The sequence below is a fragment of the Saccostrea cucullata genome, unplaced genomic scaffold, assembly GCF_032062105.1.
Source record: "Saccostrea cucullata isolate Sc308-1 unplaced genomic scaffold, CSIRO_AGI_Scuc_v1 ctg348, whole genome shotgun sequence".
In the NCBI taxonomy this organism is placed as follows: domain Eukaryota; kingdom Metazoa; phylum Mollusca; class Bivalvia; order Ostreida; family Ostreidae; genus Saccostrea; species Saccostrea cuccullata.
The window spans coordinates 448310-570762 of NW_026933269.1; the positions used below are offsets into that span (position 1 = coordinate 448310).

Below are 122453 nucleotides of genomic sequence, written 5' to 3' on the forward strand. Positions count from 1 at the left end.
GTGATTGAGAACTTCTGGAGTATTGTACTTTTATCGAGAAGTGATGTAAATCAGACGAGGATACTTACGCCCCGCCCCACAGGGGGTGCCCACTCCTCCAAAGGAGGATGTCACCTCTGACCCTTTGGAGGTCCGTGTTTGCTCTGCTCCAATTTTGTATTGTTTAATGGAAGTTGATATTGAATATTATTGGTTATTTCATTTGACATTATGGACAAACGATACAAACAAATATGGATGCTTGAATTAAAATATATTCCACACTTATTTTATTTGTAAATGATGCAAATAATGAATTTCAAAGACATAATGAATTTTTTAACTTACAATGATTATAATTATTTTTTTTCTGCAACCATTTTTATTCTTACTCTAAACAACCATTTATTGTCATCCTTATACCGTTGAGTGTGATAATTATATGAACTTCCATGAATTGTAGTTGGGAATGATTATAATGAAAAGGGTTGTGTGGTTTTTTCCTTTAACCCTTACAAGTGGATAAAACACACAACTTACTGAATTATGGAGTAATATACACTTAACGTTATAGGAATATTATGTAACTTCTTCCTTGGAAGCAGTTTATAGCATGGTACACGTGTCTCTGAAGCGTAAATAATTATAACGTGATATTATATTTGAAAATATATATGATTTTTTTATTTTCATGAGATTTTAGCAAGTTGTAGAAAAATGACATTGACATTACATTAAAGATACAATTTACTTTTCAGTTGTGTTAAAAATGCTTGATTGCAGGTAAACGGTTTGTGCAAGATTTTGCATTACAGATAGCAAATGACATATGCATTTAAGGAGCTATTCTCTGTTACCAATTATACTTCGTTGCCACGCATTGTCACTGATTTTATTAAACTTAATCCATCTGTATCCACTAATAATAAGATTAACATGATCAAGCTCAATCAATAACTTAAGAAACACAATGAAAATGTTTGACCTTACATTTATAAGAATAAACAATATTATTTAATAAATATTTTTAAGGTTGTCATGGCAACATAATGTAACCAAGGAGAATCAGTAACTAAGATTCGGTTAATGCTACTTTCTTTTAGAAAGAAAGATGCAAATTTAATAAGACTGGCAAATATGCATCCTTTGGACCTTGCAGCACAAACACCACAAGAAAATTGGGATGAATGGTTATTTGCAGTGTAACATAGAAAATACCAGTATCTGTTGTTAAAATAATTTTTGCTGCATTAAGAATTTACTTGTCGTTCAATCAAGAAACATATTATATGACTCACCTTGAATGGTACTTATAGGGTAGAACTAAATGTGAATGTCATATACTGTAAAACGAGAAAATTTGGCGCATACGAATTTTAGCGCAAACGCAAGTAGGAATGCATTGGCGCTAATAAATTTTAGCGCTTGCACTTGTCATTAAAATATATAAATGTGATTTTTTTTTTATCTACACTCGTATTTGCCTGTTTGGTTTGTCAAGCACGGAAACACAATTCAGTAAACACTCCTCAACACCGTATTGCAATTGCATTGACGTGGCACACATTAATGTTTATTTTAATTTTATTTTGAATAAAAGAAATAGAGTATTTACGCATTTTATTTACATTAAAACAATGCATGTATCGAAAGAAAGTTACTTGGATAATTATCACGGTCATCATAATTAGGCATTGTCTGCAAGAGCAGTCGCCATGCTTGATTGTATCGTTTACCGCGAGTCGATAGATGATTGACACACTGAGACGCCAAACTATGAAGGTGCTAATGATAAGTAACTGGTAATAACTACAGTGGTTACAATAGTTTAATTAAATTATAATTTGGCAGAACTTCCCCGATAGATCCTACCATGTACAGTGCTAGTGTGTATATAAAATTCAACGACCTCGGTATTACGTAATCGTGCGTTCCGATTTACATAAAATTTACTTATGTGAAAGCTTTGGACACACACAAAATATAATATTTAGAAACCCGTTAGCGCACAATAAATTTTAGCGTTCAAGGGCTCTTGCGCCAAAGGCGCTAAAATTAGTAGTGTGCCAAATATTCTCGTTTTACAGTATTGATAAAATTTGATGAGGAAAACAACATTGTTGCTACGGTTACAAAGAAGGGAACATGTTCGATTTTTAAGGAATTGAAAGAATTTAAAATTCTGTGAACCAGCTTTGTGCTTCCAGTTAGAGATTTAATGATAGTTAGAATTAAAAGTCAGGTTAGCCATTAAATACTTATCATAAAAGTTTTGGAAATCTTCAATTAAGTGTACGTATCTAAGAAAGCAATATATTTAAAAAAAAATGAGCATATATTTTCTGCTTATTCCATAGCGATGCTCTATTTAAAGATTTAACTTTTTTTAATTGAAAAGTTAGGTCCACACGAACATCTTTAAAAATTGATCATCAGTTAAAACCAAGAAAATGTGATTTTTTTCCCAAATAATAGGATCATATTGAAATACAAAGAGTGTAAATTTGAAGACTTTGCTATAAAAACCTTTGCAACCAATGCCAACTAAAATTAAATATCATAAGCTGTTCATGGTATATGTTTCAAGGATCTTTTTTCCGCAATTTTTTGGTCACATTTCATCCTATAGTTGCTTTTAACACTTAACAAAATTCAATTGATATCTTCTTTTTTTTCTAAAATCAAAAGTAAGATCCTTCAAGGATTCATAAACTGATTAACCGTGTTAGAGACCGGTTCTTTAATTATTTTTTATTGTAATATAGTTGTTATTGGTTATTACGGCGACTATTTAAATTTTATATCTCATTTATGGAACATTTATAAAGGATATTTTCCGAACATTTAAATATAAAAATTATTTAATGACCTACGTTTGTAGCTCAAAGATACCCTTTTAATTTAAACAAATAAAAATGATGTAATTATTTGCACCTGTGATATCATACGTACATATTTCATTAAAAGGACACGATGTATGTTACAGGTATATAAAAGTTTCATGTGAGAAATCTTCAATACTGAAGAGGAGAGTCACAACTATTATGGAAAATTAATTTGTTTCATGCATGAAACTTGTCAAATATACATGTTCCTACAAGTATTATCTTTTTATGCTATAAAACTATAGACTGAAATTAAAAAAAGTAGTAAAATTTAAAGAATAATGATTAATATATAATGAACAAGCACTATGAGAGTATTGCGTAAGCGATACATGTCCCCTACCGGGTTCTCCTTTTTCTTTAGGATGTCCTTTTATGATTTGCAAAACCAAGTTATGACCAAGGTAAAACTGCTTGATTTTGAGTATGTGAATACCTTTAACTAGTCGGCTTTTACCTAATAAAATAATCCACATAAAGAAGAAAATTCATCTCATTTTTTCAATGTCTTTTTCTCGCTTCATATTTACCATGTTGACCAACGGGATTAAGCGCTGCACGAACCCGATCATAAACCATGATAAAAAATTCAAAATGCCGTAACTCTGTCAAATATCAATAAATCAAAACAACATTTAAACTTGATCTGTAACTTATTAAGATACACTCACATTCCAAAGTTCAGCTCAATATCTGCAACCATTTAGAAAAAAAGGGTGGACCACCAAGAAGGACAGTCTGACAGACAGACAGTGACAGCTAGACTGACGGACGGACAGACATACGGACGAAGAGACGCAGAGGAAACCTTTAGTCCCCTCCTCTTTCACCGGTAGGGGACCAAGAACAACATGATATACAGACACGTGCCATAAGTCACCGGCAAAAATGGCCTCACTGCGTTTGTTTACGTTGTGTTACGGGGTTGATTAAATGGAAAATAAACATAGTAAAATGACATACCTGTGTAGTATTTTGTCATTTCTCCTTTCACTCTTATTACTTTTCTCATACGCCCTGGGAAAGATCTGTAGAGGCCCTGTATATACACATCCATTCCACCGGCAAGGCTCGCCACTCCTGTGTTATTGCATGTGAAAGTTCGGCAGCAGTCCAATTGTTTATAGCAAGACATTGCAATAGTTTTTTTAAGTTTCAATCATACATTTTCGATTATATTCAAATCGGGAATGTTCTGGCCAGCTGATAGAGTTAATATTATTCCTAGCCTTACAATTTTCATCATCCCTGGCTTTATGTATAGGGGCATTGTCATCTTCAAATAAGAAATTTTTATTAGGAAGTGTCGTGCTATAACGGGCCATAAATTATTTTCCAAGATTTCAATATACTTGTGCTTGTTAATAGTGCCGTTTACAGTTGTTTCAGTTACCACAACCTGCCAGGTTATGCACCCCCAAATCATAAAACTGACCTTTCGTTGAGCTGGGGGGCACATTCACACGGGCGACTCGGCTTCATCCCAACGACGCCATATGAAAATCCTTTGATTTGCTACCAAAACAACTTGGCTTTCGTCAGAAAAAATTACTTTATCCCATTGGCCATTAACATTCCACCTGACTTTACCTCTACACTAGTTCAGTCTCTTTTTCCGGTTCACTTCCCTCACTCTCACTTTCTTCTTTACAACACGTCTGTGATACCCCTGTCGATACAAATACTGCTGAGCTGTTTGTTGGGACACTTGTCTGGGTCTGTGTTGATTGAATCTGTTAGTTAAATCACCCAAAGAAATTTTACGGTTTGTCCGAACTAGCCTCACCAAACTTCTTTCACCCCTGGGTTAACTTCGACGTTTGTTTTCCGTGCTGCCCTTCTGTTTAAATCGCACACAGGCAACTTAGCCTCATATGATTCTCACATGATTGGTTTCAGATGAGAATCATAGAAAAGGGGCATCATATGTAAATCATATGAAGCAAATCATTTGATTTACATATGATCCACATATGTGAATCATATGAAAATAACTACATATGATTTACATATGAATGATTTAAGTGTGTTTCAAGCCATTTACATATGAGAATCATATGAAAAGGGCATCATATGTAAATCATATGAAACACTTATGTATGTTTCAAGCCATTTGCATAACTTATTTTTCACAGTGTACATTCTAAACAAGAAAGTATACAAACAAGTCAGTAGCATTTGTCGATACATGTATTTAACATATTCTAAAATGAGTACAAATTATAAAATTTCAGCAAAATAATTAAGTAGTTGAACATGTATACATGTATAAATGAATAACATTATTAGATCATGTACTTGTAAAAAAAATACCATGTTACATTAAAGTGTCCAAAGCAAAATTGAAATATTAGCAATAACATTTGTCATGTATTCTCTATTGTAAATTTATGAAAAATCAAGTTATTGATTATGGGAAATCTTTAAAGGTCAAATTCAGACAAGATTGTGTACACCCTCCCTATTTCATAATTATTCCATATATTTCCTTGTTCTTTTTCCTTGTATCTTAATTAAATTTTTTTAGTTGTCCTCCCTCTGATCTTCCATGACCATTTTGAAAACCTCTTTGAACGGTACTGTACCCAAAATGTATATCCACCAGTTCTCCTCTTCCTGAACAATTTCTTTGTGGCACAAAATGGTCTCTACAAAAATTTCAAAAGTAAAAATAAAATAATTCTTTAATTCTACAAGTTATAAAAGTTACTTAGGTATAATCAGCAAACAAATGTATGCCCAGTTCACCGACACTGATATGATACAAAATAAACTAACGTTATATATGTTATACTAGGTGTTTTGAGGAATCCTATGATGTAATTTGCAAGACAATTACATGTAACTATTGAAAGATATGCTTCATAAGGCCGAGCTTAAAAAATTCTTTGTTTGCAGTTGCCGACTTACATTTTATAGACTGGATAGGTAGGTAGGCATTCTTTTTTTTTAAGTATTCAGAGTTTTATTAGATATCAAATAATAGAGCTTTTCATATGCCTACTAAACATGATTAGTATTCGGCTCCACTGATTGATAAAAAACAAGTCAAAAATTGAAATGAAACATTTCTAATATCCTGAAAAATGGGGGGGGGGATTAAATTACACAATGGCTAAAAAAAAAGTTAGGGTCGGGTGCATTTTCAGTGGGTCAGTAGGCAACTGCAAGCGAACAAATTTTTATTTTAGGCCTGACAAAATCATAAAAAGCATTTTTTTTTAATTTTGACAATTAAATTTGGAGTGTTCAAACAGTATATTTTAATTCAGATTGTCAATAATTAAGAAGATTCTGATACAAAATATTTTTTGGACAAAAAATACTACAGACAAGTAGACTGACAGAAAAAACAGACATTGTGATTCCAGGATATCCCAAACTTGGTTGGAAGAATATAACAGAGTTTATTTAACAGTGTGTACATGTAGTTACCTTTACTTTGAAGTAAGCCTTGGATCTTGGGATTTGTTCTTTAACTTATGAGAGGCTGACTGTATATTAAACCTGTAAGACATTGATATTCACACAGTAGATATTTTTCTAAGCATACATAATTAAAACTTGAACAACTAAAAAGAGAGAGTATAAATTTGTAGGTTCTCTATATAGTTTTAGATATATCTAACATTCAACCCAAAACTATAGGCCGCGCACCGTTCACTATAGTGTTGAGGCAAAAAAATAATTGTCAGTCAATGAATACATAGATGTAAATATTCAATGGATTAGCCAGCTGATGTACTTTCAACACACATGCACATGTATTTATACCTTGAAAGTTTGATGTCTCTGTTAATAATTTTTAGTTGAAATTTAAAACTCCTATTTACCCCCCCCCCCCCCCCGCAGTTATTGTATATTAATGTATAGTTTCATTAGCTTTAAAAGCCAGCAAACTCTATTCATACGTTCCATATTTTAAAAGTGCACTGGATTAAAATTATAATGCAGAATAAAATTTCTAGAGTATTCAGTTGAGTTGAATTTATTTTTGATGAAGCCATGCAAACAATGTAGAATTATAAAGGAACAAAAAGAAATTATCAAGAAATATTTTGTCATAAAAGAGTCATTCCAGATGTTATTAGATGTATTCTTTGATTTTTATTGCAAGTATTTATTTTTACCATTAATTTTTTGATGATGCAATCGTCTGTCAAATCAGCTTTAGGATCAATTGCCAGTCTTTTTCAATATTATTAATTTTTACGTTTTTCATTAATATTTTTTTTGGATATAATTTATAATGCGAAATTATTGAGATTTTCGAAATAGACCAACCGCTTTCTTTTAAAATCAACACAGCATTTCTCCCAAAATAAATACAGCAAATCTTTTAAACTGAAATCAATTGCCTTTTTATTCATTTTACGAAACTTAAGGATATTCAATCCTCAGCCAGAAAAGGATAACTGCAAAAATGATATTTATTTCGAAATGCATAAAAATGAAGCTTGAAAAAGATTTTTTTCATGCAATAATTTTGATTTTATTCATCCTTATAAGATTCAAGGTTTTTGGAAATCCTTTAAGCGGTCTTATAAAAGTTGACACTTGTAGCCTATAAAAAGAAAAAAAAAGAATACAGTTTAAGATAAATAAGATGTTCCTGAATCCAGCCTTAGATACCAATGCTTTTAAACAGGATATGAAATAAGAAGTGTTTTGTGGTGTCTAGTAATGATAGAAAGAGCTTTGTACACTATGTATTGTAGAATAATTGACGGAAACAGAAGACAAAAAATTCCAAATAAGTATAAAAATCATGGCAATTTCTCTGAATGCTGGCTACCTATCGTTTTTAAACCTAAAATATATTTCTTGATCAATTTGCAATTAGAAAATGCATTACTGATATTCCAATTTGCTTTTTCTGCAAAAAAATTGGAGATTTGACAATTTTCCCCATATAATATGGTTAACTTTTATCTTGAACTTTAAAGAAAAAACTGTGCATAAATTTACCTAACTTTGTGGATTCAGAGATACTTTTATGAGTATTTTTGATTCCTACACTGCCAATTTTATAAACGTGAGGATTGGAGTATCTTAATTTGCCTAACTCTGATGTTCTACAGGATTCCAGTAAATGGTTTTTCATGGATCTTTTTATGATTTGGCTAATGATTTTTCCTGTTTGTCGTCGTTTTTACTCTGTAAAGAATGGAATGATAACTAGAGAATAAGATAGAAATTAGAATGTGTTTGTAATTATATACACTCTGCATCGATTCATCAATTAAATCTTCATATTATTCTGTTCTTTTAATTGATAAAATGTATAACAAACAATCAGTACATGTAATTTTGATAAAATAAAAATAAAATAAAAAAATAAAGGGTGAAAAAGAAATGCAAAGATCTCTTCCTTTTTTCTTAATCATTATGAATTTTTTCTTTGACTCTCAACTGAAATGTTACACTTAAATGAATTCCCACGTTTCACTTTAGCCAATAGAAAATTACTTTTCGGCCGTGTCGATTTAATACAAATCGATAGGTTGTCCTTGTTTAATTATAGAGTAAACATCAAAGATAACATATCACTTTGTCATTTCATTTTTCAAAAACGTTTATCGATTTCTTTATCCAATCAGTATAATAGAAAAAATCAAACAATTTCGTATAATTCTGACTCAAGGTACGGACTTATCTTATTTCAAGGTTAAGTATTCAAAAGCTTTTGAAGAAAGTTTGTATTTTATTTTAGTCGTCTGAAAATAAATCGAACGAAAAAAAATCCTCGTTCGATAACGATGCAGGGATTTAACAAGTGTTGTGTATGCGGTTACTCTGATAGTGTGCTTTTACCTGGTTGATGAACAGCATGATTCTTAGTATTATTCTCGTTTAATGATGGAACGGTAAGTAACTTTCAGAATTATAAATAATTATTAGGTGTTGGGCAATTATTGCCAATTAAGTATAGTTTTTCCAGGCCATATTAAAAGCACACACTGACTCATTCTGATATATTCCGACGTAAATCTAAGCAAGAAAAATTCCTAGATAATAAAAGCACAGTATCAGTTGGTCGGGAGAAGAATGCAAAACGTTTTGAAAGTTATCACAGTAAAATAATTTGTGGCTCCGAAATTATGTCAAAAACTGTCATAAGGTTCGAGAAAATAGAGGTTTCGTTGTACTTCGAATGCATTGATGCTTATGATTGAATTAAACAGGTGAAAGAGAATCATAACATTTTCCTTCTTATATTTACATATTTGTAGGTCTAAAATAGAATGAAGGACCTGGCCTTGAGGCCTTAAAACTTAGAAAAGCAAACCTTTGATCTTTGTCTCACTTTTCCCATAAGATTCAATAGTCGAAAGTATATTTTATTATAATACTTGGACTCAATTATTTTAGCGTAATCTATAACATTTAGATGCGCATTTTATATTTTTGCACCTTTGGTTTAGGGGACTTTGATTAATTCAAGAAAATACTTTAACTTTCTTATACGCAAATTAACTTAAATATCGATAAATATCGAAATATAGCTAAATACAAAAACATTTACAGTATACATGTATTTGTGTTTGTGTGTTCCCGAAAAAAATAATTCATGTTTTCAAATGGTTTGCGAATTAAAGTTACTGAAGATTACATCATTAGAAAGCTGGATTGGTAGAAAAGCTAACAAGAAAAGAGACAATGTTTTTAGATTTCTGCTTTTAACTTTAATTAAAAAAGAAACTTTTTTTTTTACAGAAAAAATACCTTTTTCCCTAGAAAATTGGTTTTTACAGAAAAAAAAATACTTTTCCCCCTAACTTCCTATGATAAATTTGCTTATGCGCTATTTATAGAAATAAGGGGTTTCAAAGAATCTGAATTCTCAAAATTTCAAAATGACGGTATTTAGAGAATTGTATCGAAGGAAAGATTAAATCAGGTGCTACGGAGGAGTGAACATTCCCTGCTGACCGGTCGCACCCTCCGTGTGCTCCTTTGCATGATCAGGAAATAGCGGAAAAATCCGTCGTCGATTCAGTGTATAAATAATGGACTAGCAATAAGTATGAAAAACGTCAATCAGCATTTGACTCAATTATAAATTGTATTTACTGATAAGGTCATTGTATCTACCATAGAACTTACGAAATGATGACTTTAAACGAGACTAATTTTTGTTTTAATTCTTGTTTTATCAACTTGCTTGTCCATAATTTATCTCCTTTTAGAAATTGTTCATACGTAGACCATGCGCTTGCGTATCGAATCAACTGAGATATATATAATCCGTATGCAGGTGATGAAGAAATACGTGTATTGCTGCATAAGTAAAAGAAGTTGACGAAAGAAAAGTTAAAGTCATCACGTTTATCATATAGCTTAGTTGTTAATTTACCATTACCGTCTTTTTCAAGTAAAATATCCAAGTATGAAACAGATGTGTCAGACTCTGGTAACTTATCTCAAGCTCATCAGGATATATCGTATCGACGTAGGAATGGAAATAACCATCGTTAATTGTCAATACGTCGTTGATGTATATAAATGTCGAGTTGAAGGCCACAGCAAGTGTTTTCTTCTTTTAACACATAAGATTTTGCACAAATTCTGCTTCATATGAATACATAAAAATAGGTCTGCTAATAACGGAGCGCAATTGGTACCCATTGGAATTTAAATACATTGTTGGAATACCTGTCTCCAAAAACCACATATATATTGTCAATCAGGGCCACAAGTGAAGTTGCACTCAAACCGAAGTTACGGTAAAAAATTTTAAAAGTTCAAATTCTTTGTATTCTTGCCGTTCATTTGTAAGATATGAAGGCTCTTGTTAAAACTGCTCAAAGAGGTTATTGCGGGGGGTTTAAGGAAAAAGACTAAATGAACAAAATTCTAAATCTTTAACAATATTTCGTTTGACAATAAACAAACCTATGAAGTATGAAAGTGAACTGTCGTTATGTATTTTTTACCTGGTATGTTAAACATATTACCGTTAGCCATGCATTTAATTTGTAAAAAGAAATGTTTGTTCTGTTCAAATTAAAGAAAGCCATGTTGTCTGTGTTTCATTGTAGATCCCCCCAAAAGCGTAAAAGATTACAAATACCTTGTCCCTTTAATTCTTAATAAGTTGAATCGCTATCTAAATGTAATCAATATAGTGCAGTGATATTAATTTCACATGATTTTATGCAACACAATGACATCTTGTTTCGAAGTGAAATATTTAAAAACATGTAAGCCTTCGAAAATAATGAATGTTTTCTAATTAAGGTTGTCGTTAACATAAGTTGAACAAAAAAATGGCCCTAACCCATTCTTGCTTTAAGTCAGAGCTATGGTCCTTGGATTCACTAGAATTTAATTTTGAGTATATCCTCATTTATTGATGGAAACTAAAGTGAATCAGACATTAAATATACTCAACAAAAAGAAACCTATACTGTAAAACGAGAATATTTGGCGCACTACTACACCTAAATGCTTAAATTTATTGTGCGCTAACGGAATTCTAAATATTATGTTGTTGTGTATGTTCAAAGCTTTCACATAAGAGCATATGCATGTGAGCCGGTGTAAAGACGAATAATGACCCCCATAGAATAATGACCGGGGGTCATTTTTCTACAGCGAAAAATGACCCCCGGTCATTATTCGACGTAGAAAAATGACCCTTTTGCCCGTAGAAAAAGTGTCACCACCCTGAAAATTTGCAGAACCCACGTGAAGAAAAATGACCCCCGTAGAAAAATGACCCCCTGTAGATTAAAGCTAAATTTTTTAGGGGGCAAATTAAAAAAAATAAATAAAGAAGCATATTGGCCAAAATGCTCACATGAGCTGGGAATAAACTGATGATATGTTGATCTCATTACATTATACAATTATAGCTATATTTTAAGGTCAATGCAATGATTCAGAATCTAAAAGAGTAAAAGATTTATCGAGCCTTAAGGGTTAGGTAAACATTGTTTTTGATGGTGGAAATCATCGAACTGACAGAAAAAATCAGCAGTATTATATATTATTATATCCTCCGCTTGAAAAGCGGGAGGGTATATAGTGATCGGGATGTCCGTCCGTCCGTCTGTTACGCTTTGAGGTATCCATCTCTTATACGCAAATCATCATATATAAAAAGATGTGTTTGTGAAACAGCTATGCCCCTGTATGGCAACATAGCGAAGATTAAACTTTTCTGAAATGCAATTTAAATATATTGTTACCCAAAGTAGGGTCTTCTCACAAGAAATACAATTGCAAAATATGAAATAAGTTTTTGAAAGGTAGGTCAAACTCAAAGGTCAAAGTTGATGATTTCTTAAGAAAATGTTTAATGTAACAAGGATTACATATGTGAAGTATGAATACCCTAGCCCTTACCGTTCAAAAGTTATGGCCAAGGTAAAAAAATCATAAGTACGGAAATCTCCAAGGTTAAGGATCAAAAGGCCAATTTTTTTAGCATCCAATAAAAGGTAATGCCAAAAAACTACATATTTAAAGTATGAGAGTACTAGTATCTACCGTTTAAAAGTTATGGCTAAAGTAAAAATTTGGCATTTTTGTGTAAAATGGGACAAACTCCGAGGTAAAGGTCAAAAGGTCAAATTTGGTGGTACTCAAAGTAAGGTCTTGTCACAAGGAATACACATATTAAATATGAAAGTCATACCTCCAATAAATGAAAAGTTATGGTCAAGGTTAAGGTTTTTGCGGATAAACAAACCGCCAGATAGACAGACGGACATACAGACGAACACGATAAAACTATATACCCCGAATTTTCGATTACGGGGACATAAAAAGAAATGGTCTTCAATTAACTTTTCATATTATGATACATTATAAAGAAGACGTTACAACAATGAAAATGTTTGTTCTGATTTTCATATTAAATTCTCTGAAAAATATACTCAGATCTGAGTAAAAGGGTGGAGTAAAACAAGAATTAAGGTAGAACGTATGTCGGAAAAGTCTTTGTCACAAGATTTTCAAACTTTTCAAAATGATAAACTAGTACTTGCTTATCAATCAGTTAAAATATCATGATATGTTTCCTTGTTTTTTAATCTAGAACAGGCTGTGAAACTTGGTATGGTATTTACATACTGCGACTTCACATTTTCAAATGTTTTTAGGGGTACTTGTCATAAAGGGAATATGAAAAATCAGAAAAATACTTCTTCAAACATCGTCGTTTATAAACTTTATTAACTGAATAATATTAAACAATATTTTTTCAAGAATAATTTCTTTTTTATTCAATTAACATAAAAGATAAGTCCACCATTAAAAAAATAGTCAAATGAACTCTATTATTTTTAGTCAATTATGCACCCTACATTTGTAAATGTTTTTTAGAAGTCTTTGTCACAATGTTTCAATCTTCAATATGATGAAGAATATAGCCAAATGATTACAAAAAGTTATTAAAATATATACATTTCACCTATAAGTAATGAAAGATAGGCTATTTACCGATACTCATATTCTTGACCTTTTTGCACTTACCGTATATACTCGCCTATAAGTCGGATTTTTGGGAGTTATACTTCTACCAAAACTCTATGTCCGACTTCTATGCGAGATATAAAAAGACTGGTATTATAGAAGGTCAATCTTTCTAAAATGAACTTCTAAAATACAACCGACTTATAGGCGGACCGACTTATAGGCGAGAATATACGGTACATGGGATTTAATAATTAAATGACTGTTTGGGGTTACTTTCAGATTAAATATTTATCAGAAATTGTACTTTTACTTTAAAAAGATCATATTTAATAGAACAATTGTAATCAAACACCAAGAATATGAATAGGTGACAAATAATTGTTAAAAGGAATGCACATCATGTCATTATAGATATCACAAAAATGTACATACGATCAAACGATCTACAACACGTACATCTTTGACTTAGACACATTTCATCAAGATATTACACTATATAGCTGGCAACTAAAGATTTCTTACGATTTATGCATTCCTTCAAAATGGTAACATACCATTCAAATTATTACGAAAGTTGTATGTACATTGTAATTTTCATCACACTAGATAGTCGTGGGTTTGTCAACTGCAGGTCTAGATCTAGTAAATAAAAGGTGCCTACATATTTTCTCTTATTCCAGAAATATATTGCCATTAAGCATTATAAACCAAAAAATATATGAATTTAATTAAGAATATGTTGGCATGATTAAATTCTGTGAATTTCAAAATGCAGTATTTTCTCCATTTCTATTGAAGCTGTCAAGTACGGGAAAAAGTGGCATTGAATTTATTATGACGTCTTAATGGGTTAGCACAGGTTAAACACATTTACCAGTTATGATGTCATACAAAGTAGGTTCTACGTTGAAAGAAATGTAATGAATACTGTGTGCTAAATCAAAAACTTATGTCTACATGTATAGTTTTTGCATTAGAATGACTGTGTATTTTACACTAGCCCATAGCTTTACAGAGCATATTTTTAGGTCTTATACTTAACCCCCCCCCCTTTCTTATGTAGGTGGAAGTCGGTATTGAACAAAAGCAAAAAAAACACCCTACCTTTATTTTTCTATAAGAAGGAATTAAAAATAAGCTTAAAATAATCTACCATTCTACTAATTTTTAACTGTTACTTTGCCACAATACTTTCAAGTATACCTCCACCAACATTTAAAGTATGCTTTAATCATGGCGAAGTAAATTATGATATGATAGTACTTGTGTGAAGGCTTAACTTCATTTCAATATTTTATCTAGAGCCTCTTTCAGAATTATTGAAAGGTATAGAGTTTTCTTTATATTTTTGCTTTTCATTTATTATTATTTTTTTTGTTTTCATTTAACGTAATGTTCTTTTTTTTTTGGGGGGGGGATAAAAATTTCCCCCTCTTTCATTGTCAAATAGGATTTGCCAAACTTAAACAAACTAAAAGTTGAAATGACGGAAAATTTAATTTTTCCTATTAAAGAGTATTTAAACCTTATTTTTGCATGGTTTGATTTCTAAAAACAAGTGGAATATCATTTTTTAAGCAAACATTACAAGGAGGAATATTAAAAAGAAATTTTGTTTACTTGACAATTTTTCAAACACAATTTTAGCATTGAAAGACTACGTGAATCTCTTAATTATTTCATACGAATTTTTGTATTTTTCTGGTTACAGAAAATGGAAAAATTAGTTTCGCTGTAAAAAAGATATCAAAGAGTGTATATTTTGTATCACTTTAAAGGGTGTCATTTTTCAATGGGGGTCATTATTTTATAGGACTAACATATAAAATAATGAGCCCCTAGGACTCTTTTTCTACAAAAAATGATTTTTTTCTATTGGTGGGGGTCATTTTTTGTCGTTGAAAAATGACCCCCCGGTCATTATTCGATGGGGGTCATTATTCGTTTTTACACCGGAACGCGCAATTACGTAATGTCGAAGGGTCGTTGGATTTTATATACACACAAGCAGTGTACATGGTGGAATCAATCGAGGCAGTTCTGCCAAATCATAATTTATTTAATTAAACTGTTGTTAGTTGTTACCTGATATTTATCATTAGCACCAAAGTTTGGCTTCTCGGCGTGTCGATCATCTATCGCCTCGAGGTAAACAATGCAATCAATCATGGCAATTGAGCTTGGAGACAAAATAAGATTAAATTATACATTGTGCAACGTGTATGTGATTGCAACACCACGGTAAAGTTGACGACTGTTTACTTATATACATGAATGCTAAAATTGCGTTCCGTGCTTGACTAACGGGTGAAACACAATATAGGGGACAGTAAGGTTGCACTATGGGGTAAAAAATTAATGTCTTCGTTTTGCCCCAAAAACATTTTTTCTAAAAAGTAGAGTATCTTAAGGATTTCAAGCGTAAACGGTTTTGTGAAATTCACATTAGAACTTTGTTTTTTACAAGCTGATAATAACCTCATTTTCACAGGTTACGGACACTACAAGTGTTGTTTTCTTTGAAATAAATATCAAAAACTGTTTATAAGCTCTAATTTTTTCAACTGCTTACAAACAAAGAACATATATAAATACAAAATAAGGACAAAATTTTGACTAAAAAGGTGACATTGTACTTAAAAATTTAAACAGTTCTTACTTCGTACATTTTTGTTCAAAATGGTAGTACATGTATTTCATTTCATGTGAACTCTTTAAAACCAATATAAATAAAGAAAAAACTATTTGTAAATAACACTTTTTATGCGTTTGGTGGGATATAAATACTTCCATTAAAATAGGACATTTCATTTTTATAAATTTTCTAAAATTATTTGATAGCTTCATTAAGTTACGGACACTACAAAACCCAAATATTTATGATTGGCATTTGGTTTGTGGTAAAAAAACATTTTATGAACTTCTGAACTATTATAAATCAGATTTAAATGATTATTAAATACAAAGTATATACAAATTAGCTATTGTTTCAAGTAAAAACAATTTACTTGCAGAACTAATGCCAATAGAAAAAAATCCACTTTAGGAAATCCTGAAACTTCCTTCTTTCACATAACTACATGTATTTATCACTGAAGTGCAAAAGAAAAGTTTTATTATTCATTAAAGTTTTATGAAAACTATTTAGAATGTAGGTACAATGATCAATGATGTCAATTAACCAAATTTAAGGGTTACGGACACTACACAATACTTTAATTTTTCACATATTTGTGGGTGAAGTTTTTGTTTTTAAGCCCTTTTCCTATCTTTTTTCAGCATTTTATTTCTTGTTTCATTTTCTCCTGATTTTTTTTATTCTTCAGATCTCAACTTCATCTGTTACAAGCATACCATAACCAATATACTTTGAATAAATATATACACAATGTCATGTAACTTTAGACAGGTGTTATGCGTAAGTAGAAAAGTCAAACCTTGAAGAATAAAGCTCACTAATATTTCTTCAATTATTTTTTCTTTTCTTCAAACAGTTAAATATACAATACTTTATATGAAATTGGTGTAATTTTAGCTGTTTTCTTTTTTGAAATTGTTTGTAGTGTCCGTAACCAAATTACTTCCCAACTGTTTAACATTTTGAATGCAAATTTACCTGCATTTAACACATTTTAAGATTTTACCTAATAAGCAACTAAACAATTGAAGCAATATTCACAAAAAATATGGTTTATGTAGCTAGTGATAATAATTTCAAACTATTTTTATATGTCATTGTGGGTGTCCAATCATTATTTTAGTACTTGCAGTAAAGAAAAAAACCACATGATCTAAAAGAATTCCAACTAATAAACACCTTTTTATCTCTACATTCAATAATACACTGTTTCAAAAATTTATCTGTAAATTCTATGGAGAAAAAATAAAGATATTTTATTTTGCAACTTTTGGTTACGGACACTACACACTCTACAAGTCATTTACAATAGGATAAAACTATACCTTAAATAAAGGAAGTTCAACAAGATTTTCTTAAATGTAACACCAGTTGACTTAAACAATGAAAAAATAATGACATGCTATTTGACTTAAATCCTAGGATGTCAATAGCATCTGCCAATATTAAGGTGATGTAACACCAAGGATCTTGTATATGAAAATGGTGCAATCTGGGTTTCCCAAATTAGTTGCAATATCAAAATGAGGGAGAAAAATAAAGTACATTGACTAACTTGTTAAACAAACTTCTGACCCTTGTGAACAAATTTGCATTAGTGTTTTTACACTGCCTGTTTCAAACTGCCTCAAATTCAGGTTACGGACACTACAGGGTTTTGTAGTGTCCGTAACCACATTTGTAATGAAAACAGACAAACAGTGCTGATGATCAGGAAAATTACAAAACATCTCAGCATCTATATGAGATGCCTATCTAGGAAATTAGTAAAGATATTTATAGAGCTTTCCAATTTCACAGAATGAAAGTGGTTACGGACACTACAGTTTTTTGTAAAACCTTAATTTTCCACATTAAAACATGATGAAATTTCATTTCAATTGTTACATTAACCCAACTTTTTTCTGTAAGTAACAGAGCATTAATACTGTGATTTTAGACAGAAATCTGAGAAAATAAATGATATGGACATTATTTTTATTTGGCATAATGAGAGGGGTGAAATTATGTCAAAAATGTATAACATTGCACCCCTATTACATTTTCCATGATATCTTCAAAAGTTGTCATTCAATCCTGAAAATTCAAGCACCAAAATAATTTGTAAAATAAATTCTAAAGTCTGATAATGATCATTGGCATGAAAATTTATGATATATAACAATAATTTCAATTGAAAAATGGTTTAATTTCAAAGCGCAACCGCATAACGCTAAAAAAGGGTCATTTTGGGGGTACATTTATTGCATTTACTTAAATATTCTGTTAAAGTTAGATCAACAAAATTTTGCACACAAGTCCTTTATAAGTATGCCTATAAATGAATTATGATAAATTACATGTAAAAAAGTTAACATTTCTAAAAATCGTGTATAACAATGTGGTATTCTTAATGCGCCCTATATTGTGTTTCACCCGTAACCAAAAAGTCAAATACGGGCGTGGATTAAAAAAGAATAATACATGTATCACATTTAATATATCTTAATGACAAGTAAAAGCGCTAAAATTTATTTGCGCCAATGTATTCCCAATCGCGTTTGCGCTAAAATACGTATGCACTAAAAATTCTAGTTTTACAGCTAGTATTTAGATCAAACATGATAATCTAAGTTTTCAGTTTAAACCTTATATTCTACTATGTATAAATAATCTGTTATAAATGAGCTTCTATGTGACAAGTCGGTAAAAGAGCTCTATATCTCATTTTTTTTTGTAAATGTATTAGACCGACTATAGATAGAATTTACTACTTCTACTACATTGTCATGTTCAGTCAAACAGAAAAATTTGTAATGTGAATAAAAGTCTATGTATATGTATGTTGTCTCAACCAAACACATTGATGGCCAAGTATAATTTTTCACCTGTTCATAAAAGAGCTTTAAAAAAGTAACGATTATTGATTGTTTGAAAATAGCAATTGGTTTTTTATTAAGACAAGATGAATCACAACAATATGCAATTTCTTACTGCAATATGCATAATATAATATTTTCAATTTTTTGTTTAGAATAAAAGAGTTACTGACAGCAGAGGACAGGACACAGTTATCTACATTCATTGGTAAGAGCAGCAGTTTTGAATTGCTGTATAAAATAAGTCGTGATGGTTGTTCGGCGTCAAAGTTTCACCAGTCCTGTGATAACAAAGGTCCTACGGTAACTGTCCTTTACAATACTGAGAATAGCGTGTACGGAGGATTTCTAGCTGCAGACTGGAAAGAAGGACATTCTTCGACAATTATTTCGGATAAGAAAGCTTTCCTTTTTACATTACACTTCAACGGTGTTTCAAAACCACGAAAGTATTCCGTGATTAAACCTTCTCATGCTGCATTTGTGTCAAAGGAATTTGGGCCAACCTTCGGTGCAGGGAATGTCCTGGATTTTGTGGAATCTAAAAGTTTTGCAAAGGATCGAAGGAAACTGTCCGCGTACGGGAAATGGGAATTGCAGAATTACCACTTTGAGGATACAACCGTTGATCTACTAACATTTTATGGAAGTGTGGAACCAATTGTAGAAACCTATGCAGGAACCCCCTTTTATAAGCTTAATGGAAAGGCTGATTTCAGATATGCCTATGAGAGAGGGAAAGAAAGCATGAATACAATAAACAACGGGCACATGTGCGTGTTTGATTTGGAAGTGTACAAAGTTAAAGGTTTGAACAAATTCAATTCTTTTTTTAAAACGGCTATTTATTGTTTAAGTTTTGAAGCTCAAGTTTTTTCACCATTCATTAATTTGTTCTGATGTTTGAAGCATTTTAAAGTTTGATATTATTATTGGTCTTGCTATGAAATCTCTAAACTTGATACATTTTAATTTATGAAGCTATCTCTTACATGATTTCTTGTATTTTCCTTCTCGTATTTCATTCAGATTTCAATCTGAATAGTTCTCCCAGGAACAAAAAAAAAAAAAAAAACACAAGGACAGGAGAAGTAAAAATTCAAATTCGAGAGAGATCATAAAAACTAGTACTTTGAACTTGTCTGAAGTAAATCAAAATCCTTTCTGTTTTCTTTTTCAGATGTTACAGTCGGTAAAAGTTTACATTGTCCAAATCTATCCAGTAAAGCATGGAGAGATCCTCCATTCTGGGATGAACAGGTAAAATTATCAAATCACCATTTTTAGATCAACATAGCCAAAGGCTTAAGTGAGCTTTTCTGATCACATTTAGTCCGGCGTCCGTCCGTCCGTTTAGCTTTCTGTCTGTCCGTCTGCCTGTAAATTTTTTAACCACACTTGCCGCGAAGTATTCACTGGTAAATTTAATGCCATTTTCGCAAAAACCAGTGGGCCAAGAAAGATGAAACTTCTATGACAACATACTCAGACAGTGTAGATTCAAGTTTCGTCAAATCATGATCTCCGGGTTACGGCGGGGCTGCAATAGACGATCAAAGATTTACATAGGAATATATAGAAAAGTCTTTAGAAAACTTCTTCTCAAGAACCACTGGGCAAGGAAATATGAAGTTTTTATGAAAACATCCATAGGTAGTATAAATTTTATTTCAAATCATGACCCCTTGGGTAGGGTGGGGCCACAGTTGAAGATCAACGTTTTAATTAGGTATACCGTAAGAGGGTTGGTGGTAATAATGAACTCAAAACGACTGCTAGGGCTCGTACTTTTTATTAAATAGTAGAAGCAGAAATATTGCCAATTCTGAGGGAATACTGACAAGCTCCACTCATCATGAAAATAATGACTGGGAGTCCAGATAAGATGATAACAGAAGATGAAGAGAGTCTCAGTAAGAATTAGATCAAATTCTCTCACAACCAGAATCAATAACCTCTCTGATAAATATCTGGACAAAGAATAACCAGAAAGACCAAGAACATTTGGAGGGAATTTGACAAACCAATAAAACGCAAGAACACAAAACTAAAACCCAACAGAAACAAATGACTTATAGGATTTATGGCCTGAACCTTAATTATAACCATAAAGGCAAATACATGTAACAGGGTAGCACTGTATGTGACACCTGAATGACCATACATTTATCTAATAAGCTGAAATAAAAAAATACATTATACAAAGAGAATACAAAATAATTTGATTTTTATTAATTAATAAGAAATTAATAAATAAATCATCACTCTTTCAGTACTAGTACAGTAAAACTCAATTATAACGAAATCGCTGGGAGCTATGAAACTACATCGCTATAAACGTAATTCGTTGTATCCGTATAAGTAATTCGTTAAATTTCAATAGCTAGGGATCTCAGATAAATAGAAACAGACTCATTAGAAGTTGGGATGAACTTCTGTATTGTAGAAACCTGCTTTAAAAGAACATATATTAGTTTATTTGACATATGCAAACAAAAACATAGCATACCATGAATATGGCCGGGGCATATAGTGTTTGACATGTCCGTTTTCCGTCCTTCTGTCCTTCTTCCTTCTGTCCTTGCGTCTGCTCTTCCGTCATACTTTGCGGTTAGCTTTGTTCAAAACTAAGTTTCAAAGAAACTATCCAAGATATTTTAATCAAACTTTATATGCTGATAGATATTGATGAGAGCTGGAAGACTCTGGGTTATCTGAAGTGAATATCTTATTAGTAGGTCAAATTGGAGCAGGAAAATCCAGTTTTTTCAATACAGTGAACTCAATATTCCGAGGGGAAGTGACAGCTCGGGCATGCGCAGGAAACTCACAACATAGTCTTACTACAGTTGTAAGTAATGTTTCACTCTTTATGCTCTTGAGAGTGTTTTTATAAATTATTTAAAGTGTGAAACGGATTTTTTGTGAAACTAATTTAATAAAGAAACATTTTTTTTTAATAACTGATGAAATTCTTTTCTAAGTTTATTCTTACACGACCGAAGAAGTCGATTTTTTATAACGTTCATCTTTGTTTGTCTGATGAAATGTTTAGAAAAGGTTGCCAGTATTAGAAAAAAGATTTATAATTAAGATAAGTATAGAAAGAAATATATACTTCAAACTAAAATACTTTATAAAGTGAATTGTACAATGCTTTTCATTTTGCAATTAGTATCGAAAATATCGAATTCGAAACCCGGAAAGTTGTGGGTATTTAAACTTCCGCCTCTGTGATACACGTGGAATTGAGGACGATATGTGCATCAAACATCAGGATATGGTATCCTTATTAGACGGACAACTCCCTGATCAGCACAAGGTATTAAATGTAGCTAATACATGTATTATCTGTATTAGTATTTCATACAATGTAAAACTGATCAACTAAGACGACACTTTAGAAAAACACACAATTAACAAAAATCGATATACTAGTATCTTAAAGTACAAAAATTAGTTTTGACTTCCACATTTATACGAAATAATCCTTAAGCGAAATCAAATCCACAACGCAGGTTTCATTCATGTAATACTGAACACATGTTGAGCATACTTTCTGATACTGGGAACGAATCTGAAGCTATCGATTAATTTTTTTTTCGTTTCAAGTCGCTAATCAGTATATTAATTATTAAGTTAATTTGCTTGATTATAAAGTACAATGTATTTTTATACTCTTTAATTCTTAGTTCAATCCTGCGGCACATGCTACAGAAAAGGATCCTGGTTTTAAGGCCAAACCTACATTTAAAGATAAAATACATTGTGTAGCTTTTGTATTGGATTCAAGTTCAATTGATGTAATTCAAGAATCAGTCTCGCAGAAACTGGCAGAATTTCATTCTCTTATGATTGAAAGAGGTATTACATTAATTTTATCAAATTAATTTAAATGATGCTAAACAAGTTTAGAACTCAGCTTTGAAAATTAGGAGTGTAGATTTCTTGGTAACATGACATTCTTCATTTCATTTGAAGAGAAGTAACTTTCTTTTATCCAAGAGTATAAAATATTGATATATTATATATGAATTCTTTTTAAGTGCGGTTTTTAGATGTTCCATAGATATATGCACGTGCAGTTATGACACAGAGTGTCATATAAGTTATGAAAACTAATAAACCAACGAACCTCTTTTTTTATTCTAATCTTTAAAAAACACTATTTAGTATTTACCACAGGAATAAATTCTCTTCATTATTTTGCTTTTTATTTATAGTAAATGTCAAGGTGTAAACGATTTTTGAATTGAATTGTAGAAATAAGCTATTTGAGTTCTTGTAATTATGTTAGATACCTTGCTCGAACAAAAAATTGATAATCAGTAACATATTGGATTCACTGTTAATTGAGGGTGTCTTATTTTAGGAATTCCACAAATAGTCTACTTGACAAAGTTGGATAAAATCTGTCCATTTGTGGATGAAGACATTCGCAGAATATTCAGCAGTGAGGCGTGCAAACAAGCTGTTGACAAAGCAGCTGAGGTCATAGGACTTCCACGCTCTCATGTATTCCCCGTCAAGAATTATGAAAAAGAAACCCAGCGGCAAATTTCAGTTGATATTTTGGCGCTATCAGCTGTCAGACAGACGCTTGTTTATGCAGACGACTATCTCGAGGATCAGTTCGAACTCTCACAAACTGAAGAGCAACTTCAGCTTCTCAAGCTGTAGGATTCCTGTATCACATTTTAAAAATATTCTTCATATTTTGATAAACAAAGGCCTTAGAACAAAGAGGCGGCTTACCCCTCCCCTTATTTTAAAAGGTGCACATATTGCCTACATTGAAAATTGAGGGAATAAATTTTGACTAATTAGTTACCGTCGTAACTCTTCTCGTACATTTAAATATTTCTAATTCTTCTACAGAATTTATAACAGAAATAAAATTCAGTCGACATTTAAATGATCGGGGATCTCTGCAATTAGGTCCAGTAAAGCTGATCATTTAAGCACCTCATTTGCCACTGAACTAAATCACAAGCAATAACGAGTCAGTGGGTCTATTGTTGAAAAAGGAAAAAAAAGAGCAACTTCGGACAAGATTGTAATACCGTTTATCAGGTTTTTTCGCAGAGATCATTTTTTTTGCATTTTTTGCGACCATTGTTAATTCGCAAAATGTAAATCACACAGAAATTATACCAACTATACTGTGACATAATTATAACATTACCATTTAAAACAAAAAAAAAATCTTCAATCGTAAAAAAATAACTTAAGCAAAATATAAACTGTACTAAATTACCCCTTTTTCGCAAAATTTCCAACACGCGGAAAGAAAACGGATATACGGTAAGATTCCAAAAAGCCATGCATTGTAAAATTCGCTTATGATAGAAAAAGAAGTTTATAGCAAAATAGTGAACAAAAATACAAGTTGTATTTATTTCAGCTCGCAGTAAGGTGATACTTCAGATTGTTATGATTTACGATTTAACTACCGGAAATGTTCTCAACATCTATAACCCTACTTCCAAATTTAAGATTAAGGAACCAACGGATTGAGTCAGAATTACCGTTTTGTATCTTACAACAAACATGTACGTAGTGGCTAAAAGAATAATTCATCTAAGGATCTACACTGCTTTGGATCCTGAATCAATAGTGACCAATTTATTGTTAATAGAGCAGGTCTTATTCTGAAGTAACAATATAGGTAATACCTGACGTGCTTAGAATGCTGAATGTGACTACATTATCCTGATTAATGACCGAGTACCAGTAAAAGGAATTAGACATAGGTGAAAATTTCCATCGCCTGTAAAATGTTTATCAATAATTGCATTAAACTCTTTTAAAACAACAGTTTCGGAAATCAATGTTGAAAAATAGTTTGCAATAGAGATGCTAGACTCCTCCCCAACATTAAAATAAAAAAAATATTTGGACATCATCTAAGAATGTTTTATGATTCGGATGTAAAGTTAAGATTCATATATAGAGTTTGATTTTGCAATAAAGACACATTTATTAATCTGATGCATATGAAGAGAGTTGCTTTAAAATGCCGTGTTTTTACTATATCCTCAATTCAAGTTGCCAGAATAGACTTGTTGGCTAATTTCCAAAGTACTTTTAAAACAAAACAAAGTACTTTTAAACCTACCTTTTACCAACCTTGCATGAACATTGTATTTAAAGATAAATACTTCACATCTTTTTTTCAGTTTATTATGGGCGTTGCCTGTTGCTAAAATATTTGTTGAGATTACCGATGTCTGTTTTTGAAGGCTATTCTTCCAAAGTGCTGCAATTTAAACTTTATAGTGATTGGTTTTCAGAAATTGTTATAAAATACGAGTCGATCGTTTTAAAATACGACGTACTTAAGAAGTACCAATAAATGAAATGTTTGCATGGTTTTTTAGCATTTCACTTTTCCTAACGTGGATGCTCTTGATTCGGTCAAAATGCTATAGGATACTTATGAAAATTCTATTAATAATAAAGTATTGTGTTATTAACGTCGTCATCATTAGTACGATTTTAATATTAATTTAGAAATATTTAAAAAATTGTCTAACTTTGATTTGTAAAAAATAACAAACTACAATGTAGTTTTATTGTTTCTTCATTGAATTGTCAATATATTTTCATTAAAGCTGCAAAAAATGCTTCTTTATTTATTTTTACTGATTTGTTTTTGGAGTTCTCCTCTCCAAAGCATTCGAATCTTGCAGCTCCGTCAAGTCGTACTTTGAATAAATATAAGGACATTTTGATTAGAAATTTTCATAATTTATATAAAGATATAGAATAAAAAATGTTAATGTTTCCTTTATGAAAAATATTAAGGTGCAAGGCCGTTAGGTAATTATAGAAGCAAAGGTACATGTAAGTCACCGTGTGATCTGAATGTCAATGTGAATATTAGTTTATTCACCATATCTTAAAAGTTCAATGGTTTGAGCACCTGCAAGTTACGCTCGAAAATCTATGCTTAGGTCTTAGTTGATCGTAAGGCCATTAGAGTGAAATCAGAGACTTTCATAATGCTCATAATTTTCTTTGATTTCGAGGTGTGGAGCGACTGCCGAATTCATAACAACCAATAAATGTAAACTTTTCATATATTATTTCTAGATATTATACTACAGCGAAATCAAATATGCACAGGTCAATATTTTCCCTCAAACTTAGAAAATCTGAACCAACGAGAATATGTGATTTTACAGAATTTACAGTCTAAATTGTCGAAGGATTTCCTCTTATTTCCGATTATGACAAGGATCACACAACTGATGCCACTGTCGGCTGGTGATGCTCACTCCGCAATGGCACCCGATCTCACTCTGAAGCTTAAGAGGTCTGTGTTTGCTCTGCTCCAAGCTTCGTATTGTTATTTGGACTTTTGAGCTTGAATACTGTTTGTTATTTAAGACGTAATTTATGGCAGAATGTCACAATGTTAATAGGCGTGGCGATATCAGTCAATGTCATAGCTCAGAGGAAAAAATGTTGCTATGATCAACTAGAAGCCAGCAGTTTAAGCAAAGAATCAAACATGACTTTTGAAGTTAAACATGGGCTAATTTGAGAAATAAGTCACGATTTTTCACCACATGTGCAACAAATATGATGCATATTTGTATTTAAAAAAACATAGATATAAGAAAATGAAGGAATAAAGCAAGTAGTATAATTGAACTTCATGCTTATACATCTTACGTGCTACAGATAACAAACTAACGTATCAAAGGTAAGTGGGAAATCCAATATTCTGTTTTTGATTTCATTCTTTAGATTATATCATAAAATTTTCAATTAATTTCTTTATTGATTTTTGGCAACATTCAAAATACATTAGAAGTATTCAGCTAAAAAAATTTAAAAATTTTTAAAGTGTACATTCTTTGTCAAAATGTACACTACATTTCTTTTTTTTATTCTTTTTATTGTCAAGATATTAAAATATCCCAGTCAGCCCAAGCATTAAAACATTTACTGAACACAAAGATTAATAAATCAAACAATTTTTTAATAATCGCCAATAAAAAAATGAAAGATAGAAAAATAAATAAAATAAAACTGTAAATTTTTTGTCCTATGTACAGAAGATATTATTTTGAAGATTTTAATTATTATTTTATTTTATTACATTATTTTTGTTTTTTTAATATTTTGAACCGGATTTAACGTTAAAATCTAAACAATCAATAAAAACTCTAAAAAATGTATCGTGTTATTTTGGTCTTTTTGTTCTTATTTTGACCTTTCACTTTTGAAAACAATTTTGCCGAGTTTTCATTTTGCTAAGACACTTTTCTGTGTAAGAAATGATATTGTTTTATTTGAATTCGCTTTGTCCTAACTTGCCTTAAAATACAATAAAGTCAAGATCACATGTAGAAGAAATTCTTAAATTTGACAAATTATTTGTCTATCATAAAGTTATATTTACATTCGCGTTAATCTGACATCACAATGAGGTTGCAGCGATGTTAGTAAAAATGCAACGATATAAGACAGCGAGAAATTCTTATATTGAGTATAATTTAGTTGCTTCCAAATATGTAAGATGTAAATATAAGGAACGTGTTTAAGCATAGTGTTAACTAGTGTGACAACAGCAAATATACCTCAACCAACGGACCCATGTGTGACTGTGAAGAATTCCCTTTTACTTGCCTCACAATTCGTTAAACAACTACAGGGTACTTGCAATGAAAATTTAACAATTGGAGGGAAACCGGAAATGCCAAATTACATAGAATGGGCTTTAAAAGAAGATATGAGAGAATGGGAACAAGAATTGGTGTCATTGCGTGGTTTAGTACAGAGCTGTAGAAAAGGTTAAATGAATTTTGTTTTCGTGTGACTTTTGATTGCATATCGTGCATGTCCAATCACGTATATGTATCATTTATGAGTCCTTTAAGTAAAAAAAAAAAACACTAATTAAAGTGAAATTACTATTTTATTATTAGTACAAAGCAATTCAACAAGGTGTTTGCAAAATTAATTCACATATATAATAAAACATATTAATAATATATTTTTAAATACAAGTATTCTTAATATTTTTATGCAAGTCCTAGATCCTCAGACTTTCCATAAATTGTCAGTTAAGTGAAATGTTTTCTTTATTCGGAGTTTGAATTTTAAAAAGTTATATAGATGATGTAAAACGTATGATCAAATCTACAAAACATCAATGAACCAAATATATCATTGTGTTTGAAATATTAATTGACCATGGTCACAAAGCAAAATTTTTTTAAATGAAAAATAGAATTTTTTGTAAACACCTCCTTCTAATTTCATATTGCCATTTATCATTAAAAGTTATTTCTTACGTGAACGACATTGAATTTAAGTGTGAACAATTCTATTTTATGTTAACTAAATCATGAACGTATTTTTCAGCAATAGTTATATATGTTAAACACTATCTTGACCGATTATCCTTAAAAAGGTTACATTGTACCTATAAAATTGACATTGTTGTACAAGTAGCATATTTATTGTCAAATTTTTATCATGTCTTATTTTTTGTTCCAACAGTCCTTCAATGAGTTTAATTTTAAGAACATAATTATATATGATTTATTTTATATGTCCTACGTATTCGTTTAACTAATTTTCAACCACATCGGAGTAATTTATTTCATAGTTGGTTTTATTTTATTTAAATTGCATCCATTAAATAGGAAATATCGCAAACTTCACTAATGAAATATTTTGTAATGTTTTTTTTAATTTAATTCAATCCTTCATATTGAAACAAACATTTAAATTTCAAAATGTATCACAGTGTATTCATGCTATATTTTTTATAGACACGTGTGGTGTATTTTATCCAAGAGACTGTCAGGACCTCTTGTTACAAGGTCACAGGGAGAGTAGGTGTACACAATTTTTCCAACGAACGAGTCTAGCTTCCAGGTTTTCTGTGATCAAGAAAAAGACGGTGGGGGATGGACGGTAATAAACATCAAATTGAAATTATCAACGTGCACATGTCTTTTTCCCTACTACTTATAATCATATAGAATCGCTATTGTACTAAATAAAAAAATGAATTTCATGTCAGCCCTCTGCATCATGTAAAAGTGATCTCATTTTCCATAACATAGAAAAGTTATAGTATACCAGGTTAAAACCCGCTTGCATACTTTTCTTCTCGACAGTGAGACGTAATTTACGCCAATATGATCGCGGCCACAATTATTCATTTATGAAAGTATGTTCGTATTTTATCTCGTTAAAGCCCTTGAGAAAAAAAAGTACCAATAAAGTTAAAAATGACAACTGTTATACAACACTCATAAACGACTTCATTTCTCCTTCCGGTATATGATAAAGTTGATAAGCTAATTTCAACAGTAAACAGTATCAGTGTCTATTATCAAATCAATGAATCAGAGAATCCAGACGTGTTTTATTTTTAGCTCACCTGAGCCGAAGGCTCAAGTGAGCTTTTCTGATCAAAATTTGTCCGTTGTCTGTCGTCGTTGTTGTTTTCGGTGTATACTTCTAACATTTTCATGTGCTTTTCATGTACCACTGGGTCAATTTTAACTTGCCACAAAGTATCTTTGGGTGAAGGAAAATCAAGTTTGATCAGATGAAGGACCAAGCCCTCTTTCGGAGGGAGATAATTATGAATAATGATTGATGATTGATTGTATGCTGTTTAACGTCCCTCTCCAGAATATTTCACTGATATGGAGACGTCACCATTGCCGGTGAAGGGCTGCAAATTTAGGCCTTTGCTTGGCACGTACGGCCTTTGAGCAGGGAGGGATCTTTATCGTGCCACACCTGCTGTGACACGGGGCCTCGGTTTATACGGTCTCATCCGAAGGACCGTCCCATTTAGTCGCCTTTCATGAAAAGCAAGGGGGTACTGAGGACCTGTTCTAACCCGGATCCCCACGGGGCGATAATTATGAATAAATTAAATAATAATGGCATATTTAAAAAATCTTCTTTCGAGAAATTTTGGGCCAGGAAATATGAAACTCATGAGGATGTATCCTCGGGTAGTGTAGATTTATGTTTGTTCGAATCATGAACCCCGGGGAGAGTGGCGGGGCCACAATGGCTAAACAAAATTTTACATAAGAATATGTAGAAAAATCTTTTAAAAATCTTCTCCAGAACCATTGGCTGGGAAAATTGAAACTTATGTGGGAGCATCCTCAGGTTGCAAAGATTCAAGTTTGTTCAAATCATGACCCCTGGGGGTAGGTCGGGGCCACATTGGCTGATCAAAGTTTTATATAGGACAAATTATTAAGATTCTTTTCCAGAACCATAGGGTCAGGAGAGATGACACTCATGTTGATGCATCCTCAGGTAGTGTAGATTCAAGTTCTTTTTTTTCAAATCATGTCCCCTGAGGGTAGGGCGAGGCCACAATGGCTGATCAAAGTTGTATGTAAGAATACAAAGGAGGTACTTTAAAAATTTTCTCAAGATCAGCAAAGCCATGGTTGGTATTATTAATATGGAATCATTCTCAGTCAGAGTTAATTCAAGGTTGATTACATCATGACCACTTGGGTAGGGTGGGGCCATAATTGGCAATTAAAGCTAGAGCTTAACATATAAATATATATGAACAATCTAAAAAAATCTTTCAAGAACAGAAAAGCCATGACATGGTTGGTGATATTTATATGGAAGCATCCTCAGATAGTGTAGTTTTAAGATTGTTCAATTGAAGATTCTTGGGAGAAGGGAGGGGACACAATGTGGGATCAATTTTTACATAAGAAAATATTCTTAAATATCTAATTTTCTGTAAAACACCAAATTCATGATTAGTATTTTTAATGGAAGCATCCTCTGGTGTTTTAGATGCCGGTTTGTTCAAATTATGACTCCTCGGAATTAGAGGTTAGTGCGGGGTCACAATACAATGGGAGATCAAATAATTGTTGGAAAAATCTTTAAAAATCTTCTTTTCAAGTATGGCCCCCTTCCCAAGAAGTAAATTTTCAATACTGAGCTGATTTGTGATTTTTTAACTAGTCCTGTGCCCATTGGCCTCTTGTTTTAAATTAAATATTCTACTTGAAGGTTTTACAAAGGCGGCAGGATGGATCTGAAGATTTTTTCAGAACCTGGTATGAGTACAAGACCGGATTTGGTAATCTGTCAAATGAGTTTTGACTAGGCATGCTGGATATTTTTTCATAAATGTTGTCGAGGCAAAGTTAATTTTCTATTATCAGTTATATTAGAATATTTATATTTCTGATTACCACAATACCAAAAAAGTTTCTGAACAGTTGTAAAAGAAAGGGTTTATATGAAAAACATAAAATATTTTAACGATATGCAAACTGTGAAAGTACATATATATCAAACATATGAGAACTTTTAGAAACAAAACATACATGAATATGTGTATATAAGGATATCAAAATTAATCTATTGTCATTGTAGATATGTATCTTGTTTATATTTTTTAATTAGCTTTTAAATTTATGAAACAAGAACAAGAATCCCTAGGATTTCTTTCTAATTTTATAATATATATAAAAATACGAAAGATTCTTCACTTAGGACACATAAACACATGCTAAGGCCAAGTACTCGAATCCCCTGGAGTTTCTTTGTATCATCACCATTCAAAAGACATTTGAATGAAAACTGAATGATTCTATTTGTCATATTTTTTCTTCACAGGGAATGACAAAATAGATACACTTACAAAATCTGAGAATTACACCTTAAGAATCGACGTGAAGGATTTTTCTGGAAATTCCCGTCATGCTAGCTACAACACCTTCAATGTCGGAAATGAAGAATCAGGGTACATCTTAAAAGTCTTAGGTTACAGTGGGGATGCTGGTAACTCGTTTTTGTTAGGCAATATCTGATTACGTCATCATTTTTTGTTAACCACAAACTGATTATACATGTATGTAATGTTCTAATGTCAAAAATGTATATTTCTTTAGTCAACTCAATGTCTATTCACAACAATGGCACATTCGTCACCAAGGATCGTGATAATGAGAGATCTTGTGCAAATCAATTGTAAGGGGGGTGGAGGTACCGAGCTTGTCACGAAGCTAACCTGAATGGTCTGTACCTGAAATGAGAGCATAAATCCTATGCTGACGGTATAAACTGGTATAAATGGAAAGGATATCATTATTCCTTGAAGTATGCCGACATGAAAATCAGGAGAACAAGTAACTAAAATCCAGTCAACAATGTTGTTAAGATTAATTATGAGAGACCATCATTTAAAGAAATGAATAAATAATATTAAGAAAATATTAAACTGTTTTCATTTTTGATTTTCTTTACTAGCTAAAATTACATGTCTATTCTAAAAGAAATGTTTAATCTCGTTACATGTTTCTATATCATCAAGAACTTTAAAAAATCAAGACATTAATTATTTGAATCATGTTTATTTTAAGGTTCATGTTAAGTTTCATAATTGAAATGTGTTTCAAAAAATCCTATCTTGTTTGATAATTCCAGTCTATGACTTCATTAACATTTTTAACCGAAGGTATACACACAAAAAAAATGCGAGAAACATTTTTTTCACATACATTTATTAACATGTATTTTTATGATGAAACCGTTTTAGGGTACAACACTACACACCTTATCAGAATTGCATTCTGCATAATAAACTCTTCAGTAAACTCCTCAAAGGTGTTATTACTGCGGATTATTCATTTGTACGATGTTGCTATGCACTACAGAGGATAATTGGGAGTGTGCAATTTGATGGAAAAATTCTTCGAATAATGTGCAGATTTCAATCCGAACTCCCTCACTTCGTAAACGCTGCTTAATTGAGCTCGGTAAACTTCGTCCCGCCTCGTGGCGCTAGTGATAACAAAAATACCAGATGTAACAATGATGAGATCAAGCAACATGAAACAGCATCAATCTTTTAACTCGTGTAGTGAATTCTAATGAAATCTGTATTATGTTACTTCAAAATTTATGGCATAAGTTAATTGAGTCTTGTGGTACATGTACTGTATTCTTTACCACAATAAAAATGCATTGTTTTTAAATTTTTGATATATGATTATACAACTTAAAGCTTTCCACCCGAGCCTATGCGTAAATACTCGATGGTCTGTGTGGATTAAAAAAAAACCTTCATTCCATAGAAGCGTTTATGTAGAAGAAAATATATCACTTACATATATCCTGTTTAATATTTATGAGTAAATTCGGTATCTACAATGTACATGTAATACATATGGTACGGCGAACTTTATTTAATTTTTTTTCAACACAGTGACCTATCTAATTTCACGGCGAAAGATTCACATAACCATTTGAACAATAGACGTATTCTTATTTCAGCTTTTTGGCACAATAACTCCACGGAAACCCAAAAATTATTGATCCATAACCATTTAGGAATTTAGTAAGGATAAATATGCTCTACGTAGTGTGCAATCTTGACACCTGTAACTTAAGCAATTTAAATGGTGATGGTACTTTCATTTAATGATGGAAAGGTAAGTGATTTTTTTAGATTTTGAACATAAATTTGTCTTCTCCAGGACGTCGTAAAAAATACATTTCTTTATCCTCTTCTTTCCGAAATAAATATTAGAGGCAACACTAAAAAACGCTTAGTGTCGGGCCATTTCGTCGGTCGGATGAAAGCGAGCAGATAATGACCTTAAATCATGGAGTCTCAAATAATGTCCAAAATCAAATTTATTTCGTCTAAAATTTCATAATATTAATGTTTTCGTTACAATTTCAATTATGTGCTGTCTCTTGATTACATTGAAACTAAAAGACAAAATATAACTTTTCCTAGTGATATGTAAATATTTTAAAGTCTATCGCAAATACAAACTCTTGAAACTAAAAAAAAAATATAAATAAACTCTGCAACGCATGATATTGTTTTATTAATCAAAGAAATTTTGAAAAGTATTTGGAACAACTCCTGTATCGGATACTTGTGACCTATTTAAAGGACAACGTGGGGTTTCAAAAACTAAGTGTTGAATTATTTCCCTTGCTTTATCATTTTTATGAAAATAGTGTCTGCATGATTCCCTGTAAATCGCAGGTCTATTTTCATTGATAATTTAGATTAAGAGAAACAATAAACCCTCCTTTTAAACCTATATTACAGCAAATTACGAAATACCGGTAAAATTTTCAATAGCTTGCTAGATAGCTCAATAGGGTATTTAATTTGGTCTAACGAGTATCACATTATGTTTGAATATAGGTCATGAGGTTTCTCAGGTGTATCATTAGATTTTTTACAGGTAAATGTGCGTTGATTTCAATGTTGTATGAAGTCAAATGTTTGTGCCAAAGTGTTATGCTATAAAAACATGCAATATTTTTCTTTTATTTGCAAATATTTTTCAGTGAATTTGTATTTTAGCACTTTAGTAATGCATAAATCATCTGCATATTATCCTTTCTAATTGCTTCAAAGCATAGTTACTTCCAATATAAACATTGTAATTTACTTTCATGATGTACAACTAATTTCATATTATAGGGTAAATTTCTCTTTTGGACAAAATTGTTAGTAAACACTAAACAATAGTACCAGCACCCATGCTTTAAAGTAAACTAGACTTAACTTCTTAACTTTCATCCCTGAATTAAATTCACAAAAAGTGAGATTTTGCTTTTATAAAATTACCTCAAGGTTACTATTTTTTTTTAATGTAAAAGAATGAAATAAGAAGTAAATCAATGTAAGGAATAAAATAAATAGCAAAGTACTCAGTCTTAGTCTTAAGTTCTTTTGTAAAACAAACTCTTATTCAATTCAAATATTAGATTTTTCAGAGGATAACAGAAATGAATAGCGAAATTTGATGGGTGTAGAAATGTTCATCATAACATGTTTTATGTGTTATTTATATTATTAATTATAAAATTATTCTATTTTGTTATTTATATTATTAACTATAATATTATTCTATTTATTTGACTGTTTATTTATAATCCATAAAATTGGAAAAATTGGAGTGGGAAGCTAACTTCCTGACTTCATTGAAAAATACCTTTTGGAAGAATGGAAAAGGGGGCTGTTATTTACTAATTCTGCATATAATATTTGCATGTAAAGAAAAACTTTGCATTTATTTAAAGCAGAACACTTTGGCACATACATGTAACTTCATACAACATTGAAATCAACTCACATTTACCAGTAAAATCTAATGATACACCTGAGTAACCTCAAGACCTAGATTCAAACCTAATGTGATACTTGTTAGACCAAATTAAATACCCTATTGAGCTATCTAGCAAGTTATTGAAAACTTTACCGCTATTTCGTAATTTGCTGTAAAGATTTGATTACAATGGTAATGCTGCAATGCAACGCCTTAACAAAGATGAACGCAAAGACGAATGCAAATTGTGTTCCCAAGAGACTGAGAAGAGCTGGTTTTCGTCTACGACATCCGTAAACTGGAAATCCACTAGCGCTGAGATGTCGCAAAGAACGAGGCTCATTCGAGATTCCAGGTTCGAAATACGAAATTCGAGATTCGAAATACGAGATTCGAAATTCGAGATTTGAAATTCTAGTTTCGAGAATAAAAATCCAGATTAACCAATCAAAAGCGGATTCAACATTTGATTACTTCCCTTAATTGTGATTTTACTATCAAGAAATCGTTTAATATATCAATATCAAATGAGTCATTTAATTAAATTCAATGCAAGAAAGAGTGTTATATGTAATAGAAGGAAATGAAATAAACATTGAATTTTTGATCAGAAGGTATACTTCAATTTATATTATGGCGTCTTAAATATTAAATAGAATACATATATCAGGAGTACATATATTTTTGTATCGTGTACTTTGTTCCGGGGTTGATGACAAATAAACAAAAATATAAATAAGTGTCAAGTGTCTAAAGACTAACAATAACCCCACCATACTTACCCAAACTGCCTATTTTCCAAACACACTGAAAATATCACTTTGTAAAACTTGAAAGGCGACGTATTATTGAAAAACAAAATCGCGCCCGTTTTATATCAACAATACATATTGGCAATATGAATCAAAATGAATGCGGCACATATTTTATCTCATATCAATCTTACATCAATAGTAGATGAGTCTAAATTAGATGCAGAACTATAGCGTTATGGTGTTAAATTTTGGTTTCTGACAATACCATTATGACCAAAGACTAAAATATACAGACCCTGAGACGTGCTACTACCCCAAAAAAGCGTGTGACTTTCGTGCGCTTTCCGTTTCGTGCAAACCGTGTAGCGTTTCGTGTAAACCGTGCAGCGTTTCGTGCAAACCGTGTAGCGTTTCGTGTAAACCGTGCAGCGTTTCGTGTAAGCTCCAAAGCGTTTCGTGCAAACCGTGTAGCGAGCGTGCGACTTTCGTGTGAGAAACGTGCGACTTTCGTGTGAGAAACGTGCGACTTTCGTGCAAGAATCGTGTAAGATTCATTCGGAAGTCATTTCATTTTAAATATGGTTATAGATGGGTCAGGATGTAAAATTCCATTAGTATTTTATTATTGAATTTGTTATGCTTGTGATATTATAGGAGTTAAAACAAAAAAAAAACAAAAATGGAACAACAAAATGAAATTAAACGGTAATGTATGATTAATATTTGTTTGATTTCTTTTCCTTCTAAAGAAAATGTGTTCAAATTAATCAACTATGTATAACGATTTTAAGGGCATTGAATTCAGTATACTATCAACGCGATCATGGCTTCTTAAATTTCTTTTCTCAAAGAGAGAAAGAAATACCGGTATTATTTTTTTTATTTTAAACCAAAAATTATAAGAACTCCGCTCTTGTCTTCACATTTAAAAAGATGTGTCATTTTATACTTTTTAATACATAAAACTTGTTGCTCATTATTGTATAATAAATGGATTTTATAATTCTAACTCACATGCACTGAAGACAACATCTTTATAAACGGGGGGTGGGGGGGGGTTAAATTAAATTACGAGTGCAGTCTTTCATTTTTTGTTGTAACTTTCAATCTAATGTTAGTTTAAATAAATGCTTAATTTTCAATTCTTTTTTAAATCCTTTGTTAAATGTGTGCGCAGATACACCCCTTAAAAATATATTGGAATCTTCTTTCCGCCTTTCAACTGTGATCAAGGTCATTTACATGTACAACAGCGATCACGGGCTCCGAGTGCATGGCAACTGAAAACCTGTTTTGCTATATGTATATGTTGAGTTCACGGCTTAATGACACCTGAAAATTACGACTGGATTTTATTTTTTTATATATATAAAATGGTTCTATAAATATTTAATGGGTTCAACTTATAAATCAGCGGATTTCATCTTTTATTTGTAAATCCGAATTTCTAGCCGTAAACAGTACAATCAACAGAACTGATTCGGTGGCATTTTCATGAATATCATGTAAAAAAAAAAGCTTAGGAGTAAATCATGAATAATTGTATATTATTTGTTTTATAAATCACGTACTTTTTATTTCATCTAAGATATTTCAGTTTTCTTGTAATATAGTGTACCTGACTGCCGGTGTAAAGATCGATTTATATTGTATGTACAATGTACATGTATAGTCAAATGCCGCAACTATTAATAAATGTACACATATATACATACGTTTAGTCCTGATTTGAAATGAAGGATTTTACAGTATGATGGGTATACTTATGTTATTTGATAAAGAGAAAGAGAATAGAATAGATTAATAGGTCACATTAACCGCCCCCCCTTCCTTACCGGTTTTCCTCCTATTGATAATGTTTGCGTAAAATAAAACAAAATCTTTAAGAATGTATCAACAATCGTTAGTAGAGTATATAGGCAAATTTTGTTACTATAATTTCAAATCAAAATCACGACAAATAATCCGCCTACGGAAATCAAACACAATATAATCAAAATTATTAAAAATCAATGAGTTTATATTCCTGCAGTGAGAAATCGAATTGAGTTTAATTTATCAAATTAAACTCGTAAAAATATAACATTGAAATGAATGACTAATACCTGTATATAGAAATTGTATTTTATTAAACAGTCATTCATGATATCGGCATTTCGTTTTTAAACAGTTGGATAAATAAATAAATAAATTCGAACTGACAATTATTTATTAATTAATTACAACTGTCAGAGTATTAAATATTTCTATCGGTTTATCTAATACAAGTGTACTGATATTCAATTTAAACAGCTGCTTAATGTGGCTTTGTGAAAGATTTCCATTGAATTAATGAAAAAACGGTAATAATACCCGAGATATTCCCAGTAGAAAAATCCAAACCGAGGCCAAAACGTGCGAGAATCGTGCACAAAGCGTGTGAGAAACGTGTACAAAGCGTTTCGTGCAGCCTTTCGTGTAAACCGTGCAGCCTTTCGTGCAAAGCGTTTCGTGTAAACCGTGTAGCGTTTCGTGCAAACCGTGTAGCGTTTCGTGTAAACCGTGCAGCGTTTCGTGCACACCGTGTAGCGTTCGTGTACCGTTCGTGCAGCGAGCGTGTGGGGTAGTAGCACGTCTCAGGGTCTGTACTCGTGAAACCTTGTAACGCTACAGTTCGATTCAGCAGTTAAGTCTCACTGCACAAAAGTACCCTTTATAGATGTAATGAAAAATATACCCTTGAATTACTGTGCAGTGTAGAGACGATTCTTAATACCAGTATTTCATATCTATTTATGATCAAATACAATATTCTCCTTCAGCAATGATCTGATTAAAAAAAATAGTCGACCTACTTGTACCGCTTGTAAAGGATAAGACTATATAATACATGTATTCCATATACACGTATTTGCTATTTTGTTTAATGAGAAAAATAAGATTATATATGCATTTTTTAAAATGTAATCCAACTTTTATTTCTATTTCGTTTTAATACATAAAACATTTTTCATTGCATTATCATTTTAGCAAATGACCTATATGTTATAAATATATTCAACGATTTCTTGATACATGTAGTAAATACATACATGTAACAAACGGGAGTAATCAAATGTTGAACCCGCTTTTGATTGGTTAGTTCGGATCGTGAATTTCGAAACTCAATTTTCGAATCTCGAATTTCGAATCTCGTATTTCGAAACTTGAATCTCGAATGAACCTTCTGGGCTTTCGTACATATGAATTAGTTAAGAAAATATGCCCCTAGAAATTGGGGCGATCGACGAAAATGACATCAACTTTTCAATTCACAACATAGGACCTGTTTGATTTTTATCACAACACACTCTTAATCACTTAAAAAATACAATTTTAACTGAAACTTAGATTATCAAGTTTAATCTGAATATGCGTTTCTTTTTTTTTATTTGTTGAGTATATTTAAAAATGTTACATTTGATTTCGAAATAAAGCATCCTTCTTTTTGTATAAAATTCACCTGAATCAATATTTGAAATTTTATGGGTTAGAGTTTTTATTCTCTTGACAAATTTGCATTGTTTATATGATTTTAGGATTAATCACCGTTCAGTGGTTTCACCTTTTAAATTTTAAGAATTTGTGAAATAAAAAGATTGCGAATAGTATTAAAACTCAAAATTACATGGAAACAATACCAATCAGGAGCAATGTAAATGTGGATCTCTAAAACAACGGAGTTGAGATCAGGTACCATGAAGGAGTAGGCTTCCTCTGTCGACTGGTTATATTAGTCGTGAGCTCATTGTCATGATCAGGCAAACGGAAAATTCTATAACCAATTCAATAAAATAATTATCTAACAATTGGTATAGACGTCGTCAGTCATAAAATACGTTTCCTAAACTGAAAACGAATACTGAAAGGAAGTCGGAAATGGAATTAAAATCGTAAAATTGATAAATGGATGTTTGAAAAAATTGATGAAGAATAACTGTTTGACAGATTTAGTTTTGTATGATCAAATGATAATTCACTGCGATTTTTACTGAAAATAAGTGCACGTTTTTAAAATGTTTGTTTAGGTCCGAGGAGTTATTGACATTAGAGGACAGGACACAGTTATCAACATTTATTGGCAAAAACAGCAGTTTTGAATTGTTATATAAAATAAGTCGTGATGGTTGTTCGGCGACAAGGTTTCACCAGTCCTGTGACTACAAAGGTCCTACAGTTACGGTCCTTTACAATACTGATAATAGCGTGTACGGAGGATTCCTTTCAGAAGACTGGAAAGTAGGAAGGCCATCAACAAGCATAGAGGATAAAAAAGCCTTCATTTTCACTTTACGCGACAGGGGTGTTTCAGAGCCAATGAAGTATCCCGTCATAAAACCTGAACATGCTGCATTTGCATCGAAGGAATTTGGGCCAACCTTTGGTGCAGGGAGTCTTCTGGATGTTGATGAACCTAGACAATTAGTTCATAAGCATAAGAAAATGGCTTTTAGAAAAACTGGGGCCCCTCAGAACCACCAAATTGATAATGCAACTGTAGATCTGTTAACATTTTATGGAACTGTAGAACCAACTGTGGATAGATGTACAGGAACCACAGATTATGTACTAAATGGAAAAGCTGATTTCAGATTTGCCTATGGGGGAGATAATGAGCCTATGTGGTGCGCATATCACATGTGTGTCTTTGACCTAGAGGTGTATAAAGTTAAAGGTTTGAAATATCAATTCAATAAGCGTAAATTTTCGTTGTTTGCTATTTATTTGGAATCACGTTTTTTTTAGACAATATTTTTAATAAATAGTTCACCAACAAACTTACTCGCCAGATAAAAGAAATCATTTAATTAATCTCACGAGGGTTGTCCCAATAAGTCGCACACAATACTTATGACTTTTTTAACATTCAACCAAAACTAGCCAAATTTTGCATAAACATAATATATTCAATGTTCTCTAAATTTATGAATTCTTGTTAATATATCTTTCATATTAACATTGGAACGATTTATATGAAGGCCGAAATGGTCTGTCGGTGCACGAACGAAATTCGGAATAATTTAGGCATATATAACTTTTACATTAAATTTTGCTTTCTTTCCTTGGTACTATGTAAAACATTGAACTCAAATTTAAAACAGTATAATCAGAATAAAAATCTATATAACATGTCAATTTTTATTTAAATAGCATCAGACAGACGATTGGTCTATTGATTTTCAAAGTGTTGTTGGAATTGAATTTGCTGAAATTGACGTCCTCAACCCGTAACCGGCGGACAGAAATGTTATAAATTGTTTTGGATATGGTTTATATACATCAGATACGAGAAAAAAAGACTATAGAAATGACATTACTCATTAATTCTAATAGCGAAGTTGTTTTTAAAGGGTATGCGATTAAACCGAACATAGTCACCGTATGTAAGAAGAAGAGTACTGTTTGTTAAATGTCTTCTAATCTTCTTTAAAAAAAAAGGACAGTAGTAAATCTAGATAAGTCCCTCAGACAAGAGTTGGTTTTCACTTAAAAAACATTTAATTTATTGGATGTTAAATTAACAGACGCGTGTATAGCAGAAAAATAGATCATGACGTTATAAAAGCTTAATCAAGCTTAATTGGCGTAATTAAGCTTGATTTTGTGCTCCGATGTGCACTTATGGGTCAGTATAAAAAAAACACTTAAACGTGTCACTTCTGTGTAAAATCTTATTTCTCCCAACTTTGGATTGTTGCTTTACAATCTATGACATCTATACTTTCTATTTACTTATGGAAAATATCACATAATTGATTTCATTAAAGTCAATGGATGATTTTATCACACCAATCAGCCAAATTCATGCTGTCAATGGAATTTTTCTCTTCAAATAAAGATAAATACGACAAAATTTATAAGAAATGTTGTCTAAAAAATCATATATGCATAAAACAAATGTTAAATAGAATATATTTTAAAATAAAAAAAAATAAAACCCCACCTTCTATTTAACTGATACAGCAGGAAACATGAACGTACAAGAAAGTTGTGTCAATGGTGTTACTATTTTTGTTTTCGCTACAAAAAAGTTATCATTCCTGATAAGATAATATAAACAGTCCTAAGTCATATTACATCACTTCTCACCAAAAACAACAGAAACTGTTCCTTGATATTCAGGATAGGAACATATTGATGAACTTCAGAAGTAAAGAATGTAGACAAGTTCAAACTTCTTTTGTCAGTGGTGTTTCCATCGTTATTTCAAAGCGATTTTAGAAAATTAATTGAACTCTTTTACGAAAGGTGTTCTTTGGGTGAACTAATAGCAATGTGTACAAAACTTTAACTTTATCCAGGGTAAATAAGAGAGCCCAGATCATTTTATGATTGATTATTTTCTCATGTCAATGTCCAAATATGATTGAAAACTTAATTTTCATCACTGGACAACGATGCTTTCGGACTTATCAGTAAACCTGAATAATCCTAGTAAATGTTTATCATAGCTTGCATTCATAAGTTTTTCACTTGGTTCTATACAATAAACTTTTATAAGGTAACACCAATGGCAGAAAAATACAGTTTTGATAATTTTTACGAGAATATTCTGTAAAAAATAGCTTCACTACTGTTTGCGAAATGTTGTTTACCCAAAATATTGTGCAGCCTTATCAATTTAGATACAAAAAAGAAACGAAAATATGTTATTGTATCTTCAATTATCATTTGAACCATCCAGCTGCTTTCTTTTATATAGGCCTATATATGCTTTCTTTTTTTCATAATTTTCTTATTAGAAGTAGCATCGTCATGAAATTTGATATGGATGGTCATAAAATATTATTTGTTGCTATGACAAGAAAAGAAATTAAATTTAGCAAAGAGAAACCAAACTCTTTTCACTGTCTAGGATTTTTTGGGACAACCCTCGTTTCTGTTATTTTAAGTATTTACTGACTGTAAAAAAGTTTCACTTACTGTTTTTTTTTTTTTTTTTTTTTTTTTTTTGTTTTTGTTTTTGTTTTTTTTATTTGTTTTGCAAATATCAAAATGACATTAAGATATAGAAAGCAAATGGGAATTTAAAACAACAGTTATTTACTGTGAACATGCTTGAAATAAGAAAAAAAATCATTTCTCTTTAAAATGTTACAGTTGGTGAAAATTTACTTTATCCAAAGCCCTCCCATGAGACATGGAGAGAGTCTCCTTGCTGGGATGAACAGGTAATTCTTTGCCTTCTGAAAACTAATACATGTGCATAAATTAAATGGTTATAATTTTGCAATATTATTATCAGTATATTTCAGGGGTGTCAAATCTGTCAATATTTGATAATCGGTTACTCGGACGGTTTTCCGATTGAATACCCGAGTTCTAGGTTAAATTGTACATAGATAAACAAGTACAACTTTGTTAGTTTTTCTTAAACTCAGATTAGTTGTCTTAAACACCAATATTGTTTTTAACTTTTTATTATGCTTTTAGTGCATGTTTAAAAACAGAGTCCAAAGGAAATGAATTATTGTACTTAATTGATTTATTTTAAAAAAAGCATACACGAAAGACATCAATTTGATACACTAATAGTTATAAATAATATACATGTTTTGTTTCGGAAGACCTTTAATCAATCTGCTACCCATCTTTGTAATGATCACACTAACGAAACAGAGGGAACGGACATTCGTGGGATCCCTTGTCGTGTATAATTATTGTACCCCCCCCCCCTCAGCTAAATTTACTCCGGATAGCTGACTTTAAACATTTTTCAAAATATTTAATTTCATGTATTACCATTTCTTTACATTTCTAAGTCGGTAGCGGCGTACCTATGCATGTATGATTTCGGTAACGTTTACTAAAAAAGGTAGCATCAGACCATACTAAATGATCCTCATTGAAAACAATTTATTGAAGTCATCCAACAACTAAGGACCGCAAAAGGTGAGAGAAAAAAGGGTAATTTGGCACTAATTACTCTCTCTCTCTCTCTCTCTCTCTCTCTCTCTCTCTCTATATATATATATATATATATAACCATGGGCCATAACGGATGTTTTACAAGTGTAGGCGGCAGCAATCTGATTATCGTTTGCACATTTAAATTAATTAAAAAAATGATGAATTTATGTTCTTTGGAAAGAGAAAAAAATATATATCCAAGTAATCGATTACCAGTTTTTGTATTCGATACTTGGACGTTCGATCGAGTAACCGGGTACTCGTTGAGATCACAAGTTTATTTCTTCAATAAACTAAAGACATGTTCACTGTGGCTTTTGGCCAAAGTCCTCAATGCTACCACAAAATTCCATATGAGATATCATAAAGTCTACTATATATGAAGTTATCATATTTTGTTTTAATACATTTTGTTTGGCGCAGTGGTAAGAAGCGTCTGCAACTATTTTAAGGGAATGCAAAACCCTAAAAAATCTTCACGCAAAGGTGTGCTGAAGATTGTGTATTATGTGTTGAGTTATATCTTGAAATAATGTGCACTTCTTTTCATAGTTATTTCTTTAATTATGTATGTATTATTTTCAAATCATTAATGGTTGGTAATTGATTTCAAATTTTCTATCAAATATGATTTTTTTTAAATAAAACTTTTAATTTCTGATAAATATTCATTTGCAAATGTAACGCAACTACCATCCCAAGTTTCAAAGGCTGCACTACATGTAATTGCAGGGAAACATGTCATGTGCTCTTAACTGATTGATGAGCAAGTAATTATTTAGCATTTTTTGAAAAGTTTGAATCTTGTGACAAAGACTTTTCCGACATAGTTTCAACTTGAAATGATACTGTAAATGTATTTTATTTGGCGCGTACGATATTTGGCGGAAATTGATTTTTCAACAAGTTAGTGTAGGTTTGATTTAGCGGATTTGTTAATGTTCTTTTTCATGCAATGTTTGCTTTTCCGTAGACATTTCGAAAATTAAAGGACAGAGTTTCCAATTATAAACCCTTAGACGATTCGGGTTTATCTGAAGTGAACATCTTATTAGTAGGCCAGATTGGAGCTGGGAAATCCAGTTTTTTCAACACTGTAAACTCAATATTCCGAGAGGAAGTGACTGCTCGGGCATGCGCAGGAAACTCAAAACATAGTCTTACTACAGTTGTAAGTAGTGTTTTGCCCATCTGTTCCATGGTTGATGCAATAAACTTTTCAGGATTTGGAACTGATTTGGAACTGATTTTTAAACTTACATTAAAAAAAACATTCAAAATATTTATAACTTTTTTCCTAACTTTTATTCGTACAAATGAAACTGTCAACAAAATTTTTGACAATTCATTATTATTATAAATTAAAAAATCTTTTAAATTTCGGAAGATTAGATTACTTGATTATTTTCAAGAGAATAGGGAAAGTATTTGATAATAAATTTTCATATGAAAATTGAGAATTGAAATGTACTATTAAACATATGTTAAATGTTCAGTGATTTTTTTTTTTTTTTATTTTTTGTTTATAATTACACTGTAGTATCGAAAATATCGAATTAGAAACCCGGAAACTGGTGGCTATTTAAACTTCCGCCTCTGTGATACACGTGGAATTGAGGAAGATATGTGCATCAAACATCAGGATATGGTATCCTTATTAGACGGACATCTCCCTGATCAACACAAGGTAAACAAAAATGCAGGTGATAAATAGACTTGCATTTTTTACCATCTACTTTAGAAAAATCTATTGAGCAAATTCGAAATCTCACTTGATAATTTGCAATATAAATTTTCATCATGCAAAAAAAAAGACTTCTTAATGAATATGATGGATTAGTAAAGCATGCACGAAAATCAAAATCAACAACGTAGGTTTCTTGACTTAATTATCGAAAATAAATTTTGAGCATATTTTCTATTACTTGGGAAATTTTTAGGGAATGGATATCTCCATATGTTTTATTCAAAAATTCATTGCCTATAAATTTAAAACGGAAAATATTCTAAAAAAAAAAATAATTCTTATTTACGCTTTAATTTTTAGTTTAATCCTGCGGCTCATGCTACCGAAAAGGACCCTGGCTTTAATACAAAACCTACCTTTCAGGATAAAATACATTGTGTAGCTTTTGTTATGGATGCGAGTACCATTGATGTTCTTCAAGGATCAGTCTCGCAGAAACTGGAAGAATTTCATTCTCTTATGATTGAAAGGGGTACGATGTTGAGAAAACTATGTTCTATAAAGGTGTTAATTTAAAGCTTCTAACATTTATTTTCACTCTATGATTCTTGTGAAAAAATTGTTCAATTGATTTATCATGGCCTTTCAAAATGTCAATTATACTTGAATTGATTACAAATTGTGTACAGTGTTCTATACTGTGAAATTCTATTATTTAGAAATAATATCTATGGGCAGACCACTTTAACAGCAAAAAATACCATAAAATCAGAACTCTTTAGTGTGTAGTGTAGACAGGATTCCTAATAAGCTTTGAACATATAGAATTTAAGAAAAAGGTAACTTTATCAATATTAAATCTTTATTTCCTTTGATGAAAAGTAAAATAATTTTGAAGACGAGTAAAGAATATTGAAGATATTTACAATTATTTGAAAATATCATATAACTTTGTTAAATCCGGCTATCTGATAGCTTAATACAAAGTAATTACTTAAAAAAAACGACCGCTGAAAGCGAATAATAATTTGCACGAACTGCCTCGTTTTCAGTTTAGCTTTAGACAAACATGGAAGCAACTTTGCAAGTTGTAGGTGAGGAAAATTTAAAACATACAGTAAAGAACTCTGAGGCTGGGAATACAAGACAATTACACGAATATCTGTGAACATTTTTCGGGAATTCTTAGCACATACCATTTCATAGTTGAATTCGACTTTTCCACTCGGCGAACAGAGTTTTGACGCTGTTTACGCGATAACGGATCAATAAAGACAATTGTCAAGAATGCCATGTATGGTTTAATCTTATCGTAGAAGAGATGGGATAGGCATTTTTATTTTGTCATTGTATTTCCTCTGCAAGTGTATATAGAGCGATTCTCAATCTGGGGTAGGGGGTACTCTGTTTTACTCGGAGATAGATATCTTGCGTTATTATTATGCTGTGGCCGTATGGGTTAAAATTCAATACCGAAAGAAGTTCCTCTAAGTGACATTCAATAAATTCTGAAACATTTACATTCAACTTCGTTATGGTTAATACTATCTCTGTAAACATAAGGAAGATATACATTGTACTTATAAGTTTTGGAAATTATCATTTATATAATATAATAAATACTCAATGCAAGGTCAATATGCATTTATAATGACCTATTACGACAGATATTGACCTCAGATACATGGAGTATATCGACCTTGGGCTACCGCCCTAGGTCGATATACTATAAGTATCTTTGGTCATATCTGTCGTCCTGGGATATTATAAATGCATATTGACCTACATTGAGTCCATATTTGTATAATATTTAGCGTGCCGTACGTATACGCTTGTGCTGTTGAATAAAAACGCTTGTCATTTGATATATGAAACAATGATTTTTTTTCTTTAGTTTTAAAAGACTTTTAGCATGTATCACATTAACATGTTTTCTTCATGAGAACAAGTTGTGGTTTCAGTATATATCTTACACTGTATTTTTTTTAATATGGAAGTGATTTTAGGAATTAAAATTTATCCGCTCTAAATTATTTAAAAACGTACAAATTTTATTATATGACATCCTAAGTGATGATTTTGACGTCATGAATTTATACAATTTTTTTGGCAGAGGATATAAATTTTCAGTAGATTATCCTTCAGAAACATACAACACAAAGATCGCACACAAAGATCTTTTTTATAAATGTGATTTTTTTCAAAGTATTTCACATAAAATATAAAAAAAAAAACTGAAGTTGGTGACGGTTTAATACGGACACTATTTTCTAAAGGAAAATAACCTCTAAATGAATAATTTTAAGACGGTTCTGCATAAAGCTTAGAAATATACCATATGAATGACGCCATATTTCAAGAATAGTCATCCATTATGCCATATTCTTTTACAATTCATCATATTCATCTAGTAAACTCGTTTTATAACCAATTTTATTACTTTAAAAGAATATTGAGTTTTATGGCCTAATTAAGCCCTTGTTCTTTGAAATTCATGTATGGTAAATGCCATAATATAACAGAATTTCATAATTTGATAGTAGAAATTCGCTACTCGGGGTTCTTGTAAAACATGCATGCAAGACACATTGCTCGAATAAAAGTAATATTCAGTAACATAAATAGCATTTACTATTGAATGTCTCATTTTTAGGAATTCCACAAATAGTTTATTTGACGAAGTTGGATAAAATCTGTCCATTTGTGGATGACGACGTTCGCAGAATATTCAACAGTGAAGCTTGTAAACAAGCGGTGGACAAAGCGGCTGAGGTCATTGGGCTTCCACGCTCTCATGTTTTCCCAGTGAAGAACTATGAAAAAGAAACACAGCAGCAAATATCAGTTGATATTTTGGCGCTCTCCGCTGTCAGACATACGCTTGTGTATGCAGATGATTATCTCGAAGATCAGTTCGAACTCTCACAAACTGAAGAGCAACTTCAGCTTCTTAAACTATAGTATTCCAGTGTTACAGCTTGATGAAGTCTTAATTTACCACTTAAATCTTACTTAAATGACATTTATCAATGTTTCATATTTATACCCTGTATTATTTCAACATATTCACCAAAACTGAAAACAGATTCTTTAATTACGAAACATATTTTTAAAAAAATTACTTATCTTTATAAAGAATTTTTAAATAAAAAAAAAAATAGGTGAAGATAAGTAAAATTTAATGATATTTATATGGAGACAAGCGATTAAAACAATTTTACATGTACAAGGATCACAGATGTAAGTGGAGTTTTGCTGACTATCAATAAAGAGGAGTCAAAAGGGGCTTAATATATCGACAGGGGGTGTTTTCTCCTTCTGGATTCCTGATTCAAAACCTGGGTTTCCAAAGGATCCCCTCTTAACTCACATTGTTTAATGAAATGAGACCATAACAACAAGCAATCTTGCTCGAAGGAGAATCGGGGTACTACAAAGCAGAGCATGACCAATACAAACCTCAAGTTCTAGTAGAGGTAGGGTCATATGGCATGGAGGAATAATCACCGAGCCTGTGTTCTAAACAATGATCTGTAAAACGCTAAAATCCGTATACAATTTATAACATGATGTGAGTTATGTTCTTTTTAAAATCTTTCCTGTATGTTTGTTAAAGGTATACATGTGCTACAACAATATATGTAAAACACATCAATTGTTTTTTTAATATATTTTTCCTGAAATTCATTAAATATTTTTTTTATTGTACATGCACACTGAAATAAACACCAAGACAATTTCATTTGTTTTATGTATGAATCATACAATCTTATATACAATAAATATTCTTCAGAATGGTCGGTGGAGATATACATGTAGTCTTTACAATTTGGTAGTAGTAAGGGCAGACATCTTTCTAAAAGTCAACTGGTCAATACTGCAGCATTTGGGTTCATTATGCTGAGACCTATCTCCTCCATGTTGCATCCCATATACTTATTCCATTTCCTCCACAGATGTTCTTAATGATTGGACAGTCATATGAACCGTCGCAATTACACTGGCATTTGAATTGACGACATCCGCTTTCATACTGGAATGGTTTATTCCCTTCATAAGAGACTCCAAACTTTCTGCAACTCCTACAGGAGTGGACAGTATTTACCACACTGACAATGAATAGGAGGACCAGGAGTCTTGTCATCTACAAATAAATATTCCGCATAAAATAAAGCTGAATGTCATTAAATTCCTTTATTCAGATAAAGATATGTTGTACATATGTACACCATGTTTAAATACCCTACAGCAATGGTATATTCGACGTTTTTTAGAATCAAGATTTATTCATATAATCTATTTATTCGCAACTATACATGAAATTTTTCATTAGAATAAAAACGATTTACAGAAATAAACGCTAACATTATAAGGCATCTTTGATTTTTTTCATGTAGGGTCTGTTGATTTCGAGCAATTTCCCATTACATTAACTCATTCGAAAGCTTGAGATTTTTCATTTTTTTTTTTGCGTTATGAATACAGATAAAATTGAGATATAAAAAGAAAAAAAAAAAGATTGTTGTTCCATTTTATTTCCGGATTTGAGATTATTATTACAGATCTTTCAAAATTATTTTTTTTTCTTTCTGACGTTCATCTCTTTAATTTTCGGTGTACTGTTCTTGCGTTTTACTTTAAACTCAGTACAAAAGTTGGAACCATTTTCCAATAAAAAAAACTAAACTTTATTCCAAACCACATAATTTACCGATTAAAAAATACCGATTCATTGTATTTATACTTACACTAGGTCACTTCAAAGCGTAAATTTTTTTATTACATGAATAACATGTCAATGACAGTACTTAAAAGCAAAAGAATGGGTGGACTTAACGCCCTATTTTGGATCGTTTTGCAACTACTCTAACAAGCTGAAAATAAAGTGAATCCAAAATATATTACAAGCAATAGAAAGAGCAGCTTATACCTGGTTATTTTAGCTAGAACATACATGTATGTATAAAAGCAATGCCTTGTTGCCATGAATCAAAATTGAAGCAACGATACATTAGTGTCGTCTTCCGGGATTTGACATGTTCCCGGGTGGTTTTTAGGTCACATTATCAATATTAATAGGAGGCGGGACTATCGATCGGTGTCATTGTTGACATTTCTCTCTCTTTCCATCTCTCTCTCTCTTTCCATCTCTCTCCCTCTAGAAATTCGAATACGTATTTGGCATATTACAGCGATGTCATTATGATTTTTTTAAATGTGAGGACACGCAAAATTAAAACAACATTTAATGTGCTAAATTCTGAAAACGGCAACCAAACATAGTGATTTACATCGTGGTCAGGTTAAAGAATACACTGTAACTTTTTCCACGAGTACACTCGCAGGTGGACATCACGTGAAGGATTGTAATATTTAACAGGTCAATCGAAGTCGTAACAATGGAAGCGGGAAGTTTGTTTTGAACATGTTTTTTGTTAAATTAAGTGTGAGCGCACATTTGTCGGCTCTTCTCCTTTTAACATGATAATATTTTGTTCAATATACAACTATACAGTTTTCGTAAGAACAGCCGACAAACATGCGCTGGCTATGTATTTAGACGATGAAAAATGCGTGACCCTTATTATCTATTGATATTCAAGAAATCTTCAGGCACCAAGCATTCGATTTTTATTTAGTTTACCTCGAAAAGAGCACTTTAAATTCACATCCGTACCAAAAATATACATTTAAGATAATGGGGGTTAATATGATGGAAAAAAATTTAACATTTTATGGAACTTAAATTTACGGCATTTTTTCTGGCCAGTTAAGTCCACTCATTCTTTCTTTCGACAATATCTTTCTTCGCTCGAAAAGTTTCTGTAATCTGAAACTCTTCGACAGATAATGCAGTGATAATTAAAGAATTAATTTAAATACAGATATAGATGTACATGTAAGCACCTTATCTCACCTCAGGGCTGGAGACCATAGACTGAGAACAGACTAAATTTTTGATTTTGAATAGTTTGTCATTTATAATATATACATTGTCATAAATTTGAATGTCTGTATAATATTTCAATTTAAACTTATGGTATAAATTTTGTTTTTTTATGAAAACTATTTCAAAAGTTATATTAAATTAAAATTTTGACTTGAGTCTATTTTCATTTTATTGTCTTGGGGCCTGGAATTTCCATGGGTCTTTCATGCATTCCGTAAATTTTGTTTGGCTTATTTAATGATTTCTTTCAGATCGATCTCTATAATCGTTATTTTCGCCTGCTACATTTATACCATTAATACCAATAGTATAAGGAATAAGAAATTGCACCAATTTAGAGAACAAGTTGGATATAACGCATGAAAATTGAAATTTTAAAGATTGTTGTCTTTAAATATTCCGATTAACATGTATTAATAAAGACAAAGAATGATACAGACCTTTAGTGTAAAGTGCCGAACCGGTCTCTTTTGACGAATGTGATACAAATAATTTGACGGGAATATTTACCGTCGTCAATCGTTAAAATTTTGACATAATTATAATAATTATATGCTCTAATAAATGTCAACAATCAGCAAGTATTTTATATCTCATTATCCTATTGTTCATAAATTCAGTTCACAGTGTCCTCTCAATTTTATTTCCTTTTTGATATACTGAAGCAGCTGCAATAAATTACTAAAGACATGTATATAACCTTTGTGTTTTTGAACAAAGCATTTTGCAATAACTCAATTTATTTCTTAAGAACCTATGATGTAATTATTATTCAATGTATACTAATATACGAATATAATTTCGTAACCTTTGAACACCATCTTAATTTGTGTATTCACCCCATCCCCAAATCTGAGCATCATTTGTTTTCCTTCAGCGGTGGACACAAAAATTGTCTGATTTTTTTTTTTTTGGTGTGTGTGTGTAAAAATAACAAAAAGAATCATTAAATATTGATTACGAAATATTGATTTTAAACTAAATTATTTTTTCTCATATATTTCAAGATTAACACCTTCGTCTATCTATTCAAATCACTTTGCTTGAAATTCATCAGACTAAATGCATTCTAAATTTGGTATTGACAGCTGCTATCGATTGTGAATCTCTTTAGTTTTTATGACACAGAAAATCCGCATTATTCATGTGTTTGTATAGAGTATAGGCAACATTGCAGTAGTACAAACCACATTCATCTGAAATAATAGTTCAATATTCAATGAAGATTGGAGCAAGATGATAATATAAAAAAAAAAATAGATGGAGTACTTTTTAAAAGTTCATGTTCTAGAAAATCTCAGAAACAAAGCTTCCAATAGAATAGCAAAGCAAGGCCTAAAATATATATAAATAGTTCAAACTAATAAAGTTCGATGTTAGAGCCCTTGATTAGAGATAATAGGGAATAAGAGTTACTTAATCATGTAATGGCAATTTGATTTAAAGAGGGTGAATGAATATACTATGAGGCAGGGATCAGCTAAATAGACTCAATCTATCATCAAATAGTCATGATCAAATAGGGGCTAGGAAAATAACAAAATGTCAAATAAATTAATAGCAGCAATCGTTATTCAGATAAAAATTTGATTACTGTTGACATTTGTTTGATAATTCAATTGAACACATACTGTTTGTCCTTACCGATCTTAATGGCGCAATAAACAAGTACTTATATGACCGATAGTTATTTGAAAAAACATCGAGGAAAATAAGAATTTAGCAGAAATTAGTTGATGATTAACACGTACATGTAATGACCTGGTATGATAGTTCAGCGTATGACCTAATTGTGTATTATGACTATTTTTAGCCTATGCGTGAAAGAGTCGAGTCCTTTTTTATTTGTCAAAAAAGTTCCGGTACTGAAATTTTCCACTTTATGCACATATATGATCTTTTTTTTAAATTTTAGCAGAGACTTCCAAAAAATTAAATATTGCAAATTACTTTGCGCAAAATTTGTATGTCCATGAACCTTTTGAATAGCTCGATCATATTTGTAAAAATTAATTTGTGCAAAAAGTTCGATTAAATGTTGAATGAAGGATTCAATTCTGTAATATTGAAAAACAGCAGCTTATTGGGTTTTTGTCATTAATTTGTGTCAAAGCAGTGCAAAAGTTCATATTTAATATTTAATTAGGTATCAACATCTTAGAGAAAGATTTACATAAAAATTATGCAACAGCTACAAATATATATAAAGGATACAATGTATTTCCAAATTATCAGGACACAATACTTCTAAAATTCCTAACTGTCTACGTACATACTCATTTCTTCATCCAATAATTACACAAAGCTATAATACATTATATATTCTAAAAATGTAACCACGTTCATTGAGAATCGATAACTTTCAAAAGAAAACGAACGGAGCCCAATATTTGTAGAGAAAAGGAAATGGAACATTGGGTCAGTAAGCAACATTGATAAGACTTATCAATTCAATATATATTGAATGGTCATTTACTACCTTTTATTTTATCTTTAAAATGTCGGTCTTGTTATTTGTTATTCATTTGTTACCAACAGTCTGTGCTTTCTTATTCGAGGGTAACCACGGACATCCTGGGCAGGGATCGGGAAGTACGTTATGATTTGTTTTATTTCTGTATTTTAATGGTCATTTGATTGACAAAATAGAAAGAAAATAATCATACACTTAAAATGCATTTATCATATTTGAAAATTCATCATCAGCATTTACTCATTACTTTTACACATTTAGATGTCATGAATTGAACAAATTGCTATTTCTTCATACTGTATTTCAAACAAGGTAAATAAACACTTTTGAAGTGCGTTCTTAACTAAAAAAAAAACACTTTAGTTTCTTGTGTACTTCAGCTGAGTTTTTCCCGCGAGATTGTCAGGATATTTTGTGGTCGGGGTATTCGGAGAGTGGGGTGTACACGATTTACCCTCAGGGCAGTGGACAACTCGACGTTTTCTGTGATCAAAAAACTGACGGGGGAGGCTGGACGGTAAATTGTTGAAATGTGTGTTTTATCTAGTTTTATATTTACGAATTTATGATTGTATTCAATCAATGTTTTATTTTTGTCTTAGGTTTTTCAAAGGAGAGATGACGGAATAATTGATTTCTTTCGGAACTGGATTGATTATAAATATGGATTTGGAAATATAACGGATGAGTTCTGGTTAGGTAAGTTAATTAAAAATAATACATTATTTATTGGTGTATCGAACCCATCCTTGTCTGAAATTCAATTGAAACATAGCCTTATTAAATGGGCATGTACTGTCCCTGAATGTTTATCTCTAAATTCAATGAATAAAATTTAATTCTAAACAAGTATTGGATCAAAGGATAGTTTACAAGTACAACTGTCTTTTTATTTCTTATGTATTTAAATGCAAATTCCCGACACAGCATTTTCGACATAACCCTAATTAATATGTAATATCATTTTTCAAAATGATATTGTTTCTGTAGGCTGCAATGCAACATTTAAAGAGTAGTCACTGCTTAGATAAATTTATTGTCTTGAACATCCTATTGCAACTCTAAAATGCTTTAAAACAATACCACAGTATCTGATACCAGATTTTTTTAAGGTTTAAAAAAAAACAACGTCATTTTATTTGTCTATTATCAATAATCAAATGTGATTTGTCTACCTGTAAACAGGAAATCTTTCATTATGTATTTACATGAGTAAAAATAAAATGTTTGGTATTCGTCCATGTAATACAGAATTTGTACTTAAAATCAGCCAGGTATTATTATTTTTATCTCTTACAGGGAACCACCGTATCTATGAAATCGTCAAGCAGGGTTTCTATGAACTTCGAATAGATATGGGTGACTTTAACAGCGTTAGGAAATATGCCTTGTACAGAAGATTTTCCATCGGTGACGAACACAGCGGGTATGTTTTAACGGTTGAAGACTACGTGGGAGATGCAGGTTACTTTATAACAGTTCTATATTTTTTCTCTTCAAACATTACTTTTATCATAATCTATGAACAATAAGCAATATATTACATGTACTTGCCTTTCATGATTTTAGCCCTAACTTCTTGCATTCACTCGCTGAAATATGACTGAAATATTGTCAACTCAGCGTTAAAAAATAATAATTTATCAATATTTCATATCTGATTAATGTGTCTAATTGATACAGGTGATTCATTTTCTCGACACAATGGGAACCAATTTTATACTAAAGACCACGACTCGAATAGCTGTGCTGCCACATACAAAGGCGGGTGGTGGTATGACAATTGCCATGCATCCAATCTTAACGGACTATACTTGACTGGAAATCATGCTTCTTATGCTGATGGTATAAACTGGTCTGCCTGGCATGGCTACCATTATTCCCTAAAATTTACAGAGATGAAAATCAGACGATTATAATAAATGGCTGTCACAATGCGGGATTAACGATTTTTTCAAGATAAAAGATTTTGTTGTTGTTGTATTAATGAGAAAAGTTCTTTTTTAATGTTTTAGACATAAATAGAAAGCACTTCTCTCTTCAAAAAAAAAATAATTTGAAAAATTAGAAATGCTGACATTCTGACAACGCAATCGCCTTTTAAATATCATCAATACTTATATAGATATATGCTCTCTAAAAAAAAGAAAGGATAATCGCACATGTACTTAAATTATATTTGAGACGCATGCGCATTTAAAAAAAAAGCAACTATTTTCCAACCAACAAAATTAAAATTTTGTTTCAGAATCTTTTTGTACTATTTGGTTGCATTTCAACCTATAATTACTATTTTATTAGATCACTCAATTCAAACGAGTTAATGGAATTATTCGTTACTTTTGAAACTTTATTTCCATAGAAACATATATTATGTAAGTACAATAGTTGATTACCATGATAATATGTCTATCATGCATTATAGACATAAATCCTTAGACTTTTGGAAACAATTGTTGTGAGTTGTTTTTATTGCTGTACGATATTCTGAAGACTTTGAACAATTCATGTTCATAATTAAACTCGCTGTTTCATGAAACATGGTAGCATGAATTTAAAGTAGAAAACAAATTAGAGAAAAGCAATTCCGTTGTGTTTCTGTGGATACAAAAAAAAAAGTCCGATCGATTAAAATTTTACTAATTTTTTTCAGACACAATTCTGAACACATGAAAGTAACAAGTTTTCATTGCTTTAAAGAATTGGTCTGACTTTTGCTGAGAAAAATAAGATTTAAGATATAAGTTCTTCATTCGTCATATGCTTTAAAAAATCTGGTCACCATTTTGAAGAAGACACTTGTAACAATGTGTCACCCCTTCCTCCGTAATTGTAAGTACAGCTATTTTATTCGGCTCTGGGGAAAATCGCACTCTATCACTACTGCATAAAGCAGGATTTCCCCTGGAAAATTGAATCTGGTGTGGGATTGGTTTCTTTAGGGGATATACTACTCTAGAGTCATTTCTTCGTGGGTGAAAACTCAAATAAAAACCCTTCTCTAGAGCCAGCTTTCCAAGGAGGGGGTGGGAGGTTAGAGGGGAAATCTTACTCTACAAGTATAAGACCAGTATTTTTAAAACAGATTACTAATGTCCTCAACAAAACGTTTTCCGTTTTCAATAAAAAAATTACCAAAGTTTTGGTCTAAACCCGATCAAAACTCGGGATGTGTTAGAATAAGACCCCTATAGACTAAGAAAACGTGAACGGGTTATTGCTGGCTTGAAGAACTTCTCTTTGAGTTTCCTGACGATTATTCTGTCAGACACGATTTGCATTTCTTTCTAGCTATGAGTCTTATTAAACGGATTCAAAACAAACTCCGACCGCTGTTTTAACTTTTTATTTGGATCTGACAAATTTTGATACAGGTCGGTGTGCTCAGGACGGCTGTCCGATTCCGACTGATAACCCAAAACAATTCAACAGTATATATAACAATAAAATTGTGACATGTGTAAAATTGACATTTGGAGATAAATACATAAAAGGTTATTACACTAGAGTAAACTGTCAAAATAACTGAGAGCCATATTATTTTTGCTTTTGATGTTATTTTGCATAAAGATAATCAAGCAATATCAAACGATGACAGGTGTTGATCTGAAATCACCGGTGTTTTAATTCAATATAGATTAAGAGTTGAAAATCTAATTAAGAAAATAATTTGAAAAGCTAAAAAAAGAGTTCTTTTTAAAACATGAAAAATTAGCTGACTTAAGAAACTAGAAAAATTTCTTATAACGGTTACATTTCACTGCGATAACCAGTCCTCTACAAAAAATTCAATTTTCAATTAAAATCTGTATATGACGGTAATATTTCAGTTTGACATGTACAAGGAAACCATTTAATCGTATTTACATGTGCCTTTTATTAGTTGAGTTTTTTAAACAACGTTTTATGCCTTTGATCCCTACATTTTTAACAAAAAACCTTAAGGACAGATGATGCTATGTTTTGTCAAAAAATCTAAAAAAAAATAACTTTACAATATTATGTTCATTTCAGTAAAAATGTTTAACCGCTTAGATTTAGATTCTTTATTTAAAATTTCACAATAATGTGATGTCTTTGTGATTTTGGGAAGCAACCTTAACATATTGTTGCTTACAAGGAACATAATTTTCACACAAGTTCATTTCACTGCGCAATGTTAGATCTATCCATATTCTTGAACCTAAAATTCCCTACAACGATATGCATCAACTATTTATTCTATTTTTATACTTATTCGATTAATTTTCATTTAAATATCATCAATGATCAATTCACTTTGTGAAAATAAACTGTGAATAAAATAAAAAGAAAAGAAAATGTTCATTTTTAAATATATAGTTTTATTAAGGATTTATTCACAGATAATTGATCATATCTTCAACGTCTTCTGTGCTGCAGATGCATTTGTATCTATTTTGTCCTGGACAGGATAGAGACAATTGACAATTTCCGATAGTATATCCCCGCATTCTACAGTACCGAAAACACGACATATTTTGCTCACACTGGGCCATGGTATAGCAGCGTCCCCTGATGATTTGAGAAGAGGTCATATCTGGGACAAGGACTGTCAATAACAGAGCAGCCAGAAGCGAGGCCAACAAAGTCTTCATCTATATATATAAAAAATAAGTTAAATATTACATACAATGTAATATTCTGTAGAAAAATTTGCTTAGAAAAATTTACTTTAAAACTTTGCTTCAAGATTATGTCAGCAATTGTTATGTCCTTTAAAAAGATGATGGGTGGACATGGTTGCAGAATGCTTATAGTGCGGCAAACATGAAAATGAAAAATTAAATCTGAATATAACCAGTTTTCTTTGATATTTTATTTCACATTTAAGAATACTTTACATAACATGTCTATAACTTGCAAAAATCTCACTAAGATTAAAATAATATGCCAATGGAATAGCATACACAAACTAAAAAGGGCAACAAGGATCATTTTAGTATAATACAATTGTTCAATAGGACTGGGTCTTTGCTCAATTTTCTTGAAAGTTTATCTTTAAAGTTTGCGTAAAATTATACTTTTTTTGGTTAATAGAAACATGGAGTAAAAAAAAAACACCAATATGTTAAAAATACAATTAAATGTCAGAACATTCAGATCTTTTCGAGAAATACATGATGTTTATTTCATCAAGGGTATATCTAAATGCCACTATTCGTAAGGAGTTGTGTAGCCCAGTAGTTAGCGTCTAAGCATCTCAAACGGAATTGATATTCAATATTTTTATTGCAGAGTTCCAAACCCACGAATATCATATCATTTATTTTAATAACAGATTTTCCCGTTTGTTTTTTTTTTTTTTTTTTTTTTTTTTTAATGTAATTTGTCATAATTTCATAGTTTAATTTACTCTAAGTATTTTATTCATAACATTAATACGGTATTTTATAAGTCTGAATCTTTGGGGATTCTGCACGCCTTGTTCATCTTCTTTTAATTGATAACATAAAAGTAATATGAAGCAAGATAATTGATGCTTCGAGGAGGAAAGAAACGTGACCACAGCAAGGATTAAAGTCTTGAAAAAGTAAGAAAAGCAATGACCTTTCAATAATTATTTGATTCCTGGAGAAAACAAGTATGCATAATGAGACTGATAGGACGAAAAACTCATGAAATATCTATTTGACTTGCAAAAGATAGAAAAAAAAATACCTTCAAAATATACGATCCGATCAGATGTGAATACCAGGGATGTAAAATTTGTGTTTCATTAAGTGTTCAATTATGATCCTTTTATATGTTTTATTTGCAAAAATGCACTTCAATTTTGAAACCTGCTTTATCACGTCGGTCAATCAACCTGGCACATTTAAAGTTCTATTGATTGATCACAAGACCTGTTTTGACCAGAGGAAAGATGGATGAAATTGTAGAAGTGCGTGCGCATGTAGTACTCATCCTATTCGGTTTGGAATGCACTCATACTTTAATAAGTAGCACCACATGTTATATGATATATAGATTACAAATGAAAAAAAAAGCCATCGATTTAGCATTATTGATATATGATCAGAAATAACTATGATGTATAAACCCGTGTTGTAATTTTTATTATTAGAGAGATGTTTTTTGTTTTATGTTTTATGTAAAAGATTGCAACCTACTTTGCATCAGTATGTAAAATCTACATGTATTTATAATATTTCAAATAATAATTGTAAAACTGTAGATCTTAGAACGGACATATAATTGCAATATTTTGAACTTGAAACATATAAATGTCATTATCATTTTAGCTTTAAATATTGCTAGATCATAACAATAAAAGTACAACAAGGGCTTATTGATATTAATGTTGTACCACATAGTGATTTTTTATTAGAAAGGTGACTTTAATGAAACGTAATAATTTTAGGAGACCAAATTAAATTTTGATATCTTATGTACATGTATTTATAGCTAAGTAAACTGTTCTTTCATGATATAGCTATACGTATTAGATATAACCAATAAATCCCATCAAAATATTATACAAACATCGACTTTTGTTGAGGTCACTCCAAAAATGCAAGTATATCGACCTTTGAAATAACGTTTCGTCTAAGCACCAAAAAATTTTTTTACAAGGAATGCAAAGTACAATCAATTTTTCTTGACCAGAATAATATTGTTAGAAACATTGAAGTAGATTAGTAAAAGAACTTAGGGACTAGAGCTTCTGTGTTTCTCAGATTGGGATTAAGACCACAAAACAATACCATTGCTTGAATTAAGTTCGGAGCCATATTAGCGTTTTTGTTTAACGGTAAAGGAAAGATGGTGAGGGAATGAAACATGTAAAACAGCCAAGAAAGTATCTACAATTTAATAAAATTGAAACACTAGCATCATGTCCTCTTCGCCTGGAAGATGAAATCCTTTGTTTATTGATTTAATTTTTAAAAATTCTACGTAGATCATAAAAAGGGTATCGTCAATATCAATAAGTCAAAGAAACAAAAAATATATATATATTTCCATGTCACCATCGTTTATTTCATTTAAAGGGAATACCTTTTGGTTTTAGTAATGCGCCCATAGTATTTCAAGAACTAATGAATATTGGTAACAAGGATGCAAAGAATTTTCCAACGTTTATCCCCACTATTAAACATTTTTTCTCAATAAAATCAAGAATATTAACCCCATATTGTGAACATGTTAATTTAAATGCTGCAACATCTTTAAAAAAAAAATAAAACACGATTGTGCAGAAAGGAACAGGCAGTTGAGTAATACTTCAGTTGGAAATAATACACAAAAATTCAAACATTACTTTTTTTTCTATTATTGAATTAAATATCTTCTAAAAGACATTAAGTGTCATTTTTATTAGGCTTCCTCCTTTGATTATTGAAATTAAATTGAATATTATAACATTCTATCTATATCGGTTTGCAAAAAGATTTACGATTAGTGGTGCAAAAATTTATGTTAAGAAATAGCTATTCTTAGTGACCGTTGAGATCGAACTTATTAAAAATAAGAAATACAATTTTTTCATCAAAAGATGTTGCTATTTTGCACCTTATATCTGAATATGCAGACACCCACCAACAAGTGTTTTTCACTTCTGTTAAGTGACCCCCCATTGATATTTCGTGTTCTTTATTTAAAATTGAAGTGATCATTTAATTAAATTTAGTTGTCATTCAGTGAAATTTTAGTGTTTTTGTTTTGGGAGGGGAGGGGGATGGGTCGAAACTCTAGTTAAACAAACACTTTATAGTTTGAAAATTGAATAGTGCGTCTTTGAATAATTATGATAAGAGGCTAATTTCGTTCTAGAACCATCTTTGACGCGTATACATCTATATTTAACAACGCTTTGTCAATTGAACAATATATCATTAATGCTATTCGTCATTATGTATCAATTAGGAGTATTGTGCCATTGGCTTTATCTACGTCGTTTTAGATGATTCCATTTCAGTGTTAGTCTGTTAGTAGGATGATATGATAAAAAAGATGCTCCCTTTGTTCTAGAAGTATCTTTGATCTAACATAGCTCTGCTGTTCAGAGGGAGAAAAATTGATGCTATTTGTCACTTTGAAAAATATTCTTTTGTAAATATTTAATGCCACTGGCTAACAATCTGTCACATAAATAACACATTTGGGATGATAATGTTCCCTTTCTTTCAGTAGGATGAAATGTGCAACATCTGCATTACAGAAAAAGTTCGACTCAATAAGCGCAATTACAGGTAATTACGCACTTTTGTTGCTTAAACCTCCTTCTCTAAAATAGTTTTAACACAAAACAATGACACAATTTAAAACAAAATTTACATTTTTTTTCTTTTCTCTGGGTTGATTGTAGACTCTTTCCTTAATTGAGCTGTTTTAAATCTGGTATCCCATTTTAAACACATACTCCAAAAAATCAACATATTTTGTTATTTTGAATATAAATTTCACAACAGTACTATCCAAAAAAGATTAAATGTTTCCACTGGAATGAATATCAAGCAGGTGGACAGGTTGTATTACAAGTGAATTTGCTGCACTTGGACCCATAGAGTTCTACTACTCTTTGTCAAAATTATAAAACAATGTAAAAGCCTATCATGTGATTAACAAGGTCGTGTAATGTTAAAACAAGGGGAGGGTATGTAATTGAGAAAATCCTTTAAGCAAGTAGTATATCCTTACAAATTAAAATCGAAACCGAAAAATTTATTGAATGATACTTTAAGCAAAAATTTCAAAATATCTATTCTCTGTCGTTTTTTTTTTTTATCAAATTCTAAAAAAAATAAATAAATAAATGGCTTAAGTTTCTAAACTAAGTATTGTTCTGGGTTTGTTCTTACTGTCCAGCAAGCAAAGGATAAATTTATGCAGAGTATATTTAATTTGTTTTACACACTTTCTATTTGCATGGCTCTATTAATGTGGAGATACGTCAGCAAACAGGTTTTATGAATGCTGGACAACTCACCCCAAGACAACTCGACCCAAAGAAAACTCACCACCTTTTCAGGACAACTCGCCCCTAATTTAGGACAACTCGCCCCCTGTTAAGACAACTCGCCCCCAGGTTAAGACAACTCGCCCCCAGCTTTAAGAAAGCAAACTGGGAGCGATATTTTTGATATAAATGTATATCTTTTTTATTTAATATATATATATCTAAATATTATTTCGATATTTATTTTTTATTTGAAATGTTTCTGGCGTCAGGTACGCTTTAAAATTGTACTTCCCTTTCAAGAAATATAACAATAAACAAAACGAAAATAAATTCTTTTCTGAACTTTATTGAAAATAAATCATAAATAATATGTACACTAATATTTATTTTCAGCACTATCTTCTTTTCATTCACAGTTATTTTCACTTTAATCACAAATTTCGGCACGTTTTTCTTCTTTACTGTCCGTTGTATATCTGTCCACACTTCTTCGGTAGTTTGCTGGCGCTGATGGATCTCCAACGGTGACGTCTCCTCTGTAGCAATCCGACGAAGTATGGCGCTCCAGGAATTCCAAATCAATCTAAAAACAAAAGAAAAAATTATTATTCTGAGATTTTAACATTAATCTTCTACATTGTATTTAATATTTATGTATAAATTAATTCTATCATGTGGAATTATTTTTAAATCTTAAAAAAAATAATGCAGGTATAGCGTAGGTATAACGTAGGTATATGAAAAAGTTAAGGATTACTAAAATAAATTTTGAAATAAATTCATACCTCGAAGTTCATGTCCCTGGATTCCTCTGGTCGATCAGCTTGTCGCCGTTTGTTGGCTGTCCTCACGGCATTGCTGAACTTTGGACGAGCGAATTCCGGTTCCCTTGGATCTGGCTCTAATTCTTCATTAATTTAAAGCTGCTTCTGAGCTTGGACAAGCCCATTTTTGACCAACTAAATATACGTAATTTTCGTGGCTTGCTTGTCCTAATTAATCATCACTTTGAAGTTCCAATTTTTTATCAACGAAATATACGTAAATTTCGGGGCTTGCATGTCCTAATTAATCATTACTTTGAAGTTTCAAATTATACTTGTGAGCTTGGGGATTTCATTAAAATTCTGTGTGATGTTTTCATTTTAGTTTTCATAAGTTTCCTAAAAGCCGTCGTTGATGGAATTCATTAATATATCATTAAATAATTAAGATTTTTCAACACTTAGAACATTGTACTTGATTTACCCAGACATATTCTACAAATATAAATTTTAAACAATATGATAAATCAAAATGCATTTATTTGCTCTATTTCACGAGAAAAAAACTAAGGAAATAATAAATATTTTATACCTACACAGTGTTTACTTTATATATTAGTGAAAAAAAAAACAAAAAAACAAACAAACAAACAAACAAACAAACAAATAACAACATACACAATCGTAAATATTAATTTCATTTTATTTATAATACATATTAATTATAAATTTGCATTTAAATATATTTTTTATTGTATAAAAATGTCGTTTTTCCCTGCAATACACAAGAAAAAATAATGGGGGCGAGTTGTCTCTACAATGGGGGCGAGTTGTCTCTACAATGGGGGCGAGTTGTCTTGACTGGGGGCGAGTTGTCCTAAATTGGGGGAGAGTTGTCTTTACAGTTGTCGGGGGCGAGTTGTCTTGGGGGCGAGTTGTCCTGGTTCCGTGTTTATTATGACAACGAGGGACTGGTGTTTGTACCATTCGAGGTCCTGAAAATCTAAAAATGTAGATATAGGATATAGTTTGAATGTACATTGTACAAAGCATTATTGTTATGTGATGATCAAAATATATAAAAGCCAGAATAAAGATGATTTACATGCTAATTCTTAACAGAAGTTCATAATATAAAGTTAGATTTGGATTACAAACGGTCAAACGAGGTTGTACAATGTAAACTCCACTTCTACAAATGACATTGCATGCACCTCAGGGTCAAAGAACTAGTCAAATACACATAACGTCATCAATATTAAAGAGCACATGCAAAAATACAATATTATGTGCTTGCAAATAAATATTAAAAACATTTGGACATTAAAAAAATATGTACGAAGTTTGTCCGTAAAGTTCATGGACAATGTTAATACATGTAATTACTGAAAAACATTGATAAAATATATGAAGCAGTTATTTCATTGAATTAATATTTCGTTTTATACATATGCAAATTTTAAACAAAACCAAAGCACAAAAAGTTATATTTTCATCACATACACAATAGACAAACACTCATACCCCGGAACACTAAAAACGAAAATCTTTGACCTTACCCGACGTAAAAACCTCACCACATGTAACTTTTGTCAACACAGTCAACGTATTACTAAAAAATTTTTTTATGTCTCTTCAAGCAATATTCAAAAATGTGTACAAAATGTTCAGATTTCATATGTATAATAATATTTTACACTTCCTGTCTCAGAGTCTGCAAATCATCAAACCTTTGTCCGCGTAAAAAACTTTATTTAAGGAAATAAGCCAAAGTCACGTTACCAAATTCATTTTATACAGCCCTGCAATCGAGGAATGATGGTTTTCCATCAAGCATGTCATCCTGTAAACTGTTCCTCCCATCCAAAAATTATAAGTTCCACTTAAACACTTAAGAACGGCATCCTTTATTATATTTTCCCGACTGTTTACAGCATTGATGGGTCTCTGTTGGTATTTTCCTGACGTCTACACAGAATTTTATCACTGCTCTCTGCTCCACCTGTTCCGAAAACGTCCTTTTTCGAACAATACTTATTATCTTAATAAATTGTAACCTCAGTTTCTCAGCCATTTCTAATCTCTGAACGTTCAATTTTGCAGGTTTGAAATATTAACTTTTGTCAACCTCATAATGTAAAATCAATTCGAATTTCCGCGGAATTTTAAAAAATACAAAATTAATGAAATTTAAAGTGATAAATTATTTTTAATTAAAATTCTGCGGAATTAGTTAGTATTTTTTACTTAGCACAATCAGTATGCAAAATATATGATTTGTGTGCAATTAGTTTCTAAAAGGTCCTAAAATTCTTATTAACTGGTATTGCAGGTTCAAATTCTCATGTGGAGAATTAAATACTTTGTTTTAGACTGTTGACCTTTGGTATGGTCATTATTTTAGTTAAACTGCTACAATATATGTTTTAGACACTGGAGTACACTGTATGTCCGACACCTCGATATAGCGGTTCGAGCACCGTGTGAAGAAACCTAGGATTTTGTTTGTATCAGGGATCCAATTACTACATTACTACACAATTTATGTACATAAGTACAGCGAAAAGATATCTTCAGAACAGCACAGCCATGTTTTTCAAATTTACATTTCAGCATTATTTTATTGGTTTTGTGAGATACAATTTAATCAAACAATTAAGATCGCTTTTGGTCCATATTAAGAGGTCTAATTCATATTTAACTGATTTTGAAGTACAGCAACACTAAATGACCCAGATAATCGTTGTAGCCCATAGCCAACTTGTCTTTGTTTTGTTGAATGTCTTGCAACTCTTTGAATAGAGTAGTTTAACTTTAAAAATAGGAGATTATTTTGTTCTAAAAGCATTTTAGATTTTTTTTTTAGATCTGTTTTGTTTCACAAAGAAGTTGTAAATAAAGGTGTTTGATAATGTATATCATAGGTTTATTATCAAATGTCATTTAAATGAATGCGTAGATTCAAAATTTATTTAGTGAGATGATAATAGTGCAACATCTGATACGAAGATACCGGATTCAGGCAATAAGCTAACCTACGTTCATTTTAGAAAATAACATGTTTTTACTATTTCATAACTCAAAAACTCATAAACAAAACTCGAAACAACTTTTAACGAAGGAAGTTATCAAAACAATCTTTAATACTGAGCTGCTTTGGGGCCACAGAGCGTAGCTTTGTTTCATTGGTACAGAAATAAAAGCCATATATAAGAAGGCAAGCACAATGGCATCAACTAACTTAATGATCTGTACAGTTTTCTAAAAGTTTAATCAGTTGCAAATTCAAAATCATTCTAAAAGTTCGCTCAGTATGTTATGAGAAGATAAAATATTTTAAAACACAATGCGACTAAAATAATATAAAGGTGTGGTAGGTGTATATGTTTAAATTGAGTTGAATAAAACAATAATTTTGTAATTAATCGGCCATCAACTTTTGATATCCTTGAAGGACATAATATGACAAACTTTGCATTTTCATTACCTTTTACATAGATATAAATTATTATAGAACTGATGATTTGAGAGAAAATATTTGTCTTTATTCATTAGATTTTTTTCTCAACAGTCAAAACCCTAGCTAGCAATGGGTTACTTTTTTTTTCCTTTGGACTGCCACTCTGATTATCTATTCGTCTTTTCCTGCTGACAATTGCAGATATTGAGTTAATGTTTGGAACTGTGTGCATTTTCTTTGATAAATTATAGTCAAAGAAAGTGGGCGCACTAGATGGGCAGTCGGCAGGAATCATCGACACGAAACAATTCAGATTTAAATGTCCAAGCAACATGTAGTTTTAATGCGTATCGTATACATCTTATAGAAACTGCATGGGAATGGATTTCTGTCTTATGTTTGTTTATTTGTAAATAATTTTTTCAATTAAAAGGTTTCAAGAAAGATAAATTATCTAATATATAGTATGCTGGATACATCAGCTGTACATTTACATATATATTTATAAAAGTTATGGTAAAACACGTGTGTTTGTTATGTATGCAGATTAAGTCCATCGGTAAAGGAAATCGATTGGTTATTTATTTGTTTACGGGTGAACAGGTTGAGTCCGTGCCACGCGTGACTCATTCACGTATAAGGTAGATTTTCGGGTGTTTTAAGTCATTCGTAGGTCGCTGCTACATTGCAACAGACTTATCCCCCGCCCCACCCACCCCTTCCAGTATGATCGTTATTTTGTACATGTTAAAATGTTCGTTTTAATGTTGACTGTCGCTTTAATTGAACCTTTTTCTTTTGTAGAATGATATGGATTTCAGAAGTTAAACTAAAGACTGTGCTTTGTATACTGTATACACTTTATTAAAGTCTGTTGCACTCGCGCATGCGAGCTCATCCTATATAAAGTGTTTTTGAGTTTTATTTATAAATAATTTATGTTCGTTTGAACTGGTGAATTTAGAACATAAGTAATAGAATATAATAGAAGTCTAACACTAAATAATTGTTGTGCTCAGTTTTCAAATGCACTGAAAATATTGAATGTAACAGAACGATGTTACTAGTTTTTTTTAATATATATTCAATATTTTTTTCATCAGGTGTAACTTTGTAATTACAAGTTCATGTATGTTTATTTCCATTTGAGAACGTTAGCACTATAAATGACAAAATGTAAACGCATTGAAAAATAAAACAATTAATGTAAAATAATTTATAAAACAAAATTTGCTACTTTATTCAAGGAGTATTCAAGGAGTATTTAAAATTCAAAAATGTCAAGCTCAAAGAAAAATAAAATAAAAGAAATCACTGTATTCGAACCTGAAACACTCCTTCGACATGGCTCGAATCCAGCGACAAACCAATGTAGCTATCGCGGAACACTACACATAGCTAGTATTTAAATCATTATTTAAAGCCAAAGCCCTATACATTTGGACTTTGTCAATTTTCTACCAGAAAATAAATGTAAAAAGTTTAGATTGTGGTATTTCTGGGTCGTCTCTCCATTTTTTTAACAACTGGAATGAATTTTACGGTTAAAAATACACTGACAACACGTTTAAGATTCATGGAGAAAAGACCCAGAAACAACAAAATTAATGAAAACGGCTATAAAAGAGTCGATTTTGCATCATTTGACGCGTACGGCTATATTCAGGTGCATATTCAAATAAAATCAAACATATTTAATTGAACATTTGCCCATATTACATTTACCTACAACACAGTCATTGGCTATGTTTTGAAAAAAATGTATAAATCAAAGATATTTTTTTATTCTTTTTATGAGCCACTATTCCTGCCGAATCGCCATCTAAAGCGCCCACTTTCTTTGCATATCGTTCCTCTTCAATACTTTTTGACGGTTATATGACATTTTCAATTTTTAGTGGAGACAAGGTTACACTTACCGGTAGGGGACTATTATTGCTAATGTAATAAGTTAGAAACGCTCCTTTTCATTTGTATTTTCGAAGAACTTGATTCTGCAAGTGATTTATTAACTATTACCTATAGCTCACTGTTGGGAGAAATTGTTCAAGATCATATGTCAGTTCGAAATCATTTAAATATTTCCAACAGTCAAGATGAAAATTAATTACCACATCAATACAGAATTCCTAAATTTTATAAAATCCCTGACAAAAGATATATATAGCAGATTCCAATAAATGTTCTATCTAGCTATTTATATTCTTTTCTTTAAAAAATAAGCACTTTTTGCTAATCCGATCAAATCGAAGAGCATATTTCGGGTTTAGTCAGGTTTACAGGGGGTGCTTTCTCCTTCCTGGACCTGATCAAATCGCTGTGCGCTATGATTCCGATTTGATTTTTTTTCATTAGACATTTTAGCTTGAATGATGTTCATTGTTTTCATATTTCATAAATACCTTACGTTTAAATTTACTCTGAATATTCAGCATTGATTTTTCCAGAAAAAAAATAGAAATGCCAATCGACTTTGTTTTTACCAGCAAAGAGAAGAGAAGGCAAACAAACATTATTTTAAGAGGGTTTTACTTTCGTAAAATACTTTTGCATATTACTATACACAGTGTATGGTAATACTGTACCCATAAAATGTTTAAGTCAAGATCCTTCATAAAGTTTGTGTCATCTTAAAAGTTTCTCAAACAGAAAGAATAAATAATCTTATTGAAATGATATAAAAAGAGACCCTCTCAAAGACCCACTGTTTCCATATTAAAAAAAAAAAATTATACATATTGTCAATACCAATGCAAAATCCATTTGCAGTGACTTTAATTTAACAACACAAATAAACAAAAACTAAGACACATGTAAACTGCAAAAAAGTTTAATTTTCCATAAAAAAAAATAGTTAGCAATTACATTGAATTTGCTTTGTGCACATGGTTAATGAATATCATATTGGTCTGAATGGATTAGCTGAGAGGACAATATGATTGTTTTATTTTATTTCGAGATGGCTTTTAGACGTATGGAAACAGGTCAACCTCACTGCATTGGCACCTGTACTCTCCAGTGTACCCTGCTAATGCACAGCGATTGACATCAAGGTGACAATTAGCGGTACGATAGCCGATTCCTGTACAATACTTCAAACATTTCATTGCATTGCATTCCGACAGACCGAAGCAGGGTCCTTCCACAAGAGACACAGATGAAGTAACATCAATGCTCACGGCTGCTATAAGCAGAACACCAAGAGAAAATGGCAACAAACTCATCATCTGAAATATAATTTTATGTTTTATTAAAAAAAATCAAAACATCTTTATTCTGATATCGGTCTCTTTATTCCGATATCTTTTTTTATGAAATAGGATTGTTTTCCGAAGAAAATGTTGCAACAGTGATGGAAACTTGCAGTTATTTGAAGCCACATATCAAGAAATGAAGTGTAAAGACTTCATTGGTGAAATAAGTCATATATATATAATTTACTTTGGTTTGCTTAGTTTTATTACAGGGACAAAGGCGGAGTTTTCGTTTGTAAAATTTATATGTCCATTATCCTAAAATAAAGTAAAAATATCTCTTATTTGTAAGAATTTGTCTGGACCTTGCCTTGGACCCACAGGGGGCTTCCGTACAGCCATCTGATTATCTACCTTCTACTGCCCCCCCCCCCCCCACCCCGTTACAAAATTCCTTGATCCGCCACTGAGGGATGGTTTTTTGTTTTGTTTTCGCAAATCCTCGCAATAAATGAAGATTACATGTAATCTGCATGACTTATGAAATAACACGATATTCAGCAGTAAACATAATTTTTTCTTTTCTTCAAATTTAAAAGTATTATAAATGTGTTCATCTGAGAACAGGGTTAATTAGAAAAATGGATATGTTTTATACAACTGACATAGATACTTTAAACAAAAATTTAAGATACTAATAGAAAGTAAAAGCTTTTATTGTTTGCTTTTATTGTTTGCTTTAAAGAACTGTAGGTCCAAGTTATTAATAATGAAAAAATGCATATTTCACTTACCTTTTGTTACGGTATCTAATAACTCTACTATACCAGAGTAAAACTTTATTTATCTCAGAGCCAATTTGACTCTTTATATACACTCTAAAATCACAAAAAAATTGATTGCATTGAAAAAAATGAACAATTGTTTATGCGTCATTTTTCAATAATGATGGATTTATTTGTAATTTTCTGATGTTGCAAAAAAGGCGTAATGAATGTATTACATGTAGGTATTCGGGCACTTGTGAAATGAATGGATATACGTGAAAATAAAAAAAAATGTGGTTAGTTCGTCGACAGAAAATTTTTATGTTCACAACACAGCAGATATCAAATCTCTCAATATGGACTAACACATTACATCAAAATGCAAGTAACTGACATAGAATACATTGCGGTCTTTTTGAATGCTGTCAAAATATCAAATTGGCTTAATATGCCATAAGCGGCTTTTTCGAAAGCACATTCTGTCAGTGGACATATCTCTCATCTTTTGTACAAGTATTTATTTCTTGCATTTTCAGAAATATGCTAACTCAAAGCCAACTTTTAAAATAAAATCTATTTTCGCGAAACATTGCACACCGTAAGTATGGTACATTTAACAGATTTTCTATACTAGTGCTCTATTAAAGTCAAGTTATTTCTTTCAGCTATCATACTAAATGTCGATTTAAAAAAGAATTAAAGTAATTGCAGAGAATGGGTTCTGGCTAATAGAACAAAAATAAGCTTTACATTAATTGTTTTATGATATCTTAAGGTAGGTCCATAATTTTCCGTCAAACTGATATTTTTTTTTTAATTTGAATACCTTGAAATACCTTAAATAAGTCTTAAACTAACTAAAACACCCATAAAAGACATAACTTTGCGAGTCAATTTTCAAACAACATGGCTCAGAGCACATGCCTCCAAAAACTCAACAGCCAATTTTGAACATTACAGTGTAAGAAGTGTGATATCATATTTTATTTAGTCATGCTCCAAATTAAATTTATGTTAAAACTTATGAAGAACAAAAATATTCATTTGCCAAGAGAATATTTGAAATCTTTACTACAAAACATTAACAAATTGATGTCCAAGTCTTTCAGAAAAAAATCTCAAAATATCATTATTTTTTATATTCCTCAAAATTCAAACTGTTTAGATGCCATTTTTTCTTTAAAACTATTAAGAATTATATATAAAGTTAACAAAAACACATACTTTATTATGGTTGACCAGAGAACTTTAACAAAACAGTCTTTTGAAGACGTATAACCCCGTATTTGGAATATCATTTTTTTCAATTATTCATTGCAAACTTTTTAAAAGTAAAAATCAAATGGATGATATAGGCTTAAATCAATAAAAATAGATATCAGGTTAGTTTGGTAAAAAGAAAATTAAAAAGATTTGGGTCCATAAAAGCAATAAGGTATTTTGTGTCTGTGTATGCATAAAATGACATACAGATCTTATGGACAGAGTGCAAAGTGTTAATTTCCATAAACAATGTATTCCCGGTATCAAATGCTCTGTATGCACAATAACACAATAAACAAAATATACTTGCTAAATTATTTTCAATCACCCAAAAAGATTTTATTTCAATAGACAATTGATAATCACAATTTTTTTTACTGATGTGTAAAATTAAAACCGGATCCGTTAAAGTATGGACCTTCCTTAACGATCCTGATATTTAAAGTCTTAAACTTTTTTTGCCAAGTATATTTTTAGTTTCTACATACATAGCTTTATTAAAATTCAAAATAAAAAATGGGGGTCAATACGCTTCTTTTGGCGCTACAGTACATTTAATGTGACCTTTTTGCACTGAAATTTGTGTCTTATTAAAAATTATATTTTTGACGTTTTCCCTCCAATATTTTTATCCAATTAAAGCATGAAACAAATTGAAACCAACTTTGTTTAAAAACAAAGACACTTAAAAATTGTGACTAAAAAAAAGTTTAGAATTGCTTCGCATAATCAATTATTTGACCTTTCTGCACTAATAAAGTGTGATTTTTCTGGCATTGAAAATTTAAAAAGCAAGAAAATTTTTTAAAGTCTTTAACTTTTTCTGATTTTAAGCAAAAAGGCCAAATTTATCTTGAATATTTAGAAAAAACATCAAAAGTGGGGGTATATGATGTAAATTTTCAGATATTCCAAAAAGGGTCAATTTTACGTTAAAATTGGCTCAAATTTTTCCCGCATTTTCAGAATACTAGTATATTTACTATATCTGTCATACTTAGTTGATAGAATTCATAAGAAATAATTTAATAGATAATTCAAAACCAGCATAACACATTTAAATGCAAGAAACAGCTTTTTGTGCAACCAGGATGGAAAAATAGGAATCCAAGATTAACAGTACTGCTTTAGTTCAAAATGGAAAAACTGATAATTTTCGTCTAAAAAACATTCCGCCACAAAATATAGTCCCTATCTTAATTCTACTTGAATGGAATTTATCGCTGTTTTTTCATTGAATAAAGTTAAATTTGCACTGTAGAATTCAGATTTAATGTTAGAAATTAAAAAATGATGCAGAATTTTATAAATAAAGGACCTGACCAAATTACGCTCAAAATCTCAGGATCGAACGTCCTTAAGTACTAAAGAATGAAGGATTTACTTACACAAGGAAACTGAATTTTAATCTGTTTGAGAAGAGCCTACAGTTCAAAGAAGGAATGATATGATCGATCACACGCTTAATTAAAATGAAACAAATAGCCTGTTATATTTAATAAATGAAGTCTGAAGTTAGGTAAAATTGATTGATTGTATGTTGTTTAACATCCCTCTCTGGAAATTTTCACTCCAATGGAGACGCCACCACTCAACGGTGGAAATTTTGTCCAACACTCGGTACTTACGGCAACTAAGTAGTAGGGGAACGTTTTTGTACCAGCATCAATTGCTACACGATTTATACGGTCTCATCAGAGGGACCTGCCCCCAAATTCCACAGTGAGATTCGACCTCGCGACGTAATGGACAACTATTTACTTCGCAACTCGAGAACGGGCGCTCTAGCCACTGCACCACGCGGGCGACTGAACTGGGAAGGATACTCTATATAAAAAAAATAGGTAGAGCTATAAAATACACAATAACATTCGTTTATGACAAACTGAATGCAGATAATAGCTAAGATTAAAAATTCAAACTTTAAGTCAAACTTAAAGATCAAGGTCAAAGGGACAAAACCAAGGAAAATACTTGTCACAAAAATACACTGATGAATTACAAATGTTTAATCACCAACTGTTATGACTTAGGTTAAGAAATTCAAAAACCCATTGTCAATTAAAAAAAATATTAAGAAAAAACATTCCTAGCATCGAAAACATTTTTCAAAATCATCACACTAAAAGAGTATGAAGTCCTAACTCAAAATTATCAAAAGATCTAATGTGTTGGTACCAAAACAAAGATCTTGTCAACGGGAATCAACAAGGAATACACATGTAAAATTCGAAAGCTATAGCACCACCTAATACAACGTTATCGAAAACGATCACTTTTGAGGAAGAATGGACAGACATACAGACAGGGCAACAACTGTATAAAAAGTAAACAAAAAGCGTTTCCTAATTAAATGCTAATACTCTAAAGGGAAAGTGCATTGTGGTTGCGTTTAAATGTTGTATAGTTTAATTCCCTAGGTTTTTTCTAAAATAAAAAGAAATGTAGAAGCATGTACACTGTAGCAGACTCCCCTCCACAACAGTTTCTGTGTTAAGTTTTTAAACACATAGCCGAAAATACATTGTTTAGATTTTAACAAATATTTCAACTGCGCAGAAACATTTGCACTGAACAGATCTGCTCGATTATATTTTTTCGTCACTTTAGGTGTACATCAATTATAATGACAAATCAAACGTATTCGAACACCTACTTTATGCCGGAAGTTATAACACAACTGATTTAATCTAATGATGGCGAAATTTGTCATGTACTGAGATTGTTGAGATTTAGAGCAAAATATATCAATTATCATGACAAATCAAACGTATTCGAACACCTACTTATGTCAGAAGTTATAACACAACTGATTTAATTTGATGATGGCGAAATTTGTCATGTACTGTGATTTTTGAGATTTAGAGCAAAATCTGTCAATTTGTTGATGTGTTTTTAAACGTTCAAGGTCAGTGTATATGGAATTTACATAATTGCTATATTTTTTTATTCATCCAGAAGTTACGAGAACGTTCACCATACTTGTGAGTGCATAGAATACCTATTTTCACTTTCTTATTGGCTTTTTACGTTTTACTTTCTGTTTGCCATCAGGGAAGATTGTGATATATAGGTAAATATTTTTGTTCTTTTTTTGTTCTTTTTTTTATTTTTGCAAAAACCTTGACAATCATTATGAAGTATCATTTTTAAAAAAAAAAACAATAATTAATTTTAATAGGTTGTGCATGTTTCTTTTTTTTCTGCATATTTTTTCTTACATTTTGAGAGGTTAAACATTACCCTTGTCCAATTCTATAATAGTATTTTCCATAAAAACTAGTGTTTTTTTTCAAAAAAAATTTTAATTTTGTTTACATTTAAAACATTCTTTGCGGGCGTGGTGAGGGTAATATTCGTTGTTTGCGAGGTATGGAGATATACCTACGAATTCATGAACACCACAATATGTAAAATTCCATATCCATTACTACTATATATTCTCCATTCACAAAATCAATTCCCCACATACAAATATTTTTTCCTCAAACCTTGAAAAATCGGACCCAATGAAAATATGTGATTTTTGCGGTATTTGAGTATAAAAAAATCCTGTATCACCTCATTGTGGTGTTAATGTCTACCAGATTTTTTGCTACTCAAGAACTTGTTCTGAGTACGGTCATTTTAAAGCAATGCATGCTACTCACTGATAACTTGAAAAGGCCTGGATTTCAACAACCTAGTCTGAAATCAGGATTTCGTAAATCCATGGCCTCTATATAGTCTTCTATGGTCATTATAATGAACTTGTACGCAAAATGACCCATATTTGGGTTGTTGTTTGATTAACTTCTTTCATTAGCATTTGATTTTATGCTAAAAATAGTATGGGGTGTTTAATCTACTTCATAAACTTGAATTGATCAATATGTTGTGCTGATAATAGATGTAAAAAGTGAAAAGGGGGTGTTTTACCCATGTTGGCACCTGATCCTGCGTCTGAAATTTTCAGAGGTTTGTAATTTGCTCTTTTCACAGATAGGTTTTGTTATGGACATGTTTCAAAATAATTTTAACAGCTTGTCATTTCCCGAATCGGGTTAAAATTAGTGGGCCGGTAGGTGAGAAAATCTTTTCATCATATTTGTTGAAAGGATAGCAGGGTTAAATGGGAGGAAATATCATGTCCTGGAATGACGAAAAATAAAGTGGACCATTTTTGTCAGTCGGTGAGGTGAGGGCAACATTTTTTTTAAAGATTGCCTGATAGATTTTTTTTCGCTGGCTGTAATCTTCAACTTTTACATTATTATGCATACGTTGGTTAACAGAAATTTTCTGTCCAAATTTAAATAGTCACTAGTAGAAGGCAAACAAACGACAAAAAAGGCTTGAGTATGATCTATTTAAACAAAAGGACATTTCCCGTTTGATTTTCTTATTATTTCTCAAATTGACATAAAAATAGTTTTCAATAGTTTTTTTTAAAAGTATATATCATTATAAATAAAATAATGATTTACTCTCTGTATAAGTGTATTTTTACGCTGTTTTTGGATGAAAGTAGGTTACAAACGTCATCAGAAGCGTTATTTCTGTGACGCTGTATCGACTACTGTATCAAATGCTTCATCAGAACGGTAATACAGTGTATCAAGGTAATATATTCATCTGTTTTTACTGTTTAACCAGATATATTACACTATCTCCTTATCTCAGATGAGGTTATTATTCTTCCGACCAGAATTACCCTTTTTTTTTCAAAAGTACAGGATTGCAAAAGGATTTTCCAATTATCATAGTTTTTTTTTTAATAAATCCTTCAATCCAGAATTCAATATTCTCTGCGTAAATATCCTGGTTAATTGTCATAAAAAGTAATGTTTCTGTTACAAATTAAAACATGATTTAGGAATTAAGAAATAAAGCTTTTTTATTAAAAAAAACAACAAAAAAAAAACAATGATAACAAAGGTAAAAATTTAAGTCTTTTATTAAAAAAATATTGAAAAACCCAGACATTTTAAAAGGTTATTATAAAAAGTGTATAAAATAGTATAAAAAGACATTGAAAAAAATATACAAAAATAAATAAGGTTTGAAGCGGAGAGAAAAAGAGCTATACGACAAGTAAACAGTACATCTAAGGACTCTTATCTTCATAACGCAATGAAGGATTTTTCTATAGTTAACATCGTAGGGTCTTTTGGGTTCAGCTGTACAAAGAATGTCCTTTTTCACTTTAGTCATCTACTTCTCGCTCTTCGGAGTTATAGCTACAGCAACATTTGTATCTTCTCTTGGGACACAGTTTTGTTCTCTTGCAGTTCCCACTCAATCCATACAGTAATCTACATCTTCTTTTACAAGGTTCGTCAAAACAACCTCTCCTTTTTCTGTAACAGCCGCCAATGAAGTGGCTGCCGACTGTTTGAGAGTTCAAGTCAATAATAATTAGGAATGCAAGGAAACTAAGAAAGACAACTCTCAAGCTCTTCATCTAGAAAAAATAGGGAATTAATATTAACAGCATTTAAAACAGGTATTAAAATTGAAATATATATCTCTCAAACTTTTTCTCTCTAATTTTACAAAATTTATATGTACTGTCTGTCAAAAATCTCAATATCTCTTAAAATCAGTTTATGATATTGAGTAGACAGTTCATAGCAATAAACTTTATAAAACTTACCATGTGACTGACAGGGAAAAAATACTTTTGGAATAAGAAGAAATTCGTACATGTATTTATATTGTGTTGTTAAAAGTTGCTTTATTCTTCCCTGAAGCCATCAATCAAGGGAAAAGACGTCTTTGTCGGAAACTCATTGGGTCATTGAGAATGAAATATGCTTCCTTCCGTGAAAGATTAATTAACTTTTATTAAATTACCTTTGTCAATTTCTGTAATAGATGCAGCTGTTCGACAACCTATATCGTTTACTGTTTTCTTCTTTGACGATGATCATAAACATGTATGTTTTGTCTCAAATTAATTTAATGTTTTGTGAAATAATAACTTCGTTTATGACATGTAGCTTTTTTTTCGTTTTTATTTTTATTTTAGTGATTAAAATCAGTTTCCAAAATATATATCATATAAAGACATGTTGTCAATACATGTAAACAATATCATCATGCATGGATGAACTTTTACCTGGTTCTGTTTATAAATTTTTTGGATTGGATTTTTTTTTTGTCAAAAGAAAATTCTGTCACTCAATTTATTTTCATGCCATTGTATATATTATATTTGAATTTTCATGATTTGGACAAAAAAGTTTTTGGATTAAATGTAGTAAAACAGAGTTCTACGATGCGTAACAAACACGAGAAATTGTTCATTGGGTCAACAAGTCGGACTATTTGACGTGTATAGGTTGACGTAATTCTAAATCGATGAGATATTATCAAGATACAAAGACTGATAGATCAACATAAACAATTGAGGAGATAAGATCCCTACTCTAAATTAGTGCGGAAGTGCAGTGATTTCCGCGTAAAAAGCCATTTATTTTCCAATGAAAACTTAATACCTTTATTGCCGACAGATTTATTTGGATTTTAAAACAAGACCACTGAATACTGATTTTGGTTTTAAAAGATATAATTGTAATTTAGAATTTCAAAATTTACAATACCTGATGAAATCCAAAATCCTTTGTATTGTTGAAAAAAAAAAAACATTGTTCTTTGATTGTTATAAAACAAATACATGCATTGATATTATAAAACGTTTACTCTTATACATGATGTTTCAGAAAAATGATATAATTTTTTTTTTAGAATTTGCAATACGCTTTTTTTTAATCAAACATTCTTTGATTAGTCGAAAAAACGAAATATCTAGAGTTCATCAATTTCCCTTACATTATGAACAAAACATAAATTACACGACATAGAAAGTATCTTTGTAGATCCATTTTAATGAATACATCTAGTCGGCTTGATCATGAATAGGGCAGGCGCGGATCTCTCTAGATCTAGATCCGCGCATAATAAGGTAGGAGTTGTAATTCACACTCTAAAACATTTTCCTTTTTTACCCAGGTTTGTTCCGAAATATAATTTTTCTGGACCAAGGTTAACTTTCCTTAAATAAAACAACTTGTAAGGTTTCAACAATTTATTATACAAAAAACAAGCAATAAGGGAAAAAAATCATAAAGTACCTGATTCAGGTGGAAAAGGTGTCTACCCTAAACCTAGTCAGTGAGTAGATACGGTGTACACTACTGATAATATAAAGATTTGTCATGATTTAAATAGCCAAAAGAATAAAAGAAGTGAAAGTGACCAATAGATACTTTCATGCTTGACTGAAAATTGAACACCGATAGTTAAAATATATCTCTCGATAGAGCTGTATTAATCTGAATACCTTTAATATTATGGAAAGCCGAAAGTGAAATCTAATACAATACACCGTAATATGTTACTGTCGCTTGGTATTTTTTTAAAGTAGGCAATGCCGTATCATAAAATAAAATATTTAGTTGTTTGGCAATTTCTTTAAAGTAGGCAATGATGTATCATATACTGAAACGCAAAAGAAACGCAACATCCTACTTTAAGAGGAAATAATTATGTAATGTAAAGAATTTTATATCTTAAAATTATGAATATATACAGTTTGGTAAATATTGGTAATTTAACGGTTGAACGATTTTCATACCATAAGCGGAAGTCAAGTTTGCGTCTGCTTAACAGAAATCAAAAATTGCATGTTTAACAAAACATTTGGCAATATTATGGAATTTTAAGGGTTTGAACTTTTCATCTTAAGTAATGCAGCAATATTTCAAAAAATAAAATTTCCTTTCGTTTCCCGTAACGATGGTAAGGCCTCTTGAAAATGGCTTGAGTATGCATTTCCATTGCTCCAGCTGGAAAATATCAAAGTCAAAGTGATGGAGAGTTGATGATGCAAAAATACACTACATTAGGCTCCAACCGGGTCTTACGTATCATATGCATAAATTATAGTCCTTGGACCCGAAGTCCAAGGGTTACTACAATTATATTGCGCTAAGTTAGAGAAAATTCGACCTAATCATCTGAAAAACAGGCATTTGAAAATGGCAAAGAACGATTCCTTCGCTCAGATCTTGGTATTGATTAACCTACTGTATCGTAGAAATTAAGCTGCAATTGTTGTTTAGGGTAGTCTTGCACGTTGTAATTGAATGGCTGGGAGGGGGTGTTTTAACAGTCATATGCTACTTAGTAAAGCTAAAAGATAAACATTTAAAATTTTTATAAAATCTCTGATGTTCTAAAAACTGAATTAAGCCTTACTGTATTCTTTTTTGAAAATCATTACATAAAAAATTCAAACATTTCTAGACTACTGCCTGTTGCGTTTCTTGTGCGTTTCAGTATGAGATAAAATATTCCAAAAAAAAAAACAAACAAACAAACAAACAAAAAAGAGGAAAATGTGGAGACAGTCATCAGAATTGTAATCCTTGTTGTCTCTCTTTTAAGCCGAAAAAAACAAAAACAAATTTAGGAAAATGGTGCCCCATGAAAGCATATTAGCATCTCTTGAATTACATGTAATAGAATCATTCGTCAGAGAAAACAATGCGTGTTACTCATTGGTTTAGAACGATTATAATATTCGATATAAGGGGTCACAAATAGAATGACAGATTTTCTTTTAATTCGTTTGTTTTGGATTTTAATTTTGATATGATTTTTAGATTACTATTTGGATTAAAAGGTCAAGAATAGTCATGACATCTACATGATGTCCAATAATCCATTGCAAGCGGCCATAATACTTAAGCGTTGAAGTTGATCAAAAGATAACATGCTTTAGCAGATTCATGGCAAATGAATAAATATAGAGAAATATACTGTAAACCAATCATTATTCGCGTCATCTTTTATTTGCGAGTCGTCACTTTGTATCAGTCCGCAACATATACACTGAAAGGAAAAAGAAACGCATAAGAACAAATTATGCGTAAATTTCTTGACTATGTGGCAGAAAATTATAAAAATTGGTCAGATGTATATTTTGGTTACTTTGCACATAAATTGCTTGTCAAAACTACTCAACCATGACATGTATGGCGTCACGTATGGAAAGTGATAAAAAAAAAAACCATAAGCACGTGCATATTGATGATGCCAATTTTTGACCACATTTTGTAGTGTCAAAGGATGGATTAGAGTTACAGACATTGTTTTTCAATATTTGCAGTCAGTATAAATTTTTTGCAATCATGGTATTGCTGACGGAAGTTACACTGGGTCTAGTAATTGAATTGCATAAGTGAATAAAAAGTGCATATTGTTTTCAACTTTTCAATCAGAAAGAGTCTGTTCGGTTGTCAAAAAGTTACTTAAAAGGTTCCTAACCAGCCATGACGGTGACATTGGCGTGTAACAACGTCACATCATGATAAAGCTTTTCATTTTCCTCTCGGTTATAGTCAAGGCATTATCACTGAAACCAGTATTTACACAGCAGACAATCATACTCATTTTTTCTACCCTAAAATTGACAGAAAGTCTCTGCTCGAATTTGATCCGCGGGCATAGCAACTTTACGTCGATTTTACTCGCACGTGTGCACGTACGCTTCGTTTGCGTAATGTTTTTAGCATGTTAACACTGGGGAAAGGTAGGTAGTGTTTGTCGATACTCTCTTACAAACATTCATGTGTACCAAACTAACTGGATTTTGTACATTCTACCCTAAATCGAAAGGTCGTGGGATTCATTTTGCGGGGTGGCGGGGGGGGGGGCTTGTTGGCTTTGGAATAATACAGGTAAACTCAATGCACAGGAAATCAAGTCTGTTACTTATGCGCAAGGGAGATTCAGAGAATTTTTATTTCTTTTTTGGGGGAAAGATAATGGTAATTAACGTGTTGAATAAAGATGAGTTTAAATATATGATAACAATACTGGAAAACATATTCAAAATTTATAGTTTTTATTTAATTCAAAAGTTTATAGTGCGTTTCTTTTTCCTTTCAGTATAATTTTTGCGACTGAGGAAACATTCTTAACAAATGGAATTACAAATCCAGCATGAATTCGAATAGATTAATAGTCGCGCAACTTATAAAATTAATTAACTAATTGTATTGAATTCGTTGGTGAATTAAAGAAATTACATTGGTCTTTTCAACGGAAAAATTAAACATGTAAAGAGCCTTTTATGAAGATACAATTTTAGAGAAAAGTTACGAAAGGCAGGTCAACATTTAAACAAAATTGTAAACTTTGCTCTCATTCAAAAGAATTTGATTGTAAATAGTTTAAAGCAACTCGATTTCTAAGGAGAAAGTGACACATGTACAGTTTGTTCATCTACAAATCCTTTTTTTTTTAGGTCACCTGAGTAAACTCAGGTGACCTATTGCCATCTGTTTTCGTCCGTCGTCGTGCGTCGTGCGTCGTGCGTCGTGCGTTGTGCGTTAACATTTGAACATTTTCAGCTTCTTCTCTGCAACCACTGAACCAATTTCAACCAAATTTGGCACAAAGCATCTATGGGTGAAGGGGAACAAAAATTGTGAATTTCATGATCCCTGCCCCCCTTGGGCCTGAGGGGTGGGGCCAAAACCACTAAAATTAGTGCAATCTTTGAAAATCTTCTTCTTTACTCCTGGACATCAAGCAGTCAAACTGTTTGCATGATTGTAATCAGCATTGAGTCCTTTACCAAAATTGTGAAATTCATGGCCCTGGGGTCAAGGGTTCTAGTGCTAGGGCGGGGCTAAATAAGTATATAGTGAAAATGCATTATTTCATTGAAAATCTTCTTCTCTGCTCCTGGGTATTAAATAAACCAACTAAGTGCATAGTTATAATGAGCAAGAGTGTCACTACCAAAATTGTGAATTTTATGGCCCCAGGGTCAGGGATTCTGGTGTTAGGGTGGGGCTCTATAGATTATATAGTGAAAATACATGCATTCTTTGAAAATCTTCTTCCCTGCTCCTAGGTATTAAATAAACTAACTAAGTGCAAAGTTATGATGAGCAAGAGTGCCTCTACCAAAATTGTGAATTTTATGGCCCCAGGGTCAGGGGTTCTGGTGTTAGGGCGGGGCTCTATTGGTTATATAGTGAAAATACATAAATTCTTTAAAAATCTTCTTCTGTGCTCCTAGGTATTAAATGAATAAACTAAGTGCATAGTTATGATGAGCAAGAGTGCCTCTATCAAAATTGTGAATTTTATGGCCCCAGGGTCAGGGGTTCTGGTGTAAGGGTGGGGCTCTATAGATTATATAGTGAAAATACATAAATTCTTTGAAAATCTTCTTCTCTGCTCCTGGGTATTAAATAAACTAAATAAGTGCATAGTTATGATGAGCAACAGTGCTTCTACCAAAATTGTGAATTTTATGGCCCCAGGGTCAGGGGTTCTGGTGTTGGGGGGGGGGCACTATAGATTATATAGTGAAAATACATGAATTCTTTGAAAATCTTCTTCTCTGCTCCTGGGTATTAAATAAACTAAATAAGTGCATAGTTATGATGAGCAACAGTGCCTCTACCAAAATTGTGAATTCTATGGCCCCAGGGTCAGGGGTTCTGGTGTAGGGGGGGGGGGGGCTCTATAGATTATATAGTGAAAATACATGAATTCTTTGAAAATCTTCTTCTCTGCTCCTGGGTATTAAATAAACTAACTAAGTGCATAGTTATGATGAGCAAGAGTGCCTCTACTAAAATTGTGAATTTTATGGCCCGAGGATCAGGGGTTCTGGTGTAAGGGGGGGGGGGACTCTATAGATTATATAGTAAAAATACATAAATTCTTTGAAAATCTTCTTCTCTGCTCCTGGGTATTGAATTAACTAAGTGCATTGTTATGATGAGCAAGAGTGCTTCTACCAAAATTGTGAATTTTATGGCCCCAGGATCAGGGGTTCTGGTGTAAGGTGGGGGGGGGGGGCTCTATAGATTATATAGTAAAAATACATAAATTCTTTGAAAATCTTCTTCTCTGCTCCTGGGTATTGAATAAACTAACTAAGTGCATTGTTATGATGAGCAAGAGTGCTTCTACCAAAATTGTGAATTTTATGGCCCCAGGGTCAGGGGTTCTGGTGTTAGGGTGGGGCTCTATAGATTATATAGTGAAAATACACGAATTCTTTGAAAATCTTCTTCTCTGCTCCTGGATATTAAATAAACTAAATAACTGCATAGTTATGATGAGCAAGAGTGCCTCTACCAAAATTGTGAATTTTATGGCCCCAGGGTCAGGGGTTCTGGTGCAAGGGGGGGGGGCTCTATATATTATACAGTGAAAATACACTAAACTTTGAAAGTTTTCTTCTCTGCTCCTTGGTATTAAGCAGATGAACTACCTATGTAGTTATGATGAGCAAGGGTCCTAATCTTCCAGAATTGTGAATTTCAAGGCCCCAGGGTCAGGGGTACCATAAAGGAGGGGGGACTGTACTTATATACTGAAACTGGATGAATTGTTTGAAATCTGCTCCTTGGTATTTATCAAATATTTTTGAAAAGCAAGGGTGCCTTTTCAAAAATTGTGCAATGTGTGGATCTAGGCTTAAGGGTCAGGGGTTCATGTGTGATTGGGGCATTACTGATCATGCTGAATATTACTGATTACTTGAAATGCATTTTTTGTTCCCCTACCCTGCCTATGGGTATTAAGTAAACAAACTAAGCAACTGCTAAGTGTATTGTTATGATGATCAATGGTGCCTATTTCAAAATTGTGAATGCCATAGCATCTGGATTAAAACATGAATCAAATTCAATCACTGGAAAGTTGTTGCATAAATGCTCAGGTGACCTATAAGGCCCATGGGCCTCTTGTTTAAATTCTAATATACAAAGTTTCAAACTAGATATTGGGAAATAGAAAAAAAGTCTTTTATATTTAGATTAATGTCTTAAATTTTCCACATTTAAATATATCAAAGATTCAAATAATTATACATGCTTCACAATTAACAATCATTGATCATTTTGAATAGCAATAATGTACAAAATCAAGCAATATTTTTTAATATATATATTTAACATACAAAATATGTAAAGTAGGAATATAATTACATGTATTGCATTCACATTTTACGAAACAAAAGTATCAATATCTTCATCATATAAAGAGACATCAGACAATTCAGTTGGAGCAATACTACTCTATACAGAAGCTATTTAATGATTCTAAGTAGATTTTTTTTACTTTGCTGAAGGACCTTTAAACAATCTACATCCATTTAATGAAAGAGAAACCAACTTAAGTGTACATCATGCAAATTACTCTTCGTAAAATTCTAGTTTTGATCAGATTTGGAGATTTAGGCTGATGATACGAACAAAAAGATATATGTATGGATATTTTAGATCTATAGATTTCGTAAATGATTGAAATGATACGTTTGTAAGTTTTTAGTCTTTCTTTGAATGTTAATTCATTGATTAATTAATTTATTTATCTTTTAAAAAAGAGGGGCGGGTTCAATTTTTTTTCTTAATTCAGCGAAATATTTTTCTTTATTCAAGAATTTCATTTCTGACTTTTTAACCGGTCTTTTAATTCTTATTTACATGTATTTATTTTGTAGAAAAGAGGGGCGGGTTACATTTTTTTCTCTTATTCAGAGAAAGATTTTTCGTTTATCAAGAATTTCACTCAAAACCTTTAAATTGAATTGAAAGCTAACAAAAACTGCAAAGTTAACATTCTGAGCATACTACAACGTTATTTTAATTGCGTATATAGTATGTTCTGTTTTCCTTTTTAATAATGTTTCTAAATTGAAGACATTGAAAAGGTAACATATTATTTAAGAAGACGATTTATTTTATTAAAATTAAAAGGTATATTAATTCCATTTTTCCTACTGAAATGGATATATTTTAATTTCAAGCGCCAATACCTTTTAAAATTTATAGGTGTTTCCAAAATCCAAAGAAGAGCCTTTTCATCATTCATCATGGTGCAGATTAATAAAAAGTAAGTTTGGATAGAACTGTGTTAACTATTTCAACACATTGTCTCGCTTATTAGGAAATCATTTTAATAAGTTTATATCCCTGTTCGTGGGCAAAGTGTTTTGACTTGTTTGTGAAGAATTTATTTTGTGATTTACTCTTTTCCACGATAGATTAAATTAATCAGTATATGTTTTTAAAAAAAACGAAAGGTCGTTGTGATGAACATATCTAGACAATGGTGATCCATAATATCCGACTAAAATTACAAACGTTGATATCATAAAAAGACAACATGTGCGTTTTAAAAATAGGTGATATACAGTAAAATTACATATTTTCGTGGGGTCAAATTTTCGTGGTTTGAGGAAAAACTTTTGGTTTGTGAGGATTTGATTTCGTGGATGTAGAATTGTTGAATATCCATGTATGTCACATTTTTCGTTTTGTGGTGGACATAAATTCGTGGGTGTCCTCTCACTTCGAAAACATCGAAAATTAGACCCCACGAAAATTTGTGATTTCACAGTAGATGAAAAAAAAATAAAGAGAATGAAAAGTGATCAATATAAAATGAATCGCAAATGTGAATAGGGAATTAGGCGTGTAAAAGTTCCATGGCGTAGATCGCGTGAGAAGAAGCAAAATTTATCCCCTGTTGACTGATCAATCTTTTAATACACATTTCATATAAAATAGTTAGGAAACATTTTGTAATTAAAACTTAAAAAAAAAAACAAAAGTCTTACAGCTGGTATGATTCATGTTAAAAAACGTCATGTAAATAAATATTTTTTTTCTCTTTGTTCATGAAAGATAGATATGCCAATCAATATCAAAGCTCCAGGTTCCAAGTCCCAAAAATTTTATATCCAAAGAAGAGTCTGGATCCGACCAGGATAGAATTTCATTCTCATATAATATGTGGCCACGCCCAAATCGTATGACATCATTATCCCAAGTGACCCAGAAAGGCAGGAATTTATCACAATCGACAACTCCACTTCCACCACGTTTATGGTCCCCGCTTTTCCTGACGTATGTCCACGTGTTGTTCGATCCACCAATCACAATTTCATAAGTCGCCATTCGTTTCATTGCACTCATTTCAGTTTTGGATAAACCAAAATGAGCATCCTTGCATCCTTTGATATCCATTATTAGATTAGAACGGTCTGATCCGGTGACGCCATAATTCGTAAGGCTGTAATATGGGTTTAATTTATTTGCTGGCGTATAGATATTAAAAACGTTGCTCAAATTGAATTGTGGCGCTGAATTACCTACAACAAAGGGTTTGTTTTTATAATTACTAGGCAGGTTTTTTTAACATATAAATTGCTGTGGAAAAATTTGAATTCAAACATATGTTTATATTTCCATTTTTCTCCAAGACATCCAAATATTTGGAAAGAAAATTTTGTCATCTAAATAAATATATAATTTTCCTCCTTTATCGTTTGCATTTTATTTCATATTATATTATTTTAATTATCTGTAATTTCTTCTTTTTTTTTTAAATTTTCTTAAGCTTTTCTTAAAAAAAAACTTGTACAGTGTATTTTGCATGATGCATTTAATTCTCAAATAAAGACATGGTTGTCCTTTTAGGGGATGAAAAAACCCACTGATCTCGAAAATGTAAAATATATACTCATGTAAAATACTAAAGGAATTATGACTTATATTACCTTACCAATATAATAAGCATCCCATCCACTGCAGCAATATTTACCATTGATCTGGCATAGATGCTGTTTATCATTGTATAAAAATAGACGACAACTGTCATTTTTCTGGCATTGTCTTGCACATTGTACAGAGGACAGTGTTATCACTGTTTCTCCAAGCGGGGTGGAACAAATTCCTTCACAGATAAACCGGGAAAACCGAAAACAAGAAACAGTACCCACTGCATATAAAAGAAAAATTGTAATAACTTCCATTTTTTATTCCATCTCTTTTGAAAATTTTGGTTAGGATTTTTCAGACTGAACAATGATGTTAATGTTCCATTCAAACAGTGCGAATTCTTCTACAAGACAGGCAATTATATGTGAAGAAAATGTTTTGATGGTTTCAGTTCTGAATTATTGACAATGGTGTTTTAGGGATGAAAGTTAATGTGGTCCTAACATCAATTTCATAGGCTATTCAAAACATAATAAAATCTTCTCAAATTTAGAGAAAAAATCCATAGTCGGATGTTAACTGAATTGGAAAGGCAAAAATCAATGAGATAACTTTTAAACAAATTACGGTTAATATTTTTACATGTCCCTATCAGATTTATTTCTATCATGACTTTTTCCCGATTTTTATGCCTAAATTGGACTATTGATTGATGTTTTCCCTATATTCTCTTGTTTTCTCACGATGTGCGAAAGCTGATATTTTATATCGGTAACATTTATCCGATTTTTCTATTCAGCTGTCATGTATACAATCTAAGAGATAAATATAAAAATGCCAATGTTAAGTTTAACCAAACAACGTTCTGTAAGAACAAAGATTACTTTTTCGTCCATTACAAAGGAAGAACATAATGGCTACTAAGAGCAGATCCAATTTTTTTTTTTTTTTTTTTTTTTATTTTTTTTTTTTTTAAGCTTTAGATTTTCAATTCACTTTCTAGAATCTCTTGCATACATGCTACATGTTGCGTTCACTGTTACGTTCAATATATTTCAGAATTGAAGATTTTATTACAGTGGTGACATACCCTCGCATATGATGTGTTCTGACTATAAAAGAATGGTTTAACTGGTTAAGAATGTCTTCTCTAATTTCGTTTTCTTTGACGTATGTAGAGTAATTTAAAAAAAATTATCAATCATTCATAATGATTTAGTCTTTGAAGTCATTAAAAAAAATCTTGTATGAATATGACGTTTGGGTGTTTAATTTGTCACTATGAATTATGAATGTGGGTAAACAAATATTTGAGATTGCAAGGGTAATTATCATAAGAAGGTTTAAATGGCACACTTTATTTCATATTTTTGAATTATACTGATTTTCAGCCAAAAATTTAATTGTCGTATATTAATTTTAAAGTTCAATGAAACTATGGAAAAATTTTATTAATTCAAATGCACTTTTGGATATAAAAACAATATAATAATTTGATAATTATGCTTATTTCCATAAGAATTATAACCTAATTTAACAAATTTGAATAAAAGAAAAATAAAAAAAATCAAATTTAACCAAAAAAAATAACATCAATTCATATACATGTAATGTATGACAGTGTCTGAATTAGTTTTTATTGCCACAAGTAAAACTCAATTCATTAACCTCATTTCTCGATTTAGCAATAAAATAAAATATTACGTAAATATTTGCCTCAAACTTCCAAAAAATTACAGTACGTAAAAATACATGGAAATAAATATAATCACAATCACTAGGTACTGAGTAATTATTGTTATAATAATGTCAAAGACATGAACGAAAATTAGTTGGGAAATTTTAACTGTATTCATGAAATAATGCATTGTTGTCCGTGTCATTAACGCCGCCAAATTATGAAGCCTGCTTTTTAAAGAACACGTTCAGTATCATCATTATTTTGTATGATGAATAAAGAAATAACAAACATATATCAGTTTCAAATCAACTGAGACAATCTAAATCGGGAGCTAGGCAAATACAAACCTCTTAATACATTAGCCATGTGTGGCCTTGTACCACTACAAACCGGTCAAAAGCACCGTGTAGCCCTGGCATATTAGAGAAAACAGGAAAATCTGTAGTGTTACAGTAATTAATAACCAAACATTTAGCAAGAAAAATGTAATTAAGCATATTTGACTTTTCGATGGATAGTATTTGTGGAAAAGCCATGATTGTATTCAACATTGAGTTTCCAAAAATGATGATCTCTAAACGAGTTTCACGTCAACTAGTTCTAGTCAACTAGTCAATACCTTGTTACTTTTAAGAAAATAAATAATTGTCATCCTACAAACCTAATGCATGACACTTTGTAAGATTTAAAAAAAAAAGAAGATATTTTGAGATGAATAAAATTCGATCAACAGATTATTTCATTAAGATATTCATAAAATCGTTTGAATAAAAAATCAAATAAGTATTTTCATGTGCATCCAATTTTCCATTTTCAAAGGAGGACATTTTTGTTTTAATCCAACCTACGGTCTTATTTTGTATCGAGGTAATTTTTGAGAAAGTCTTTAATAAGTCATTTTGTAATATTCACATATATAAATGAAAATAAACATATGTTCGATAATCTAAACTAATAATCTTTGATGAACTGAAACTTCAAATCAATTCACAGTTGAAAAAATATTAGAAGCTTAATGTCTGAATGAGAACTTAAATTTCAATTGGATAAGAGCAAGACTGGTTATTTTATTTTTTATTTTTCGTTTGAATAAAATTCATTGAATTATCATTTTTTACTCTCCTTTTATAAAAGATAGAACATGGATTTGAGACCAAAATGAGCCTTTTTACAATAATATTAAGCAAGTTTGCATTTTAAAAGGAAAGAAAGAAATAGCAATGATTGTGTTTCATTTTTCCACGATTGTTGGCTGCCAATGAACAAAGAAAAAAGAACTGTTATTGCTCCGTCAAAACCTCATAGATTTACGTCTAAATGCACTTTGATTTTTCTATTGAAATTAATTGAATAGAAGCTGTAATCAGTATTATCAGGACAAATAGGGGGGTTTAAAGAAGTGCAATAATTTTTAATACAGATCTTGATAGCTTGAATAATTTTTTTAAAAATACATATAAATACTCTGTTTACACAGCAGGCTTCACGGACCAGTTTGACGTTCAAAATGGTGACGTTTCCTAACGCTGCGATGTTAGATTTTCTCTATTTAATCCTACTTTTATTACGTCTTCTCAGTTTACTCCGTTGACATAATTATTGTTTCTGTTTTTGATTGCTTCTGTTTTTGTTCGTCTTAATGAGTCGTGCTACATGCATGTGCTTTAACATTTAAACATTTTCAGGTTCTTTTTTGAAACAGCTCAACCAATTTCAACTAATTTTGCATAAGGCATCTGTGGGTAAATGTGATCAACAATTGTGAAATGCATGGTTCCTCCCATATGCATCTTTGAAATTCTTTTTCAATGTTTACTAGACACCAAACAGTCAAACTATTTGCGTGATTGTAACAAGCATTAAACCCTCTATTAAAATTGTGAAATTAATGGACCGGTGTTTGGGCCTATTAGTTAGGGTTGGGCTCTAAGGATCATATACGAGATAATGAAAATGCATGAAATGCACAAATGCAAAAAAAAAAAAAAAATTCAAAATTCTTCTCTCCTCATTTACAAAGCAAATGATCTAGACGAGTGGCGTATGATTAAATTGATCAAGGATGTCCCATTTAAAATTATGAAGCATGTGTTTCATGTGCGGTTTCTCTGGGATTGGGGCCCGACCGCCCGAGATGGTCTGTTTCTCAGGCGGGCGGGTACAAAACTTCAGATGACAGCCCGGTGGTCGGGCTAATTTCAATAGTTAAATACTATTTTTAAACCCAGAATTTCTATTTTCTAATTTTACTTCGTTTACCTCATTAACAAAAATCTGCAGACTATCGGTATCGTTGTGAATTAGGTAAGATGTAAATTGTTATCTATTCGCTCATTGGTCTGTATGAATGTTACAGCCAACCAGCGTGCGCAATACAATTCATGTTCGGCAATAATGATTGCAAGATGATGCGTAGGTTTTTGGGGCTCTCGACGCCAGAAAAGCGTCCCTTGCTTGACGCAAAGGAAAAAAATAAGGCATACGACCAAAACAAAAGACGTAGAACGATAGTTCGTGGTTGGAAGGAAGAATTCAAGTGGTTAATCAGTGATGAAACCCACGGAAAGCTCTTTTGTCAAAAATGTCGGGGGGTGTATGGACCATTGGCAGTTAAGAAGAGCGCATCCGACAGAATAAAGCGATATGCAAATGGACCGTTTGTGGTAGGTTCAATAAACCTTAGACATGACGCAATTACAACACATGAAAAGTCGGAAGGTCACAAGTATGCTGTAGAATTTACAAATTCTAGAAACAAGCCATTAGGCGAAAGTTCTGCAGAAAAAATACTTCATTCATTAAACAATGCTACTGTTTTAAAACTAGAGAAACTGTTTCGAAATGCACATGCCATAGCCAAAACGTCGAGACCTATTACAGATTACGTGTGGTTATGTGAACTTGATGAGAAGAAAGGTGTTGATTTAGGTAGTACTTATAAGAACCACAAAAGTTGTAAAGAGTTCATGGTTTCCATAGCTGAGGTTGAAAGAGAGAAGATAGAAGAAAAACTAGCACGTTAACTTTTGCACAATCATGTCTGATGGGTCGACAGATATTTCAGTGTCTGAAAATGAGATAGTCTACATTCATTTTGCTCACAGAGGTGTTCCATATTGTTTTTTTTCTTGGGTTGATTGAATGTGAGTCAGCAAATTCAGAAGGAATTTACAATGCAATTAAAAAGGCACTGCATTTTAAAAACATTTCTGCAGAAGATAGTCTTGAGAAAACTATTGCGTTTGCTGGAGATGGTGCATCAGTGAACACGGGGCATCTCAATGGTGTGATAGCACATTTCCGCAGGAATGTTAGTCAGTCTATCATCATGGTCCAGTGCATGTCTCACAGGGTTGAGCTGGCTTATAAAGGTGCTTTGAAGGTGAGGGAATTAATTTATTAAAACTAATTTCTAATCAGTAATTTTCTTATTATTTAAAAAAAAAAATTATTTTGTCATAGCTTACAATTTTCACATGTATAATTATAGGTAGCACCAGCATTTACTAAGGTGCATGGCTTTGCTAGATGAACTTTTCAAATTTTACCACAAAAGTGCCAACCAAACCAAAAATTTAAAGAATACTTTCGTTGCCCTTGGCATGTCCCAAAGTCTTCCTACGAGGATAGGCGGAACAAGGTGGCTGGGCCATGTGCAGACAGCATTAAACAGCTTGTGGAAAGGCTATAAAGCCTTTGTCACACACCTTAGCCAGGTTTGGAATAATGAGACTTTTTGAATTTATTGTATTTCTTATGTACGAGGGTTGTCCCGTAAAATCGTGGACTAAGCGTTTTTCTCGAAAAGTAATTGGCGCACTAAGCTGAAATTTTCAGTAATCGTTTATTCATCATATTTAAGTGCATCATTATGTTTTTGATAATATATAGACAAAAATAAAGATTTTATTATGCTTGAATGTGCACAGGGTACGGCCCTACGGCGCACGGTAAAAATAACAAGGTTATATTAGGGAATATACAAGAATTAATTCGTAATAAAAGTTTTCAATACATAAAATTGGGATGAAAAGTATCATAATTCGATTCCTTAATCAATTTTGTCATCATTGTAAAAATTTCAAGGCATGTGGTGAATTTTTGAGAGTTTCCCGAGCATTCGAAATTAGAAAGTGGTAAACACAATACACAAAAAATCGTGAGATTTGATGACGTTACGGCGCACCGGAGAGCAGTTCAGTTAGATCTGGATGTTGTAATGACACCTTAAGAGTCTTTAAATGAATACAGAAGAAAGAAAATATGACAAAAATCACCAGAGCTTTAGTATATAAATGAAATAGAAGTTTTCTTAGCGAATTCTTTTTGATTGAGTCCTCAGGAAGTACAAAATATACGGACAAACTGCTATTGTAATAGCAAAAGACGCTGTCATTGTCGACCGTTGATATGAGATTCTCTGTTATTTGAATGCTGGTGAGAGTACTGTCCACAACTTGCTAATGAAATTTTATAAGATTGCATGTGTGAGCCGGATGGGTTCCTTATCTGATTATAGACACTGATGTATGTAAATCAATGGAATTTTTTAATTTAGATGGGACTTATCCACCTATATTTTAAGCAAAAATGAAACGTGACGCCGTTTTAGACACTTTGATGTTATCATCCGTGCGCCATAGGGCGATACAATACATTACATAACATCTATTAATTTGTTTATTTATGCATATATCTCTTTGAAATTTGCTCTGTATATTCATAATATATGTACTTAAGAGTAGTAAAAATTTCAGAACGCAGTGATGATTGTTTTTCAAACTTGACTACTTGTCCACGATTTTACGGGACAACCCTCGTAAGTGTATCATTGTATGTGAAGTTACAGGTTATAATTTAAGAATGTTGTTAAAGTGTAATAAATTAACATGCAGGTTGCTTGTAAAAGAAGTGGACAGTCAGCAACACAGTCAAAGGCAAAGTACTTGATCAAACTTCTGCGGTCTAAGGATGTTATCATCTTTGCTCATTTCCTTACTGATCTTGTTGGTGTTCTAACCAAGTTCTCCATGTGTCTACAAACGAGAGCAACATGTTTTTATGAAGTCCACCAAGAATTGCAATGTACCATTGCAAACATTAAAAAGCTAGAAAACAGGTGAATGAATTTTTCATGTGTCAATATTATCATTGCATGCATGTGTACTCACCTTTACTAAGGATGCTTTTTTACGATTGATCATATATTACATTGGAAACCTCTGTCTCTCTCAGTCTCTGCTTGCTTGCACATTTATATAATATATGTGTACATATATCATGTGTGTTCCACTTAGTCCTAGCTTCTTTGTAACTTTCTATTTCCAATATTATTAAAATAGCCTATTAAGAAGAATACCAATCAAATTAATATTGGATGTGTAGTTGCACAGCTTTTCTGCTTTGTTATGTCTAAGCATGCTAGTGATTCACATTTCCAGACCTGGTCCTGAATTTAGAAAAATTGTTGATGCTGGAGATCAGTTTGAAGGAGAGACACTCTGTGGAAATGATTTATCCTCTGATCAAATAAAAAGAGTGTTGAAAGGTTTGACAGATAGTTTGGAGGGCAGGTTCAGTGATGTGAATGATGGAGTGAAAAATGCAACCAAAATTGCTGATCTCAAATCCTGGCCTGCAACACTGGAAGAGGCTACTGGTATTAAATGGCTATTAAATATGTAAATAGTTGGACTAAAATATTCATTCCAGTAGCTAGCTTTTATTTAAACCAATATTACTTATCATGATTGATATATATGTATATCAGTATACTATTCATGATTACTACAAATCTTTTCAAGTTTTATGTACCCAGGTATGTAAATGTAATTGTTGAAATCATTTCTAAATCTGAAAATTATCAATTGTTTTGTAGATTTTGGTGATGAGATGGTGCAGACTTTGGTTGATCATTACCGCCAACAACTACTGAATAAGGAACTTGATGTGGAGCTTATTGAGTCAGAATGGACGGTGTTAAAAAATGTTTTGTATAACAAGTATGTGTATAAATTTACTGAAGTTAATTAAGTCATAATGTTAGAAATTTATTGACTCTTTCTTGTAAATGTTATACAATGTAATAAATTGAAACAATATTACCTTTTATAGCCATAGAGTCCATAGCCTGTCCTGGAGTACAGTAAATGATCTGTACATCAGCCGTGTTCCTAACATTCTTAGCCTAGTGGACCTTGTGTTGTCATTGCCAGCTGGGACTTCGGAATGTGAGAGTGGTTTCTACCAGATGAAAATCATCAACAATCAGTGGAGGAACAAGCTGAAGTCATCTTCAATGACTCTCCTAATGACAATTCAGCTACACTCTGAAAGTGTAGCTGAATGGAATCCTGAGAAGTCTATATTTCACTGGAACCGGAATGCAAAGAGAAGACCCTGTTTCATGGAATCAAGGAAAAGGCCTGTTTCCATTCAGAGAGAAGTATTAGAATTAGATGAGCAGGAGGAAGAATTAGGGGAAACTACAGAAGAAGCAGCAGGAGAAAGGGGGGAGAAAGAATACTCAGACTTGGACGACTCGGACTACACTTCAGACTTTTCAGATTTAGATGAGGATGATTGTGATTCTGAAGAATATGATTAAAACAATAAAAGCATCACATATAAGCATTACAGTGTAATGAATGAAATGAATATGGAATTTTGAATGATCATTATATGAAATTTTGAAATGAAATAAATTTAATTCAAGAGATTTTATTCATTCCTCATTCAATATTGGATCTCATTGTTGCCACTTTCCAATCTTTAAAATTTGTTTGAAAGCTCAGAATTTTGACATTGTTTGCAGTCTACCAAAAGAAGATTTATATACAGCATAGAATGATAGATGAATATCTTGAATAATGTTTTTAAGCATGTTTAAAATATGCATCCTTCGGTTTATGATTAGATATGGTTTAAAATATTCTGTAATTTAGTGTAAATGATGAAAAATTCCAAGGGCATGTGAGACCTGTGTTATAAATGTAACTATTAAGTTTTATTTATAGTACATTCATAATAATGAACATTTCAATCAGGACTGGCAGATTTTGAGCAGGATTGGTAACTTTTAAAAGTAGCCAGCCCTGTGTCTGGCTGCTATTTTCATTGAATTTCCAACCCTGGGCTATATTGTTCAAAAGCCATTCTCTGTACCCACTTAAACATCGTTGCCACGCATGGTCACCGATTTTAATAAAACTTCACCCATTTTTAGTACTTTACACCAGAAACATATATCAAATAAATTTTCCTTGCCATGTGACTTGTTTGCCATGGTAACAGCCGGAAAAAAAAGAGATTTTCATTACTTTAAATTTTTACTGAGCCTAAATGAAAACTATGAAAAGCAAACAAAGAATTCTCATTAATACATGACACCTTGTTGCCACTTATACATTAAAGAAATTGTAAAGAATATATCTGTAGGTAAGTGGTAATCAAGCCCTTAGAGTACAACTGGAATACATTTAATATGCTGAAATACATGTGTATGCTGAAAAACGCTCAATATTCTCTTATGGTATGTGTTACATGCTCAGACTCAATCAACAACTTAAGAAAAACAATGAAAATATTTGACATTAAGTATATATGTATAAGCAATAATATTCTATAAATTACTTTTATGGTTGCCATGGTAACACATGGTAACACAATGTAACCAAGCAAAATCAATAGATAAGATTGGATTAATGCTACTATCTTGAGGAAAAACATGAAACTTCAAGACTGGCAAATATGCACCCTTAAACTGTAGGACCTTGCAACACCATCACCATTAGGAAAATTGGAATTAATTGCTACTTTGCAGTGTTACATGTACCAAGAAAACAACGTACCATTTGTCATTTGCTTCTTTAAGAATTTATTTGCCATAAAATCAAAAACTATATTATATGACTCACCTGAAATAGTACTCATCCGGTGGAACTAATGTTGACTATCATATATTAATAAAAATTGATGAAGAAAACAACGCTGTTGCTATGGTAACCAAGGATGGAAAATATTCGATTTTGTGAACTAATTTAATTTTAAATCCTGTGTGCCAGCTTCCTGCACCCAGTTAGAGATTGGATTATACTCAAAATTAAATGGCAGATTAGCCGTTAATAAATATCAATCATTTATGTTTTAGGAATCTACATTTAAGGGCACGTATCCAAGGAAACAATTTATTTTCAGATTTTTAAGCATATATTTTTTGCTTATTTCCATAGCAACGGTCTATTAAAGAATATGATTTGACACGTATAACATCAGATCTTTAACTTTAGGAAACAATCATTTTGTTTTGTGGCAAATGTTAACTATGGGGCTCTAAACGTGTCAAAAAATGTCATTTTTGAAACTTACACATATTGCCATGGTAACCATAACACATAGCAAACAATTTTTGCCCAATTTTTAGTTTAGGATATCAAAGACTTTTATCATAGAGAGTTTGGAGAAATTATAAGACTATGCATGCCACAGTCTAAAAATCCAATTCATTACAGAGAATGGCTCATAAATAGTAAAATTAATAAGTTAAAAAGTATGATGACAAAGAGTTCTGCTTTATTTAGTAGGCCTATTTTTATATTCATTTAAAGGAGGATGCAATTCAAAAACTGGTACAGAAGAAGCTTATCACTTGAAGTGACCTTATACACGAATATACACGTGATATTTCAACGATGCATTTTCAAAGAAAAATATGAGGGCATTTTAAATCGTCTAAGAACTGTTTGAAAAAATATTACCTGTATATTAAGGTAGATCGCGGGTTTACTGTCTGCCTGAAAACATAGGATAAAAATTTGTCAGCTAACTCCACCTGTTTTAATTTTTTTTTTGTGAAATTTTTTTGAGATTCGTCTGCGTGGTTAGACTGTAATCGTAATTCAAATGCGATAATGTTGATGAGAATAGATGACGCTTTTTCAATGAAATATATATTAAAATGTCCGGTATACGCAATTCAAAACCATAATCGTAAAATTAAAACGAAGCAGACGAATTTTATATTACTCGATGTAATGAATGTGAAGTAAGTTTAGAATCGAATTATTGAAAGAAATTAATGTGTTTTCGCTCAATTTCTTGCACAAAAACTTTAAAGTTTTACAATTTTTCATCAAAAGTATTATATTTTCATCAAGACGTTATATTACGTTGGTGCGAGGTCATTATTTTTGTATGCCTACATGACTCGAAAAAAATTGAATTAATCAACAATTCACTCAAAATAAAACATGCAATCTGTGAATTCAATTTTCCGATGAATTTTCCGAAATATAATCATTGCCATAGTTAACCAACAGCGTGGCACTATTTCAATGTCACGTATGGCTAGGGGTGCAGAAAAATTATAACAATTGTACCTGTATATGGATGTAAGAAAAAAAAATCTTACCGGATTTGAGAACATTTTCAAACATATACATTTTTGCATCATTTTTATGTATTAATAAAATGTATCCGATTTTAAATATTGCAGTTGAATTAAAGTAGCTTTATGAACTATATTAATGTATACATTTATGCTTCATAGAATGAATTAATTTTGTCTAATTGAATTAATTATGCTTGTCAAGAAATTTTTGGTTGTTGATAGCACCCCCAACTAAAGAAAAGAGTAGCTATGCCCCTAACTGAATTTGCTTCCTACGGGTCTGCAACTCTTGCCTTGACACTCCACTCCCAAACAAAACACCATGCAATTGCAGCTGAAGGCCGAATCGCTATTGATTGTCAATAAACGGGTCTGAGTTATAGATGACAATATATAGGACGTACATGATTATCTAATTTAACCCCCCCCCCCTACTCCGCCACAAAAGAAAAAAAAAATCAGTTAGAGAAACTCATGTACAAATGATAAGCATATTGACTAACCATATACTGTCCATTTCTTTCTCGTTTTAAAAACCTTATACATGTACTTAACTCAAACAATATTGTTGCGCATATAATATTACCAATCTAGGCATACATCATCGCGAAGAAAATGGATACCTTGTAAGATGAGTTAGAGATGGTTGTTAAACAAATAAAAATAAAGTAGATTAGTATGTTCTATGTAGACTAAATTAAAAAAGCAAAACAAAATTCATTAAAGTGAACAAAAAATTAAAATGAAGGGCAGGCACCAGACACACCGGCGGTGGATCTGTTTTTGTACTGTATTAACAATTCGGCAATAGTATTTTAGAAAGGTACAAACACACAACATATATCAGCGTTAAAAACTAATGTAAAAGACAACTTTGATCAAAACATCATTTATTCTCGATTACATACAAAAAATATTCAAATACACTAAACAAACTTTAATATATATTCCACTTTTTACTGCATACAGTACTGCTGAAGATATTTTTAGCTTGCTAATCAGAACGCGGTAAGCTTTTTACGTCAAATCCTATTGTGACGTCAGCAAACCCGCGATCTACCTTAAAGCGGTAATGAATGAGTTAGATACCATTGAAACCGTAAAAAAATAATATAATGACTTCCACTTTCAGGATACATTTCTTGAAAAATTACTTTGATACACTTCAGTTTTATAATTCATTTATGGTTTGAAATACATGTATAAGGAACAGCTACATGCATATAAAAAAGACGTACATTTAAACTATTCCAAGTAATTAATAATCTTTGATGAATGCCTATGATAGTAAAACCGGGCATATACTCTGCTTATGAAACAGTTATGAATGCAACATTCAATTTTTATATTTACATTTCCAATGACTTTGTCTGAGAAAAAAAAAATGGTACATGTATAAAGTACTTAGTTTCTATGTAAATCGACTGGTTCACCTATAGACGCGGTAGAAAAAATCACGTGCGGGGTTGGACAGAAAGAAACGGATGCGAGATTTTTGGAATATGATTTTTTCAGAATCAAGAGCTTTCAAATATAAGGAAAAACTGTCATATTTTTTGGTTTCATGACGATTTTCAATTGATTGACTTGCATGATGATTTTTTGCAAAGAACTATATGCGGTATATTGCATATATTTGCCCCCCAAATCAAACTTTGATGGAGATATATTTAATTAAGTTCTTAAACAGGGGAGTATATGCTGACTTCAAAGCACTGAATATTTTCACAAGTAATGACGCCATATGTACGTAATTACGTCACAAACATGACGTAAATTTCAGTTTTTTATGAATTTTACAGAAAAATGCACATATTTCGTCGATATTTTGAGTAAAAGTCACCGAGCGCATGTGTGTTCAGGATCAATATTTTGATATAATGTGTAGAATGATAATATCAATGAAATATGTCAATATTGTTCCTGAACAAACTTGCGCTCTATAAATTTTAAAGCTAAAATTGTTGAAATTTTGTCCATTTTGTCCTCTTACTGAAAAAGGATATAAAATCAGACTAGTTTGTGACGTCATAAAAACAAAAATTGTGAATACACTGCTTTGACACTATAATATTTTCTGTTAATTTATATTTCTGATACAATTTATTGAATTCAGCACATTTCAGAAAGTTTTCAAAATTTGACTTTTGTGGGGGCAAATATATGCAATATACCGCATATAGTTCTTATTTGAACATTTCAATCTTCAGAACCCTTTCTTATGAAGCAAGGGCACTTATCGTCTGCAAATGAAGTTCTTGAAGTTGATTCAATATCTAAGATTATATTATACGTATAGAAAATTTTAAAACGAAACAAACTATTGTCAAACATGTTGATGAAATAGTCTGAAGTCATCTTTGTGCACGTTTTATAGCCGATACTTCGCTACAAGTAAATTCGATTCAGCGTATTATTTGAATCACAAATAATCACTATCGAAAGTTAGTCCTGTGACAAAATGTTTATCGACATAGGTTCTAAAAAATTATGAAAAAATGTAATCAGGACATAAAGGCTATGAAATATACAACAAAGGAGTCACTGAGAGAAAACAAAAATATCAATCATATGCGATATCAATTTTGATTAACATGATACTCATTTCTATATCTTTTTAATGATGTTCATAATATCTGAAAAAAAAATCGTTTTATAAGTTAAAAACATTTCATAAACATAGCAAAGCAAGTTGTATGCATATTTTTATATGGATTTTATGTGAAAATCAATATACAAAAAAAATCGTAAATTGTTGACAACGTATTCCAAAATAAATAGTATATGATCATTTGTGCAACAGATTTGCTTACAACAAATAATACATGTACATATATGTCTGTACGTTTGCTAAATGTGGCATGGAACGTTTCTTGAGACACAAACAACATATACATGTACATGTTACTATAATGTGGGGGTTACATTAGCCTAGTTGAGAGTCACAGCAATCTACTTCATCGCACACATCTTGTTTCAGTTCGTCATAGGTAGGTTATATGCTTTTAGTGATTAAAAAAAAAACCATCAAACAAACAAACACAAACAAAACAAAGCAAAAAAAAAAAACAAAAAACAAAAAAAAGCAAAAAAAAAACTGCTTTAATCAGTTACAGAAAGGATATTATCATTTTCACTAACGAATTGAGCTGACATTTCTTATTCAAGAACATATCTGATTTAACTCGTTATACCTGCCTTAATAGTTGAACAATAATAGAGGTATTATAAAAAATTTAGAAGTTAGAAACAGAATAGTGTAAGTATCAAGAAATAAAAAAAAAGATGATATTTTTTGCTTTAAAAATTGTTTGTTTAAAAAAAACTCCACCTATTATATATTTTATCATATTGTGTCAACTTATTATTTGGTTATTTACTATAAAAGAAGAGCGTGGACTTGTAAAAAAGGCAATTGTAAAGGAAGCAGTTACCTGTACAATGCTGACATCCTAAGTATTCATCGCAAATTTGGTCAGTTGTGCATTGGCATGTCTCTTGACATCTGTAACCGTTAAGGTTTCCTCTACATGGTGTAGAACAGTTTGTACCATATGCCCCAAAGCATTCTGAAGAAATTGAACATACATTTTAACTTCACTTAAGGAACGAAATAAATGTCTCATATTTACGTTAAAACATAACTAATTGTAAAGTAGATTCTTTAATATAGATTTTTTGCTTGAACAAAAGTCATGATTCATGATACCTACCGATACAACTCCGATTAAACCAATAGTCACCAGAACAACAATTTTTGTAAGACCAGTATGAAGAGGTTTACATATGCATTTTTAAAGAAACGTGTTCATGTTTTATCTATTCATAGGAACTAATTGGATCTTGCGAACATTCAAACTGTGAAGTAAACAAAAATGTAAAAAAGAGAATCGTTCACTTCCCACAAGTGTGCATTGGCTCGTATGTATTCAATTAAAGATTAAAATATATTAATGTTTTTTTATAAATAAAAAATACCAGATTTTCTGGTTATATCTAGATATTACATATATTCTTTAATATAGATTTTTTCCTTGAACAAAAGTCATGATTCATGATACCTACCGATACAACTCCGATTAAACCAAAAGTAACCAGAACAACAATGTTTGACACCACTGAATAGAAAGGAATTCGAATAAATTATCTGTAGATAACTTAAGTTTAAAAATTCAAGTGATTGAAAATATTTTAGCATGTATACACTGTAACAATTTTCAATAAGAAAAGAATAGAGAGAGAGAGAGAGAGAGAGAGAGAGAGAGAGAGAGAGAGAGAGAGAGAGAGAGAGAGAGACAAACTGTTCTACACCATGTAGAGGAAACCTTAACGGTTACAGATGTCAAGAGACATGCCAATGCACAACTGACCAAATTTGCGATGAATACTTAGGATGTCAGCATTGTACAGGTAACTGCTTCCTTTACAATTGCCTTTTTTACAAGTCCACGCTCTTCTTTTATAGTAAATAACCAAATAATAAGTTGACACAATATGATAAAATATATAATAGGTGGAGTTTTTTTTAAACAAACAATTTTTAAAGCAAAAAATATCATCTTTTTTTTTATTTCTTGATACTTACACTATTCTGTTTCTAACTTCTAAATTTTTTATAATACCTCTATTATTGTTCAACTATTAAGGCAGGTATAACGAGTTAAATCAGATATGTTCTTGAATAAGAAATGTCAGCTCAATTCGTTAGTGAAAATGATAATATCCTTTCTGTAACTGATTAAAGCAGTTTTTTTTTTGCTTTTTTTTGTTTTTTGTTTTTTTTTTTGCTTTGTTTTTTTTGTGTTTGTTTGTTTGATGGTTTTTTTTTAATCACTAAAAGCATATAACCTACCTATGACGAACTGAAACAATATGTGTGCGATGAAGTAGATTGCTGTGACTCTCAACTAGGCTAATGTAACCCCCACATTATAGTAACATGTACATGTATATGTTGTTTGTGTCTCAAGAAACGTTCCATGCCACATTTAGCAAACGTACAGACATATATGTACATGTATTATTTGTTGTAAGCAAATCTGTTGCACAAATGATCATATACTATTTATTTTGGAATACGTTGTCAACAATTTACGATTTTTTTTGTATATTGATTTTCACATAAAATCCATATAAAAATATGCATACAACTTGCTTTGCTATGTTTATGAAATGTTTTTAACTTATAAAACGATTTTTTTTTCAGATATTATGAACATCATTAAAAAGATATAGAAATGAGTATCATGTTAATCAAAATTGATATCGCATATGATTGATATTTTTGTTTTCTCTCAGTGACTCCTTTGTTGTATATTTCATAGCCTTTATGTCCTGATTACATTTTTTCATAATTTTTTAGAACCTATGTCGATAAACATTTTGTCACAGGACTAACTTTCGATAGTGATTATTTGTGATTCAAATAATACGCTGAATGAGCCTTTTGATTGGTTAATCTGGATCTTGAATCTCGAAACTCGAATTTCGAATCTCGAATTTTGAATCTCGTATTTCGAAACTTGAATCTCGAATGAGCCTTCTGGGCTTTCGTAATTATAAGTATGAAAGTTGTTCTTGACTGTGGCCACACTTAATTTTGGGAAATTCTGTAGGAAAATCGGCATTTTTGAACGTTTTTATGAAACCGTCGCATCTTCAAACCATCGCACGTGCCTAACAGCGCATTAAATGACAAAATGAGTTACGCAAGGAAAAGAAGTATGTTGTCCTCTATAATTAACGTACAAGTTGCTGTCCTTTAAAACAGGACTGCAATACGTGGACCATATGCATGTTTTTCTAATCAAAATTTAATTTTAAAAAATTCTAGGTGTATAGTGAATATTCATGTAGGCTTGTTCACATTTTCTACAATGATCTGCCTACTTATGACTGATTGTAGACTCAAAGCAAAGTTGTTAAATTTTATTTCCGATTAGCGACCTTTATAGTTTTGTCAGTTTAAAAAATCGGGCTATTTTGATACATGTTACCCATAATGGCTGGGACTTGACAACACCTGTTCTGGATTTATACAAAAGAAATCTATCATGAGAAAATAGAGATCTGATGGTTCGCGTGTAGCACAGCTTTGTGGTACACAGATTAATTTTTTTGTCGGAGACCCCCCCCCCCAACACACACACATTAAAAGCCATTGCTACAGACCTCTATCAAACGGTAATTTGGATTGCTGAAATATTAAATCATTTTGCGAGCCTTGATGCGCAAAACTAATGCCAGTGAAAACTTGTTCTATCTTTTAAAAGCTAGAACTAGTCGTTGAATGACGTTTTTCATTCTAGGTAAGTTACATGTATCTTCAAGTTCTTCCTACTTTTAAAATGCTTGTAACATAGAATCAATGTTTAGTTTGTATATAAAAGTATATGTATAAGAGAAATTCGGATCTGCCAATGAATATGTAAATGCGATATGCGGATTTAAAAGCGCAATTAGAATCGGGCGAATTATTCTACCGGCAAGTTACTCTCAAGCATTCTCGCGCATGCGTAGCCTGTCGTTTGCCAATGGCATCCGGTTTAACCTCGCTTATATACTTGCTGCGTGGACCCTGAGGGTCATGAATAGAAACTCTATTTTTGTGAAAAACATAGGGCAAAATATGATGGTTCGTTGCTTTAGCTCTTTCAGAAAAAGAATAGATTGTATTATATCATTTCATAAACGTTTATAAAAAAATATTTTATAAAAATATACAGTTTTAAAACTTTTCATGCCTCAACTTCTTAGAAATTGTTTGTCGAAAACTGTCTCTAAAATACAATCACATTTTAAAACATGCAAGCTTACTCTATTATTCCACAGAGGTTGCTAATGGGTTGTTCACAAACATCCTCTTGTAATAGTAAAAGGAAAATAAAAATACCACTGAAAAACGTTTTAATTCTTACATGTACATGTATAAAATGTGTTATCGGATGGTGCTTAATATATTCATATCTCAAACTTTTATTTTACTTCCCTTATACTGGAGCACTGAATGCCAATTTCCCTAATATGAGTGGATGTACTTTGTAAGTTACCGAGGATTATTGATTCAAAAACCTGCTAAAATCCTGAACGATTTTTTTGTGGATTTTACAGAGGACCGTATTTTGAGGCACTATGTAAGTTTCTTGATTTAGGTATAGAAATTTCATTTATTATTTTTAATGAAAGTCAGTGGCTCACGTGTGTTAAATCTCATTTGAATTTTTCTGATTGCATTTTTTCGGTCATTTGATTGTCGGTCTCTCTGTTATTAAACCTACCACATATTAGACCTTCTAAACCACTTGACTTTTTTTTTAGACAAAATGACCACACATTTTATTCAAGGTAATTCAATTGACGGATTGCGATTCTTTTCAAAGGAAAATGATTAAGAATTAAAGGAAATGGTAACTTCTTTAAAAAATCCTCCTTTTAACAATTATTGAGGAAATAATTGAAAAAATTTGTGAAGCCTTCATTAAATAGAGTTGATCCAAGTTTGTTCAAATCATGACCTCTGGGGGTTAAAGTAATACCACAATTGGGAATAAAAGTTTTACCTAGAAAATTTTTGGAAGAAAATAATCATAATCGAAACAACACCCAAATCTATCATTAGCAATTTTAATATTGAAGCATCCACAGGCAATGTATACTCAAGTTTGCTCAAATATGATAACTATTATGAAGAATATGAAGAAGATTTAAGACTAGCTTTGCCCCTGTTATACGAAGTAGTAGTGGATTTTGTATTAGAGCGTGGCTCGACTGATCATAGATACAAAATCATAAATTCTTTTCAAATCTTGTTCTCCTAGCAGTCTCGTTTACAGACTTCATTTCAAGGGCATTATGGTCAATACAATGGTCTGTTAAACAAATTCACTTTAGGACTGAGTCAATTGCTGGTTGAAGATGTTCATATTAAGTCTTAGTTCATCATTTACACACTGAATTAACAATGATTTTTTGCTTTATTTCCCGATCATGACAAGGAACACACAGCGGTGTGACCGGTCGGCAGGGGATGCTCACTCCTCCATTGCATCTGAGTCTATTTCTGATGTTTTGTTTGCTCTGCTCTTTTTTATAATTTTTTTATGGGTTTTGAGCTTGAATACTGTTTGTTTTATTCTACTTCCATAAATTTCATTAGTACTCAATATAAGGTTGACAAAATTATTTGTCTGTAGTTTCTCCCATATGTCCCCATCCTCCTGTGTACTAAAAAAAGTTCTAGAGGTTATTGGTTGGCATATCTCATCTCCAGCAACAATATGGTTCACGTTTTTCCATTTCACGGTCGTAACAAAGATATTATCAATAACTTAAAAAATCGATTTATGTCATACATTTAACTGTATTCTTTTAATCTTTTGATGGCCCCTTTAATATATAAAATGCATTTTTCTTCTTTTTAATAAATCATTCAGAACGTATTGATCTGGTGATTATCATCCTCAAATGTATCAAGAATGTGGGTTTTTCTAGTGGAACACTCTTCAATGAAAACTTTAAAGAATTACTTTCTTCTGGTCATTTTGCTTAGTCTTGCTAATGCATCGCTTAAAAACGGCTACGATAATCTGAAATGGGGTAAGCGACTTATTGGTAAACTACTCACCACTATAGCACAGGCCAGTGTTTTGGATTGTGTAGAAGAATGCTTAACTCGACCAGGGTGTTGGTCATTCAACTACAGACGGGCAGCTATATTTTGTGAACTGAACTATGAAAGTCACAAAACTTTGCATACAAATCTTACAGAACAAGAGGGATGGATATTTAGCCGAAAGGAAACATGGCCTTTGGTGAGTGTCAAAATATTTTTAAGTATACAGTATATTGTTACAACTTTTATTTGCGTGCTAGAAATATCCTCCATTTTCACGACTGCATTAGTCTTGCGAATATTTTATTTTGCTTTGTATTTTAGCGTAAAAATTTTATAGTCGCGAAATTTAATCGTTGCATATTAATTTCAAACTGACGAATCGCGAATAAAAGATGATGCGAATAAAACTTGGTCTACAGTATAACCATAAATGTGTATCAATGATCATTTTGGTAAAAATTAATCATTAATGTCACTATATCTTGTTTGGATGAAGCATTTAGCGAGTAATTTTGCCCTGTTATTGGCAGACTTTTTCTTTTCATATGAAATAGAAATTTATTCAATAACTGTAGATTCCTAATTATACGCGAGGAATTAATTTCCGCGTAATTTCGTGAGAATCGTCACTAAATATTACTTCCTTTTATTTCTATGTGCTGCAATCTATGTAAACTCTGTTGATGAACCGTTCAATCGCGAATTATATTTCTCTTGATTTGACGTTAAAGACCCAGTTCGCGATAAAAAGTACTCGCGAAAAATAAGGAATCTACAGTACTACTTAATGAAAGGAAGTAGCTTGCTATGGTCCTCAATTCAATATTTAGATAAATTCACATTGTATATCTTTGACTCATAATCAGGACTTCATTTTTTTCACTTTGTTCGAAAATACATTCAACAACTTATCATTTTCACATATTTTGACTGACCCGTTTCCCACCAAGATGTTCAAGTACACAAATCATACCTCATACTCTACTTATGAATACAAGTGTGTGACCACTGTTCATCATCTTTCCCTTTTTACACTATGATATAAATTAATCGACTCTGTACAATCGTCTAATTTTTTCTCATCTACCCTTAACTGTTGTAATGATATCTCAACGAATATCATTTATATGTTCATTAATTCATAATTCAGTATATGAAGAGGTTTACATATGCATTTTTAAAGAAATGTGTTCATGTTTTTATCTATTCATAGAAACTAATTGGATCTTGCGAACATTCAAACTGTGAAGTAAATGAAAAATGTAAAAGAGAATCGTTCACTTCCCATAAGTGTGCATTGGCTCGTATGTATTCAATTAAAGATTAAGATATATTAATGTTTTTTTTATGAATAAAAAATACCCGATTTTCTGGTTATATTTAGATATTACATTTATATTTCAATTAGCATTTCTAACTGCATCTAACCTTTATTTCCTTGGCTGTATGGTTTTAAAATCATTTGAAGATCTTTAATGAATACCCAATACAGGATGTCCTTTTGAATAATATTTTGGTCTAGTTGTTAAATGTAACATCATATTTGAATATTTTTGCCCATTTCAGACTGCCATCTTCTAAATTTAAGTCTTGCAAACAACATCAAACCATTTCAATCTGAAAAGTCGGTGGATTTTGGTAGCAGCCATATGTTGAATTGTGTTGAGGGTTATACGAAAATAGGAGACGGCGTCGTAAAATGTTTGAGGAATGGGTTATGGAGTGACGTCAACATTAATTGTTACAGTTAGTGTTAAACCTGTCTAAGTATACTGTTAATTTTTCAAATTAAGCAAATGTGACATTTAAAAATCAGATATGGGTTTGAAATACTTTACAAATCTCAAAAGTTTTTTTCCTATGGATTTGTTAAATATTTTTAAAATATCATTACAATGACCATATTCTTTACAATTTTTTGTTGATTGATATTTCATATTATAGAACTTTCATGAACAGATATACAAATGCAAATTGAAAATGTGCACATCGGCTTTAAAGTTCAGAGAATTGTACTGCATATGTCTGAGTTAAAATTATCGATAACTTTGGAATATTAATGGTTAACTATGCACGAAAAATCAAATGAAAGAATAAGGTACAATTATAAAACAGATAAAAGATAATTGACGATTTTCTTTCCGAAAATACTAAAAAATTTACTAAGCAATATAGCTTTTTTGTTATATAGGACAAATTAGCGGTATTTATTCCCAATGAGGCTTTTAGTATCAATGTATTGTTCCAAATAGCATCGACCGATCCATTACCCTCGATAAACCAATAAAAGTCGTGCTTACCTTTTAATCAATATTTTATTCAGTTGTTTGATGTTAAGGGAAATTCAGCGAATTTATTCTGTATCGCCTAACAAAACCATTTTACATAAAAACAACATAAGTAATATTTTTCCCAAGGTCACATATCATCTGTAACAATTATGCAATGATATATAAGGTAAAAAAAAGGTATTATAAACTTAGGTATCAAAGTTCTAATAAAAGGTAAAAAATGACAACAAATTTAGTTTACATTGTTTTATTTTAAAGAACAATTTTAAATTATTTCACCAGAAACTCCAATAATGTTTCGAAATTCCCATTTGTACAAATTGTGCTCTATTATACATTTTGCATACCTTATGAAAATTTAGTATTCACATGAAGTGGAATTTATCAAAAACCTATTTAGGCGAAGAAGAGATTTAGAACACTTGCTGTAGCCTTCAAATTGACATATAGAAATATCGATGACGTTTTTCAATTAACAATAATTATATCCATTTATATGTTGAATCAACTTGTGAACTTAAAATAAAAGATAACATAGAATCTGAAATATCTGTTTCATATCCAGATTTTTTTCCCCTAGAACAGAAAGTAAATGGTAACCTTACAAAAAAAAAATTATGGTAAACGTGATGGCTTTGACATGTTTAACTTTTGTGTTGTCAATTTTCCTTACTCTTGTAGCAATTTACCTTTAGCATCCGCATATGCGGTTTAATGTTTCCTTTTGATTAAATACACAAGAGCATGTTTTATGTACAATCAATTTTTAACCGAGCAACAAGCTGGTATAACGAGGTTATCAACAGTCTTGTATGAAGTCATCATGTCTATGGTGGACATAATATACATGTACTAACAGCTAAAAAAAATCTAAAATTACATGTACGTCAAATGACGACAGATCTTTTTAAATATTTACAGTTTTAGTCGTTGGCTTTTGTTTTCACTCAATAAATCTTACGGATTTTTACATTTGTCTTGTTTGAATTTCAAAAATTTTCAAAAATACCATAAATGATTATAAAATACTTTATTATTCTAGCATAAGTCATTTATCAATAATAAAATATTATTTATACCAAAATATAAATTATATAAATCAAACATTTTAAGTCACTGACTGTGGTCTAATCCCAATCTCGGAAGGCAAAGAGGTGACTGACATGATGAAGATAGACGACTCGAGATTTCAAATAACATGTATCAACACAGAAGGATCAGTTTGGACGGTATTTTTTTCTGTCTTTAATATTGTTTTTTTTTAATTTATATTTTGTAAATTGAATAGCAAATTGTGACTTCTGTTGTAATGTAGCAAATTATGTCATATTAATGCTACATCTGTCATTGACAAGTTTTTCATAAAAAGAATGAAATCATTTCTGAGTCTTTTCTTAATAACATAGAAACCTCGTTGGGTTCTCGAAGAGAGGAAGGAGAAAGTTGTGAAGATTCGTATTTATTGAATTTGTACCATCTAAAGCAATAATAAGAGTTAAATAGATACTAAAAATTTACATATACATATATATTTTAACGAACAAACCGGTCACGGTAGCCTAGTTGTACAGCATTCGCTTCCTGATCGGGAGGCCCGCGTTCGATTCTCGTTCGCGGCGTCGCGTCATACCTGAAATGTAAACATAGGTAGAGACTGCTACTTCGCCAAGGGCTCGGCACTAGAAGAGAAAGCCACGCATCTTTAGAATATGACTTTGAAACCGTAGTTCCCGTGTCTTGGTATGCGTTGGCATGATAAAGAACCCTCATTGCTAAATGGCCCTGAGTGCCGAGTATAGGTCTACATTTGAAGCCCTTCACCGACATACGGTGACGTTTCCATATGAGTGAAAAATTCTCGATAGGGACGTAAAACAACATACAATCAATCAATCAAACGAACAAAACAAGCTGGTTTAACTGAAAGTAAACTTTCTTTGTTAATTATTGAAATTTCATTGAGGTCGTTTCTGAATTGTAATACTATGTAGAAAATAATTTTCATTAATTTTTGGTATAATAAAGTTTTTTTCCTAGGAAAGTACTACATCCGAACGAACAAATTTTCAAAATTAACTTAAAACTAAATTTTATTAACTGTGTTAATCATTAACATTTTAATGAGGTAGTTGTTGAATGCTGATAATACCGGTAACTTAAGTATAATGTTTATCGTTGTTTGTTAGAATAATCTTTTTAGTAGTACTTTGCTGGGAAAAATACTGCTGACATCTTTATCCATAACTGATTTCTATGCAATTCGTATACTGAATTATGTTACATGTAGCTATTGTACCACATGTACTTCATGAAACCCTTACGTCTTTTGAAAGATAAAGATATAGCTCATTCCCAAGATGTCCAGATGCATATAATCGTAAAACTTTTGTCAAGATCAATAATCAGTATTGTGGTACATACATGTTTATAATAGGCCTATAAACCTGTATTCAAAAATTCTTATAAAATTCGTTTACACTAAGAGACAATGGTAGGTGTTGAGGCCCAGGTGTAAGTTCAAGAAATAAAGTATTTGATGTATACTGTATGAGAAATATTATGTACACTTTCTTAAAAAGATAATGACAACTTGGAATATTTACACTTTATTTACACTTTCTGTATAGATGATACAAAGGAGAGTTGACGGTTCTGTGAATTTCTACAGAAAATGGACTGATTATAAAAACGGGTTTGGTGACCTTAAGTCAGAGTTCTGGATCGGTAAGTTAAAGTTATTACCCTCCTTTGAAATGACATACTGGGATTTCACAGCTTAATCGGTATAAATTAAAAAAATAATTTAAACAATATATATTCAACTGCATTTATTCAATAGAAATAAAATTATTTTATATTTCATTCGCGATTCATAACAATCTTACAAATGGATTTTCTCACTTTTAATGCCATAAAGAGAATATTAAGTGAAGCTTTGTAAATATCTACTAATTTTGTTTTACAGCATGTGAAAGGTATTTCGAAAACGCAAGAAACGTTTAGAAAGATAGTTTCTGAAAAAAGCATTAAGAAATTTGAAATTTTTTAAGAGGACGATAAGGAAACAAATATAAAATTATTCAATGAATTTTGAAATCGTTTGTACAGCGTCTAAAAATGATTTATAAAAAGGAGATAAGATATTGCTTAACTCAACCATTCCCAAAAGAAATTTCCTTAACAAAAGCACATTTTAATGAATGCTGTAAAATATTTCTTAGGACTCGACATCATTCATCTGCTGGTCATGAATGGCTTCACAGTTCTACGTGTAGAATTAGAAGATGGAGAAGAGTCTGTCTATGCAGAGTATAATGGTTTCTATGTAGCTGGAGAGGATGACAATTATCGGATCCATGTTTCTGGATACAGTGGAACAGCAGGTATGTGTTATGTGACAACCAGACACAATCCGATACATGTACCAGAGTAAATTTTAAAATCTGTCACTGACACAACCCAAAGCCGAAGCAAATCAAAATCACTTACCCAGGAGCGACTTTTAGTTGGCTAGGGAGCATTTTAATATATGGGTCAGAATGCGTAACTTCGAGGTGAGCTCTAGATTTCGGCCTGGTATAGCAGAACCAGTATTTGCTTTCACTAAAGCGTGAAAGGAACCGATTAATCCCAACGCTTGTAAGTCCGTTTTTATCGAATATTTGTATCTGGACATAAATCAAACACAAGGAGGAATATGAAAGAGTAAATCTGAAATATAAAAATGACAGAAAACACAAATAAATACCTTTTTGTTTACAATTTTTATTAATTCGTTTTTGAATTCACTAACCAAATCTGCAAATGTACATGAAATATGGATATAACGCGCTGAAATCAAGCTCAAAAGTCCATGAAACAAATCAGATGCAATAATGTTGCAAGCATCCCCTCTCGAGTGGTTCCACCAAATATGTTTGCTGTGTGCTATATTATAGCAAATGGAAAAATCCTATGGCAATTACGTGTGTTAATGATACTCTAACAGTTACTTTGAAAAAAAAAATGAGAAGACTGAAATGACTCGCATTAATCTAAGGTGATTAAACCTGATAAGAAATGCACCAACTGCAAACTTCTGCTTACTCCTGTATGGCATTTGATCTCGCCTCTGATATTAAAGAATTCTACGTTTGTTCTGTTCTTCTTTTAAAAGTTTATTTTGAAATATATTTTTCTGTCTGTAGGTGATGGTATTTCATGCGAAATTGATTTTTGTAACAATGATGCACAATTTTCAACATATGATAAGGATAATGACAACTCAGTTTCACTTAATAATGCTGAGACATGGAGAGGAGCGTGGTGGTATAATCATGGAGAGTATGGTAACAACAATCATGGCGAAGGCATAAACTGGTATCCATTCAAGGGCCATAGACACTCTTTAACAGGCGCCAGCATGATGATTCGTCGACCTTAATTTATGCCTGTCAATATAAATACCGAAATACGAAGTACAGACTGTGCATGGCGGCACATAGTTATTAAACTAAACGCGGGAACGAACTCGACCTGCACACTACCCCAATAGTTTTAAAACGACATATGTGTCTTTTATACATTTCCTCTTTTTAAATTATTTGTCAATGTATCAGACAGTAAGAACAATAGTTAAAACAATACCTGATGTGAAAATTCTGTACGTCTAATTAGTTTCAGGGGAGATTAGGTGTTTACTTTCCTTCAACATTTGATTAGTATCTTAAGTATCTAAAGCGATAAAAGACTACGAGTATAGTTCCTTGTTTCGCATTTTGAAAATTAGGAAGTTTTGAAACTTACATGTACAGACATTGAGCAGGGTACTCTATGAACTGTTAAATGTTGCGGTCTCGTTGCCGCACACAGATTAATCTTCAGCACCACAGTTCTGCAAGAGTAAAAACATAAGCACCACACTTAAGATTGTCATAATCAGCTGGAAGAAAGATGTAAATGGTATTAGATTCTAATGCTTAAAGCATTGCAACTATCATCTAAATTTCAAAAACATGCAATCTATAATTTGTAAAGATTGTGAAATAGAAAAAAATTATATTATATAATATCAGATCTGTTTTTATAAACATATGAATAATTAAATCAAATTGAATCTTTAAAATAAGGGACGGATCGTTTAGTGATCATTTACTGACTTAATTTTTTATTTGATATATGTTGTACAATTCTTCCCAGAGTTCCTCTCAGAGATACATATACATTTAACTTCTGTTTGACCTGAGATCTAGTAGAAATGACTCTTTCTACGCTATTGATTAATTGATTAAAAGCATTGTGGAATTGCAAAATGAATTATTGTTTATAGGAAACTTTCTAAACTCACAGTTTCGATTTGTATATTTTTTTCAATTTCACCGTAATGTCTGTTTTAAACAAAACAAAACAAAAATTAGCGGGATGAAGCACCCATTTAGCAAATTTTATACATTATATTATAAAGTGCTTTTAACTATTTAAGGAATGACTCTAATTCTTGGCAAAATTAGTTCAGTTTAACCTCGTTTATATCAGTTTACGGATTGTGAAACAGCGTAATCTGACCCAAACCAGCTTGTACTCGAATACTTTGGCTAAGAATTAGAGTCTGTCCATATTATTTGATTTTAAAACCAATAAACAACTGGTGGTATAAAATTTCGTTGCTTTTTATTAGTTCAAATTTGCCGCTCAATAATATAACCTTAGTAACGTAAGTGATGGGAAGCAAGGGGAGGTAAAAACTGATGCATAGGCCGAGCAGACATGTAGTTTGTTTACAAAATCTTATGTTTGAAAAGAAGAAAACATTGGTTATGACTTTCAACTTGACATTTAGAAATATCGACGACGTTTTTTTCAATTAACAGTGGTAATTTCCATTATTGTTTCGATCTGATAAATCCTGGTGAGCTTGAGATAAAATATACCACAGTCTGACACATCTGTTTCATATTTAATTTGGATCATTTACTCGAAAAACCGTTCTATGATAAACGTGATGACTTTCACTTTTCAATCGTTAACTTCCCTTACTCATGCAGCAATATGCATGTATCTTTACCATCTTCATACGGAGTATATATATCAGCGTTGATTCGTTGCGCAAGAGGATGCGTTTGCAATTTCTAACACGAGGTAAGTTATTGACAAACAAGATGAGGAAAAACAATATCAGCAGTCTCGTTTGAAATCATCATTTCGTAGGTTCTATGGTCTATAAAATGAGCTTGTCAGCAAGTACGATTTATCATTGAATCAAATGCTGACTGTGGTTTTTCATACTAAATGTTAGTGTATTATTTACTGAATTGACGAGAGAGTTTTCCGCTATTTCCCGATCATGGCAATTAAGAAGCACACGTTGAGTGTGACCGGTCGCGATCGACAGGATGTGCTTACGCCAGCTGCATCCCACCTCTAATGTTCTGGAGGTCCTTGTTTGCTCTAATCTAATTTTGTATTGATTAATATATTTCTTACCTTGAATATACTGTTTGTTACATATATCTTGATATTTTTCATTACATGTGGTAAGATCGAGCTACTGATTGAAGTTAAAGGTACTTTTATTTTATCTGGAATTCTCCATGAGAAGAGAGGATTGCATTAATACAGATGATTCGGCTGGTTGTCGGGGGGTGGGGGGTGGGGGGGGGTGTCCATTACCAAAGGAATCTTAAAGTTATTTTTCTTTACAAAGACGTAGCCCATACGATTTCATGTATCTAGTCTTGTTTCACAAAAATACCATCGCTATATTTTTTTCCAGTTACGGTTTACTCTGTTGAGAAAGAAAATGACAGTAAATATTGTACATACATACTCGTAGAAAATATATTACTTTAAGTCGAATTTAAAATATGCTTACAAACTTAAGATTTTTGACAATGCTGGTTTTATGGTTCCATGCTGCTCATTCTTTCAAAAAAAAATCTTTAAATGTTCTTTCAAGAATTTTTTACTCATATTGAGACCCAAATATTTGTTGATGTTGAGTTGCAAATTCAGGAAGTGTAATCGGTACAGGGGGTTGGCAGTGTGAGATATATTTTTTGACAAAACATGCTAAAACACAAGGCCTCACTTTATAAGGAGTCACAGGTTCCTCCATCCTTTTAAATCTAATTGCGGCGCAAAACGCAATCAAAATGTTAGTATTTGCAGTCTTTTCGCGACCGAATAGGTGATTTAAAATTAAAATGAATTCAAAACACATAGCTTTTCTTAATAACAAGATTATGAAGCAAATTCAATAATTATTTTACAAATTTATATATAACTTTAATGATGGTTTAAAACAATTAATGGATATCGAATTCAACATAGTGAAAAAGAAGAAGAACGTTTCTTCTATATTTTAAGTGCCTTTTGACCCTACTCGCTTTCCTCCTCCAATACACTTACCTTCAAACATATTTACATTTGAAAAATAATCTGAGAAAATGTGCTGTAATTATTACAAGTTTTATGCGTTTAACCTGACTTTTACAAAAAAAATATTATTTTCAGAAATGCAAATTATTAATATTTGATGTTAGGTAACACGTGCACAATCCGCCTACCATCCAATAGTATTTATTTGCAAATGTGGTCTCCGATGACCGAGGTATCTTGAAAATTGAAAGTAACAAAAATGATACTTGGAGTCATAGAATACTACTTCGATAGATTTTTCTTCAAATTTTCAGCTTCTCATAAGTATATGATTTCGATATATGTTCGATGTTTGACATTCAGTTTCGAACCAAATATCAGAGATTTGGTCATTTTCAATAAAACTAAGTTGTTTTAAACATACATTTTAAATCATTATCAATTACCAGGAAATGTAAAAAAAAAAATGCGTGATTTGTCTCCTTTTATTCATGCTTAAAGTCAAGCGAGGTCTAGAATAAAATTGATTGAGCAAGCAAAACAGGGGGCACTTATTAAATAATTACAGTAAAATAACGGATAAGCATGGTCGATTTCACTAAATCCATGAAATTTTAAAAATTAGGTAAAACATTATTTGCAGTTAACGGGAAGTGTGAAAAAAAATGATTTTTTTCTTTTCATCCATGTGCAAAGCCAAAAAAGCTTAAAGAAAATAAAATTTATTGAGCAAGCAAAACAATCATGGAATCATATACTTATCATTTGTACAGGGCAATCTGGCAATGACCCAAAGGAACAAGGTCAAGATTATAACGGATATCCAAGTCTAGATTAATTTATTTCTTGTATATTCGTCTATTATGTAACTGCACACCCAGAATGCGCAACTGCCCTATTAAAGTATATGCACACAATCCTTTTAGGTGCTAGTAAGTCATTTGGACTTGGTTGGCGTGATTACGATATCCAATTTCGTCTAAGAAAAGGGCAGAACCCCAAAATTTCTTTTGCTAACGTCGACCAGGAATTATGGTTGTTGTATATGCAGCCCCCCTCCCCCAGAGTTTTTGTCAAAAAAGACCATGTTTTTATAAGCATCTATGCATGCGTTGTTCACTCAACCACCTGTTTATTAAAAGTTCGTTAAATTTATCTGCAATCGTTTCAGCTTTAAGCCCACGGTTCAACAGTCATCTGGACGGGCCTACCCGGCAACAGCCACAAACTATGCAAGACCAGTGCAGCCATTTTTGACATAAGTAACAGAGATAAAGAACTGTCAGGCCTTTGTCGCTGCAAGAAACAATTATACAATTGCAAACCCATTACCAAGGATATACTTCACAAAATCCTCGACAGGCTTCCGGTAGTTTGTCCATTACACTATGCGGCTACTCTTTTCACCACTATTTTCACAGCTGCATTTTTTGGGTACTTTAGAATGGGGGAGCTTGTCCAAAATAGCTCTAGGGAAGAAGGACATGCTATTCAAATTCAGGATGTTAAGTATTCAAAATCAAGCGATAGCATTCAAATTTATCTTAGTCATTCAAAGACTGACCAAGAGGGCAAGGGTGCAATCCTAAACTTAATTTGTATAGGGGCAGCTACGGAAGCTTGAGTTCAAGGCAAGGTTGGGATCAGATCGCAAAAGGGGGCAGGTGGAAATCTAGATGTCTGTATTAATACATAAGGTGTTAACTAGAATAACCTGTTTTATTGGGTGTTAGTTTTTTATAACGGGTAAGACTAAATCATTTTTCAAGTCCTTAATAATGAATCATGCATGTCACTGTAGATCACAAGAGAATTTGGATTGTAGGATCCTCGATAGTTAAGCATGCCTTTTTGCATGCCCGCTCTTCCTCATTTAGGTCAAATCTTCAGTTAATTAGAAACAATGCTTCAGTATTTTGGCAAGGGAAGAGGGGTATGAAATGGAACCAAGTCTACACCAAAGTCCGGCCTCTATTGAAAATTTAGGACACTCCTCACTTTCTTGTAATATTCTGTGGGAGGGGGGGTGATATTGGACAAGATGGTAAGTGCGTAATGCTTCGCAATAGTATTAAAAGAGGTCTGATAAAAATACAGAAGCTGTTACCCAATGCTACATTACTCTGGTCGCAAGTCCTACCCAGGCTACATTGGCGTGGGGAAGTGGACCATTTAGCATTAGAGCGGACTAGAGTACGTCTAAATAGCTTTGTAGCAACTCAGATATGCATGTCCAAATCTCTTCAAAGACCAAGTTCACCTTAACGTCTTGGGCAATAGCCTGTTCCTTCATAGAATACAACAATCGTTGCAATATTTCTTAAACAATCCAGAAATATCAGTAACCCCACAGGTACATGTAGGCGATCGTGGACCATGGCTGCATTATTTTTGAAGTCCAAATCTTTATTACATATGCTATGGTATCACAATAGTAAAAAAAGGAAGTATATCGCCGATACTTTAAAATGTTGTTTAGTGTGATTACGGTTTGACTTTAGCGTAGTCACGGCATGCGCATGCATTTGGTAGCAAGTCTTCTTTCTTAGATAGTAAGGATTTTATTATTGTTATTAATGTTTGCTGCCTTCCCCCTGTTTTATCATTGGTGGTTTTTCTAGGAGGCTATATTATTAGCAAAGTTGTTGCTGGCTCCCAGGAAGTTTTCGTCGATTGACAATTTGTTCAATAAATTTGTTCAGACGGAGTAAAATTGTTGTTGTTCTCCATTTGAATTCGCGGTAATGGTATGGCAATAATGTGACACTTTGTCTGTTTGATGCCAGCTTTTAAGTAAAATTGTTGCGCAATTCCATTTGCGCTTGATGTTCAATGTTTGATGATGTGACACGATTTTTATTTACGGGAGAATTTTAGTCCCAGTTGAATTTTGTGTGTTTGTGTTCACTGATTGATGACAAAGTTGTTTTGGGGTAGAATGATTGACTCCCATTTGCATTTTGTTTGTTTGTGTACAATGACTGATGACGTGACACAAACTTTGTTTTGGGGAGAATGTTTGGCTCCCATTTCACTGATTGATGATGTGACACTGTCTTTGTTGGGATGCCCTAATAAAGCAACATTGTTGCTGTTTGACACTCTGTTTCGAACCAAATGTTAGAGATTTGGTCATTTTCAATAAAACTAAGTTGTTTTGAACATAAATTTAAAATCATTATCAGTTACCGGGGAGTGTAAAAAAAAAATGTGTGACTTGTCTCCTTTTATTCATGCGTAAAGTCAAGCCAGGCCTAGAATGAAATTGATTGAGCGAGCAAAACGGTGGGCACTGATTAAATAATAAGAGTAAAATAACGAATAAGCATGCACGTTTTCACTACATCCATGAAATTTTAAAAATTAGGTAAAACATCATATTCAGTTACCGGGAAGTATGAAATTTTTTTTTATCTTTTCATTCATGTGCAAAGCCAAGAAAGGCTTAGAGGAAAATTAAATTTATTGAGCAAGCAAAACAATGGAATCATATGGGACGTGAAACCATGTATCGTAACAAACCTGACATTAGCGACCAATAAGCAATGATAATTCTTCGTGCAAAGGCCTAAAGTGAGTGGGACTTTAGATTTTTTTTTTTCATCCGAAAGACCTGTGTAATTTTACAAACTATATACGGAGATCATCGTTGTATCTTATCTGACATCTAACGAGGTAGAAAAGAAGGAGGATGACACTGCCTGATAAGATGACGTCTAAAACTCCACACGCTATCACTCCTATCAACAGTCCTTGGTTTTGAAATAAAACTAAAATATATTTTAGAAAAACCTTTTTAGTCATGATAAATGTCTAGCTGTGTGCTTCTATCTTCTATGAATATTCTGTGTGTTTGAGTTAGCTTTATTCATTCCATAAAATTGTTTGCTTTGGGTTTTTTAACATTTGATGTTAAAAAAATATTATTCGTTAGAAAATAAATGTGGTAAAGTGGTAATCATGAAGTAGTTACATAACAGTTTATTTAATAATATAATCTTTAGCAGGCGCAGAATGGTTTCAAAAATATGAAGAGAAAAAAAAGTCATCAACTTGTAAAAAATACAAAATGCTGTAATAATTTTTAGAGAGTATTTTTATTTGATATTAGGGTTTGAAAACTCATTGATTGATCCCCATGAAAAAAGAACCATTTCAAAAATACTGAGCAGATACATTTTCGATATGTTTAATGTTAACTAAAACTTTTCTTCAAAATGCTATTTACACATTTTTTCTTCATAGTATAACTTTGGCTTTTTCCGCTGATTAAATTATAGAAAATGACGATATTTGAAAAAGTAATAGATTTTATAGTTGAGTACCACTAAAGCTGACTGATGATGTGGTGGTACATGTACAAGTGTAATGTAAATCTGTTTAGTTCCACATACTGCACAACATGTAATCACAGGAAACATTTTTTTATCGATCAGTGGGAAAGTTTGAATCACAAATAATCCCTATCAAAAGTTAAAGTCCTGTGACAAAATGTTTTTCGACATAGGTTCTAAAAAAATTATGAAAAAATGCAATCAGGACATAAAGGCTTTGAAATATACAACAGGGAGTCACTGACAGAAAGCAAAAATATCAATAATATGCGATATCAATTTTGATTAACATGATGCTCATTTCTATATCTTTTCAATGATGTTCATAATATTTGAAAAAAAAAATCGTTTTATAAGTTAAAAACATTTCATAAACATAACAAAGCAAGTTGTATGTATATTTTATATGGATTTTATGTGAAAATCAGTATACAAAAAAAATGTTTACAACGTATTCCAAAATAAATAGTGTATGATCATTTGTGCAACAGATTTGCTTACAACGAATAATACATGTACATGTATGTCTGTACGTTTGCTAAATGTGGCATAGAACGTTTCTTGAGACAGAAACAACATATACATATATATATGTTACTGTAATGTGGGCGTTACATTAGCCTACTTCATTACACACATCTTGTTTCAGTTCGTCATAGGTAGGTTATATGCTTTTAGTGATTAAAAAAAACCCCAACAGACAAACAAACAGAAACTAAACAAACAAAAAAACTGCTTCAATCAGTTACAGAAAGGATATTATCATTTTTACTAACGAATTGAGCTTTCATTTCTTATGCCAGAACATCTCTGATTTAACTCGTTATACATGCCTTAATAGTTGAACAATAAGTTGCTGACATCCTAAGTATTCATCGCAAATTTGGTCAGCTGCGCATCAGCATGTCTCTTGACATCTGTAACCGTAAAGGTTTCCTCTATATGGTGTAGAACAGTTTGTACCATATGCCCCAAAGCATTCTGAAAAAATTGAACATACATTTTAACTTCAATTAAGGAACGAAATAAATGTCTCATATTTACGTTAAAACATAACTAATTGTAAAGTATATTCTTTAATATAGATTTTTCCTTGAACAAAATTCATGATTCATGATACCTACCGATACAACTCCGATTAAACAAATAGTCACCAGAACAACAATGTTTGTAAGACCAGTATGAAGAGGTTTACATATGCATTTT

At 31.6% G+C, this 122453-nt stretch overlaps 5 protein-coding genes, 2 long non-coding RNA genes and 1 pseudogene across 7 annotated transcripts; 5 read left to right on the plus strand and 3 right to left on the minus strand.

The window, feature by feature from the left end:
- Positions 1-15631: 15631 nt before the first annotated feature.
- On the plus strand, positions 15632-23507 carry LOC134237848 (uncharacterized). The gene is made up of 7 exons (XM_062719990.1): positions 15632-15636; positions 18941-19593; positions 19966-20045; positions 21481-21636; positions 21961-22107; positions 22478-22649; positions 23158-23507. The coding sequence occupies exons 1-7, from the start codon at positions 15632-15634 to the stop codon at positions 23463-23465; spliced, it is 1521 nt and encodes a 506-aa protein (XP_062575974.1). The 3' UTR covers positions 23466-23507.
- Positions 23508-30843: 7336 nt separating this feature from the next.
- Positions 30844-48333, plus strand: LOC134237849 (uncharacterized). Its single transcript, XM_062719991.1, has 10 exons — positions 30844-30871; positions 31437-31601; positions 31712-31790; positions 35076-35252; positions 39699-40345; positions 42772-42842; positions 44555-44752; positions 45122-45268; positions 45629-45800; positions 47922-48333. Exons 1-10 carry the CDS (start codon positions 30844-30846, stop codon positions 48227-48229), a joined length of 1992 nt encoding a protein of 663 aa, XP_062575975.1. The 3' UTR covers positions 48230-48333.
- A 5356-nt stretch (positions 48334-53689) lies between these two features.
- Positions 53690-55645, plus strand: LOC134237861 (fibrinogen C domain-containing protein 1-A-like). The gene is made up of 5 exons (XM_062720012.1): positions 53690-53810; positions 54072-54208; positions 54294-54390; positions 54991-55155; positions 55375-55645. Exons 1-5 carry the CDS (start codon positions 53717-53719, stop codon positions 55608-55610), a joined length of 729 nt encoding a protein of 242 aa, XP_062575996.1. The 5' UTR covers positions 53690-53716; the 3' UTR covers positions 55611-55645.
- Positions 55646-58018: 2373 nt separating this feature from the next.
- On the minus strand, positions 58019-59419 carry LOC134237869 (uncharacterized). The gene is made up of 2 exons (XR_009985888.1): positions 59371-59419; positions 58019-58307 (listed from the first exon to the last, which is right to left on the minus strand). It is a non-coding gene; the product is annotated as an uncharacterized LOC134237869 (long non-coding RNA).
- A 10233-nt stretch (positions 59420-69652) lies between these two features.
- Positions 69653-74754, minus strand: LOC134237871 (uncharacterized). Its single transcript, XR_009985889.1, has 3 exons — positions 74719-74754; positions 70827-70910; positions 69653-70065 (listed from the first exon to the last, which is right to left on the minus strand). It is a non-coding gene; the product is annotated as an uncharacterized LOC134237871 (long non-coding RNA).
- Positions 74755-85860: 11106 nt separating this feature from the next.
- LOC134237872 (uncharacterized) lies at positions 85861-87913 on the minus strand. The gene is made up of 2 exons (XM_062720022.1): positions 87648-87913; positions 85861-87234 (listed from the first exon to the last, which is right to left on the minus strand). Exons 1-2 carry the CDS (start codon positions 87895-87897, stop codon positions 86759-86761), a joined length of 726 nt encoding a protein of 241 aa, XP_062576006.1. The 5' UTR covers positions 87898-87913; the 3' UTR covers positions 85861-86758.
- Positions 87914-94325: 6412 nt separating this feature from the next.
- Positions 94326-96313, plus strand: LOC134237873 (zinc finger protein 862-like; annotated as a pseudogene).
- Positions 96314-107147: 10834 nt separating this feature from the next.
- Positions 107148-114223, plus strand: LOC134237874 (fibroleukin-like). Its single transcript, XM_062720023.1, has 7 exons — positions 107148-107462; positions 108480-108570; positions 108833-109012; positions 110671-110786; positions 112185-112281; positions 112779-112940; positions 113745-114223. The coding sequence occupies exons 1-7, from the start codon at positions 107157-107159 to the stop codon at positions 113978-113980; spliced, it is 1188 nt and encodes a 395-aa protein (XP_062576007.1). The 5' UTR covers positions 107148-107156; the 3' UTR covers positions 113981-114223.
- The last annotated feature ends 8230 nt before the right edge of the window (positions 114224-122453 follow it).

Bases quoted from the DNA above. Each gene is read 5' to 3' on its own strand.
- LOC134237849 (XM_062719991.1), top strand. From the start codon at position 30,844: ATGGATCTGAAGATTTTTTCAGAACCTG. The intron at 44,753-45,121 runs GTAAGTAGTGTT...ATTACACTGTAG, and splicing joins AACATAGTCTTACTACAGTT to TATCGAAAATATCGAATTAG. The intron at 45,269-45,628 runs GTAAACAAAAAT...TTTAATTTTTAG, and splicing joins ATCTCCCTGATCAACACAAG to TTTAATCCTGCGGCTCATGC.
- LOC134237872 (XM_062720022.1), bottom strand. From the start codon at position 87,897: ATGGAAGTTATTACAATTTTTCTTTTATATGCAGTGGGTACTGTTTCT. The intron at 87,235-87,647 runs GTAAGGTAATAT...CCTTTGTTGTAG, and splicing joins ATGGGATGCTTATTATATTG to GTAATTCAGCGCCACAATTC.
- LOC134237874 (XM_062720023.1), top strand. From the start codon at position 107,157: ATGAAAACTTTAAAGAATTACTTTCTTCTGGTCATTTTGCTTAGTCTT. The intron at 112,282-112,778 runs GTAAGTTAAAGT...AATATTTCTTAG, and splicing joins TAAGTCAGAGTTCTGGATCG to GACTCGACATCATTCATCTG. The intron at 112,941-113,744 runs GTATGTGTTATG...TTCTGTCTGTAG, and splicing joins TGGATACAGTGGAACAGCAG to GTGATGGTATTTCATGCGAA.
- LOC134237848 (XM_062719990.1), top strand. The intron at 19,594-19,965 runs GTTTGAACAAAT...TTTCTTTTTCAG, and splicing joins GGAAGTGTACAAAGTTAAAG to ATGTTACAGTCGGTAAAAGT. The intron at 22,108-22,477 runs GTATTAAATGTA...TTTAATTCTTAG, and splicing joins AACTCCCTGATCAGCACAAG to TTCAATCCTGCGGCACATGC.
- LOC134237861 (XM_062720012.1), top strand. From the start codon at position 53,717: ATGTCGGTCTTGTTATTTGTTATTCATTTGTTACCAACAGTCTGTGCT. The intron at 53,811-54,071 runs GTACGTTATGAT...TGTGTACTTCAG, and splicing joins TCCTGGGCAGGGATCGGGAA to CTGAGTTTTTCCCGCGAGAT. The intron at 55,156-55,374 runs GTTACTTTATAA...TAATTGATACAG, and splicing joins AGACTACGTGGGAGATGCAG to GTGATTCATTTTCTCGACAC.